The 144,179-nt window shown below is 40.0% G+C and overlaps 2 protein-coding genes and 1 pseudogene across 3 annotated transcripts; all 3 read right to left on the reverse strand.

Moving 5' to 3' along the window:
• Positions 1-299: 299 nt before the first annotated feature.
• LOC309805920 (ceruloplasmin-like) lies at positions 300-23,105 on the reverse strand (annotated as a pseudogene). The gene is made up of 10 exons: positions 21,391-23,105; positions 20,306-20,556; positions 18,941-19,153; positions 18,286-18,448; positions 17,106-17,607; positions 16,074-16,081; positions 10,113-10,283; positions 5,435-5,558; positions 4,329-4,576; positions 300-1,820 (listed from the first exon to the last, which is right to left on the reverse strand). The product of its transcript is annotated as a ceruloplasmin-like (transcript).
• A 14,869-nt stretch (positions 23,106-37,974) lies between these two features.
• Positions 37,975-59,876, reverse strand: TM4SF18 (transmembrane 4 L six family member 18). The gene is made up of 6 exons (XM_082624203.1): positions 59,688-59,876; positions 59,403-59,596; positions 56,628-56,717; positions 43,577-43,719; positions 39,258-39,438; positions 37,975-38,259 (listed from the first exon to the last, which is right to left on the reverse strand). Exons 2-6 carry the CDS (start codon positions 59,577-59,579, stop codon positions 38,245-38,247), a joined length of 606 nt encoding a protein of 201 aa, XP_082480329.1. The 5' UTR covers positions 59,580-59,596; positions 59,688-59,876; the 3' UTR covers positions 37,975-38,244.
• A 39,677-nt stretch (positions 59,877-99,553) lies between these two features.
• TM4SF1 (transmembrane 4 L six family member 1) lies at positions 99,554-106,970 on the reverse strand. Its single transcript, XM_082624621.1, has 5 exons — positions 106,660-106,970; positions 105,055-105,144; positions 104,820-104,965; positions 102,251-102,431; positions 99,554-100,423 (listed from the first exon to the last, which is right to left on the reverse strand). The coding sequence occupies exons 1-5, from the start codon at positions 106,834-106,836 to the stop codon at positions 100,409-100,411; spliced, it is 609 nt and encodes a 202-aa protein (XP_082480747.1). The 5' UTR covers positions 106,837-106,970; the 3' UTR covers positions 99,554-100,408.
• Positions 106,971-144,179: the final 37,209 nt, after the last annotated feature.

The raw sequence follows: 144,179 nt of genomic DNA on the forward strand, positions 1-144,179 counted from the left end.
ATTTAAAAAAAGAATAAATATGAATGATTATAGGAATAAGAGTAATAATTACTATTACTGTGTTAATAATATTATTCTTGGTATTAATATGATGTTGCAGGTAAAAATTATATTTGGGGCTAATATGTTTTTGGTTTTGTGAGAAACATGGTCTTTGTATTCAGAGTGGACCCCATGGAAAAAATATCCACAAAACTCGAGAGTGGCACAGCCTATTTTAAATAGTGTATGACATATATGTTCAATAGTTTTCCTGATTTTAAAAGTAATTTAGGGCTTCCCTAGTGGCGCAGTGGTTGAGAGTCCGGCTGCCAATGCAGGGGACATGGGTTCGTGCCCCGGTCCGGGAAGATCCCACATGCTGTGGAGCGGCTGGGCCTGTGAGCCATGGCCGCTGAGCCTGCGCATCTGGAGCCTGTGCTCCACAGCAGGAGAGGCCACAACAGGGAGAGGCCCGTGTACTGCAAAAAAAAAAATAAAAATAAAAAAAAAAAAATAAAGGTACCATAAAGCCAGTTCACACCTAGTTCCATATTTTAATTTGATAACAAATCTTAAAGGAATAGTAGAATTGGAAGGCCACCATTTGTAATCCCCATTATAAAAATTGAGTCAGGCAAGGATCATCAGTGGATCCTTTTTAAAACTACAAGATGAAAAATTGTTGTAATAAACTATACAAAAAGTTACTTTACAGATTACTTATTAATTACAATAAGAAGACGATACTTTTAAAATGGGGAGAATGGTACACATCACCTTCATAAAGTTATCAAACTTAGCCTTCCCAGTATTAGGACCTGCTGACCTTGTGTGCCTCTTGATGTGATGTAGGAGGAGTACACAGCATCACTTATATAGTGCTCTTGCCAAAGGTGTTTGACAGGGATACAATCACAAGGAAATGATCAGAACAATACAGAATATGGAACGTTCTACAAAATTGACCTGGACACTTCAAAAACAAAATATCATGAAAGATCAAGAAAAAAAAGGAAAAGGTCTCCTGATTTTAGGAAAGGTATGACAATGACAACCAAATGCTAAATATAAATGATTAGATCTTGGATTTTAAAAAGTTATAAAGAGCGTTTGGGGAACAACTGGTGATATTTGAATGGACTGTATGTTAGATTGTATTATTGAATTAATGTTAATTTGAAGAAGGTGATAACGTTTTTGTGGTTGAGGTAGATTGTCTTTATTCTTAGGATGCACATGCTTTAGTATTTACGAGTGAAGAGTCATGATGTTTGCAATTTACTTTCAGTTGGATTCAGAAAATATATATAGAGAGAGAGAAAGCAAATGCAGCAAAATGTATATGAGTGTTCAAGGAGTTTTTCTTTTATGTTACTGAGAGTTTGAAAATTAAAAAAATAAGTTGGGAAAGAAAGGGTAAAACTAAGGATGATTATAGTTGTTTTATTTACTTATTGAGAAGCAACAGAATAGAGCAAGAAATACAATTCATATATTCAGAAGCATTTATCAAATGTCTGTGGGATATAAAAAGCTAAGGGTATAACTATTTACTTGCAGCAGATATATTGCAGATTGTATGTATTGAACCTCAGTTCTGGCTTGGTCATTTCCTTTCCTGTCCTGTTATCTTGCCATGCTGCCCCATTAACTGGATTACAAGGTACCACAGTAACTAAAGCTACCCAGGCCTCTTACCTTGTATTAAAAGCTGTGGTCATGAAAGTGAACTGTGTGCAGGTCAAACTCACCCCCCATGCCAATCAGATACCAATTCACTTCATCCCTAACATGAAATGTCAGGCCTTGGTTATTTCCAAACTTTCTTCCATTAATTGCTGTGGAGGACACAGTTTATTATATTCAACAAGGATTTGACGTAATATGTTTTTTTAAAAAGTACCATGATATTTTCAGAGGCCATGAGGGTTTTAAAGCCAGCCTAAGGAAGCTGTTAAATATGGCCAAGACACCCATTCATGGGTGTGTCTAATGCTAGATAGAGAGTTTTCCTTGCCTGAGGAAATGAGGCACTGCCTTTGCTTTAACATAATCGGGTTGGTCTAGAACAGTTCACAACTGAGGATACTTACATTGGTGGATACTTAAATATATCTATATATTTAAAGTATACTTAAAAGTATCGCAAGAGGCTTAGAATATTAGGAAGGTGTTCCCATTTAACTGTCTTACATCAAACCTTCACGATCTGTCACCAGTATGACTGGAATGGCCATTTGCCTGAGGTCTTGTCTCGCCCCCTCTCTAATCCGCTCCAGGTGTGGCTTCCAATGGTTAATGAGAAGAAAATATTAAAATTTAAAAAAACCCTCTCTCTCTTTATATATATCCTCCTTTGTACTTTTCTACTTTGTGTGCATCTTTGGAAATGCAGAGAATACGTTATTACAGTGGCACAAGCATATATTTAATAACCATATATCTATAGAGCTTGGGCTCTAACACTTTTAGCTGATGGAGGGATGTAATAGAAAAAAAACTAGGAGACTGCTTTAGATCAGTGCTTCTCAAACTTTGATGTGCACGTGGCTGGGGGAATCTTGTTAAAATGCAGATTGTGATTCACTGGGTCTGTGAAACCTGAAATTCTGCATTTCTAACAAGCTCCCAAGGGATGCTGCTACTGCTGGACCACGGACCACACTTGGAGCATAAGTGCCAGAGTTGTTCTAAAAACACACGTCTATTCCTATTGTTCGCTAGCTCAGTGCTCTTGAAGCCTTTAGTACAGTGGTTCTCAACAGGATTTCCTCCTCCAGGGGAGCCAAGGCCCAGAGACAATGTTTAGTTCTCACAACTTGGGGGAAGGGGCTACTGGCATCTAGGGGGTAGACGGTATGGATGCTGTTAAACATCCTACAATGCACCGGACAGCCTCACCACAAAGAGTGATCCGACCCAAAATGTCAACAGTGGCAAGCTTGAGAAACCCCGGTTTAGATCAAGTTTAAATTGTTAACAGGGTATTCAGGGTCTTCCAACCACAGACGGCTTTTTCTTTCCAGGTGCTGTGTGACTTAGCTCACATTCTTCTTTCCACTTGGAAGGTCATTCCCCTCATTTTCTACTAGACAGACTCACAGGCATCCTTAAATACTCAACTCAAAGTTCTCCTCCCCTTCATGAAGCGTTTTTCGACCTCCAAAATAAGAATTTAAAACACAGCACTGTTTATATTTCTGTCATGGCATCTCCTCAAGTCAGCCTTGTACTGTGGCAACACACAGAACCACTTGAGAGACAACCCATCTTATGGCTTTTGTATCTCCGTAGGGCCTAGGACAGTGCTTTGTGCCCTCTGTGTTGCTTATTAAAGACTATGGATAGAATGGATGTTGTCCTTGAATTAATTTTAAATTTACATATATTTCTTGCAGGGGGATAAAACCTAAGAAGTTGAAAACGATCGTATTTGGATTTGCCTTAGTTAAGGATTCCTTAACGAGTCGTATCCCTGAACTTCCTCAGGTGAAAGGATTGGGACCTGAAATTTGACTAAGACTGTGGTAAGTGAGATTGTTCATATGCTTTTTTATTTGAATAATTGTCTTATTACTGTGATTCTAGATGAGGGGGGTGTAGGTCATAAATAAGGCGAATCTAGTCACAGTGAATCTATAAAAGAGTTTTGGTTGATGAGCATGGGATTTTGAAAGGTTCTGCCTATGAAGGTCCTTTGGTAATGGTGGTGCGGAAGAGTGGGTGGGCCATGTGCTCTTCAGTTTGCCTCAAACCCTAGCTCTCCCTGAGTCCATCCAGGTAAAATACTTAGAAGAGCCTGTAGTCAGTCAGACCCTCCAGAAACGATAGCTGACCTCCTCGGTTTTACATTGCCTACAGGGCGCCAGAGACATGAGAATTCACAATGCTGCTAGGACAGTGGTCTGCAGCCTTCATGCCAGTTCCAGCCCACTCACTGCCCTTTTCTCTATGGCTCGTGAGCAAAGAATGGTTTTTAAATTTCTAAACAGTTGGAAAAAATAAAAAAATAATAATATTTCCTTACCTGTGAAAATTGTGTGAAATAGAAATTCCAGTGCCCATAAATGCGGTTTTATTGACTTTTACTTACATTTGTTTACGTCTTTTCTGTGGGTGCTTTTGTGCCACAAGGGTTGAATAGAAGACAGCACATGGCGGAGACCCTGCGGTCTACAAGCCTAACTCTTTACCATCTGGCTCTTGGTCCACGTGATCTGCACCCCAGCTCTATGTGATCATGTTCTTTAAACTGTTCTGAGAGTGACAGATGTAAACCTTTGTCTGTTTCCTTTGGGCAGAACAACCTGTAGGCTACAGTCAGTGAGTTAGTGAGTGGGCATTACCGTGAATTTACTTGCTGAGGTCAGGAGTAGCATCACTCCTGTCTACTTGGTTTGATTCTTGAGAATAGGTATTCATGTTTTCTTCAAAGTACCAGGATTCATTCTCATGAAAAATCATGAAGTGGAGAACACTGTGAACTATGCTGGCTTTGGTGTCTTTTCGACATACGATCAAAGGACCTACCAGTCCGCTATTAAGATCCTGGAGAAGCAAAGCAAGATGACGAACTGTGCCCACAACTTTCCCCAGTCAAGGAAAAGAGTGGAAACAAGTTTTAGTTTGAGTGAGGTCAGATCCTGAGTTTTGAATGAGTGTAAGGAACAAAATATCTGACATGCTAAATTCTTGATTGAAAAAAGTGATCATCTCACTCATTAGAGTTGAGGTCTAAAGAGAACAACAAACTCCTGAAAGGGATTTTAGACACATTCCTTAGTGGATTTAGCTCCATCTTTGAAATTTTAATTAAAAAACAGAACTTCGGTTTTAATTAGAAGTCCCTGGAGCTGGAGTTGGTTGACAGACGTGTCTAAAGGTTTCAGATCCCCCCCTCTGTGATGCCTCTCCCTCTGCAGCCACTCTCAGCTGGGAGCTTTGGTTTGTTTATATTTATTTTGTTTTGGGGTTGAATGTCTGTGTCTGTTCTTGGTTTGGTGGAGAGTAGGCCAAAAATAACTAAAAGACCAAAGAGGGAACTCTTTTGTTTTTTCTTTTTTAAATACAAATAAACTGGAACTCCAGAGTTGAGAGTTTTTAAAAGATATATACTAGGTATGCATTTATTTGTCACTCATCATAGAATTTTAAAACTCCATGCTTTGTTTTCTGGAACCCAAATCTTATTCAGTGAAACAAAGAAGGGGGTAGTATCATATAATTTTACATACATCTATATATATTCCAACCCACTATAACATTTTGGAAAATATCCTAAATCTAAGTAATCATAATGTACTAATTTAGTTTGCTCTTGAAAAATGCAAACCTGTGTAGAATTAACAACTGAGCAGTATTTAGAAAGTTTACATAAAACTAAGACTTTTTAAAAAAGAAAAATAAACTCCTTTCTTTCATTATAATTTCTAAGAGGAGCTAAGATAAAAACTGGGATTTAAAGTTTAGCCTAACCACGTCCACAGTTGAATAGTAAAACCAAGGTACGCACTCAAAGTCCTTTGAGGTAGGATCAGCTCTTTCAGGAATCTGCCAAACGTATGTTCGGATCTCTCCTGAAATAGGCAAATACAATGTATTTAAATAGAATCTTTTAAATCACACTTCTTTATGGAGAACCAGATTATGAACAAACTCTAAAGCTATACAAATGTTAAACAGCATAGTCTTGTTTTTACTTCCAGCTCTACAGCTCCTTGCTTTGTGGCCTCAGTCAATGTGTTTACATGTTCTGGACTTCGGTTTCCTCATGCACATAAAATGGGGATTTAGCGATTAGACAAGATGGTGCAAAGGAAGCCCTTGGTGTTGCATTACCTGGCCCACAGGGCAAGGTCGATGTCACTATCAGTGTTGGCTATTATGTTCTCCGTGTTACAGGATCAAAACTTCATAGTGATTTTGCCGTTGAAAAACATCAGTCATTAAATATCTAATTCATTTGTTCAATGAATATTGATTGTAGTGAAGATAACTCATCCTTTGAAATGTGACAAAATTGTTTTGAATCACAGCTCTGAACCTTCCAATTTGTGGATCACATGCACCTCCTTCCTGCTCCCAAAGCTGTTTGCATTAGCCCTACTTAATATAAATCCTCTTGACTCTTGCAGGAAAGTTCTTTTGGTCCCCACCCTCACCCCTTGCTATATCATTCTACATCTCCCCTTTCCAGAGGCTTAAGTTAATTTTCCCAAGCACCTGTGACATAGTCTTTCTTCCTTCTCCACTAACCAACCCCATCTTCAGCCTCCCCACTTCCAAATCTTTAACAATCATCTTACTACTAACCCTCCCCTTCCAGCACACCAGGCAGTGCCAGGAACACATCATGTACTCAGAAGTGTTTGTGAAATGCATGTAACATGATCCTTTCCTGACTAATTAGAACAAAGTGCTGACTTGCAAACTCCCTTGATAGGAGATTCATGTTGGTCCCACCATAGGACTGTCTGCTTTTTTTTTTTTTTTAATTATTTATTTATTTTTTTGGAGGGGAGTGGCTGCATTGGGTCTTCGTTGTTGGGTCTTAGTTGCTGCACACGGGCTTTCTCTAGTTGCGGCGAGCGGGGGCTGCTCTTCATTGTGGTCACAGGCTTCTCATTGCAGTGGCTTCTCTTGTTGCAGAGCTTGGGCTCTAGGCGTGCAGGCTTCAGTAGTTGTGGCTTGCAGGCTCTAGAGCGCAGGCTCAATAGTTGTGGCACACAGGCTTAGTTGCTCTGCGGCATGTGGGATCTTCCCAGACCGGGGCTCGAACCCGTGTCCCCTGCATTGGCAGGCGGACTCTCAACCACTGCGCCACCAGGGAAGTCCCAGGACTGTCTGCTTTTAAAATCAAAAGAGAATATTTCACGTACCATCAAAGTCTATCTTCAGTCCCTCTGCCCCACAAAACTTTTTTTCTGAATTTGGCTCTTTCCTTGATACCCTTAATTCCCAGAACTACTTATGTTGGTGGGCAACTATGGAGGACATTTTGGATGCCCCTTTCACATCCCTCTTGAAAAATGCTCCACCAGGTGTCAATAGCCATGCCCCCAATCCCTGCATCTAATGACTGAGGCAGGGACATAAAGGTCCAGCTTTCTTACCCCAATTCAAGAGAGTTGAGGGCCACTCAATCTTTGGAATTTCTCACAGGGTTATGGCTGTGACTTCTATTGAGCCTGTATCCTTATTAAAACTTTCCTCCTGCCCAATTCTGCTTCTTTCCTTTTTTCCCCCATAGTTATTGATCCCAAGAGCACTACCTGCACACGAACCTTCATTTTAGAGTCTGCCTCCTGGGCATTTATATTAAAAAGTATTCATTTTTTTTGAGTTTAGAATGCTGAGCAGGATGCCACATGTATAGTGGTGATGCCACAGTGATTAGCACATGAGGTTCATCCCTTTTTCTTACCTGCTTAACTCTCTCCCTTGCCCTCTCCCTCACACACTGCATCATGTACTCCACTCCTACTTTAGCACTTGAGTTGGAGAGAATGAACATAGCACAAATACCTGACAGCTGGACAGGTAAAGAGGCGGGAGAGAGGGTGGCCCTAGAGGAGAAATTGTATACACTAGGGGGTTGCATACAAATTGTATACACATGGTGCCCCATCCTGGAAGCAAACTCCATTTGCAAAAGGAACTTCTTTCCCAAACTTGTTCTTCAGGCCCTTCTTACTAGTCCACTAATCCCGCTCATCTGGAACTACACCCGTATTTATGAAAGAACATTAGCCCCACAGTCCTGCATAAAAGCTTTGGGGCTTTTCTTTCTCCCAAAGCAGTTACCTGGCTGTGTTGGAACAACAGTGGAATAGTTTGTCTTCACTCCAAGAGTGGTATATCTTTCCATCTGTTTGTGTTGTCTTCAATTTCTTTTCTCAGCATCTTATAGTTTTCCGAGTACAGGTTCCTTAGGTTGGTTTGTTCCTAGGTACTTTATTCCTTTTGATGTGATTGTAAATGGGATTAATTTCTTAATTTATTCCTTAATTTGTCTTTCTGATATTTTGTTGTTAGTGTATAGAAATGAAACAAATTTCTGTATATTAATTTTGTATTCTACAACTTTACCAAATTCATTGATGAGCTCTAGCTGTTTTTTGGTGGCACCTTTAGGATTTTCTATGTATAGTATCATATCATCTGCAAACAGTGACGGTTTTACTTCTTGTTTTCCTGTTTGGATTCTTTTTATTTCTTTTTCTTGTTTGACTGCTGTGGCTGGGACTTCCAATACTATGTTGAATAAAAGTGGTGAGAGTGGACATCCTTGTCTTGCTCCTGATCTTAGAGGAAATGCTTTCAGCTTTTCACCATTGAGTATAATGTTAGCTGTGTGCTTGTCATATATGGCCTTTATTATGGTGAGGTATGTTCTCTCTATACCAACTTTGTTGAGAGTTTTTATCATAAATAGATGTTGAAATTTTTCAAAACTTCTTCTGCATCTATTGAGAAGATCATATGGTTTTACTCTTCAATTTGTTGATGTGAGGTATCACACTGATTGAGTTGTAGATATTGAACCATCCTTGCATCCTTGGGATAAATCCCACTTGATTATGGTATATGATCCTTTTAGTATATCATTGAATTTGGTTTGCTAGTATTTTGTTGAGGATTTTTGCATCTGTGTTGATCAGTGATATTGGCCTATAATTTTCTTTTTTGTGATATCTTTGTCTGGTCTTGGTATCAGGGTGATGATGGCCTCATAGAATAAGTTTGGAAGCATTCCTTCCTCTGCAATTTTTTGGAATAGTTTAAGAAAGATAGGTGTTAACTGTTTTCTAAACGTTTAGTAGAATTCACCTGTGAAACTATCTGGTGCTGGACTTTTGTTTGTTAGGTTTTTTTTTTTAATTTTAATTGATTCAATTTCATTACTGGTAATTGATCTGTTCATGTTTTCTATTTTTCTTCCTGATTCAGTCTTGGAAGATTTTATGTTTCTAGGAATTTATTCATTTCTTCTAGGTTGTCCATTTTATTAGCATATAATTATTTGTAGTAATCTCTTATGATCATTTATATTACTGTGGTGTCATTTGTAAATTTTCTTTCATTTCTGGTTTTATTGATTTGGGCCCTCTCTCTCTTTTTCTTGATGAGTCTGACTAAAGGTTTATCAATTTTGTTTATCTTTTTGAAGAACCAACTCTTAGTTTCATTGATCTTTTCTATTGCTTTTTGAAATCTCTATTTCATTTATCTCTGCTCTGATCTTTATGCTTTCTTTCTTCTACTAACTTTAGGTTTTGTTTGTAAATTGGAACAACCATTATGGAAAACAGTATGGAGGTTCCTCAAAAAACTAAAAATAGAACTACCATATGATCCAGCAATTCCTCTCATGGATATATATCCAAAGAAATTGAAAACACTAATTTGAAAATATACATGGACCCTAAAGTTCATAGCAACATTATTTACAATAGCCAAGACAAGGAAGCAACCTAAGTGTCCTTCAACAGATGAATAGATAAAGAAGATGTTATACACACACACACACACACACACATACACACACAATTGAATACTACTCACTATAACAAAGAATGAAATTTTGCTATTTGCAACCACACGGATGGACCTGGAGGGTATTATGTTTAGTGAAATAACTCAGACAGAGAAAGGCAAATACTATAATATCACTTATATGTGAAATCTAAAAAATAAAACAAACTAGTAAATATAACAAAAAAGAAACAAACTCATGGATATAGAGAACATAATAGTGGTTACCAGTGAGGAAAAAGAAGTGGGGAGAGGCAAGATAAGAGCAGGGGAATAAGAGGTACAAACTACTATGTATAAAATAAATAAGCTATAATGATATATTGTATTGTACAGTACAGGGAATAAAGCCAGTATTTTATAATAACTATAAATGGAATATAATCTATAAAAAGTTTGAGTCACTATGTTGTACACCTGAAACTAATATAATATTGTAAATCAACTGTACTTCAATTAAAAAAAATATGGCATGGCATATAGTAGGTATTCCACAAAACCAACCAACAAACAAAAACAGGAAAAAAAAAGAGCAAACATTAGCCCCACAGTCCTGCATGAAGCTTTGGGACTTTTCTTTCTCCCAAAGCAGTTACCTGGCTGTGTTGGAACAACAGTGGAATAGTTTGTTTTCACCCCATGAGCATGAATAGAATACGGCCTTGAGGCATTATTTTTAAAGACAGCATAGAGTTTCTCACCAGGGCTAAGAAATATTATGGGACCTAGGAAATAGAAAAAGGAAAATGTGTGGATAGTTGTCATTTATTTAAATTATGAGTCATCTGTCCCCTTAAGTATATACACAGTGACTTATTCTTTTCCTTAACATGCAGCCAAATGAAACAAAAACACATTTAACAAATGGACCATTGCTGGTTTATGACACATGGTTTTTGCCTTTAAGTCGTCTAGAATTTTTATAAGCTCCAGCTCTAGAAAACTTACTTCGATGAGCATCAGTTAATGCCTATGAAAACACTCAATTTAGAAGTGGAACACTTTATTTTCTTTCTTGACCAACCTCATTATTTAAGACTTTTATTCTTTTCCCCTTTCACCCTCATGGAGGATTTGGAGAAGCTGCAAGGCATCTTCATTGACCCAGGGCAATTATTTCTCTCACAAAGTAAAGACCCTTCATTTTACTCTCTCTCCCTTTCAACCCAAGCCAAGAACTGGAGGTATACAATTTGTTATAAAAACTTCTTTCTATTTGGAGGCAGATTGAATCTGTGGCTCTAAAAATTCTGAAACAGAGATGATTTTGAGATGAACTAAGCAGAAAGAACTCTCCTTAAACTTGTGCTACAATTACTAAAATCAGAGCCTTGAAGAGACTTTGTGGACACTAGATGCTAGCGAAGTAAAGCAACTCTTTGCCTCCCATGGCAATTCTACAGTCTCAAACACTATGCTTGTTTTTCCTTTTCTAAAAAGGGTGTTTTTTTTGTATAAATAATAAAGGAATCTAGAGCGTCCTATTTTGTTATTTATCTTAGTACATTTGGCCAGAATCCTAGAGAAAACAAATATGATGCTGTTACTAAAGATAAGAGCCCACTCAAAAGCACTGGGAACTGGATAGAATAGATCTCCCTCCAGAGGTTGCAAAGCCCGAGAGGCTGATGAGGAGCCAAGAAAAGTAAAAGTTTTTCCCCGTCAGCACGTACATCCATCTTCTCAGGGTCCATGCCAGAAAATGGACTCCAATAGACACACAGACATCAGGACTGAAACAAGATTTGGGTGTATGGAAATGCCATGTGACTTCTGGAAATACTAGGCAATGTATGGAAATGCCATTTGATATATGAAAACATCGTGTGACTACAGAAATGCCATGTGACTTATGGAAACGTTATATGTGGGTGCCTGGGAGTGACTTGTAGGTTTCCTAGCTGATCTGTCAAGGGTGGAGGAAAAGGCTGTAATTTTCCTCACTCCTGGACAGAAGATGAAATTAAATCTTGACAGAAAATTAGTAAGAAAACACAAGCCTTAAATGACACAAGAGACCAGATAGATTTAATTGATATTTATAGGACATTCCATCCAAAAACAGCAGATTACACTTTCTTCTCAAGTACATACAAAACATTCTCCAGGATAGATCACATCTTGGGTCACAAATCAAGCCTCAGTAAATTTAAGAAAATTGAAATCATATCAAGCATCTTTTCCAACCACAGTGCTATGAGATTAGAAATAAATTACAGGGAAAAATGTAAAAAACACAAACACATGGAGGTGAAAAAATATGTTACTAAATAACCAAGAGATCACTGAAGAAATCAAAGAGGAAATCAGAAAATACCTAGAGACAAATGACAACGAGAACACAGTGATCCAAAACCTACGAGATGCAGCAAAAGCAGTTCTAGGAGCGAAGTTTATAGCAGTACAATCCTACCTTAAGAAACATGAAAAATCTCAAATAAACAATCTAACCTACATCTAAAGGAACTAGATAAAGAAGAGCAAACAAAACCCAAAGTTAGTAGAAGGAAAGAAATCATAAAGATCAGAGCAGAAAAAAATGAAATAGAAACAAGGAAAACAGTAGCAAAGATCAATAAAACTAAAAGCTAGTTCTTTGAGAAGATAAACAAATTTGATAAACCTTTAGCCACACTCATCAAGAAAAAGAGGGAGAGGGCTCAAATCAATAAAATTAGAAGTGAAAAAGGAGAAGTTACAAGGGACACTACAGAAATACAAAGCATCATAAGAGACTACTACAAGCAATTCTATGCCAATAAAATGAACAACCTGGATGAAATGGACAAATTCTTAGAAAGCTTTAAGCATCCAAGACTGAACCAAGAAGAAATAGAAAATGTGAACAGACCAGTCACATGTAATGAAATTGAAACTGTGATTAAAAATCTTCCAACAAACAAAAGTCCAGGACCAGATGGCTTCACAGTGAATTCTATCAAACACTTAGAGAAGAGCTAACACCCATCCTTCTCAAACTCTTCCAAAATTTGCAGAGGAAGGAACACGCCCAAACTCATTCTATGAGGCCACCATCACCCTCACACCAAAAGCAGATAAAGATACTACAAAAAAAGAAAATTACAGACCAAATCACTGATGACTATAGATGCAAAACTCCTCAAAAAAAATACTAGCAAACAGAATCCAACAACACATTAAAAGGATCATACACCATGATCAAGTGGGGTATATCACAGGGATACAAGGATTCTTCATTGTACACAAATCAATCAATGTGATACACCATATTAACAAACTGAAAAAATAAAATCCCATATGATCATCTTAATAGATGCAGAAAAAGCTTTTGACAAAATTAAACACCCATTTCTGATAAAAACTGTCCAGAAAGTGGGCATAGAGGGAACCTACCTCAACATAATAAAGCCCATATATGACAAACCCAAACATCATTCTCAATGGTGAAAAACTGAAAGCATTTCCTCTAAGATCAGGAAGAAGACAAGGATGTCCACTCTCACCACTATTATTCAACATAGTTTTGGAAGTTTTAACCACAGCAATCAGAGAAGAAAGAGAACTAGAAGGAATACAAATTGGAAAAGAAGAAGTAAAACTGTCAGTGTTTGCACATGACATGATACTATACATAGAGAATCCTAAAGATGACACCAGAAAACTACTAGAACTCATCAGTGAATTTGGTATAGTTGCAGGATACAAAATTAATGCACAGAAATCTCTTGCATTCCTATACACTAACAATGAAAGATCAGAAATTTAATTAAGGAAACAATCCTATTCACCATTGCAACAAAAAGAATAAAATATCTAGGAATAAACCTACCTAAGGAGGTAAAAAAACTGTATTCAGAAAACAGTAAGACTCTGATGAAAGAAACCAAAGATGACACAAATAGATGGAGAGATATACCATGTCCTTGAATTCGAAGAATCAATAGTGTGAAAATGACTACACTACCCAAAGCAATCTACATATTCAATGCAATCCCTATCAAATTACCAATGGCATTTTTTATAGAACTAAATCAAAAAATCTTAAAATTTGTATGGAGACACAAAGGACCCTGAATAGCCAAAGCATCTTGAGGGAAGAAAACAGAGCTGGAGGAATCAGACTCCCTGACTTCAGACTATACTACAAAGGTACAGTAATCAAGACAATATGGTACTGGCACAAAAACAGAAATATAGATCAATGGAACAGGATAGAAAGCCCAGAGATAAACCCACGCACATATGGTCACCTTATTTTTGATAAAGGAGTCAAGAATATGCAATGGAGAAAAGACAGTCTCTTCAATAAGTGGTGCTGAGAAAACTGGACAGCTACATGTAAAAGAATGAAATTAGAACCCTCCCTAACATCATACAAAAAAATAAATTCAAAATGAATTAAAGACCTAAATGTAAGGCCAGACACTATCAAACTCTTAGAGGAAAACGTAGGCAGAACACTCTATGACATAAATCACAGCAAGATCCTTTTTGACCCACCTCCTAGAGAAATGGAAATAAAAACAAAAATAAACAAATGGGACCTCATGAAACTTCAAAGCTTTTGCAAAGCAAAGGAAACCATAAGCAAGATGAAAAAACAACCCTCAGAATGGGAGAAAATATTTGCAAATGAAACAACTGACAAAAGATTAATCTCCAAATTTTACAAACAGCTCATGCAGCTCAATATCAAAAAAAACAAACAACTCATTCCCAAAATGGGCAGAAGACTTAAATAGACACTTCTCCAAAGAAGATATACAGATTGCCAACAAACACATGCAAGGATGCTCAACATTAATAATCATTAGAGAAATGCAAATCAAAACTACAATGAGGCATCATCTCACAACAGTCAGAATGGCCATCACCAAAAAATCTACAAACAATAAATGCTGGAGAGGGTGTGGAGAAAATGGACCCCTCTTGCACTGTTGGTGGGAATGTAAATTGATACAGCCACTATGGAGAACAATATGGAGGTTCCTCAAAAAACTAAAAATAGAACTACCGTATGACCCAGCAATCCCAGTACTGGGCATATACCCTGAGAAAACCATAATTCAAAAAGAGTCATGCAGCACAATGTTCATTGCAGCTCTATTTACAATAGCCAGGACATGGAAGCAACCTAAATGTCCATCCACAGATGAATGGATAAAGAAGATGTGGCACATATATACAATGGAATATTACTCAGCCATAAAAAGAAACGAAATTGAGCTATTTGTAATGAGGTGGATGGACCTAGAGTCTGTCATACAGAGTGAAGTAAGTCAGAAAGAGAAAGACAAATACCGTATGCTAACACATATATATGGAATTTAAGGGGAAAAAATGTCATGAAGAACCTAGGGGTAAGACAGAAATAAAGACACAGACCTACTAGAGAATGGACTTGAGGACACAGGGAGGGGGAAGGGTAAGATGGGACGAAGTGAGAGAGTGGCATGGACATATATACACTACCAAATGTAAAATAGATAGCTAGTGGGAAGCAGCCGCATAGCACAGGGAGATCAGCTCGGTGCTTTGTGACCACCTAGAGTGGTGGGATAGGGAGGGTGAGAGGGAGGGAGACGCAAGAGGGAAGAGATATGGGAACATATGTATATGTATAACTGATTCACTTTGTTATAAAGCAGAAACTAGCACACCATTGTAAAGCAATTATACTCCAATAAAGATGTAAAAAAAAAAATAAATAAATGAGTTACAAGTATGAAAAAGGGGGGTGGGGTTAGCTATAACACTGTTAGTGAACCAAGAAGGTGAAAGCTATTTAAATATCTATCAGTAGGCAAATGTTTAAATAAATTAGGCTATATCTCAAATATGGAAAACTATACAACTGTTTAAAAGAGTAAGTTAGAGGTATAGGGAATGTCATGGAAAAGATTTGAAGGCATATGGATGAGTGAAGAAAGCAAGCAGCAGAATAAAGAAAAACCTATTATATAAAAATAATAGCCTATTTTTAAAAGTTATATAATTAAATAAAACTTATATGCAGTGTGATCTACTTATGTAGAACAAAACACAAAACAATAACTGTGCATTTTTTATTTCTACATGTTCATATATATTGTATGAAAATGCATGGTAAACAGGTTTACAGGTATTCACACAAACTTGCTTACAGGGTTTATTCTCTGAGAGGGAACTGGGATGGTAGTGGGGTAGGGTTAGACTAAAGGTCTATTCTTAAACCATTTCTCTAAAGGTGAACACAAAATCTGATTCTTCTCTTTCTTTTTCATTTTTTGCTAATTTTGGTAGTGTAAACTCTCTGCCTTGGCCAATTTGAAGCTACCACAAGTTTATCAGCTGGCTTATTTAATTTTCAACTCTCTGGAGGTCCTATAAGGTGGCTCCCAGATACCATATTAGATTTTCACTCTTTCTGTCTGCTGCCGCCACCAAATTCTCCCTCCCTCCTTCACTACCCCCTGCCCCGGCTCCTTCCTCTTTCTTTTCTTCCTTTCTTTCCAGCAAGTCTATTCATGTATTCTTGTAATTCCTAAAAACAAAACAAAACAAAAAACCAAAACCAAACAAACAAACAAACAAACCCCCAAAACTGTAGGTCACAGGAAGAGAAGAAACACAGGGGAAGGCTATGGGGTCCATCAGCCAAAGAACTTTCAGAAGCTTTCTCAACTGTGCCTAGGCTGACCCTATATTTTTCTGCAGAGTTGAGGAGGAAAGACCTGATTTAAAGGTAAGATCTGTGAACGAGGTAAATAGGAGGAGTGGGGCTGAGTGTACATTTTAACCTTTAAAACATATGTTAAAACAATACTTCTTTCTGAGAACCTTTTTATCATTACATTCTGTCGAGTTATTATAGCTGTGTGTGGGTCTCCTTTTTCTCACAACCCTGGGAGGGACACAGCACATAGGAAATCCCAATAAATACTTGTTGTTTAGTTGTTTAAATAATTAATTGAAGTATGATGCTAACCAACGTATGGGACTTAGAAAAAAGAAAGGTTTTTCTCAGAGAAGTAAACCCCATTTTTCTTTTTTTCGGCATGTGGGCCTCTCACTGTTGTGGCCTCTCCCGCTGTGGAGCACAGGCTCCAGATGCGCAGGCTCAGCGGCCATGGCTCACAGGCCCAGCCGCTCTGCAACATGTGGGATCTTCCCGGACCGGGGCACGAACCTGTGTCCCCTGCATCGGCAGGCGGACTCTCAACCACTGCGCCACCAGGGAAGCCCAGTAAACCCCATTTTTGTACAAAAAGAAAAAAGAAAAAGATTCTTTAGTTCTAGTAACAATCATGTTTACTGATTGAGAAATAAAACAAAACATTTAGATGATTATATGTAGAGTTTAGTCATATTTAAGAATAGAGAAGATCAATAACTTCATAACAGGCCTTCCTATCATTAAATGTGAAGTGTGATTGAAGAGGGAAATAAACTAAAATAAGGAGATTTACTGGGTACTGGATTAGAATTGCTTGGTCCTACATAATTCCTGACTCTCATAGGGTTTTGGGTACGTGTTTTAACCTCTTGGAACTTGTATTCTCAATTTTAAAAAAAGGTGTAATAATACATGCTCTGTCTGACACTCAGGGTTTTCTTGTAAGGCTCACCAGGTAATGAATATAAACTTCTTTTTTGTAAAAACAACAACAAAAATAATCCCTATATACCTAAAAGGGTTTATTACCATAAAGTTAAAGGTGTCAGAGACGTGGGTTCTAGTCCTAACTGTGTCACTGACTTTCCAAAAGGCAATCTTATCACCTCCCCAATGGTAGTTTCCCCCATTTGAAAGATGAAGCATTTGTAATGGGTTGTAACCCTGGGAGTCCCCTGACCCTGTATTATGTAAAAGGAATAAATCCCTACCACGTATCTGACAGCCCAGCATCCACTCTCTAGCACCCTTGGCCACCAAGAAGGCATCTTGCATTGAGGCAGGGAAGACAGTGACGGTGTCTTTTCTGTGATTCCAAGAGATCAGAGTTTGTCCGTGAGTAAAGATGGAGTGTGTGTCCAACACACCTCCCATGCCAATAAAATACCACTTGACCCTGTCCTCTGCACACATGGTGAGACTGGGCAGATTTCCACACATGTATCCATTTATTGCTGAAAACAGATGTAAATTAACCTGTCAGGCATGTTAGATCAAGCCCACATGGTATACATTCTATGCATTTTCTCATCACATAAGCCTGGCAGTATCATCATTGTTCTCATGCATAATCTACGACAGGACTGATTTATTTTCCAAAAAAAGAGGCCGTAAGCATTGTTTCTGATTAAAGCTGAGGAGCACACAAATTTAGAGGCAAGAGGAGGAAAAGTAAGCTAAAAAGCAGGAAACAGTGAAAAAGGGAAAAGAATAGAAAGAAGCTAAGTCCATGGAAGAAGAAAACAAGAATAAAGGTGACTGAGGTAAGAACATCTTTTCTGAAAGGTTCTACATAGAAACACATTTCCATAAGATATCTGGTCAGTTATGTCTTTGTTCTTCTATAATATTTTATTACCTTAAAATTACATCTTTGCTATGCTGTCACCACCTACTTTTGAGCTATATCAGATGTTAGAAACAAATGCATCTGTTTAACTTTACTTGCTATGAAACTTTGGAAACCAAGAGGATTTACTAGATGACTTGCCTATCAACCAGCATACCTGGGGCAAGAAACTGGGAAATAAAAACTCATTCAAACAAACTCAAACAAAGGGAAATCACGAAATAGAGTCATAGAAGTTAGAATTATAGGATATAATGAATGAGAAAGTTCTTTATAATCTTACAGCACATGAGATTCCTCTCCCAGAAGCCAGAATCTCTAGCATTAACTTGGCCACATTCAGTATATATATTAATATTGTCATCGATACACCAGCTACGCAGTTATAGAAAACATCAGAACGTAAGACTCGTGGATATTTTTTTCCATGTCTCTATCCAGGGTTCCTGAAACAAAACAGCAAAACTTCCTCTTTGTAGAAATTCTTTTTGCTAGGAAATAAACTAGTGATTCTAACTGATTCCACTCAAAATGTAAAAGTAAAATCTTGCACCTCCACAGACAGAAACCTAAGGAACTGAGCATGCAAGGAACAGGCAGACAGCCTCTCATCTCCCTATTTCCTCCCACCCTGTGGGTTCAACACTTCTCTGTAGAAGGGTGGCAGTTTTGTGTGAAGGTGGCTAAGGTGACAATTACTGGGTTTGACTACCATCTAGTGTCCAACCTGCACTCTTGGACTTGAATGGAGGCATTGGACTCAAGATTGCCATCTAGAGCTCAGAGTTCCAGTGACAACATTACTTTCTTGACTGGAGAATCAAGGTCAAGGCAGGCAAAGAGAGCTCATTTGATAGCAAAATTCCACTGGAAGAGTGAGGGAGACCCCACGTATCTTGGTTGGCTCTATTGCTACAATGAGATTTTAAAAATGTAACCTCTTTTACAAGTCAGAATTGGTCCAAGAAGTCCTGAAGCCACATCTTTTAGAGTTTCTACATGGGAGTGGTACATCCGTGTCATGCAGTTACTGTCATCGGAACAAGGCCCCTGAGTTGCTTCTACAAACCACCAGTAAGTATACTCTGCCCCTGGCTCTAGCCGGTCATCTTCCTTTTGCAGGCCTGTAGTGTTATCAGGATAGAGAGAGCCTAGAAAACAACCTGCAGCATGGTCACAGTAACCACCGGACGACACTGTTTTGAATGTGACCCACGCTTTCTCCATTAAGTCACGAATGTACGTTAATTTGTATTTTTAGAATAAAGTGTGCATCTCCACCTTCCTTTCTCCTGCCTCCTGTCTCCCTAGATCCCCCTTACTTAGTTTCTACCTGAATGCACACCTTGGTCAGTTTCCAGACTAAATTGGAATGAGTCAGGCAGCATATTAACAGACTATCATCACCTTTATTGATAGATTCCACACATATTTATTGTGTACCTACTATGTGCTAGATCTTGGACACAGAGAGCTAGGATCCTGAGTTGACCTCCGTATTTTCTATACTGCAGATCAGACTTTGGGACCCAGGGCCTCAAGAGCATCCATGTTATCTACAAGCTGCCCACAGGCATCGGGAAGTGGCCTTCTGCATAGCTGATATTATACTGAGCTACTACGTAGTCTGAATCTGGCGTCTTGCTATCTTTTTTTGCTTCCTCTCCTAGAATTTGGCTTCAGATCTCCACCTCTGGAAGCCGGAATCTGATAGTTATAGATAACATTCTTTCATTCAACAGAAGACTTTGAAGCATGACCAACCTATCATTTATCATCTTTTGAGACGACCTTGCTCCATGTTGAACACAAAACCCTATTTGTTAGCTTTCTCTTCCCTTGCTTTTTCCAACACCATCAGGCAGTTGTGAATGTGAATGTTTAGGGGAGAAGATACTGTCTGGAAAACAGTGACTTCACCTGACAGTGATGTTTTCCAAGAAGCTAATCCTCATCCATTAGGAAATGGAAATGAGATGAAGGCAGAACAATATTTCTGCCAACCTAACATTTAGCTCATGAGTGTCTCCTACCCATCCCCCAATTATTTATTTATTTACATGAGAGAAAGGTGTGTTTTCTTTTCCAGAAATTGCACTGGGTGCAGGGGGGAGGGTCTACTCATTTCAAATGAGAAATTAAAGAAAAATCTGGGATATAAAAATTAAGGACATCTGAAGTAAAAGTCCACATTCACCCCCAAACTACTCCTAGTTCATAATTACCTTTCTTTTCCTGAGGTTTGGGGCTCATGCTCTTCATAAGCAAAAGCTCAGGAATCTAAGGAAAGGGGACCCACTTACCTTCGTTTTCTTTAGTGCAGTTGACTCCGTGAGGATGGAAACTATAGTTTCTTGAAGCAAAATTTTTCACATGTACACAAACGAGGTCTCCAGCCTCTGCTTTCATGATTGGACCTAAAAATCCCAACCAGGATGGTTTCTCAATGATCGTTTAAAATGTATCATCCGTGTACTCAAAATACAAAGCCTTTTTATAAACAGGTCCTATCCTATCTTGGCTTTGCTTTAGATATGTTTGGGACTGAAACTCTCTGTAAACAAACAAACAAGAACTTGAACAATATTTGACTGGAAAGAAAACAGTGTTAAATCAACTGAAACTAGAAGTAAGAAGCGTTACAGCCTAATTTTATAGAGCAAACCCAGATACTGGTGAAAATCTAGGAGGAGTCAAAAACAGGGTAGTAGGCAAGGAGAAGTTTGGAAGTTCTGGTGAAGAGATCAAATGCAAATGTAGCAAGTAATATACATGGTATTTCGGTTTAAATGACTTATCAAATTCTTTGTACTGAACCACGAAAGATTTCTAACCCTACTCTGAGGTTACTTTAGCTCTCAAGCATCAGATCAATTCCTACAAGTTAAGATTGTTTACACATTTCAATGATTCGTGGATTTGTTGGTAGAATTGGGGGCAACTTGGCACACAAACATAGTAAATCAGAACCCGACTCATAACCTCTAGATTTCCTCGTCCCAATTATCTGAACAGAGAAATCAAGAAGAGAGCTGCAATTTTACAGTCTCTGCCATAGACTCCATATGAGAAGGAAAAGTGTTGTTTTACATCTTAAGCACCACTCAAACAAAATCGATGATAAATACAGAATTAGAGATGATCCCTGAAATATGCATCATGAGGGCAAGAGTGACAATAATCCCAGGAAGGAGCAATTTCTGATTTATATTAATAGCTGTCTTCCATGTCATGTTTATACTAAAAATTCAAAGGAAGCGGTTCTAATAGCGAATGTGCCCTGAAAGGGTCAATCATGGAAAATTCGTTAGCAGTATTTTATCAGTGAATAATAATGATCAACGTTTGCTTCTGATAGCAGCTTTTTCAGTGTGAAGGTATTACTTACTGATCTTCTGAAATAGGCATTACATTGAGCATATATTTACCAGTAGGAACATAATTCCAAGTAGTTTCTCTAATGCCTATGCAGTAGTGCCCCTCTATTGTCCAACCTGGAGAACTAATAAAAACCAGAAAGGTCAGTGGTAAAAGGATCTTCATTTTCAAACCTTGCTCCTGGATAGGCTAACTGAGTGATGTTTGCCTTCATTTTATAATCCAGATGTTCTTCCTTTATTTGTGTCTGTTTACATAGATCAGGGCTGCAAAAGAGCTCATCAAACACTTCGTCTACATATATGTCACTTCCATTCCAAATGCATTTAGTTTTCATTAGTCAGGCCAGGTGAAATGTGGCACAACACATAGAGAATACTGGTTCTTGACCCAGTGTACGTTGCCAATTAAGAGCTTGTTGAATTACCAGGTAGATGGGCTACCCAGATTATCCATCAACCCCTAATGATTCTTATCTATTTCTGGATTATAGGAATCACCTCTAGTCTAGTCTAGTCTACAGACATCCCCCTCTTTCTCAATTCATTATGTTACCAAATCAGGTTTATTTGCCCAATGGGCACCAAGTCAAACGCTGAGACACCAAGGTTTGCATCAAAGAAAAGGTTTTTTTGCAAAGCAGTCAAGTGAGAAGAGAGAAGAACAAGTCTCAAATCTGCCTCCTCAAAGGCGAGAGGCTTGGGATATTTATGGGATAAAGAAGCAGGGTGGTCTGAGACTCGGGGGAAGGTGATTGGAGGTAAGAAAAAGGTGAAGTAACTGTCGTTCTGCGCAGGTAAAAATGAGCTTCGTGTTTCTTCATGGGACACATGTTCAGAAAATTGTGGCATTAGTATGTGCTGAAGGTGGAGTTTTTGGCCCTCTGATGTCAAAAGGTCACCTATCAGACACTGGAGCAGGCCCAGGTGAGGGATCGGTGGTCTCAACGGGTTTGAACTGGATGAGAGGTGACTCCTTGTTTCTGAAAAACAACTTGGGCACACACCTTAAGGCTAGAGGTACTACTTATGGAGGGTGGTGAAGTGAGTCTTGTGGTACCTTGTCTAAGCTGCGTAAAGCTTGGTGGGTATGCAATCTTGCAAGAACAAAGTGAAGACGGATTACAATTTTCTAATACCTAGACAAGCTAGTTATTGTCTAATGGATCTAACTAATAACTCTCCTCAGTTTCAAGCAGCTGTATCAAAGCTGACAATTAACCACACACTAGTTTGCATTGTTTAAATTTTTATGTGGTATTTTCTCTACCCCTAATAGATTATAACTCCAATAGATTAGGGACCACTTCTTTTGTACTGTATATCTGCCAGAGATGTCAAGAAATAAATGTTACATTTGGGGGGGACAAATAAATAGAGTGCCTTGGCCAGGATTACAAAAGTGAGGAAAAGAGTAGGAGTCTTTATTTGCCATCGATCTGTGTATCGTCATATATTGGGATATCTATTCCTATTAGGTATTGTTTGAGACTTTACAATTTGAAAGCCACAGTGGTTTCAACAGTCAGAGTGCCGCTCTGATTTAGGTCTAGAAACCCACACTTAGTAATATTAAGGCAGCAAATATGGCATGTATTGTTCTGCAGTTTGGCTTTTATTCCTGGACTACAAGTCTTAGAGACCTTTATATATCACTACCTAGATGTCTACATCTTTCATTTTAATTGCGGCATATTTTTTTCTATCATGAGTATACTTCATTTATTTTTTAAAACACAAAAGACCAAAGTATATATTTTTCTGGGCATTCATACAGATAAATATGCATACTTAAGGACATAAACTAAATACAGTTCTGAGAAGAAGAGAGAGGATTATTATATTTAAAATGTTTTTTTATAAGGGGAGCACATTTCCATTTACTTGATTTAAAAAATCAACAAAATATTTGCAATTTGTTTTCTCTTTTGCATTAAAAAAATGAGGCTATAAATACTTTCCTTATAAGCAACAGTTGCTAAATTCTACACAGGTCAAAACATGCAGGCTGTCATATCACAACGTTTTTCACATTAGTGAATCCTTCGGAGGGTTGTAAGAGGAAGCTGGGGAAACAGCCCACTGCTTTGGCAGATTTTTATGTCACCAGCAGATGTTGGAAGAAATTCAGAAAAGCTAGGCCTAGAGGGACCATGGTGGGTGGAGCAATCACCCACAAGAGAGCCATGAGGAAGGAATTCACATCTGGCACCCTTTGGGAAGCAGTTGAAAGGAGTGGGGAGAAGATGCAGGTCAGACATGATGGGTTTCACAAGAGAGGAGTTAGGGATGGGCTCTCTGACCTAAGTGAGGAGATCCAATCGGGCTGGAATTGTTGGACGCTACAGCCTCCCACATTTCTCTCTGTGTATGTAAGAACCTTATAACCTTCCCTGTCACTATGACCTCGACCAGCTGCTGTAGAAGGATCCACCCATCAGGCAGGGGGACAGGATGCCTTAAATGGGTTTTCAGATGTCCCTTTATCAAAATTCTATAACTTCCTTCCTCTTTCTTTTAGGAACATTAATTTTACTTTGGAATGTAGACAACAGAAGAGCCATTCAGCTGGGATATTTTTCCCTCAGTAAGTACCCCAATAAGTTCAAAGAAAGTCTAATGTATTCACTTCAAACAGATCTACCTCCAATTCTCTCTCTGCCATTTACTAGCTGCGTGATTTGGGACGAGTTGCATAATCATTCTAAACTCCAGTCCCTTCCTACATGTAACATGAAGGTAATAATAATGAAACCTCAGGGCTTCTGTGAGGACCTCTTCCAGTCTGACACAATGTAGGCATTCAAAGTTAGCATCCTCCCCTGAGACAATGAAAATGGTGTTAGTTCATTGTTCTTTTCTTTTCTTCTCAAAAAAATGACTAGGACTGGCTTCTATTTTGGGGGGAGTGAGGAGAGCACTTTTTCTTAGGTAATGTTGTATTTTATGGCTCATCCATAGGTAAATTATGTTTGCAGTCCTGTCCTTCCCTTCCTGCATAGCCCTCAGTAGATCAGTCTTTTGCTACAGCAGGATTTGAAGTTGGTCACCATTATTTGACTATATTCTTGGTTGGTAGCCCAAGAACGTAAGGCAACTGATTTAGATACGCTTCGCTGAATTGGGTCCCAAGGTATGAGCTCAAATACCTTGGAGGGAAATTTGAATGCTTTCCTGGTTTTTCCATTCCATAACTGAAAATAAGTTTAAGGAATAAATTGAGCACATAAAAATATGCATAAGGACCGAATTATAATAGAACTTTCTGTGTAAAAAGCTTTACAATATGTAAAATACCTTACAAAAGAAAAATATTACCCAAAGTCATCTTCAAAACACTCTCCCCTAGCTCCCACCCCTCATACTTGTTTAACAGATGAGGTATCTACAACTCAGAAGGTCAGGTAAGTTGCTGTAGGATGTAAACTTCCCAGTTATGGAGCCAGGAGTCAAATATAAATCATTGGATTCCAACTCAAATGTCTCTTTCATGGGATCTTACTAATTGGCTCCCATAATTGAAGAGTGTATACTTCTATATTATCAACAAATGTTAAGTTTTACTCAGAATGTATAATTCTAACCATATCTTCCAATAAGGCAAACCAATGCGATATAAATGATATGGGGACAAGATGGGGAGTTCAAAGACAAGGGGAAGATGCCAGCAATTTTTACACCCATTTCTATTCTTTCTATTACTTCTACCAATAACCACCATTTGTTGAAATGGCCATCAGATTTTCCTTAGCCGCTTTCTAAACACTAGGTCTAATTGTGTCAGCCAATCCAGAAAGGGAAGTTTATTAAGTTCTTTTTCTAGAGGAAGAAACTGGAACTAGAGGGTTTTAAACAACTTGCTAAAGCAAGTAGGTATTATTGCTAGAATTTAAACACAGGCCTTTAAGGCTGGTGGATGCTCTTACTACTAAATGCTCTGCCTTGTAATCTAGGCTACTCTGTGGAAAACTATTTAACCTCTTTGAACTCCTCTGGGTTAGAGGAGGTTAAATAAGTAGAGCAACTAGTAGCTGGGACAGATGAGTGCAGATAAAGCCCTCTGTCCTTTGCAGGTTAAGACTATATAAATTGCAAGCTTTCACAGTATGGGCTAGACTCCATGAAGGACCAGATGCCCACAAAACAAGGCATAGAAGGGCATAGAGGGAAGATATTGAGGACTGATGAGAAAGAGAAAAGCAACCCCTGACATCCAGAGCTGGGCCTGGCACTCAAAGGTAGTCCTGGTGTTCTCCTGTTGGACATAAACAATTTCTAGAACACCAATATCAGACAACACCGCTGTGACCAGGATAGATCAAGACAAAAACAAGACCACTCCATAATAATGTCTGAACACACATGAGGAACATGAACATTGTCCAAACCTTTAGAATAACCAAACATTCTCTTATCCTGGCCATAGCTGATGGTTGCTTCTTTACCTATTACACCTTTAGCTTTAACCCTCCTACCTTACAGAAAAGATTTATAAAGACATCCAATCATACAATTGCCCCTACTTCCTCACTGCATTCAATCCAGAGCAAAGCCCTACTTCCTTATGCCCCCCCATAAATCACCTAACGTTAGTCCTAATCCTATAACAAGTCCTTTCTAGGACACTTTTTCTGAGATACTCCAAGTTCTCCATGGTGTGGGTTCTCTCACATTGCAATGAGGAATAAACACAACTTATTCAACTACAGATGCATTGACACTCATTTTCCCTAGAAAAAGAAACCTATTTCATGGCTTAAACTACTAACGACATGACAAAAATACAGAAATTTATGTCTCCAGCCTGGACCTCTCTGCTTAACTCGAGACTCCAGTGCATATGGTTGTCTTTTCCACATCTTCACTTCATTGTTTAATATAGTATTTCTCAAACATCTATGTGCAGATGAATCTCCAGAAACATCTGTGGATCTTTTAAAATGCAAGTTCTGATTTTGTAGTTCTGGGGTTGGGCCTGAAAGTCTGCATTTCTGCACTGGCTCTCTGATAATGACAATGCTGCAGGTGCATAACCATGTCTGGAGTAGCAAGAATCCAACAGACACCTCAAAATCAACATGCCCAAATAACTCCTAAGAATTCTAGCTTTAACTCCAACTTGTAAAGAGCTTGTAAGCCATTACTGCCATTCTTATAACAAGAAACACTGGACAAGCCAAATTCAACAACTTTTTTCGAACCCATCAGAGAATGGAATTTGTAGGGCAAACTGCTATCCTCACATCTGGAGAGTCGGGTGAATCTAGAAGACATCTGCTTACCTGGAGCAGAAGCCCCTGGAGTGTAATGTTAGGAACACTTGAAAGGTAATTCTAATGAACTGCCAGAGGCTGAGTATGGACTAGCATCAGAGTGAGAAACTCCGGAAGGCCATAGCCTCAGGCTCAGGCTGGTGGGTGGGGAAGGGCCATACTTTCATAGGCTTTATCTCCAGGAACCCCATGAGGTTCTCAAGGTGAAGATCTGAGAAAGATCCCCACGTGGCTCTGGAAGGGGAAGGAGAAAAATAAAACCAGTGAAATAGGCCCAGAGACTTCTCCATAGCTAAGGTTATTCTCCAGAGGGAAGACTTGATCAGAGACTTTTCCCAGAGGCATAAGAGAAGGATATGTCTCTCATTCCAGCCCTCTATAGCCTTCCTGTTCATCTAAGGGAGAGAAAGGTGCTATACCAGAAGAAACACCTGTGAAGGTCACAGGAGAGAAACAGAGGCTGACTAAAAGACTGAGATTTAGGGACTTCTCTAGCAGTCCAGTGGTTAAAACTCCACGCTCCCAATGCAGGGGGTGCTGGTTCAATCCCTGGTTGGTGAACTAAGATTCCACATGCTGTGTGGCACAGCCAAGAAATTAAAAAAAAAAGAAAAAGACTGAGATTTATTGGAAGATTATAGAATGTTCTTCCTCTTTCATACCTTACCACTGTGCTCCAGTATAAATAAAGCAGATTACAATTGAAAGAGCCACAAGACACAGTGTGTCCCTAAGAAGATATACTTAAGGTGGCCCAAAGTCAAGAGGGGAGACCAAAAAAAAAAAAGGAAAGAAAGGAGACACTAGAAAAGTTTGAAGCCTCTGGCACCTAGAGCTATAGCAAACATTAAAAAACATTAAACCAAGCTCAGCTCCTAGCTGGATTATCATAAATCCTTATACAAAAGGCCTATTTACCTCAGTATCCATAAGCCAATACCACATCTTCCTCTTTAAACAAAAAATGACAAGGCATGACAAAAAGCAAGAAAAAAGTCTGAAGGGTCAGAGCAGACTCAAATATGACACAAATGTTGGAATTATCAGACAGGGAATTCAAGATAACTATGGTAAATATGTTAAGGGCTATAATGAAAAACATAAACAACATGCAAAAACAGATAAGTAATGTAAGTAGAGAGATAAAAATTCTAAGGAAGAATCAAAGGAAAATGCTAGAAATCAAAAACGTTGTAACAGAAATGAAGAATGCTTTTGATGCTTTATTAGACTGGACACAGCCAAGGAGAGAATCAGTGAGCTTAAAGATTAGTCAATAGAAACTTCCAAAACTGAAATGCAAAGAGAAAAAACAAACAAAAAAACAAACAAAAAACACATTATGTTGTACACCTGGAATTAACATAGTATTATATGTCAATTATACCTCAATAAGACACACAGACACACAAACAAAACAGAATATCCAAGAATTGTAGGAAAGTTTCAAAAGATGTAACATAGAGAAAATTGGAATGCCAAAAGGAGAAGAAAGAAATGGAGTAAAATAGATGTTTGAAGTCATAATGGTCAAGAACTTTCTACAATTAATGACAGACACAAACTACAGATCCAAGAGGAAGCTCAGAGAACACCAAAGACCAGAATAAATACCAAAGGAAAAAAAATACCAACACCAAAAACCTATACCTAAACATATATTCAAACTGCAGAAAACCAAAGATAAAGAGAAAATCTTGGAAGAAGCCAGAAGGGGAAATATCTTACCTATAGAGAAACAAGGATAAAAATTATGAAAACGAATTGATCCTGCTCATCCCCGCAAAAGCCATTCCAGTCATTTCCTTCTTCATCTCAGTTAATGACACCTTCAGTATTCCAACAACCCAGGCCAAAAATCTAGGATTCATTCATAGCTTCTTTCTTTCTCACATTTCACATCCTGTCTGTCACCTGTGCAAACTATGTTTAAAATGTAGCCACTTCTCACCACCTCTACTGATATACTTCCCTGGTTCAAGCCACCATTATGCCCCTCTGGGGTGCTCTAAAGTCTCCTAAATAGTTTCTCTACTTCAACCATTGCCTCCCCTCAGTCTATTCTTAATACAGCAGCCTGAGTGATACTCTTCTTTTTAGGAGAACAAAGAAAATTTCATTTGAGCCAAACTGAGGATTATAACCCAGAAAGCAGAACCCTGAGTGATCCTTTAAAAATATAAATCCCATCAGGTCACTCCTCCACTCAAAGTCTTGCAATGGCTCCTTATTTCTTGCAGAGTAAAATCCATAGTCCTTTCTATGGCTCTCAAAGCTTCTTAAGGATCTCAGCTCCCATTACCTCTTCTTTCACCTCTACTTTCCTGTCCTTTGCTTACTCTGCTCCAGCTAGGCTTACCTCCTTGTTGTTCCTTGAACATACCAACCACTCTTAACATAAGGCCCTTGAGCTATCTTCCCTGTGCCTGATTGCTATTCCCTCAGATATCCTGATGGCTCCCTTCTTTGCCTCCCTCCAGTCTTAAATGTCACACTCCAAGTGAGGTCTATCTTGACCACCTGATTTAATATTGCCACCTGCTCCACTTCTCCTCTCCCCAGTGCTTGGATCCCCCTACTGTTTTTAATTTAATTTTTAAAATTTATTTATTTATTTATTTATTTCTGGCTGTGTTGAGTCTTCATTGCTGCACATTGCATGTGTCTTTTTGAATTATGGTTTTCTCTGTGTATATGCCCAGTAGTGGGATTGCTGTGTCATGTGGTAATTCTATTTTTAGCTTTTTAAGGAACCTCCGTACTGTTCTCCATAGTGGCTGTATCAATTTACATTCCCACCAACAGTGCTAGAGGGTTCCCTTTTCTCCACACCCTCTCCAGCATTTGTTGTTTTGGGCTGGATTCTTTTGCATCCACAAAATTGTCACTCTGCTTCACTATTTTACTAACTTTGCTGATGGCTTTCAGATTAAGTTATCAGTCAATGTCTTGGTGGAACCAGGACCCAGTGGCTCTGTGGACATCATTTTGCAGATCCTTTCTAATGTTCCTACTTCCTATTTTCAGATACAAATATGCACAATTCAGCATGATAAATCTTTTTTTTTCCATAACAATACAGTGCTGACTAGTTCTGCCTATCAAGGTTCCCTGTACCTTTAAGGATGAGCAAACAGTGATTTTGCAAATCAATGTACTTCAAAGAAAACAGAACAATTTTAAACCACTAGATTAATCTAAACTAGCAGAGCCTTAACTCCTGCTGTTAGAAGTGGATCAGGACTCTTGTGGGAGAGGAACTGGGGGAGCTTGATACAGCTCAGAGGTACTCAACTGCCCAGAAATACTGAGATATAAAACAGCAAGATCAATAAAGAAAACTGTACTGGAAAAAAATTTTTTGTCTTATTTATTTACCAACTGTGAGCCATTTCTACTTCACTATGTATGTGAATGACACCATATATAAGAAGTCATAGCTTCATTCATGTATTCAACGTTCAGCAAATAGTTATGGAGAGTTTCTACATGCCTTGCCTTTTCCAGTTGCTCAGGGGGTAATGGCATTATAAAAATCGGGCAGTATAATGACTGAAGAGGTCCTGTGGGTGACGGTACAGCCAGAAGTAAAATATGGCCAGACAAGAACATAAACATCATTTCTTATGTGTGCCCTCAAATATATTGCCCAGTTTGTTTACTTATTGCATTACTAAAAAACCAACCCATCTTCAGTGGATGACTATTCACCATCTCGAAAGACAGTAAAAGGAATTATTGTCACAGAATTTCAGGGAGATTCCAGAGGATAAGACCACAGAACTGTTTGTAACCTTGACCCTATCATGAAAATGTCTGTGAAAGCTCCCATGGTGATGGCTTTGAAAATATTGACACTCACTTGGATATGCACATTTGGATGTGTATCTTATTAAAACAAAGTCACATTCATAATTCTTCAGCATGTTATCAGTTAAAAAACGGGTTGCTTGCAAAAATTAGTTTTTAATTCATTATTTGGACCCCAGGATGACTTTTCTCCCACTGAAACAATGTTCCGAGCAGTGGGTGGATTCTACCTCTGCCCTCCAAGTGCCACTGTAACCCCAAATGTAGATAAATAACCAACGATAATTGTTACCAAAAATTAGCCACTTAAAGTGAATTCATTTGGAACTGGAAAGAAAATATTTTACTAGGATTTTATTGTTAGAAATGCAAACCAATTAATAATCTTATTTTATCTTATATTAGTTTAAACCCTACTTTTTTGATTTATAAAAATGACAGTTCCAAATGGTTCAATCTAATATTTAACACAATTTTAATTTGTCTTGTAAGTCTGCACCAAATCTTAGAATCAACCAAAAATAAATCAAGATGTTGTTTAGATCCAAATGCTTTCATTTTTATTGACAAAACTTTAAGAGAGCACAATATGGAGTCCTTCATTTCACTTTTGATTTTTGCAGCACTTTCACAAGTAGGGTTATTTTGCCTAAATATTAGAGGGCATCTAAGGGAATCTCTTAATCTATAATAGTCAAATCATTCTTTAGATATCATAACCTGTTATCATACTTTTTGACTTTTTCTTTAAATGTTCCCTATCATAACTCTGCCAGATCCTTATTTGTCAGAACCTTGTGTGTGATTTGGGTAGCTCCCCATTACTTTTAGTGACTTTCAAATCCTGCATTATTTACATTTGATTGGCATTCTATTTATAGCACGGAGTAACAGATATATTGACACAATGGATTCGGAAAGATATTTGTGTCATATGGGAAGAAATGTTCAAACAGAGAGTGATATCATAAAAGGTCACTTTAAACAATCACTGGGTTCATACTTACAATAAAAATGGTAGAAGACAATGTTGGCTCTTTTATGAAAAAGTTTAATTAGAGAAAAAGAAATAATGATTCTGAAAGAGCCCTTTAAGGACTTTATATACAAGCTGGGTATCTGACTTCAGGGGTTAACAGAATCAATTCTTTCTTATAAATGATTCATTTGAAAAACATGGATTTATTCTCCTTGGAATTCATCTTTCAAGATACTTAAAACATATAAACCATAATAATAGCTGTTCTGGCACTTTTAACAGTCACATTTTTAAGCCCTTTGATACACATGTATTCTATTCATTTTTGTGTTTTACAGACTCTTTGTTTGCCACCCTCCCACTTTTTAGTTTGAAATTTCAAACTACAGAAAAGTTGAAGGAATAATTAATGCAATGAACACGTGTATTCCCTTTACCTGGATTCATCAATAGTTAACCTTTTGCTACATTTGTTTTATCTCTTTCTATATATTTATTTTTTCTCTGAATCCTTTAAAAGTAATTTATCACTCCTAATACTTCAGCATGCATCTCCTAAGAACAAGGAATTCTCATATATCATCACAATATCATTATCACACCCAATTTAACATTGATACCAAAAACTTGACTAATATACAGTCCATTATCAAATTTCCCCAACCAGCTCAATAATGTCCCTTATAGCTTCTTTTTTCTTCCTTTTCCTGACCCAGGAGCCAATCAAGGAACATATTTGCAATTGGTTGTCAGGCCTCTTAAGTCTTCACTATTCTAGAACAATTTCTTGACTTTTTTTGGCCCTTTATTATATTTACATTTTTGAAGATCACTAGGCAGCTGTTTTGTGGAATGTTCTACAATCGGGATTTGTCTGATTGTTTCCTCATTATTGGATTCAGGCTAACGATTTCTTGTTTTTTTTAAAACCATTTAAATTTTTTTCAACTTAAAATTAATAACATAAAATTATTTAAACATAATTTATTTTTAAACTTTTTTTGGCAAGAACATGGTGTAATATCATGTACTTACCGTTGTGTCAGTGTGCACTGTTATTGGTAATGTTACACACCTTAGTTTGGGCTGTCCTAAAAGTAGACCCTGAGATAAGAATTTGGGTACAAGTAGTTTATTTGAGATGTGACCCCAGGAAGCACAATGAGAGAGTAAGGAAGTGAGACAGGGAAGGGAGGAAAAGCCAATAAGTGAGTGAGTTAATGCTCTAGGTAGCCAGGGCTCATTCCGGCTGTGGATTTTTGAGAGATTGAACAATACGCCCCCTCAGAATTATCCTAATGAAAGGCAAGGAAGTTATGGAATTTATCTACCAACTCTCAGTGGTTGAAGGTTATTATGTGGTGTTAACCCCCAAGTACTTCTGGCCTGCCCTGTGAGCTGTGCAAGTATGCTCCTTCAACTGGAGATTATCTTCCAGTAGAGAGATGCAGAAAGTCATCTGCCTGCCCTGGAACTGTCTGCAGAAGCCCTACTGGGTGAACCAAGGGGAAATGCAGTAGGCACTGACGTGTCTGCTCTACTCAGTTTGGTCACTTGAAGAAGGTGATGCCTGCCAGATCTCTCCATTAGAAAGGTACCTTTCCGCTTTTAAATTAGTAATTTCAAAGGTGATGCTTTGAGATTCAATACATATCTTATTCCCCAAACATACTTTCACTAGATGAGTTTAGTATTATTTATTCATCATTCATTAAAATAAGGGATCAAACCCTATTTCTGATCACTGAACTCCAAAAACCTATAAGTAGTGACAGTTAACCTCAGCTGAGCCCCTGGACTCTTTTAGTCTGCCTCAGTCCTTCCCCCTGGCTATCTTCTTAGACATCCGGTCCAAAAGAACTCATCCTTTGGGTTTTTTATGGTATTGCAGAAGCTGACCCAAGACACCAGGAACTGCCTCTAGGATTCCTGCAAATGTTTCCTGTCAATCTCTCTGCCCTTACCCTTAGGGCTGGGTCTATCTACCTCTGCTAGAGTAGGTGAAGAGGAAGCCCAGAGCTCAGAGGCAGAGTAGAAACTTGCTCTGTCATATCCAAGAACAGCAAAAGGAGCCTCATTTTCCAGTTCAGAAAGGCTGATGAAAGACCCCTCCATGACAGGCAGCATCTGTACTTCTAGAGGTTCCTACCATGGTAGACCTGATGGATTCCCTAGGGCTGCAGGGTCAGCCAGTGTACCTCGTCCTGTCCCCTGAGGCAGAGAATCCCACATCTTGCTCATTTCTCAGGCTTATTTCTAGGGCCTTTTTTCTGGTCTTTCAGTAATAACTTTATGATCCTTGAGGCCTCATGATCTGATGCCAAGAGAGCTCAGTGGTACTCAATCAGCAGGGTTCTGTGTTCTTCATCTACAAAGGAATCCTCAGCTCCCAGCCTAACGGAGCTCCAACTTCCATTCAGTGCCTTCTGCTGTATCCCTACATTAGATGCAGTGGTTCTACAAGTAGAGAACCAGAATCTCGTTGAAGATAAAAGGGTGGAGGGGGAGTCCAGAAGTTGCTTGCCCCCGAGTTGGTCTACAGATAAAAATAAATTTCTCTAAACATCTTTAGCATTGCTCATATATATTAACCTTAGTGCCTAGAGTGACAAGTTATGAATTTTACCACCACCAGAGCTCAAACATCCGAAGCCATGGAGGGAACTGCAGGACCAGATCTGGGTTACAGAGAAGCTGGCTGATGAATTTTGGAGAATGAGATAAAGACCTCAATATTAATGTGAGTCTCTGGGTTGTTGTGCTTGGGGGTTTCCTTGAGCTAGAATTTCCCAAGACTTTCAATAAAACATTTTGTATGAAATCCACAACTGATTGTTAAAGATCCAGGAACCAACTGCCAGGGTGACACTAGAATCTACCTTGGTGAACACAGCTCATCCCCTGGAAAGTAAATTGTTTTATTCTGTATCATTTTAAGATTTTACATGGGTATCTATCCCTAAAAAGTATGCTGGGTTTTAAAAAAATTTTTTAAAGTTTTTTTTGATGTAGACCATTGTTAAAGTCTTTGTTGAATTTGTTACAATATTACTTCTGTTTTATGTTTTGGATTTGTGGCTGCGAGGCATGTGGGATCTTCGCTCCCCAACCAGGGATCGAACCTGCACCCCCTGCATTAGAAGAGGAAATCTTAACCACTGGACCATCAGGGAAGTCCCTGTTGTTTATTTATTTTTTATTTTTTAAAGATTTTTTTTATGTGGACCATTTTTTAAATCTTTATTGAATTTGTTACAGTATTGCTTCTGTTTTATGTTCTAGTTTTTTGGCCACAAGGCTTGTGGGATCTTAGCTCCCTGACCAGGGATTGAACCCACACCCCCTGGGTTGGAAGGCGAAGGCTTAACCACTGGACTGCCAAGTCCCCCCTGTTGTTTATTTTTGAAGAAAAAACAATAGCAAGCATAAACTAGTGTGTATTCAGAGAGGCGACTGTGCCACTCTTGGATGAACGTTCCTGGGAGAAGATAAGCTGAAAGTCTCCGGGTCACAGTCTGGCTCCATGGCCCCCCTCCACCTCTCAGGAGTGAAGTGAGTGCCCTTAGGAGATCCAAACAGTGGAGAAAAGAAAGGAGGGCAGGAACAGCATCAGCACATGGTTAAGCCAAACCAAATACAGATAAAAATCGCAGCCAGACTTCCTGTCCTAAGGTTCAAAGGATAGTACGTTAACATTTAGGTATTTTCCAGTCATTTTTCTATGTATCTGAATGTTTATATACGTCTACATGTAATTGTATGGTTATTTTAAAATTTGGGTTCACACTGCACACAAAGATTTATATACAGTTTTTACTTAAAATTGCATCATCAGCATATACTTTTTAAATACAAAATTTGGGTGGCTGTGTTAATATTTGATTTACTGATAGAGATACTGTAATGAATTTGACTGTGCCCCTGTTGTTAGACATTGTTTCCAGTTCTGTGGTGGAGTCATTCAGCTGACATCTGTTCATGGTCCACTCAATGTATGGTACCATAATGAATCTAAACACAATGGAGACAGTCTTAATGACAAACTGGTGGGGTTGACCTGCCAGAAGTTCATTTACAAGAGGACTGAGGAGCCTTTTGGAGAAAGAGGATGCTGGATATGACAAGCTTGTGGGCTTGATAGAGTAATCAGATACTCTCTGGCTGGCTTTCTTCCTCATCCTTTAATTGTTTTCCTGGCAGCAATGTCCACGTTGCTTCAGTTTTGGTTTCATAATTCAAAGTTTCAAGCAAGAATAACCACCAATCTCATTTGGACAGTGTTTCACTTTAGGCTAAATCATTGGCCACTAGAGTCACAATAGGTTGCCCATGGCTTGGGTGCCGGTCCCAGTTCTGTCAGCTAAGTCCTGGTCATGAGGGTCTTGTGGTACCCAACATGGCTTGCTTTCAAGATGCTCACTTCAGCAAAGGCTATGGACAGGGCAGCTCTCTTTTTTTTTTTTTTTTTCAGGGTACGCAGGCCTCTCACTCTTGTGGCCTCTCCCGTTGTGGAGCACAGGCTCCGGACGCGCAGGCTCAGCGGTCATGGCTCACGGGCCCAGCCACTCCGCGGCATGTGGGATCTTCCCGGACCGGGGCACGAACCCGTGTCCCCTGCATCAGCAGGCGGACTCTCAACCACTGTGCCACCAGGGAAGCCCAAGGGCAGCTATCTTAAAGGAGGCTATAGGTTGAGCAGGCACCAACGAGAGAGGCATTCTCCAGACTACTGGCTACCATTGCCAGGCAGGTGTTGGTAGAGCAATGTTGACAGTGTCCATGGAGGAGGGCAATGGGGAAGTGGTGGAAGTGTTAAGGCCCAATGGGTCCATGATGGAGACAGGTACTCAGCAGAGCAGCCATGAGGAGCAGAAGAGCCTGGCATGAATGTCCAACATTGAGTGTCTCCTATGTCTGCTTTGGGCTAGGCCCTACGGATGATGGAAAAATATAAAACATGACTGCTGTCCTCCAGAAGGTCATGCCAAGTATAAGTAGAAAGTTCATAAATGTTTTACTTTAAAATTTTTTTCTTAATAAATATTTAGTGGTAACTCCCCGTGAAACAGGTATCAACTGGTCACTGGTCACTTTCTATAACCCACTGAGCATGTCCTCGACTGCTCATTCATTTCAAGTCTACTTCTTGTAGCTCATCATACTCACCACCAGAAGTAAAAAAAATAAGGCCAATTAGCACAGGGAGATCAGCTCGGTGGTTTGTGACCACCTAGAGGGGTGGGACAGGGAGGGTGGGAGGGAGGGAGACGCAAGAGGGAAGAGATATGGGAACATACGTATATGTATAACTGATTCACTTTGTTATAAAGCAGAAATTAACACACTATTGTAAAGCAATTATACGCAAATAAAGATGTTAAAAAAATAAAAATAAAAAAATAATGCCAAGAGCTCAATTAGATTATATAAATTTGTGTACAACATTTTGTGGCTTATCTATCTCACTGCTTTCCCCACTGAACATTGATTGAAGTGTTATTCTGTGATGTTTACAGATAGTCAATGTTGGAAAACATTTGGAAAAAGTGTATTCCTTTAAATGTTGGAAAAATAGCAAACCTTTTAATAGTAAAAATATGTTTGTTTGTTTTTTTTTTTTTTTTTTTTTTTTTTTTCTTTTTGCGGTATGCGGGCCTCTCACTGTTGTGGCCTCTCCCGTTGCGGAGCACAGGCTCCAGATGCGCAGGCCCAGCGACCATGGCTCACGGGCCCAGCCGCTCCGCGGCATATGGGATCCTCCCAGACCGGGGCACGAACCCGTATCCCCTGCATCGGCAGGCGGACTCTCAACCACTGCGCCACCAGGGAGGCCCAAAATATGTTTTTTTTTAAAAAGGGTTTTTTTGTTGTTGGGGATAGGAGTTCTATTAATTTATTTATTTTATTTTTGCTGTGTTGGGTCTTCGTTTCTGTGCGAGGGCTTTCTCTAGTTGTGGCAAGTGGGGGCCACTCTTCATCGCAGTGCACGGGCCTCTCACTGTCGTGGCCTCTCTTGTTGCAGAGCACAGGCTCCAGACACGCAGGCTCAGTAGTTGTGGCTCACGGGCCTAGTTGTTCTGCGACATGTGGGATCCTCCCAGACCAGGGCTTGAACCCGTGTCCCCTGCATTAGCAGGCAGATTCTCAACCACTGCGCCACCAGGGAAGTCCCCCCAAAAAGTATTTTAATAGTAAAACATAATAAAGAAAACTTGGAAAATATAGACAAGTAGGAAGGGTCACCTATGACCCAAATCAACCACAGCTGACATTTTTGTGTAAATCCATCTAGATTTAGTTTTTATCCTGTATTTTGGTTATTTGGTTTTGTTTTGTTTGTTTTGGATAGTTATGCTTATACTGTAAACATAAATTTGTAAACTGCTTTTTCACATAGTACTACTCATAATCTTTAAATCATCATTTTACATAATATTACAACTAATGTACCATATTTTATTTAATCCTTCCCCTAAAGTTAGACTTTCTGGGTATTTCTAATTTTCCAGAATATTAAATAATTTTCAAATATATGTAGTTGCATAAAGCTTTATCTTATATTCTTATTTATTTTCATAGTATAGGCTATAGAAATTGGATTTATTTGATCAAAGGGTATGAACATTTCTGAAGATCCTGACACATACAGCTTAGAAAAAAATTCTAAATGGAAGGCACTTCCAATGAGGACAATAAACACCAACTGGAGAAAAAAGCCATCATCTGAATATGGCCCTCAAGTCCAAACAATTGACACAGGTAGATGACCATATCTTGAGAAAGAAAAACATTGTTGTTCTTATTCAAATGATTCCAGGCTATAAAAAAAAAAGAAAGAAAGAAAGAAAGAGAAACAAAGTGAGTAAACTTGACTTGATTAATAATCCATAATCCAAGTAGCAACTTAAACTTATAGTTTATATGCAAAACATGATAGAATAGGAAAATATCTATTTGAAACTACTAGGAAAGGTATTATACATTATATGTTGTTAAACAAGATACAAGATGTCTCATTCATGATTTCTCTTTACCCTGGACTTGCTGGATAGGTTTAGCAGTTTCCACCATAATTAAATTAACGTTAATATTTTAGCAGATGAAGCAGAAGTAGTTTCAACAGGATAAAGACGTATTTCTCTTCTTCAAAACCACTCACTAATGACTCAATATAAAGAAGGATTATTTGAATGTAGCAGCATTCAAAAGAGAAATTATATCACTGGGATTAGGTTGTGAGCCTTCGACTATTTTATGAACAGGGACATTCTCAATAAATGGTAACATTTCTTTGAGCTTTGAGTTATTTCTACATAGAACATTGCTCATTTAAAACACCTGTGGTGGGCTTCCCTGGTGGCGCAGTGGTTGGGAGTCTGCCTGCCGATACAGAGGACACGGGTTCGAGCCCCGGACCAGGAGGATCCCACATGCCGCAGAGCGGCTGGGCCCGTGAGCCATGGCCGCTGAGCCTGCGGGTCCGAAGCCTGTGCTCCGCAACAGGAGAGGCCACAGCAGTGAGAGGCCCGTGTACCGCAAAATAAATAAATAAATAAATAAAACACCTGTGGTGTTTTCACCATACAACACGGAACTATGATTTTATAGTTATTCCACTGATTCAATCCATTTAGATAAGCCAACAGACACATTGGAATATTAGAAAAAATTGAGGTATTAGAGGTTGAGTAAACATGACGGCAGTAGGAATGGAAAGAAAATGATGGAGTTCTAAAATCCTTCCAACAAGATCCATTGAGTCCTGGACAGTGCGGGTAAAATGGAAGAGGTACAGGTGCCAGTGGGGTTCTGTTACCTGGATGATGACTGAATAGGTTCCACACAGTATCTTGGACAACTGAATGACTACTCTGATGAGGCAGACAATCACTTGAAGACCACTGAGAGCTATGAGAATAGAAAATAAGATGATGTTCCACTCCACTACATGTGCTGGTTCCAGGCACTGAATCCATACGCTAGAATCTGTAAGGAAACTGAGAGAGAGGAAGGAAATGGTCAACATGATGCATGGCCAAGCCTAAAGACTTGGTCCAAGGAAGAAGTCTACAAGTTTCATATGTTTGGGAAATTAAGATACCGATATATATGATTAAAGAACAATATTATTAAATGTGAATGAATATATAAAATTATTCAGATACATAATTGAACACATAGTATGCATAGCACAGGGCTATGCTTATTATGAACATGGTGCCTGCCTCAGACAATTCTAATTCACTTAGGAGGCAAGATGCATACTGAAGAGTTCAACAGCAATGAAAGGCCACACATGTCAATACCAAGAGAGGTAGAGATTTCCCCATTTCCTAGGAGTCCAAAGTTAGCCTTGGGCTTCCCTGGTGGCGCAAGTGGTTGAGAGTCCGCCTGCCGATGAGGGGGACACGGGTTCGTGCCCCAGTCTGGGATGATCCCACATGCCGCGGAGCGGCTGCGCCCGTGAGCCATGGCCGCTGAGCCTGCGTGTCCGGAGCCTGTGCGCCGCAAAGGGAGAGGCCACAACAGTGAGAAGCCCGCGTACCGCAAATAAATAAATAAATAAATAAATAAATAAAAGTTAGCCTAGGCTGTCAGGGACAGGGCTGAGCTAGCACTGGATATAAAATCACACGGTTGGTAAAAGAGCAAAGAGAAATGATGCTATTATTCTTAGATTCTGTCCCAAAGCCTTTTAGAACAATGGTTCTCAAATTTGAGCATACATCAAGATTATCTGGAAAGCTTGTGAAAATGCAGATTGCTGGGTCTCAGCCTAGAGTTTCAGATTCAGAAGGTCTGGATGGGGTGGAGACTTTGGGTTTCTATGTTCCCAGGTGATGTTGATGCTGTTGGTCTGGGGTCCACTGTGTGTTCTGCAGCTCTTAAAAAGATTGAGATTATGAGGTGGAAAAGCAAAAGACTGAATGGTTCAATCAGTCTAGCGTAGCACAGGATTTTGAGAATTAAACCACCTCCACGTTTAAGATAGTCTTAAAACCGTGCTGAATTATCCTGTCTTTTTGCCCACTTCCAGGTCAGCTATGGCCATTAGCATTTCTCCAAGAGTGACACTCTCTTTGTTGAACTAAATTGAAATTAAAAACTGGTTTCCTCAAAAAAAAAAAAAAAAATCCCCGCAACAAAAACAATCAAACCCAGTTACAGGGCAGAGCTGTTTGTAAATATCTTGTTGACAGCAAGATGCCTTTTTTCAAAACAGCAATTCGAGCAACCTTGGTGCCAGCCAAGTTGTCCTTAACTCTCTCTTTCTTCCCTTTCTTTATTTCTTATTCTCTATGCTCTGGGACATTCAGAGGCACTCTGAGAATTTCTTGGTATTGTTCATGGACCTTAGGTCTCAAGGGGTAAACAGCACTGAATATGAAGTCAGAACTCCTGGATCTGTAGGATCTTGGGCCAGGGATTTTACCTCTTTGATCTGGACAATGGGTATAAAATATCTAACCCTAGGGTTATTGTGAATATTTGATGAGATGTATGTAAAAATGCTTTGGAACCTATAAAGCACCATACAGATGTAATTTCCTGTTATCATTTCCCTAGACCCACTTCATACACCCTCCTACTCCTAACTCAGTCTCAGACACCAGGGAAGCTAATCCCTTCAAGATCCTTACTCTAGACTGTTCCCAGTGTATACTCTGCATAGATCATCCAACACTTTAAAGCAAGAGGCCTTGCAGGATTTCTCTTTTTCTCCTAGGATACGGTGCTATTTATTCTTCTTGTATAAATGGAATGAGTCATAAGTGCACTATCAGGGTCTGGAAGGAACAGAGAAATTTGCCCTGATACTCATTCTCTCCACAATTTCCATACACCGTTCTAACAAAACAGGTACTTCGTTATGTTAGAATTCTATCTATAGCTATATCTGTATATCTAGTTCCTCACTACACAGTGTACTGTGAGAACACTGTTGTGATTTATGCATGTCTAAATGGCCATGTCTAAGGCCTAAGGCAGTGCCTGGGGGCATTGCAAAGATCAACAAATGCTTGTTGAATGAAACTGATTCAGGATCCTCACTGGTCACCATGCCAGTGGCTGAACTTAATGGCTGAACTTGCTGTCCACTTGGCAGATGGAAGACCATCATGTGGTATAGAAGGTTATGCAAGGTAATGATTTTAATAATAAAATCTGGCATGTCGAGAATTTATTAAATCTAAACTGTGCTTTACTTCTGTTTAATTTTCAGTTCTGTGAGGTAGGAATGATTATTGTCTCCAGTTTACGGAGGCTCCGAGATATCCAGATATTTGTCTAAGGCCATACAGTTTGTAAGTAGGAGACGGGAGACTTCAACCCAGATCTAAAAGCACTGAAGCTCTGTGCTCTAAGGGCGATGTTCATTCTAAGGCTTCCATCTCAGCAGAATGTTCTGTCAGATCTGCATGAGTTTCTAGAGGGAAGTGAACCTGTGTAATTTATCTTTGATTGTCTAGCACCTAATCCAAGACAGGGACATAGTAGGCGCTTAATAAATATTTGTTGAATAAATGTACACATGAAGAGGTGATTTGGGCAACTTTCAGCTGATTTGTTCAACATTAACAGCTGTTCCACCTTGCATTCACCAAGCCTTGGAAACTTCTTTAGGGGCCCAGAAACTTAGTTTCCCTTCATGGCCTCCAATTTTTCACCTCTAAACACTTTTATAGAGCTGGAATCGGGTGAATATAAATATCAAGGGCAACTTTAAAGGAGGAATGAAGAGGCATGTGGGCAGCCTGAGATTCCTGCATTGAAATTGGAGGCTTACTTGTTTTGGGGGTGGGGAAAAGCTCAGGGGCTGGTGGCATAAAGAACCACTCTTTGTACCCAGTGGCACTTTCTACATTAGGGTCCCCTTTCCTGAGCCCTTTCAATCCCAAAGGAGTGTCTCCTCCAAGTGTTCAGAAAGACCTGAAGTAATTTTCTAGGTTCTCCTGACCTGAGGGAGAGCTCTGCTCACAGCATGGGGTACCTCATGGACACTTTAGAATAAAGGCAGCTGTGGACACAGAAGCAGTTGTGCTGTGCAGGCTGAGGTGAGCAGGTAAAACCTCAAATGGATGTGGGCTTTGAACAATAGAGCCAGCCATGGGGATTTGAGAAGAAAGTGTAACTTCCCCAGGAAATGGTACTGACACTTCCTCATTTTATTCCATTGGAATTGTCTGTGCAGTACAAGACAGGGAGAGATTGAGTAGATCTTCTTGTATCTCTGTCTGGGCCCTGCTCCCTCCCGAGCTGGTAGGGCCATGAGCCAGCACAATGCCAGTGTGAGGCATTCTGTGATCCAGGACTGGGTCCCTCAACACTTGACTGCACTACCAGCCTTCAGAGTAAGGCTACCCCTTGGACTCTTCTTCAGTACATGCTCGATAAGCTCTTGGCTCCTTCCACAAACTCCTGCGCCTACTCATGTCCCTGGATCTCACTTGGGTGCTCACCTTGCCTGGTTCTACCTTCGTGTGGCCCCTAATGGTATAGCTCCATATGGCACCATCCAAGGGCACTGTGATTCTCTCCCAGCCAAGCCCTTTCACATCTCTAACAGACTCCATGTCCAACCTGGCCACAAAACAAGACTGACTTCCCAGGGCCACCCAAGCCCCAAGCTCCAGCAATTGCCAGACCCCAATAACGATGAAGCCTTGTTCTGCAGTATGGCAGAAACATGCCTTTCATTCGGAAATGTCCACGACAGCCTTAAAATAGTGAATGCATGTGACATTAAAAGACTGGAGAAAAAAAGATCTAAACAGGGGCTTCCCTGGTGGCACAGTGGTTGAGAGTCCGCCTGCCGATGCAGGGGACACGGGTTCGTGCCCCGGTCCGGGAAGATCCCATATGCCACGGAGCGGCTGGGCCCGTGAGCCATGGCCGCTGAGCCTGCGCATCCGGAGGCTCAACAGTGAGAGGCCCGCGTACCAAAAAAAAAAAAGATCTAAACAGAGTTCTGTGTAGGAACAAATTGGTCTGGATATTAGTAAACTATTAGGAACATTCTGGACTAAGGTAGACACACAGAACTGCCAAGTGATCATGGAAAATGAGTATGGGCATGAAACCAGGTGTTTCTGACTTTCAGACCTCCTCCCAAATCAGGGAATTATTCCTTACCGTCCTGCAGTGCCTTCAAAGGCGTACTCCCAGCCATCAAGGGTGCGGCAGTAAGGGCCCTGAAGAAGGCCCAAAGCAGATATGACCAGGCAGTATCCAGAGAAAGCAATTCCAAGGGCAGAAAAGATCATCGACAGCAGTGTCTAAATTAAACATAGAAGGAGGTTAGCGCCATAGAATGAGACAAGGGGATATTGTGAATAAGTGATCAGATAGGTAACTTCCCCTAGTCATCCAAGCCTACTGCAGCCTGTGTAATAACAAATGTCCACAGAAAAAAAGGAAACATTTAATCCAAACCCACTTGATCTTAAACATAGGTTTTTAAATGATTTTTTTCTTTGGCATTCCATAGAGAAAATTAGTTAATTTACTAAATTTCTCCCCTTTTTTTCTGGAGCTTTGATATCAAAATAATGATCAACTCATACATAAATGCAATGAAAGGATGTGATCAATCAATCTATACTTCTTTATTGAAGACATATTATTTTCTAGGTAGGGTGGGTTCTCTAAGAATCAAAAGCTACGATCCTTGTTTTTCTCTTATGAAGATGATATTTGAATATGTTCGCACACAGGAATATGTGGGGAAATATCATGTGATAGCCTAGATGGTCATGTTTATACTCAAGTGAGCATGGGATTGATGAGGAGGAGGGTATTTTCATTTGAGTAGAAAGAATGAGCAATGTTCACCGACAGATCCATACAAGGTAAGTTGTGAGACTAAGTAGATTGATCTGATCTAAAAGGGATTCCTACAGATGAGTAGAGGGGAGAAGCTTGGCATGGTGCTAAAACTGAGAAAGCAGGGCTGATAAGACACAATCCAGCCCTTATATCACATAACGTGAGTGTAACTTGGGAGATCCAGGCAGAAGGTGGCCTTGGATGCTGGATCAAGGAGACTGGACTTCATCCTTCAGGGTAAGTGGATTTTTCTCCCACAGTCTTCTATTAAAATTTTTTTTCAAATCTACAAAAAAGTTGAAAGTATACTACCTTTTTCTTAGACTCAACTTTTGTGACTATTTTACCATTTTTGCTTGCTCTCTCTCCCTCTCTCTCGGTATGTATATGTTCATTGACAAACACATATATTTATTTACATTTTTGTTACTTATCCATTTGAAAGTATGTTGCAGACATTGGGATATCTATCTCACCCCTAAACGCACCAGCACTTATGTCCCAAGAATAAAGATATTCTATTATTCTGCAATTGTTTCTCCTTTTTTGTACAGGATCCAATGAAGGTTTATGCACAAGGTTACATCTCTTTAGTTTCCTTTAATCTACACTAGTCTTGCTGCCTTTTTTCTTTCAGGATATTAAAATGTTTTTAAAGAATCCCAGCCAGTTGTCTTGTAGAAAGTCCCACATTCAGAGCTTTCTCGATTGTTTCCTCACAATTGGACTTGGATTAAACACTTTGGCAAGAACAGGTGATTGGCGTGGGTACATTATGGGCCTCTCACTGCTACTGATGATGCTAAATTTGATCTCTTGGTTAAAGTGTTGTCCTTCAGATCTACAAATGTACATTTTCTACTTTGCAATTAGGAAGTAATTTGTGAGGTAATATTTTGAGACAGTGTCATATCTTGTTCCCTAAAGACATTTCAACAGATGGATTTAGCATCTACTGATGATCCTCATGTTCACTGAGCACCGATTATCACAATAAGTGGTTGTAATGTACTGCTTTTCTAATTTTTCATTTCTCCTGCATTTGTAAGTTATCATTTTTCTGTACAGAAGAACTTCTATGTCCCGTTTCTCTCCTCTGCCCCTCTCTTTCTGTATTATTGTGGATGCACGGATTTTCTAATTCATTATGTTATAACTCATAATTGTTATTATTCCTTTCGATGCTCAAATGGTTCAAATATGACCAGTGGGAACATCCCTTCAAGTCAATTACTGTACCCTTCAACATACCCCTATCATTCTTTGAACACTTCCTTGCTTCCTGGCACAAGATGTCCCAAGATCAGTTTGAATTTATGCTGCCTTAGACCTGGAATAGCTGTTTTTCTAACAAGTCATGAAATTAATTTTTGAGCAAGGAAGTGACATGAACCAATAAATGATTTTGGAAAATTACTCCGGCAGTGGTGGCATACCAACCAGAAGTGAGAGAGCCCCTAAATAAGAATTCCATGTGGAGAAAATGTCAAGTTGTGGCAACAAAGACACGCACTGGACAAAAAGACATTGAGGAGGAAATGAGTAGCTGGAGATGGGCTGAAAAAAAATTCCAGAGTTTGGGACTTGAGTGAAAAGGAGACAGAAATAGGGATGCCAAGAAAAGCAGTATTGTTTGGGAGAAAATTTAATTTAGTTTTAAAAATGTTGATTTCAAGTGAGAGTAGGATGAACAAACAGAAACATGCAGTAGCCAGTTGATAAATTCAAAAGCTGAGACCAGGAAAAGAACAAAAAACCAGCAATTTTTGGAACAAAGTTTGTATCAAATTATATTTCTTTGCTTGGAGTTATTTTATAAATGTAATATCAATGCATGATCATTATGGAAAATCAGAAAAAAGTATTTTAAAAACACAAAGAAGGGGGGCTTCCCTGGTGGTGCAGTGGTTGAGAGTCTGCCTGCCGATGCAGGGGACCCGGGTTCGTGCCCCGGTCCAGGAGGATCCCACATGCCGCGGAGCGGCCGGGCCCGTGAGCCATGGCCGCTGAGCCTCCGCGTCCGGAGCCTGTGCTCTGCAACGGGATGAGGCCACAACGGTGAGAGGCCCGTGTACCGCAAAAAAAAAAAAAAAAAAAACACAAAGAAGGAAAGAACAATTATGCTTTTTTCCTATTTGATACTAGTAAATCTCATTGGCAACTTCACATATGATAGAAAGCTCTTTCAAGTTATATTTTCATATTGATTGTTAATAGAGTTTTGCCTTGTCATGGGATGAGATAATTTTTTTTTACAGTAGATTTCTGTTAGTTATACTTTGTAAAAAATATTTACCTATTCGCCAATGTCATCTTTGAAAAAGGAAGAAGGACGTTTTCAAAAGATTGAGCTCCTTATTTACCAAATGGCCTTAAGCAGTTTGCTGGAAAGGTCAGTGAAGAATTTCTTCATTTGGTGAATTTACAACCATAGCATTATATATGTATATATATATATATATATATATATATATATATATATATGTATACATGTATAAATTACAATCTAATGAGTGGATACATTTGCACAATCGAAGTAAGCCTCAAAATAAAGTGGGAATAAGAATCTCTCTGAGTCACAGTGTCATTGTCCGTAAAATGTAGATGATGTAGATGGTTACAGCGCCTACATAATAGGGCTGTTTCAAAAATTAAAGGATACAATGCATATAAAAATTATTTGAAAAGTGAAAAGCATAATCAAAATATTATCTACTATTTCAAGTGCCCTTATTTGGCCAGTATTTGTTTTCCAGGGATAACAACCCACAGAATGTTGGCAGAAGATGCGACACCACAGAGGAATGGATAGCAGCCAAGAAATTCATGGGGTTCAGGTCATGCTGCTCCAAAACATGGCATCTTGGCATATGAATACCTTAAGCCGAAGGAGTTTGTGGAAATGGCAGAGGCAGGAAGTTCACTCTGACCTCTCCCACCTTCTCACCCTTCTTCCCTGAAACAGGTCATAAAACTCCCATGTGAAACATACCCTCCCTGCACCTGGAGGAAGGAAAACATTCTTACTACCAGAGACTGGAAATTTGGGGCCAAGAAATCTGTATAAACAAACCTTGTTAAGCTAAACCTTACCTTCCTAGTTACTTCTTCACCATTTAGTACTCCTAGTCCAAACCCCTCTGACTTGCCAATTCTTTACAAACTTATTGTTGTTTCTTTGTCTAAAAGGTGTGGAAACTTCCTGCTCTGGTCGCGTCTTCGGGTCTTCATTCTTTTGTGAAGACTCCTGTGTACATGGAAAAATTCAATAAAATGTGTATGCGTTTCTCAATCTGTCCTTGTCAGGTTAATTTTCAGACCCAGTTAGGGACCCTAAAAAGGTTGAGGGAAACTTTTTTCTCCCCTACAGTTTCTGGGACCCACCGTGGGGCGCCATCTCCTGGGGAACACCTTGCTCAATCTGGAAGCTGCAGTCAGAGATCCTAGACCTCTGACAAAAGCTGGCAGAAGAATTCTTGCCAAGTTATCTCTTCAACCTCTGCCTGGGGGGACCAGTCGGGTGAAGATGATAAGGGTCCTTTCCTTTCCCAATTCAGACTGGCAGGAGAAAAACATTTGCAAGAATTAGTTCTTGAGATTGTGACTCTGATTCCAATTTGGTTTCGGGGTACCCACTGGTTATTGATCTTTTCCCTCCCAGGGACAGCTATTGCCTTCCTGTTTGTCTCTTGCTTTGTGTCCTGAGTCTTTGGCTTGGCTTTCTGCCCATCATGGCATGCAAGTGTCAGTTCTTGCTTCTGCAGGTGGCCAACTGTCAGATGGCAAGCCTCCCCGGCATGGCTGTACAGAAATGTAGTTGCGCCCCATTTGTGGCTAGCGTCCTCCCGGCTGTTACCAGTTCTGCGGAGGGGTTGTCCAAGTTTCCTTTCTTTTGGCTACTGCGTGGTCAGGCCACTCAAGATGGTTGCTTTCTTGCTCTCTGTGCATCCCCTGCTCACCAGTGCCTGCTTCACCTACAAGCTACTCGCAAGACTGATCTTCCTATGTACATGCCCCAGGCCCCACTTAAAGACTGTTCTTATCAAAGGGGCAGTGAAGGGCGTGCCCCTCTGCTGGTTTCCCTGGAAACTGATGAGCCAACCTGACATAATTCCCCCTATGGTTGGCAATCTACCCCTCCCCCCACCTCGAGCAAAGACTGCCACCACATCCTGCCCTCCATCCGCTGCACACAGTGGGGTATCGCTCCAGGACCTTGCTTCAGATGCATAAGCTCCCCCATCCATTAAACCATTGATGTCTCTGTTGTTGACTCCAGGCTCTTTCTTTAGTCTTGAAGCTGGACAAACATAGGCCTTGTGGGCCTGTAGAGTGCAGCCCAACTATCTCTGGAAGTGGTTTTGGATCTTGAGAAGGCTGCATCTCTTGCACCCTCTTTGGGGACACCTCTTCATCCATGGTTAAGTATTGGTTTTGAGTCACTTGATAAAATATACCTTTGGTTTAAATATTTGAAACTTTTTTTTTTTTTCTAAAGAGCTTTATGGTCAGAAGTTGGCAGAATTTGAGGTTGATATTCAGAGCCTGATAGGAACATTTTTTGTGAAGGCCTCCTCTCCTAAGCAGAAATGGAGCTCTGTACTCACAGGAAAAGAAAACACGTGAAGGCTTTGTGGAATGATTTATGAAAATATTCCAAAGACACACAGCTCTAAATCTAGAACATAGAAATCTTTCCATTTCCATCTTAGTTGGAAATCTTCCACCTGATATAAGGAAGCAACTTGAAGATAATGTAGTCGAATAGGCAGGTCAGCCCTTTGATATCATTCAGGCTGCAAACCAGTTCTTTGAGGAATTAAAATATAGCTGTCCTTGTCTTATGATTTGAGGCTTCACAAAACCATAAATGCAGCTGTAAAAGCAAAAGTCCACTAAACCTTACCAATCCCCAAACCTCTTCTATTGATATTAACACAAAATGTTGGCAGATATTGTAAAAGATCAGGATGTTGGAAACAGAACTGTCCTGTATTCAAGAAAAAGATGAAAAAATTTAAGTAGTGATTACCCTAGATTTCTGATAATAGAAAGATATGTCCTAAAACTCCATCTAAGAGAAAACCTATATCTTTTCTCTGTCCCTCAGAGATGTAACTCTTACCATGTTTTTGAAATGTAAACATCCCAGGAGATAGCTAAAACACTGTTCACAACCACCTGAGAGTGAGGGGGAAAAAAGGAAAAGAGGCTTTGGAAAAAAAAAATTTATAAAAGCTTCCTTACTCAAAATCTAGTCCACAGCCTCCATAAGTTTACTTGTTAAGGGCAGATACAAATCTTAAAAGTCATCTCCACAAATATCAGTAAAAAGTTTAGCCATATGAATGGAAAACCATAATTTGTTCTATCTGCCAATTTGGATTCTCTATAAACTAATGAGTTTTGTATTAATGTACCTGACACGTGGTTAAAATTTAAAAACCAAAGCTATAAGATCTCTGTTTGCATCTGTCTATATGTTTATTTGTGTCAATATATGTATGTTATAGATATGAGATATTTTCCTACCTCCCAATGTTATCACCAAATTAATTTATCAAATCTCTCAAAGGAGTTCTATTCAAATTAGTGTAAATATAAATGAGCACTCACATAAATTAAGTATCCCTAAAACTCTCAGAAACATAAAAACTAATTCAAAGCTTCATTCACATGATCTGGAATAATCTTTGGTAAATAAAGCTAGTTTTTAAATTGTTGGAAAAAAAAGGCATAACTTTAGAGTTGTCAGCATTAAATATAATGCAGTCATACAATTTTTTTCTACCTAGGTTTACTAGTGAAAAAAAAATATTATCTTTACTAGATGTTTAAGATGATAAAAACCATAAATTCAATCTAAAAATAAAACATACATTAAAAATACATTGTTTAATGTCTGCCAAGCACAGTAGTTAAAAAAAAATCTAATTTTTAGATTCTTTGTTTCTATGACATTTATGCTTGTTTAATATATATATATGTTATAACGTTTGTCAACCAGAAAAATAACAAGATAACAGCTAACCTTGTCTAGTGTCTCATAAAATGTTCATGAGTAATCTAAACATAATTAAGAACAAGTGAATTAAATAAATGTGTGATAAAAGTTTATAAATGAACTTTTCAACAATAATTATGTTTTATAAAATATGTCTACTTTAAAATAACTTCCTCACCAAACAGATGAGGGAGATTAAAAAGTACAAACTTCCAGTTAAAAAAATAAATGAGTCACAGGTGAGAAATACAGCAAAAGAAAAAAAAAGCTTCTAAAATCTTTTTGCTAACTTGAAACCTTAAATTGATACTAAGTTAAGTGATAGAAATTCATTGGATATCTAGATCATTTCTGAATAAGATAAAATACTGAAACATTAATTACTGAACATAAGTTTACTGACTTTTTTCTTCCTAACACGGAGGAACTAAAGGTATTTGAATTTGTTAGTAAACATGTCTTGTGCCGCACTGAAAAATTGTACTATGAGGAAATGTATACTTCCAGAAATTATGAAATAATACCTTCATAAATTTTCCAATCAACAGAATGTTCATATGTAACAGACAGTTCACAATTGCTTGCTTCCTAGTTTTCACTAGAAATTAAAATTTCTAAGAGTTAAGAATTCTAATATATGTAATTAAAGCTACTGGAAGTAATAAGTGAATGACTCTGTATGCAAGAAAAGTACAATGTGGTTAAAGGTATGAATTATGGAGATGTGTTTTTATTAAGGGAAAACAGTAATTTTGTCCTGAAGTAAAAATGTTGGTTGTTCAGAAAGAGAAAAAAGGACAAATTGAATGAATATAGAGAGCTGAGAAAGGAGAGAGAGGAAATCTTATGTGGTCAAGATGGCCTTAATATCAAAAGTACACTGATGCAGAGTGAAGTAAGTCAGAAAGAGAAAAACAAATACCCTATGTGAACACATATATATATGGAATCTAAAAAAAAAAAAAAAAAAGGTTCTGAAGAACCTAGGGGCAGGGCAGGAATAAAAATGCAGATGTAGAGAATGGGCTTGATATAGGGAGGGGGAAGGGTAAGCTGGGATGAAGTGAGAGGGTGGCAGGGACATATATGCACTACCAAATGTAAAATAGATACCTAGTGGGAAGCAGCTGTATAGCACAGGGAGATCAGCTTGGTGCTTTGTGTCCACCTAGAGGGGTGGTATAGGGAGGGTGGGAGGGAGACACAAGAGGGAGGAGATATGGGGATATATGTATACGTATAGCTGATTCACTTTGTTATAAAGCAGAAACTAACACACTATTGTAAAGCAATTATACTCCAATAAAGATGCTTTAAAAAAAAAAAGTACACCGATGCAAAACTAGAATTGGGTCTTATCACCCCTAAAAGGACACATTTTATTGGACTATTGGTCTCCTCTTGATAAGAAATCATGAAAGGCTTTTAACCTTTTGGGTAATCTACCCAAAAAGCAAAGATTTTGTGTTTTATCAAAATAATTCCTTGGGCTTCAGGGAATTGTTTGTTTTCACCACATCTTTGATTACTTAAGACAACTGAGTCTTCTCTACTTAAAGAGTCAAGTTTTGGTTTTTTTTTTTACAACTATGTAACTTTCTATATTTACCTTTGAAATTGTTTAACTTGAGTTAAATGGATCACTACGTATTGTTTCACAGTGACATGATCCTATTTGATATTTTTGACAAATTTCCCCCCAAATTAAATTCTAAATGAAGTCTTCTTGACCTCAGACTAACTTTGGGATTTTCCAGAGGGCCCCTGGAACATCTCAGTAATTTGTTCTCTGTCCTTTAAGAGAGAGAGAGAGATACCAAACTAATTAGGTTCACTTGATATGTTGAATTACATGGGAAGCTTTGTCAAATAAGAAGGGATTTTTTAACCTTTTTAGGCTATATTTGTATGGGTACATGTTATTATATGTGTTCCAGAAATTATATGGCATTCCTAGAAACCTATATCCTGGTATAACGTTATCAGTCATAATTCTAGTTATTATCTTAAAATGTCATATGTCTCAGAAATAACCAATTTTTATTTTCTTTTGCATTATAATAAACTCTCATCAGATGTTTAACCATGGTCATTTTAAAGTCTTTTGTCATTTACAGAGAGTTATTGTTTTACTCTGATGCTTTTGCAGAAGTGCTTGTCTTAAGGGTGATTCATGGAAAGAACTCTAACAAGTATACGTTTCTGATAACGTTAAGATCATATCACTGAACTGAGTAAAAATTTCCAAAACTCTAATGGAGAAACTGATGGATTCATAAAATGGCTAACAGAAAACCAAGCAGAAGAAAAATTAATTACATGGGACTGAATAAACTGATGAGTTATAATTCTTTATTACTTTCTCTTTAAAACTTTGCTGGTTCCTTAATGTTTTGCTTTCCATATTTAAGGAAACTGTTTTTTCTCTTCAGCTATCTATGACTTAGAGCAATTTTGTAAAGCATACCTTTATGAACAAAGATGAAACAATTACTTTTTCTCCCTACCTGATCCCTCCAAAATTTGAAAACCCTTAGTGGTTATTCTTAGATTTATGGCAATATAATTATTTGCATAAGTTCAATAAAAATCTGTTCTCCTTGCAACAGGACACAGCTGGAAACATTGGTTATATTACCAAGGCTTTGACGAGAATGTCATATTTGTGAATGTTCATAGAATCAGATATGAGCAGACAACTTTAAGGATCTAAGGTTGACTTTATGGAGCCAATGAAGTTCCTTGGAAAAAGTGGCCTGGTACCTTGTTTACAGGGTTTCCAGCAGCTTTACCAGGTGAAAGTCACTTCCTGGCAGACCCAGAAATCTCAGGATATTTGGGGGACCTAAAGAGAGAAATTAACCCAAATCTATAGGAATTTTATACAAAGTCTGATGGCAAGTTCTTGGCTTGTCTTCTTAGCCTGGAGAGGATTTTAAAAGTCTGATCTGAGCTTCTTTATGAAAAGTTCCAGCAAAGTAAACATTAAAGGAGCCTATATGGTTATCACTGTTCTTGCTGTACTTAAGTAAATAATCAGGCCAAGTTTAATGAGACTAGATTTATTTCACAAACAAATTAGTCTTACTTTGGTTATTTCTGATAGAAATGAGGGTGACTGTAGAGAAAAAAATATGTTTCATTGGAAAGTCATAACACACCCTCATGGATAACAGATTCTAGTCCTATTCATTGTCTTTGAGTTTTTGTTATCTACCTATACACTGGACTGAGTCTTAAATTCTTTTAGTTTTTTCCAATATCTGGCTACAATTCCCCAAATTAATGTTTCCAGTTTTTCACCCATCCTTCTGATTTGGAATCATTGAGAACTAAAACTGCCCTTTTTCCGAAACTGGACAAAGCTAAAGCTGGACAACTTGATATAAACTTCAGAGAAAGTACTGCCATAGCTCATACTAGACAATCTTTGTGCCTGTCGCTGTGTAGGTCTCTCAGAGAGTTCACCAGAACACCTGATGACATCCCCAGAGACATTCAAACTATGAACCAGGGAAGTGTCAGGCTACCTTTTCCTGTTCTCACTCCATCTGAAGATGCTTGGAGTTCCAACATCTAGAAATCTTCTCAACTGGCTGCCCTCTAGACTCAAAAACTGAGTTTATAGTTTGTTCTAACCATTAACTTGTGTTTGTTTGTTTGTTTGTTTTCATACAAATGTCCAGGGCTGAGGGACTGGTTCATTAGGTTATGGGACAATCTACTCCTTCAGTTTCTGGACTGTGAAACTTCTTGAGGGAAGTTTCAGACAGAAGAATGATGGGGTTCAAGACACACTACCCCAAAATACAGCACCTTGGCATATCAATATCTTAAGCTGAAGGGGTTTGAGGAAATGGCAGAGGCAGGAAGTTCACTCTGACCTCCCCCACCTTCTCACCCTTCTTCCCTGAAACAGGTCATAAAACTCCCAGGTGAAAGATACCCTCCCTGCACCTGGAGGAAGGAAGACATTCTTATTACCAGAGACTAAAATTTGGGGCCAAGAACTCTGTATAAATAAATGTTGTTTAACTAAACCTTATCTTCCTAGTTACTTCTTCACCTTTTTCTATCCCTAACCCAAATCTCTCTGTCTTGTCAATTCTTCACAAAGTTATTATTTCTTTATCTAAAAAGTTTAGATGCTTCCTGCTCTAGTCACATCTTCGGGTCTTCATTCTCTTGTGAAATCGCACATGTATTACATGTAAAAATTCAATAAAATTTGTATGCTTTTCTCATGTTAACCTGTCATCAGATTAATTTTCAGACCCAACCAGGGACCCAAAGAGGGTTGAGGAAACTTTTTTTCTCCTCTACAAGATGAATCTTAGATGACCTAAATTTCCATTCTAGAGCTTCAGAAGTTACAAACTGGTGCAGACTCAAATTTGGCCTGCAAGATGTGTTTTATTTAGTTTAAATGAGAATTAATTGCCAACATTTTATAATTGTGAAGTTTTACTTAAAACTCCATATCTCTACTTCCTATTGAAAATTGAGAATTATTGCCCAATATTGTAGTGGTAGCAATTGGCTGGACCTGAGTAGCAGCTCCCTCTCTTCCTTAAATAGAAAATTTGCTCTAATGTCTACATATTTCACTGCCATCAGGTATTCGGCATCTGGGGGCATATCAGTTAGGACCCCTATCCTAGAGCGTACTTTAAAAGAACCAAGCAGAATATCCAGGGATCCTCTCTCCCTTCCTCCTGCTCTTCCCACTGAGATGCCAGTCATCTCATCCAATGTTGATTATAAGGCAGTGTCCAGACTCTACACTATTTCTAGCATACATTTGTGCTGGAGATGCTAATAATGAGTTAAGGCAAATTGAACACATGGATTTTTATTAGATACTTAATGGTACAAACATTTCTATTCTAGAAATTCCCTGAGTACATAGGTTAAAATTTACCTGAATCCATTGCTTCACCTAGACCATTTTGAAAACTTTTCTGTAGTATAATACCAACAGTTACTGGGGGATGTTTGATTCAATTGGTTAAAAAAGTAGACTCACACACACACACACACACACACAGAGGGAGAGTATTTTGGTCTTCTAATTCTTCCCCACTAGGGGCACAATTAAACAACTAATTTAATCTTCCAAAAGCAACAGTCAAAGAAAGTAAGCCATACCATCTTGGCTGCATATTTAAATGTAATTGCACCTGGGACCAACTAAGTCAGAGTCTCTGGGGGTGGGATTCTAAGGCCAAGCTCCCAGATCATTGAAAAGTGCAGACAACATGTGGAACCACTGCTGCAAAGAATGCCTCCCAGACCTCTGGCAAAGCTCCTTCTAGTTAATGAATCATATTCTCTTTGAGTCACAGGTGACTCATCTATAAAGCAGGAGTAGCAATGATATAATTCACTGGGTAAATGTGAACAAACTATGAAGTGCTATGCAAATATGAATAAATGATGATGACATGAGGAGGGGGAGGTGGATGATGGTGGAAATACAGGAACCCAGTGCGTATGTGTTGAGCATAGGCTTAGAAAATGTGGTTGTATTGTTCTCTCTTGACTCTATTTTTTTTTTTTTTTTTTTTTTTTTTGCAATACACGGGCCTCTCACTGCTGTGGCCTCTCCCACTGCGGAGCACAGGCTCCTGACACGCAGGCTCAGCGGCCATGGCTCACGGGCCCAGCCGCTCCATGGCATGTGGGATCTTCCCGGACCAGGGCATGAACCCGTGTCCCTTGCACCGGCAGGCGGACTCTCAACCACTGCGCCACCAGGGAAGCCCTTGACTCTATTTTAATTATCTTTAAAGTTCTAGCTTTAAAAATGTCCATCATATATACCCAACTCTGAGATAAATCTAATGCTGTGTGAAAGAAGCCAGATACAGAAGACCAATACTGTATGACTCTATTTATATAAAATACAAACTAATCTATAATGACAAAAAGAGATCAACGATTATCTTTTGGGGGTGATGAAAATATTCCATATCTTGACTATGATGGTAGTTTCATGGGTGGAGTTAACTGTCAAAACTCATGGAATTTTACAGATGGCATTTATTATATGTAAATTAGTCTTCAATGAAGTTGATAAGGGAAAAAATAGACTCACAGAAACCCAGTTTGGAAAAGGTAATATTATTTTCTAATTTCATGTATCTTTAAATCTTGAATTGCTAGAAGAATATCAGCAGAACAAAAGTGGAGGAAAACTGTAGACAAAATAGATAATATTTGGAGGAAACTCTTGGGCTCTGAACTGAAAGGACGATGGAGAGGGTACAATAGTGTCAATATTTTCACATTTCCAAGTGAGAGGAAAGAAAGCCAGAGCACACTCAACCATCCTCAAAATACTATTGTTCTTACCATGTATTTTTTGCTGCAGTTTTCACTCTGGCAACATTTATAGTTGTTATCATTCTCCAGTACAAGAAGAATTGCTGCTACTATAAGCATCTATAGTAGGGAAGAGAAAAAAATATCAGAAATGGAATACTAGTTTGCATTCATGCTCATAATCAGAGCACAGTGCTTCAGAGCATAGACTCTGGGATCAGGTAGCTCTGGGTTCAAATCCCAGTTCTGCCACTTAATAACTGTATGAACTCCAGACTCCTTTCCTATAAAATGGTGCTGAGAACTCACCTCTTTGGGTTGTTATGAGCTATTGCACGTAAAATTTTGAATAGTGTGCTTGATTCATAACATGTGATTGATAAATGTTAGCTGTTATTATAGTTATCAGTTATCAAAAGCTAATGATTAAGGAGCGGTAAATGGTATGGACATGAGAATACCACCCTCTGCAGCAAACATGCACTTCTCACTGACTCACTTGTGGAGGACAAAGGAAAACCATTCACCAGACGTTGCCATTTGCCAGCCTCTTTCTACTTACTGCCCTCTGGGAATGCAGGTGGAAGGTATGGTTACTCTGAACCTAAATCTCTTAATCCAAAGTAAAGTAAATTCAATTTCCCCGAGTATTCAGATCATCTTAGATTCAGATTTTCCAGTGGGTTTTGTCTGTATGAAGCCAACAAATTGGGAGAATTCAGTGTTTTCTACTTCCCTTTCTTGGTATGTTAGACAAAGGGCTCAAGTTTCGGAAAGAACATGGATTTCTTTACGATTGGGTTGGCCAAAAAGTTCGTTCAGGTGCAGAAAAACCCGAACTATCTTTTTGTTCAACCCAAGATTATAGTCCTTGGTTTGGGCAGGTATGGACCGTGAATTGCTTCTGGCAAATTCTCCACCTATCCTTTCCTTGTACTCTTCAGTACTGAATCTTGTAGTTGAGTTCATTGTTATTTTATTCCTTGTAGTGAATATTTCCAGTTTCCAAATTCCTTCAGCCGTCATTTATTTATCTATCCATTTAATTATTTATCTATATTCCTCTCCTTTCTCCAAAAAGGATTTGATCTTGAAAGAATATTTTTCAAGAATTCCTAGACAGTGAAAAATAGAGAATAGGTTCTTTTTACAGTTTTAAATTTTACATGGAATATAAGCAAACAGTCCTACATTCTCCTCCTTTCAACACCATTAATTAATACAATTTTAAAGAGATTCTGGTTTAACTTTAGTAATGTCTTGCAAATCTTCCACTTATTACGATTATATATTGAGAGAAACAATGACAAGATAAGCCACAATAAACCAGGTGCAGTAACCAGCTTCATTACAATATTGTTAGAAATAATTAGACCTAGACCCTAGAGTCCTGTGCCAAAGGAGAAACACAGGCATAGCCTGTGTTTAAAGAGAAACTTCTTTCTCTTTTTGTTATAAAATATAGCTGCAATACAGAGGGCTCAAGAATAATGGAGGAAAATTACCCAAAATACCACTACTCTCACATGTTTTTAAGTATGTCCTCCCACATGTGTATATTTTACATAATTTCAATCATAATGTATTCACAATTTTGTTATATCTTTTTTCACTTAATATAAAATAACATGTGTTTTCCATGTTGCTACGTGTTCATAACTACAATTTTCATCCTTTGTAAGGTGAATGGACCATAATCTATTTTGCCATGTCTATGCTAGAATGCTTCTAGTTTTTTGCTATTATAAATAACGCTGCCACCAACATCTATGTATAAATTTCTTCCCTTATTTTGGATTATTTCCTCAGAATGAATGCTCAGATTTAGGATTACCAAGTCAAAAGACATAAGCATTTTCACGGATCTTAATATATCATATGAAATATTTCTCCCAAAGGCTTGCATTTATTCATAGTACCACCACCAACCGTCATTATGTACCTAGCACAGAGCACCTTCAGTAGCACTGTGTATTAATATTTCAAAGTTTATTAATTTAACGTGCAAAATAACAAATAAATGAAACTGCTTTCCAACATATTTATTCAAATATTATAATAATTAAACACCCACCAAGATGTAGAGATAGATTATAATGGAGGTTTTTTTTTTGCATTCTTGTTGGTATAGAAAGCTTGCAGTGCACAGTGTGGTTTTTTTTTAGAAATGATATGATCAGGAAAAACTTCTTTTCCTCGGAGTTGCCAACATGATTTACTATCAGTTTGTTTTTAAAGAGCACAAAGTCATCAGATAAACATCCATGGATTCTTACTGTGGATACTTTGATTTAGTTTTCAAAAACACCCCCCCAAAGACATTGAGTAACTTTCTTTAAGGTCTCATGACACAAATGACAGAGCTTAGCCTGGAACTCAAGTTTGTCTGAATCTTCAAATCTCTGCTTTTCCCACTGTCTTAATACCACTCCAAGCTAGAGAAATCCTGAGTACAGACAGAAAATCCGTTCTAGGAAAAAGCAAGGCCACTGGAGATTAAATAGCATAAGTTGACACACAGCTTTCATGAGGATATAATATTTCTATAGGCCAGTGTCCCACCAACTTTCATTAGGACTAATTTCCTGCATTGCTGGAGCTACATAAATAAGCAGCTTACTGAAAACAAAGCTACCCTCCAAGTCCTCATGGACTACCTGCCTTTTTACCCCCATCCATCTTCCAAACCCACACCAATGATTAGAAGAATGATTTTTCCATGATTCATCATTTTCACTAGGAACAAGTTAATGCTTAGTAAAAACTCCCCCTTCTGCAATCCCAAGTCTCCAAAGTCACACTTACCATAATACCTGAGAAACAGATTCCTTCAAAATACCAGACGTAGTTGGTGAGTTTATTGCTTGATGCATAGGAAGCTTGCCCATTGGGGAAATACAATAATATGTTTACAATTATACTCCAAAGTGCAAGAGGAATCAGCAGACTACTCAGGCAGCTTCCACATTTCCAAGACCCCATGTTACCCTGCTCAGAACCTGCAGGAGATTTCAAGAGTGTTGAATTACATCAAGCCTGTTTTTTTTTCCTTACCTGTCTCCCCCCTGCCCCCTCCCGGAGATTACCTACCACTTTCTGGGTCAGAGCCCTTCAGTTCATATTCATGAGGAGTCCAGGACTCAGACACAACTGCAGCCTGCAATCTGTCGGTGTGGAAATAGTGGTTTACTGTTTGGAGAACAATAGACAAAGATCAACGGCTGAAAAGCTGAGCTGGTCTTCATCCTGTGCCAAAGGAATGTGGTGTTTTTACTGCTTTTTAAAATAAGTCATTTTCCTCTGGATTAGAGCACTCAAGACTGAATCCTGGGCATGTTTGCAGAAGGAAGTTGGAGGGGGGCGGTTGGAATGGAGTCTGGCAAATTTCACCCCCACAGTGGACAGGGGGGTTAAAGAGAAAACTACCAAGGGATCTTCTACTGGCACCGGATGTGCGGTTTGCTCAAATATTCTGACTTTATGTATCTGTCTTTTATTCAGTGTTCTTTATTGTATGCTCACTATTCACCAAGCACTGTTTAAACTGCAGGGGGCACAAAAAGGACAAAGAAAGGGAAAGACTGGTGAGTTAGGAAAACAAGACATCACAGTTGATGAGTTTATTGTTATAAGACTGGTACAGCTTTCCTCTAAAGAGTTCACATCTATTATCTCTACCTCGCAATAAAATAATAACAGGAGTAAATTCATATCTCTTAACTGCCTAGGAAAAAGAGGTAAAAGAAGTTGGGTAATTTGATAAAGGCTTTATGAGTAATAAGCTTGAAGTGAATTTAGGAATTCTCCCTTCCAAATTAGTATTATTTTTTAAACATCTTTATTGGAGTATAATTGCTTCACAATGGTGTGTTAGTTTCTGCTGTATAACAGAGTGAATCAGCTATACATATACATATATCCCCATATCTCCTCCTTCTTGTGCCTCCCTCCCTCCCACCCTATCCCACCCCTCTAGGTGGTCACAGAGCACCAAGCTGATCTCCCTGTGCTATGCGGCTGCTTCCCACTAGTTATTTTACATTTGGTAGTGTATATATGTCCCTGGCACTCTCTCACTTCATCCTAGCTTACCCTTCCCCCTCCCCATATCCTCAAGTCCATTCTCTACTCCCTTCCAAATTATTGCCCTAAATTTAAAGAGCCACAGATCCCTGTAGTTCTGATGACATAAGGAGAGGATTATGGGAAGGAATCTTGGCACTAACATGTTAAAGATAACGTAGACAGTGGTGTAAAGAATTCAAGGGTTGGAAAGCAACTATACTCCAATAAAAATTAATTTAAAAAAAAAAGAATTCAAGGGTTGGGAATTCCCTGGCATTCCAGTGGTTAGGACTCTGTGATTTCACTACCGAGGGCCCAGGTTCAGTCCCTGGTTGGGAACTAAGATCCCAGAAGCTGCGTGCCACAGCCAAAACTGAAACAAAACAAAACAAAAGAATTCAAGGGTTGCCTGACCTCATTGCCACTTTCTGCTGGTAACCTCAGAACCCTGCTTGACTTAACTTTCTCAAGTCTCAACTTCCTAAGTTGTGAAATGGGGATTAAAAAACAGTACCTTCCCCACAAAGATAATGTGTGGGTTAACAGGATTATGTGTGCAAAACACGGTATCAGGTGATAGAGAAGGAGCAGGCAGTAAATGGGAGCCATCATTAATAATAAAAAAGCAGTTATAGGAACATAATGGTCCAAATGGTACAGAGATCAGAAGTAAAGTCTGCTTATTTATTCCTCTCAATACTCAAAGAGTTTTGTATCATGAACCCTGAAAATCTTAACCCTAGAAGTATTTATATTTAATTTGTATTATCCTCCAGAAAGTATTAACACTCCATAACATAACTGCTTTTAATTCAAGAGAATAAAAACTTATTTTTATATGAATACTTTTAAATTGTATTATACTTATATTTTTTAAAAAATTGAGCTACTTGGGGCTTCCCTTGTGGCGCAGTGGTTGAGAGTCCGCCTGCCGATACAGGGGACACGGGTTCGTGCCCCGGTCCGGGAAGATCCCACATGATGCGGAGCGGCTGGACCCGTGAGCCATGGCCGCTGAGCCTGCGTGTCCAGAGCCTGTGCTCCGCAATGGGAGAGGCCACAACAGTGAGAGGCTTGCATACCGCAAAAAAAAAAAAAAAAAAAGAAAGAAAGAAAAAGAAATCCAAGTGGAGATGCCAATTAGGCTGTTGGATACACAAATATGAAGTTCAGGTAAGAGGTCTGGGATGGAGTGTGTGAGAGCTGTCAGTGTATACATGGTATTGAAAGACATGAAACACTATGCACGAATGAGTGTAGTTAGGAAAGAGACCCAAGGACTAGGTCCTGGGAAGTCCAGTGAATTGAGTTTGGGAACAAGACAGGGAGTCAGCAAAGGAGACTGAGAAGTGGCCAGTGAGTTAGAAGAACCAAGAGCTTATCCTGGAAGTCGAGTTCCTAGTTGAGAAAGAAGTGATCAATTAGAGTTAAGGCTGCCTATAGAGTGAGTAATGTGGGAGGACTGAGAAATGGCTATTGGACTTAGCAGTGTGGAGGTCATCAATGAGCTTGATAAGAGGACCTTTAGTGGTGGGACAGACATGAGTCCAACTGGAATGGGTTCGTGAGAGAATGAGAAAAGAGGAATTGGAAACAGAGAGAAGAGGTAACACTTTTGGAGAGTTTAGCTGGAGGGAAAGTGGGAGTCCAGGGAAAAAGTTTAAAGGAAAAAATTATAGCACATTCCTATACTGATGGGAATATTCTTGTTGAGGGTTGGGGAGGGGAGGGGAGTGGAAGAGAGAAACTGGGGAGAATTGCTAGAGCTGTGTTCTTGAGTAAATGGGAAGCAGTGGGAGTGTGTGCACAGATGGAGGAGCTGGCCTGAGCTAGCAGCCTGGGCAGCTCTGTGTTAGTAAAAAAAAGGAAGACAGAGCATAAGGAATTGGAGGTGTGGGAACTTCTGATTGCTTCTGCTTTCTCAGTAAAACCAGAAGCAGGCTTATCAGCTGAGAATGAAGATGGAGAGAGGGCGTTACAGGTTTGGAGGGAGAGGAGAAGGTGTGAAACAGTTGCCTAAGAAAGCAGGATGGTGAAAGGTCTAGAGAGATGTGGCAGATGCTGGCAGGCACTGAGGGCCCTCTTGAGGTCATGAATTTATAGTGAGACTAGGCAGCATGGTCAAGTGCTTGTCCCAGTGCAGTTCAACTGCAGAGGTGTGGGCAGAGAGTAGTAAGAAAGCTGGAATCAACCAGGATTGGGAGTTTGCCAGGCAAGTATCATAAAGAGAGAGGAGGGGACAAAGGAATCAAGAATATATATAAGAGAGTGATTATCGTGATAGACTGTGGAAGGAAGAAGGAGGGAAGTAAGGACATGAAAGAATATGAGGAACAGTAAAAAAGGGGTTGTATTTGTAGACTGTGTGTCCCAGTGTGGTTGAAGAATGACTGGTTTTGAGTAGCAGAGAGATAAAGAGCTGGAAAGATGCAGATGTAAGCTATTACATATGGAATGGATAAGCTACAAGGTCCTACTGTATAGCATAGAGAACTATATTCAGCATCCTGTGATAAACCATAATGGAAAAGAATATATATATATATGTATATGTATATATATAAAACTGAATCACTTTGCTGTACAGCAGAAATTAACACAACATTGTAAATCAACTATACTTCAATAAAAAAATGGAAACAAAAAAGATCTGTAAAGATAGAAGGCAGTGATTGGGAAGAAAGGATGCTGGAATCAGAGATTAACATGTTTCAGTAATTGGTGGAGACAGTCTAGAGGTATATTTTGGGCTGAATTTTGCTCCCTTGAAATTCATATGTTGATGCCACATAACCTCAGAATGTGACTATATTTAGGGAGAGGGCCTTAGTTAGAACAAGGCTGGTAGAGTGGGCCCTAATCCAATCTGATGGGTGTTCTTGTAGGAAGAAGAAATTTGAACACACAGAGAGATACCAGAGGTGCCTGTGCACAGAGACATAGGAGGACACAGCAAGAGGACAGCCATCTGCAAGCCAAGGAGAGAGTTCTCAGGAGAAACCAAGCCTGCCAACATCTTGATCTTGGACTTCTAGCTTCCATCGATGTGAGAAAACACATTTCTGTTGATTAAGTCACCTATTCTGTGGTATTTTGTCATGGCATCCCTAGCAGACTAGTAGGTGTGACCATGGGAGTGAGTGGCCTAAGCAGGGTGGAAAGCAGGAGGATTGGAAGAAAGCAACTGAGAGGGCTGGATATTGGATTGGTGCCTTGCAATGAATATTAATATCAACTATTATAACAATGGTAGTTTGGGAGAGAATGACTGCATTTGGAGAGCCAGGTGCTAAACTCTTCAAGGAGCCAAAGGAATTAACCTTGAGGGGGAATGAACTGAGGGTGGGAGACGATCACAGTATCATCCGGCGTTGAAATTTACAGTCTCTCCAGTCAGTATTTAACCACCCGTCTCTCATCAACTTTTAAGCAAAGATGTTTAAAAACCTGAAAATATTTAATTTGGCTTTAAGTATTTCTCACCTTGAGACATCAGTCATAGAGATTCTAACAAGCAATGAAATAAGGTAAGGAGGAAGGGGGAGAACAGGATAATCTCTGAAGAGGGTAACTGGCTACCAAGAAACCCAGAAAGAACAGTGTTTTACAGACTTATTAGGGTTTAGTTGAGACTTCATAAGTTTTTATTGCCAATATTTTGTACTTTGGAGAGGAGTGATTAAGAATACCTTTTATTAATGGGACTTCCCTGGTGGCACAGTGGTTAAGAATCCGCCTGCCAGTGCAGGGGACACAGATTTGAGCCGTGGTCCAGGAAGATCCCACATGCCAAGGAGAAACTAAGCCCGTGCACCACAACTACTGAGCCTAAGCTCTAGAGCCTGTGAGACACAGCTACTGAGCCCACGTGCCACAACTACTGAAGCCCACACACCTAGAGCCCGTGCTCCGCAACGAAGATCCAACACAGCCATAAATAAATAAATAAATAAATAAATAAATAAGATACCAAAAAAAAAAAAAGAATACTTTTTGTTAAAATTTATAGAGGGTAGAATCCTTGAGCAGTTCCCACCTATCAGTGTTGTGGCTTCCAGGAATTTTCAGTGTCAGTGAGGTGAGCTCCCAGTCAGGGCCCCCTTCAAAATAATCATGATAAATTGACATCTCTTGAGTATCTTTGTGCTAGGCACTGTGGTAGAAGCTTTCACATACATTAAAAACGAACAAAAAATAATTTTTCACAATGACACTAAACTGAAGGCATTAACTCCATTTTGCATGTAAAACAATGGATCTAAGAAAAATTTTTTAAACTTCCAGGAACTAGAAGTTAAGCCCAGGATTTAAGACATATTCTTTGAACTCTTCCACCATGTTCACCCTGGTCTGACACACGTCTAGGCGTTAACCCCCTCTTCCACTGCAAATAGGTTTCAAGTTTAGATATTTGGATTCTTTGGTAGTGGCTGCCTACATTGTTATTTTGAAGACACACTGATTTCAGTGGGAGAAACATACAGGCCAGAAAAATGACTGATGTCTGCTGTGGAGACGGGGTCAGGGAAGGGAAACATGCATGACTAGTATATCCCAGGCTTGGTCAAGCCCCAAAAGATGTCTCTAATGATGCTTTCAAGTCACAGATAGTTATGAAGATTTGGAGGGGGGGTGGTGCAGGACCAAACACCATTTGGAAGACCGTTCAGCAAGGGTCACAGAAGTGAATGAAGAGGATATGACTGGCTGAAAAACTTGATAAAGTTGTGAAAAGGGAAGATAAGTAATTTCCTTATCTTTGGTTATCCCATTAATGAGAGCATCTAATGAAGTCTCCCTGGACAATTTTAAAAATTACTTAATTTCTCTCCTAAGAAAACTCTTTCTTAACCTGCCTCCTGGAAAAAAAAAAAAGAGAGAGAGAGATGTGTACTCATTAAAAAAAAAAAAACCTTCCTGAAGCCATTTGTCTCCAGTGAACTCCCGATCTTCTTGTCAAGGAATTCTTCCTAAATCAGGATTTTCTTGCTGGTCCTCCAGGAACTGGGAAGAGTCACTGGGCTGCCTTGCTTATTGGCTGCTTTTGGCCTTGGCTTCCTGTTCTCAACAGCAAAGCTGAGGAAATCCGCAGGATGCCTGCTACCAAGGGACAAGGTGACTCAAGAGGAAACACTCCACCTAAAATAGTCCTTGTGTACAGTCTCAGAGTCACTCTGGAATCAGAATTAATATATCATCCTGGAATTAATTCCATAGGTGGTTGGAAGTGGAGAAGAAGGAGGTAACTGAAAGAAGTTTATCAAAGAAAAAAATTTGCCACAAAGATAAAAGCTGAACTGCAGAAAAGGCTGATATTCAGAAAGAAAGTTCATCCTGGGAGTTCAGAGTGGATGCATTGTGATTCCCCCCACTCACTGTGGGCACAAAGTTCTAATCCTGATCCAACCTAGGGACCCACTGGGAGTGGATGTTTCCTTCAAAACACAGTAGGAACGCAGCAGTAGAATAGCTATGTAAACAAAAATGGACCATTGGGATGCAGTCGCCTTCATTTTTGTGTTTTTAATTCTTTCTCTAGAATTATCTGGCCCAAAATGTCTATAGTGCAGTTAGATTCTAGATTTATCTCCAACGAATGGTAAACCTCTAGCATATTGCCTCCTGAGAGACGGGAAGTCATATATGATTCATATCCAAAGTTCCCTGAGCAATATTCTGTATTTGGAATGACCTCTCAGACTCTTGTCGTACCTTCCCTTTACCCTCTTCTCCCTGGCTCCCAGCCTTCCAGAGTCCATTTATTTATTCCAGCTCTTCACAGTGAAGAGAAACCACATTCCACCATTTATTCTTTAAATAGGTACTGAGCAATTACTACATAGTGGGGAGACTACTGAGGCGAAGAACACCCGTCCTTGCCCTCAAGATGCTCTGCTCAGGGTCTGATAGGGGAAATACAAAAGTTCAAGAGCTTTGGAATACAAAATATTGAATCTCCAATAGATTTAAGCATAGGCTTCTGGGAAGTACAAAAAAGTCCCAGGAACTTTGAATGGAGCTGAGGTTTCACAGGAGATTCCTAGGAAGGGCCGGGACAGAGCTGAGTCATCTAGCTTAACAGAAGCCTGTAGCTGGGCAAACTGAGACTCAGTCAAAGATAAATATTCACTGGGGGATAAATGCAGTGTATAAAGCTCAATTGGATCTTGGTTTGGAAGACAACACGATGAAATACATTTTGGGGACAGCTGGAAAAATATCCATATAGATAGTGTTAGACTATATTAGAAGTTGTTTTATTTTGGGTGTAGAAGTGGTGTAGTTATGAAGCAGGTTGTTCTCAGTTTTAGGAGATAGATACACCTGAAATGGATTTAGCAAGTGGTTTAGCAGAAATATGAAATTTGAAATAGCTTTGCAGAAGAAGAAGGGGGAGGAGGAGGTGAAGGATGGATATATGGTAGACAGATAAATGAAGCAAATGTAACAAAATGTTAACAATTGTTGAACTGAATTTGGATGTGCATTGCACTAGTTTTTCAACTTTCCTGAATTTTTGAAAATGTTCCTAAAAAATAGTTGAAGAAAAAAAAGTTCCCTGGTAGATAGTTGCATAAATGCCAACACTACCCAAAATTCAGAGGGTGCTTTCATCTTGGGAATACAAAGTAGAAAATAAATGCTCTGCCCAAACAAGTGCCTTAGGCTGCACAGAAGCACTGAGGCGGGACAGAGAGTGGTCCACTCTGCAACTCGGAGCAAGTAGAGCTTGGCTGTGTCCAGCTGCCCGAGTGGGACACAATGGATGGATGTTGCTGGGAGGGTGCGTGAGAAGGAGCTCAGAGCTCGAAGAGTCTGAGCTGTATGTCAGGCCGGAGAGTCTGGATCTTATCCTGAGGAAGTCAGAGCCACTTAAGAATGGAGGGCATTTTAGAGGCTTGTTCTGGTTTCAGTTTGAAGGATGGATCAGAGTTTGGAAGGCATGGAACCAAGAGGTCATTCCAGAGACTACTGCAGTAATTCCATCAGAATTAAAGAAGGCCAGATGCTGGTGAGGATGCGGAGCAACAGAAATTCTCATTTGTTGCTGGTGGGAATGCAAAATGGTACAGCCACTTTGGAAAACAGATTGGCAGTGTCTTACAAAATTAAATATACACATACCATACAACCCAACAATCTCGCTCTGAGATATTTACTCAAGAAAAGTGAAAACATGTATAGGAATGTTTACAGCAGCTTTTTCATAATCACCAAAACCTGGAAGCATCAACTGGTAAATGGATAAATAAATTTTACCTTCATGAATGAATACTATGCAATAAAAATGGAGTGAACTACTGATACTACAACATCATGGATGAATCTCAAAAGAAATATGTTAGGTGAAAGAAGCCAGACTACATCCTGTATGACTCCATTGATAGGACATTCTGAAAAAGACAAAGCTATTGGTATAGAAATAAGATCAGTGGTTACCAGGGGCTGGGGTGGGGGGAGGAGTTGACTATAAAGAGGCACATAGAACTTTCTGGGGTGATGGAAATACTTTATATAGTATTTTTATTGTGGTGGAGTTTACACACTCATATACGTTTATCAAAATTGTATGAAGTGTGAACTTCATTATATAGAAATTATATCTCAATATGCCTCACTTTAAAAAAAGGAAAAGAAAAAGAATAATATGACCTGAGGACTGACTGGATAGAGAATAGGGGAAGGAAGAGCAAAATATGTTTCAATGGTCTAGAAAGCAGACATATTAATAAAAGAAGTGGTACCTGATGCAGCCAGTTAACTGCTGCAAGAATGAAATGCTGAATAAAGTTACATTGAGGAGTATTTCAGAATATATTAAAACATTTTCAGCCATTTTTATATTACTTTAGGGGCCAATTTGGCACAAGTGTGAGGAAAATGTTACTAACTTTTAAAAGCATATAATGGATTCTCAAGAAGAAATTTATGTTCTGGGAACACATCAAGTTTCTGTGTGTTTATATATGCATGCCCATGCCTGTCTCAAAGCATCTGATACTCTTCCTTGGAATATGTTTTTCACGGATTTTACATGTTCTTTAAACAATTAAAATGTATACAAAATGCTTTCTTAGTTCTAATTAATGAAAAATACTAAATATTAATTTTTTAAAAAGAAAAATGCCTATAATACAGTAGCAGAAGTGGACATGGTAATAGTCTGGAGAGAATTTAAGAAGGTAGAATTTTTCCAGGAAGTGATTTTTTGGATAAGGTATGCATGCACATAGGGATATGACCTATCAAGTAAGAATACTACTGTATTATTTGTGAAGAAAAAGACTGGAAATAATCTCACTCCCTATTAATAGGAAACTGGTTAAATAAATTATGGCATAATTTATGCCATATAATGGCAGTCTATAATAATGGAATACTATACAACTGTTAAAAATGAGATTAAATCTATATGCAATGATGGCTGAGTTAGAAAAACACTGTATATAATATTGCTATTTATATAACAAAAAGGTATGATCTATCTATCTGTCTATCTATCTTTACATACACATTATATAGGCATAGAATGTCTCTACTACAGGAGCTGTTTTATCTGTCAGGATCCATTCAGGAGACAGAAATTACACAATAATTTGAATAGTGAAGGTTTAATATGGAAAATGATTAATAATTTACTAAATGGGAATAAAAGAATTCTGAAGAATACCCTAGGGCTTCCGACACTGAGAACACTTAGCTGGTTTGAAAAGCAGTGGAGTTTACCTTAGGGCTGTAAGAAACCAAGAGTCCACTCTTGAAAACTGTGCTCACAGCATGGAGGCAGTGGACAGAAAACTGCCTGGTGATCAGGCTTGGCTTGCCAGGATCACCCCAGCAATGTTTTTTTTTTTTTTGGATCTGTCACATCAGGCAAGGGAAACAAAGAAAAAAATAAGCAAATGGGACTTTATTAAATTTAAAAGCTTTTGCAGAGTGAAGGAAACTACCAACAAAATAAAAAGACAACCTACCAAATGGGAGAAGATATTTGCAAATGTTATGTCTGATAAGGGGTTAATATCCAAAATATATAAACAGCTCATACAACTCAAAAAAACCGAATAACCCAATTAAAAAATGGGCAGAAGACCTGAGTAGACATTCTTCTAAAGAAGACATACAGATGGCCAATAGGCACATGAAAGGATGCTCAACATCACTAATCATCAGAGAAATGTAAATGAAATCCATAATGAGATATCACCTCACACCTGACATAATGGCTATCATCACAAAGACCACAAAACAACAAATGTTGGTGAGGATGTGAAGAAAAGGGAACCCTTGTTCACTGTTGGTGGGAATGTAAATTGGGACAGCCACTATGGAGAACAGTATGGAAGTTCCGCAAAAAATTAAAAACAGAACTACCATTTGATCCAGGAATTCCATTCCTGGGTATATATCCAAAGAAAATGAAAACACTAATTTGAAAAGATGTATGTACCCCAATGTTCATAGCAGTATTATATATAACAGCCAAGCTATGGAAGCAACCTAAGTGTCCATCAACAAATGAATAAAGATATATATATATGTGTATGTATATATATATGAAATATTAATGAAATATTACTGTCATAAAAAAGAATGCAATTTTGATCTTTGCAGCAATGTGGATGGAACTGGAGTGTATTATGCCTAGGGAAGTAAGTCAGAGAAAGACAGATATTTTATATTTCACTTATACGTGGCATCTAAAAAAATAAAACAAACAAATGAATATAACAAATAATAAACAGACTCGTAGGTATAGAGAACAAACTAGTGGTTACCAGTGTCGGGGGGCAAGACAGGGAGAAGGGATTAAGAGGTACAAACTACTATGTATAAAATAAATAAGATACAAGGATGAATGTACAGCACAGTGAATATAACCAATATTTCATAATAACTTTAATTGGAGTATAATCTATAAAAATATGGAGTCAACTGTGTTGTACACCTGAAACTAATATAACATTGTAAATCAACTATACTCCAATAAAAAATAATGATAATAATAAAAAAGAATACACTAGGTCTGAGAAAGGGTACCCAATAAAGGAATGAACTTGGAAGAGTGAGATCCTCAAGGTTGGACACAGACCTCCTTGGAGAGGGGGCAGCCCCTCTGATGGTGTAGTATTTTGGTGGGTTGCCTCAGGTCGGAGCTGGCCCACAGTTGACAAACTATAAGTCACAGACCAGGCTGACAAGTTGAAAATTCCTCTACTGGGGAAATTGTAGGCTGAGGCTGCTGGGAAAGAAATCACTAGCCGGGGGGGTGCTGATGAAACTCAACGGGAAACTGCCTCATGGAAAGAGCTGTGGAACTTGTGGGAAGCTGGCTGGGCCATGACTGGACTCACTGGAAAGCTGCCAGGAAGCTGCTTTACAGACGTGTCGCTGAGCTGACCCTGGGGAACCGGTGGGGGCACCCACGGAACTTTCTGGGGTGAGATCCATCGTTGGGTCTCCCATACACCAGCGCAGCACCACAGGAGCAAGAAGAACGGAAAGCCCACTAAAACCAGGAAGAGAAGCCCATTTTTCCTCCAGAGTCCCTTCAGCGTCCCCTACTGGCCAACTTTAACATCGTGTCAGCTGGAAAAGGAAAGATGTGTCATTATCACAAGCAGAGAAATGAAGGGGGGATTTGGGTCTAAAAGGAAATAAATTCATAAATGCCACGGCTGGTAACAGTTATATCTGGGGAGAAAAACTGGTTGATCAGGCTCAGATGTGAGAGAAATGTACTTTTCACTGCACATCTTTCTATTGCTTGATTTGCGGGAGGGGCACCACAAATTTTCTTTAATACATCATACTGCATTTCATACCGTAAAATAAGAATGCTGTTGATGATGGTAATGTGCCAGTCATTATTTCAAATGCTTTTGCTGTATTAAATCACCTAATCTTTCCCCGAAGCAGTCACTCTTATTAGACCTAATTTTTATACTGGAAGAAACTGAGGCAAAAAGAGATTAAATAATTTGCCCAAGATTAGCTGGCAAGTGATTGAACTTTGATTGATAATCTGGCTGCAGAATCTGTGCTCTTAATGACTAAGTCCTACGTCTGTCAGTATTTACTTTGGCATAAAACATAATGAATGAGATATGAGTCCTTTATACTACTCATCTGATATTCATCAGATACACCCCATCTCTGACTCCCCTTAGGGGTGGGGTGGGTCACGTGATTAATGAGTTGTGTGTGTTCATTTCATTATTTGTGAGAGAGCCCCAGTAACTCCCATTCTCCTTTTGCACAGACCCTCTGTGTTAACTGTAATGGTTAGATAGCATGAGCAAGAAATAAACTTTTGATTTTCTAAGCCCTTGATACTTTGATGCTGCTTCTCACTGAGGCAAAATCTAGCTTATTCTTACTGATATAAATGATGTGTTTCTGATTAGAGTTAAATAGCAAAATGTGTTTTATAAAATGCCAAATAAGATATATTACTTATCCTAAAAATTTTTATCTTGAAATATTTTGAACTTAGAAAAATTGAAAAAACTAGAATTATACAATGGTCACTGTTTATCCTTCAACTAGATTCACAGTTGCTTATGTTTTGCTCCCTTTGCTTTATGTTTCTCACTGTACTTCTTTTTTTTCTCTCTCTCTCAATCATTTAAAAGAAAGTTGCAGACATCATGAAGCTTCATTGGAAAAACTTCCACAGGCATCTTCTAAGACCAAAAACATTCTACATGACTGCACTGAAAATCTTAGTTCCTAACAGCATTAGCATACTTACTTTTTTGCTTTATTCTACAATATATAAAAAACAACTTTAGAATTACAATTCTGATATTACTACCGAACATAAATCTATGAGGTAGAGTTTAAATATTTTGCAGTCCTTCTTTTCTCTAGAATATAAGGCCCTCAAGGATGTGTAACTGGGGTACTGTGTTTAGTACAGAGCAGAGTAATTCAAGTAACTTTGAACACAGCCCTCTATAAATCCTTAGTGAGACATGTTCTGGGGTCAAAAGAGACTGCAAAAAAAAAATCTTGATAATAATTTGGTACAGAGATGCATTTGCTTCTTTTTATAGTCAATTTTAGGGTTTGCTCTTTAAAATCTTTTTATTACATTTTTTTAATAAACAACTTTTACTTGGTTCCAAAGTCAGAGCCATATAAAAAAGTGTATTCAAAGAAGTGTTACTCTCATCCTTCCTCCACTCTGACCTCTCCAGCTTCATAAACAGATATTTTCATTAGTCTCTGTTTTATCCTTCCTGTGTTCTTTTCTTTCTTTCTTTTTGAAAAAACAAGCAAATATATATACATATTCTTATGTTCCCTTAGTTTTTACATGGTAATACACCATACGCACCTCATTTTCTTTTCGCTTAACAATACATCCTGGGAATCACTCCATATCAGTTTATAGAAATCTTTCAAATTTTTTTGTTATGACTGCATAAGACTCCATCATGTAGCTGTACCACAGTTTGATTTATCAGTGGCTGCTTGGGTTGTTTTCAATATCTTACTATTACAGACAATATTGTAATGAAGAACATTGTACATGCATTCTTTCATATTTGTCGAGGTTTACTATCAAGATAGTTTCCTAGAAGGGGTTTTCCTGGGTAAATACATAATTATTATTGTTAGATATTGCCCATTTCCCTTCACCAGGGGTTGTATCATTTTGCATTATCACTGGCATTGTCTAACAGTGCTTGTTTCCCCACAGCCTTGCTGGCAGAATGCATTGACAAATTTTTGAATTATTGTCAATCTGGCAGGTGAGAAATAATATCTCTGTATAGTTTTAATTTGCATTTATCTTATGATGAGTAAATTTCAACATCTTTTTATATGTTTGAGTCATCTATGATATACCTGAAACTAAATATTTTAAATCAACTATACTTCAAATTAAGAGTTTCTTCTGTGCTCCACGTCAGCAGCTGGGTTCGTGCAGAACTAATTTGACTGTTCAAAGACGGGCAACATTACTTCAGACTACTCAGCTTGCTGATGACATTGGGAGAATTGGTACCAAGATGGCGGGGTGGAAGGACGTGCTCTCACTCCCTCTTGCGAGAACACCAGAATCAGAGCTAGCTGCTGGACAATCATCGACAGGAAGACACTGGAACTCCCCCCAAAAGATACCCCACATCCAAATACAATGGAGAAGCCAGAGTGAGAGGGTAGGAGGGGCGCAATCACAGTAAAATCAAATCCCATAACTGCTCGGTGGGTGACTCACAGACTGGAGAACAATTATACCACAGAAGTCCACCCACTAGAGTGAAGGTTCTGAGCCCCATGCCAGGCTTCCCAACCTGGGGGTCCGGCAACGGGAGGAGGAATTTCTAGAGAATCAAACATTGAAGGCTACTGGGATTTGGTTGCAGGACTTTGACAGAACTGGGGGAAACAGAGACTCCACTCTTGAAGGGCACACACAAAGTAGTGTGCACACTGGGACTCAGGGGAAGGAGCAGTGACCCCAGGGGAGACTGAACCAGACCTACCTGCTAGTGTTGGAGGGTTGCCTGCAGAGGCGTGAGGTGGCTGTGGCTCACCAAGGGGACAAGGGCACTGGCAGCAGAAGTTCTGAGATGTACTCCTTGGCGTGAGCCCTCCCAGAGTCCCCCATTAGCACCACCAAAAAGCCCAGGTAGGCTCCAGTGTTGGGTTTCCTCAGGCCAAACAACCAACATGGAGGGAACCCAGCCCCACCCATCAGCAGTCAAGTGGATTAAAGTTTTACTGAGCTCTGTCCACCAGAGCAGAAGTCAGCTTGACCCACCACCAGTCCCTCCCATCAGGAGACTTGCATAAGCCTCTTAGATAGCCCAATCCACCAGAGGGCAGACAGCAAAAGCAAGAAGAACTACAATCCTGCAACCTGTGGAACAAAAAGCACATTCACAGAAAGATAGACAAGATGAAAAGGCAGAGGGCTATGTACCAGATGAAGGAACAAGATAAAACCCCAGAAAAACAACTAAATGAAGTGGAGATAGGCAACCTTCCAGAAAAAGAATTCAGAATAATGATAGTGAAGATGATCCAGGACCTTGGAAAAAGAATGGAGGCAAAGATTGAGAAAATGCAAGAAATGTTTAACAAAGATCTAGAAGAATTAAAGAACAAACAAACAGAGATGAACAATACAATAACTGAAATGAAAACTACACTAGAAGGAATCAATAGCAGAATAACTGAGGCAGAGAACAGATAAGTGACCTGGAAGACAGAATGGTGGAATTCATTGCTGTGGAACAGACTAAAGAAAAAAGAATGAAAAGAAATGAAGACAGCCTAAGAGACCTCTGGGACAACATTAAACGCAACAACATTCGCATTATAGGGGTCCCAGAAGGAGAAGAGAGAGAGAAAGGACCAGAGAAAATATCTGAAGAGATTATAGTCAAAAACTTCCCTAACATGGGAAAGGAAATAGCCACCCAAGTCAGGGAGCTCAGAGAGTCCCATACAGGATAAACCCAAGGAGAAACACACTGAGATACATAGTAATCAAATTGGCAAAAATTAAAGACAAAGAAAAATTATTGAAAGCAGCAAGGGAAAAATGACAAATAACACACAAGGGAACTCCCATAAGGTTAACAGCTGATTTTTCAGAAGAAACTCTACAAGCCAGAAGGGAGTGGCATGATATACTTAAAATGAGGAAAGGGAAGAACCTACAACCAAGATTACTCTACCTGTCAAGGATCTCATTCAGATTTGATGGAGAAATCAAAAGCTTTACAGACAGGCAAAAGCTAAGAGAATTCAACACCACCAAACCAGCTTTACAACAAATGCTAAAGGAACTTCTCTAAGTGGGAAACACAAGATAAGAAAAGGACCTACAAAAACAAACCCAAAACAATTAAGAAATGGTCATAGGAACATACATACTGATAATTACCTTAAATGTGAATGGATTAAAGGCTCCAACCAAAAGACACAGGCTTGCTGAATGGATACAAAAACAAGACCCATATTTATGCTGTCTACAACAGACCCACTTCAGACCTAGGGACACATTCAGACTGAAAGTGAGGGGATGTAAAAAGATATTCCATGCAAATGGAAAACAAAAGAAAGCTGGAGTAGCAAAACTCATATCAGATAAAATAGACTATAAAATAAAGAATGTTACAAGAGACAAGGAAGGACACAACATAATGATCAAGGGATCAATCCTGGAAGAAGATATAACAATTATAAATATATATGCACCCAACACAGGAGCACCTCAATACATAAGGCAACTGCTAACAGCTCTAAAAGAGGAAGTCAACAGTAACACAATAACAGTGGGGGACTTTAACTCCTCACTTACACCAATGGACAGATCATCCAAAATGAAAATAAATAAGGAAACAGAAGCTTTAAATGACACAATAGACCAGATAGATTTAACTGATATTTATAGGACATTCCATCCAAAAACTGCAGATTACACTATCTTCTCAAGTGTTCACAGAACATTCTCCAGGATAGATCACATCTTGGGTCACAAATCAAGCCTCAGTAAATTTAAGAAAACTAAAATCATATCAAGCATCTTTTCTGACCACAACGCTATGAGATTAGAAATGAATTACAGGGAAAAAACACAACTAATCTATGACAAAGGGTGTAAGGATATACAATGGAGAAAAGACAGTCTCTTCAATAAGTGGTGCTGGGAAAACTGGACAGCTACATGGAAAAGAATGAAATTAGAACACTCCCTAACACCATACACAAAAATAAACTCAGAATGGGTTCTAGACCTAAATGTAAGACTGGACACTATAAAACTCTTAGAGGAAAACATAGGAAGAACACTCTTTGACATAAATCACAGCAAGATCTTTTTTGATCCACCTCCTAGAGGAATGGAAATAAAAACAAAAATAAACAAATGGGACCTAATGAAACTTCAAAGCTTTTGCACAGCAAAGGAAACCATAAACAAGATGAAAAGACAGCCCTCAGAATGGGAGAAAATATTTGCAAATGAATCAGTGATTAATCTCCAAAATATATAAACAGCTCATGCAGCTCAATATTAAAAAAACAAACAACCCAATCTAAAAATGGGCAGAAGACCTAAATAGACATTTCTCCAAAGAAGACATACAGATGGCCAAGAAGCACATGAAAATCTGCTCAATATCACTAATTATTATAGAAATGTAAATCAAAACTACAATAAGGTATCACCTCACACCAGTTAGAATGGGCATCATCAGAAAATCTACAAACAACAAATGCTGGAGAGGGTGTGGAGAAAAGGGAACCCTCTTGCACTGTTGGTGGGAATGTAAATTGATACAGCCACTATGGAGAACAGTATGGAGTTTCCTTAAAAAGCTAAAAATAGAATTACTATATGATCTAGCAATCCCACTAGTGGACATATACCCAGAGAAAACCATAATTCAAAAAGACACATGCACCCCAATGTTCATTGCAGCACTATTTACAATAGGCAGGTCATGGAAGCAACCTAAATGCCCACCGACAGACGAATGGATAAAGAAGATGTGGTCCATATATACAATGGAATATTAGCCATAGAAAGGAATGAAATTGGGTCATTTGTTGAGATGTGGATGGACCTAGAGACTGTCATACAGAGTGAAGTAAGTCAGAAAGAGAAAAACAAATATCGTATATTAATGCATATATGCGGAACCTAGAAAACTGGTACAGGTGAACCGGTTTGCAGGGCAGAAATTGAGAAACAGATATAGAGAACAAATGTATGGACACCAAGGGGGGGAAAGCGGGTGGGGGTGGGGATGGGGTGGTGGTGTGATGAATTGGGCGATTGGGATTGACATGTATACACTGATGTGTATAAAATTGATGACTAATAGAACCTGCTGTATAAAAAAATAAATTAAATTAAAAAATTAAAAAAATTTTTTAAATTTAAGAGATTAATCTATGTCTCCTTCTGTGAATTGTCTGTTTATGTTTTTGATGATTTTTCTATCATGTTTCGGATTTTATTCTCTTTTATTTTTAGGCACTCTTTATATATTAAAGAGATCAGTCCTTTTTCTGCAATATAAGTTGCAAATATTTTCCACTAATTTGTAATTTGCTTTCTGACTTTGCTTATGATGATACAAAATAAAACAACCTTTATTTTTACATGATCAAACTTATCAAGATTTTCTATTGTTGGTTTTGGATCTTGTTTTATAGCTTTGAGACATTCTTTCCAAACCCAGTTATGTTTTCTTTTAGTACTTATGCCTTGCCTTTTTTACATTTACATTACTGATCCATTTGAAATTTATTCTGGTGGCATGAGATAGGGATCTAATTTGATCATTTTTGAAATGGCTATCCAGTTGTCCCTACACCATTTTTTAAAGAGTTAATATTTTCACTAGTGACTATCTCAAACATTTACTAAATTTCATATATATTTGGGTTTATTTTTGAATGTCTAGTCTATTCCATTGGTCTGTATATCTATCTATTCATATCATACTTTTTAAAATTGAGGTTTAGTTGATTTACAATATTAATGGATGGAAAGCAAACTTCTGGTTACCAAAGGGGAGATGGAAGGAGGGAGGGACAAATTAGGGGTGTAAGATTAACAGATACAAGCTCTTCATGCTATGTTTTTAAAAATCATATGCAAATGTTACTCCTCATTCTTCTTGAACATAATTTTTTTATAAAGGTGCCATGTCCATGGACTTGGTGACTAATTGAATATGGAAGTTGGAATAGAGGAAAGTGTCCAGGCTAACTCCCAGACTTCTTTCCTATCTGCCTTGAGTGGGGAATAAAGCCTTTTGTCAATAGGTGCCAGGGAGAGGGTGTAAGAAGAGCCTATCAACCAAGGGTGGAAACCCTGGATCACACCAAGAGGATGCACAGGAAGAGGACTGAGAATGTACAGTTGAAGAGATGCATGTTAGTTTCCTAAGGCCACCATAACAAATGACCACAAACTGGGTGGCTTAAAACAACAGAAATTTATTGTCTTACAGTTCAGGAGACCGGAGGTCCAAAATCAAAGTGCCAGCAGGTTTGGTTCTTTGGAGTTTCTGAGGCAGACTCTGTTCCGTGCGGATCTCCCAGCTTTGGTGGTTGCTGCCAATCATTGGCAATCCTTGGTTTGAGCTGCATCACTCTAATCTCTGCTTCTGTCATCACATGGCCTTCAGCTCTGTGTCTTCACACAGACTTCTCATAAGAATACTAATCATTGGATTAGGGCCTATCCTAATCCATCTAATTAACCATCTTAACTAATTACATCTGCAAAGACCTTATTTCCAAATAAGGTCACATTCTGAGGTTCTAGGTAAACATGAATTTGGGGTGGTAGGGGGGACACTATTCAATCCACCTAAGCTGGGAGAAAACCAAGGAGTAGAAGCAACATGGAAATCAAGAGGAGACAATTTCAAGGTTCAGTAGGTCCAGTGCCTTGGAGAGGTCAAGTGAAACGTGCCCAGAGAAGCATCCCTTGCTGGCCATCCTCTTGCCTTCCACTATCCAACCACCCAAACTGCCTTCCAGTTGCCCCAAACTGCAGAGTGTGTCCTGCCCCCAGGTCCTGTCCTTGCTGTTCCTACTGCCTGGAACTCTGTCCTCACCTGTCCTGGCTCATGGGCAGCATCTCATTCTTCAGGTCTCACCTTAGAGCCCACTGTGCAGGCTTCCCGTCCATCTTAGACAAATGTAATATATCCAGTACCTTTCACTGTGCTTGGCACATAGTTGATTCTTAATAAATATTTTTTGAATGAATGAATGTATTAAGTAAATGACATTGTACAGAGCACATTATTCAATAAGTTGCTTGTTTGCTGTTGTCATCATTTGCTATTTTTTTCTTCTTAACACTAAATCAAACAGCTTACCTTCTGGTACTGATTTACATAATGAAGCTCTGCTCTAACCTCCCTTGGAGAGTGGACTCTCAAATTGGATATTTCATTGTTCATTTCTCACCACTAAGCTGTCAGTTAAAGTTAAGTTAACTCAGAGAGTCTGCCTATGCTGATGCATCTTAAAGTAAATTACAGATGATATAATAGTGGGTTAAAAAGTATATTTCATTTAGCACTTATAGGACGCTTACAATGTTCCAGCTGTTTTAAGCATTTTATCAATATTAACTCATTTAATTCTCATAAAAATTTAATGATTTTTAGGTACTTTTATTATCTCTATTTGATGGAAGAGGAAACTGAGGCACGGAGAGGTTAAATTACTTGCCCGAAGTCACACAGCAGGTAAGAAGTGAAACTGGGATTCAAACAAGGCAATGTGACTCTAGAAGGAGTCTGTGCTCTAGCCTGCCTCTCAATATACCTTTGACCTTTCCTTAGGTGGGCAGCTGCCTTTTTCATATAACCTTTTTTCTGCAGCGTGAGATGGAGATCAGCCTGCAGGTTTCCCCTATGGTCCCTAACGACAAACTCCACCTCTGCATCCAGCTGTTCAGTACAACACACGTAACCCCATAAGAACACACGATAACACGCAAACGCTAGACAGTCCCAATCAGACTTAGGAAAGTGTTAAAGTAACCAGATTGGGCCCAAGGTGGAGTTTGCTTCCATGTCAGCAAACCAAAACTTTAGCTAAGTTTCTATGCTGGGCCCTCCCAGAAAAGGAAGGTCTGCTCGGCACAAGGTACCTGGCCCTGCTCGGAGGCTTCCCTTTGCTCTCTGTAAGGAAGTAGCCTTGCAATAACCAATCTGCTTTTGCCCAGTGTAACCTCCTTGTTCCTGCTCATATTGGTCTATAAAACCCCCTTGAACTGTACAACTAATTGGAGCTCCTTTCTATCTGCTAGATAGGATACTGCCAGATTCATGAATCACTGAAAAAAGCCAGTAAGATCTTTAAAATGTGTTCAGTTACATTCTGTTCTTTAACAAAAGAAATGTTTTCTAAAGTCACCATAAAAACCCAAAACCAAAACAAAACAAAAAACCCACTCGATTTACATAACAAATTAGACCCCTTAATTTGAATGTTGGTTACTTTCATCCTCAGTAAAATTGCATGGACTCTTGTGCTTTATATTTGCATAACAGAAACTCATTACAGTAATTATTTTTCTGCACAAAAAGGAATCATTTTACCAGGCAGGCCCACTCCCTAGATAGTGTTTTGCCAAAGGTTTATCATGATGTTACTGATTAGGATAGAAAATAGAGTGCACTGCAGTATTGCTTTTGTGAAATCCTGCATATAGAATTGCTTTGTAAAATGGTCTCAATTATCACAACTTTGCTACAGTGTGGTGGAAAACTTAGCTCAGGACAGCAGAAACCATAATTTACAATTTTTTTACAGTCTCATAAAATGCAATGTCTAATCTCTACTGGGTATTTGATTTCATTCATATAGTATTTTATGATTTACAAAATATTTTCTCGACATCATCTCAGTGACCTAAGAACAGCTCTGTGGGGTTTGCAGGAGAACATTTTCATCTCGTAAACATATAGATAACCAAGCCAAGATGGCACAGGCATACTGACTTGCCCATACTCTCTTGGCTGGGCTATGGCAGAGCTCGCCCCGGAATCCATCTTTCTAACTCCAGCTGTTCCACGCATCCCAGAGCTGCTGGCTGAGGAACATGCCCTAGTTCCAAAAGGACTCACAAATGCCTCATGGGGATAGAATTATTTGGTACCTCAGTCAATTTTTAGTGCCAGTGTTTTAGCACCCTCTCCCACTGCTTGTTTCCAAGACAACTCCTAGCTCGGAATGTGGATATATAAGGAGAAAGACGTCAGCAACTTCCCTGGCTGCCTGTGACCCAAGGACAGATCTGCTCACTCTTCATATTCAGTTAGACCAGCGGGTCCCAACCCTGGCTGCACATCAATTCATGACTGAAAATCCTGAAGCCCAAGGCACACTCCAGACCAACTGCATCAGACTCTGTGGGGTTGAAGTCTGAGCATCCGTAGGTTTAAAACCCCCCAGGTGAGTCTGATATGCAGCCAAGGTTGAGATCCAAAGAGTTAGAGAAATATGATGAATCTAATCTGGTCTAAAACCACACCTCTTTATGAAATGGATCAACTCTTGATTTGAAGATAACGAAAATACATCGAAGGTCTGATTGGTCTACAAATTTTTGACCCACTATCATTATTACAGTAAAGCTCAATTTATAGAGCAGTTTTACTCGTCATTACACTTTGCCAGTATCCTCTGATTAAAACCTCCCTGGAGGTGGGAATTCTCTCCAATTCACAGGCGAGGAAGCTGAGGCACTTGGGGCTCAGTGACATGCCCGAGATCACACAGCTGCTAAGTGGTAGAACTGAGATTCAAATCCAGCACTTGACACACCTAACTTCAGAGCAACACTGCCTCCTGTGTGAATGACTGATTTCCAGGGCTAGTTCTACGTTTGGTTGTCGGCATCTGTCTATCTATGCCTTTCAAAATCAGCGGTGGCAACTGACACTGGCTCGGATCTTCCTCCTCTCTGCTCTTCCTGGGCTTGCTTCCTGCCAAGCAGGCTCCCTGATGGAGAGGCTATGTTTTGCTCTGTACCAATCTATCTTCCAAGCCCCGAAACATGGTGGGACTTCCATGCCCAGCCCCACCTGACACATGGTGGGGCTCACACGCTCCCTATTGTTTGAATGTATGACATTCCAAGCCACATGGTCTATACCCATTTGACTAGTTTACATAGTCATATTCCTAATAAATCTATAAATGCTTTGAGAAATCGATACGGTGGTGTTCAGCTAGAAATCAAATGAAACATTTCTTAACTAGAAGCCTGTAGTGAGTAGCATGAATAACTTTCCCAGGAGATTCTTAAAACATTAAACAGTTCCATATAAAAATGTAGACACTTGCACTAAAGTTACCTTAGAGGAAAATGTAATGACCCCAGAGGAGTCCCGCTTGAAAGTCAAAAATTGAGTCCTTCCACTCTTCCCTCTTCCCCCTTTTCAGAAAACAAGTTGGCACATCATGCGGTGAAAGAGGAAACGAAACAAAGCTTGTGTTCAGTGGCCTGGAGTGCGATGCTCAGGGCTCCAGCAAAACCTGCAAAAGTCAAACTGACGGGGTTATAGATTTTCAGAAATGTAAGTAAAGTCTATTTATAACCTTTTTTTTAGAATGTATGTAACCAGTATGAATTGCTCCAACAACTCAAAGTATCAATACTGAAAAAAATCGCTGTAGCCCCACGTGGCCAAGAACAAGAGGGTCAGTGTTTCCCTTTTGAAGTTCACACGGTCTCCAGTCGTTCAAGTTTGGGCACAGTTTCGCCAGGCAACCTCAACCCCAGGGGCAAGACGATCGGTCCAATGCTGTCTTTACTTCTCTCGACCACATGGTGTCACTCTTGAAGACCAGTTGGTTCACCTTAAAATGCGTTCTTTCTGTGAGGAGCCCTCAGGATGCCAGTCCCTGAAAGAGCCACAGGGGCAATTCACGGAAGACAGTGCCCTCCCTCAGCAATCCGTCTTGCCAGGGACCCCAACGTGGCTGCCCTTTCAACCAAGCTCTTTTAGTTTCTGTATACCCAGATTTGGTTCCTGAAGCTCTGAATCAGAATGGACTCCACTATTCATAGAACTCCCTCCCATCCTTTCTCTCTAGTGATGTCCAAGGGGCAAGGTGGCAGCCCCCTGCCCCCCAACTTCCCAAACATAAAGGGTCTCTTTATATTGCCTTTCCCTAGGCAGTCTAGACTACTCACCCTTTACTTATGTGTCTGGTGTGGCTTAAATGATATGTATCCTCTTAAATGAAAACTCTCCCCAGGAGTCCATAAAGCTATTTTCCATCCTGGTCCATAAGGGAAAGTAGCTTGTACTTTTCTCACTAAAGAAACGAAGAGATACAAGAGAAAATCATTCTCCTTTTACAGGGCTAAGATAAAAAAACACGAAATATATTTCCATTCTATCGTTTTTATTTTTCAATGACGTTATAGATTTATAATACAATAACTTTGTGATAGTAAATGTATCCAACTCCTTGGAGGTGTTTTTCCTTCTGTTTCTCCCCAGCCCCAGCCCTGTCCTTGTTTTTTTTACCATATTCTGCTTAACTATGGTCTGGTCTAACGCTGTGTTTATTGAGAAGGGAATGAACTTGATCAAGGCAGGGGCAAACCTGGGACTCAAGGTCCTGACTTCTAGTCCAGTGCTCTTTCTGCCACAAAGCTCTGCATCTCTGCCTCTGGAGAATACTCCCAGGCTGGGACGGTCAAGGATTTTCCTAGAGGCTGGATGAGAGATGGAAATGAGTCAAGGCAGACCCCTCAGCATCTGTTCTAGTTTTCTGCATCCCTCCACTCAACACACATGTCTTTTTCCAGGGACCAATGAGTTCAAACTGCAGCTGAACTTTGGAGAAGCCTCACCCTGCCCTCTACTTTCTATGTCCCTCTCTCTATCCCAGGCATATAGTACCACCATGTGGGGTTTCCATCCAAACTTAGAGCAAACATGTATGATTGTCTTGGCCCCCTGGAATTCCTCTTCTCTCTCCTTGGGGAACTACCCTCTAGCATTCCATGTGATTCTGGTGGGTTTGGCTAGTCCCAACCACCGCTGTGTAAACACATGACCCACGCCCAGTATCAAGGCCGAAAAGAACAACCAGCCTCATCTGAGGTCTTCAGAATTATAATTCAGAAGACACAGATTCAAATGAAACTGAAAGAGTGTTCTAGGGAAGAGAAAAAGTCAAGGGCTTATAAAGACGAAAACCACAAGGTGGTTAAAGTTGCCCAGAGAGGATTGTGATCAACTCTGATGCAAGTCAGGAAATGTTTGTCCTTAAGGAATCACAACTAATTTTAGAGTAGGGGTTCGATACGTAGATAGGCCATCATGAGTTATTTTAGAGTAAGTGTCTGATAAGTATCTAGAGTAGGACAGTGCATGGTCAAAAGGTCAAATTCCATACAGATTGAGACAGACACGAGTCATACTTTTTCAATGGCTTCCTGGCTCCATAGTAGAGAGTTCTCTTGGCAATATTGACTCCATTTTTATTTTCCTTCCACACCAGACAGTCAAAATACCCTAACTCCAGGGCCACAACAAGTTGGTCTTTTGACCCAAGCAAGGCAATATGGCCCTTCCCTGGGATTTTATTTATGGACACTGGGAGAGATGAGTCTTTCCTCTGGAATCACTAAGCTGGGATGATAAATCATTTAATTGAGGAATTATTTGACACTATGCATTCTGCCCACACACTGTCTTCTGTAATAAACGAGGTCAACATGCCAGGTGATGCAGAGATAGGAGATGGAAGAGAGGAAGAGAACAAAATGTATAGACAGCCTTGGGGGAGGCCCAGAGTCCCTTGAACTCATTGTCATCCCAGTCGAGTTTCTGTTACATTTAACATATTTCCCCTTTCAGATTTTTCCTCTGTATGGTATAATAAGAAATATATTTGGTCTTTGTCCCTGATTTCTGGGCACCTAAAACCCTTGGAATTTCCTGAGTGATAGGAATGTTTTTGTTATTCATAATGAACCACTTTTGGTCACACCTGAGCTTGTGCTGATGCAGTGACTTAGGGTGAGGCCCCTAGAGAGCCTCGGGATAGAGCTGGTCACCAGAAAGATGAAGCAATTCAAAGGTTAGAAGATTTAGCCCCACCCATTGACCTCCAGGAAGTAGGAGGAAGGCTGGACATTAAGCTTTATAAAAACTCTTGAATAACAAGATTTGATGAGCATCTCGGTTGGTGAGCACATCAAGGTACTTGAAGGGTGGTCCAGCCAGAGACGGAGTGGAAGCTGTGCCCATCCCCTGGACCTTGTCCTAAGCACTTCTCCCATCTGGCTGTTCCTGAGTTATATCTTAAGAGTAAACTAGCAAACATTAAGTAAATTCTTGCCCCAAGTTCTGTGAGTCATTCTAGCAAATTATCATGCCTAAGAAGGGGATGGTGAGAACCTGCAACTTATAGCCATTTGGTCAGAAGTATGAGTGGCCAGGATTTGCAACTGGTATCTCAAGTAGGGGCAGTCTTGGGGGATTGAACCCTTAAATCTGTAGAATCTGACACTAACTCCAGGGACTTAGTATCAGAATTGAATTTAATTGTTTGACACCTGATTGGTGTCCAAAGAATTGGAAAACTGTTGGTGTTGGAAAATACCCCATATTTTGTCAAATATACATATACTGGGTTTCCTTTGTTTGGGACTCTAATTTTATGAGGAGAGCTGCATAGCTACTCTGTGCTGGGAACAGAGGTGTGAGTGTGTCAAATCCCTAGCCACCATATTTCCACTGTGTCTTCCTGAAACCCACACATAATGGGTGCTCCCACACTCCTTCAAATGGGTAACACCCCCATCCCAGAAGTCATCCCAGAAGTCCTCTGTGTGCCCCTTCCTGCACAGCCCACATCTCCTTCCCTCTCCCCTAAAAATAACCATCATCCTGACTTGAGAGTAATCATTTTTTTACTTTTCTTTACAACTTTATCACCCAGGTGCATCTCCAAATACTAAAATTTATTTTTGCCTTTGTGTGTGTTTGGGGGCCGGGGTTGGGTATTGGAGAAAGACTATGTCTTATACCAAGGAAGAGGGTTTTACAGTGGGCAATGGTTCTCAAGCTTTTCAGGGCAGTGGTTCTCAAGCTTGAATAAGCATCAGAATCACCTAGAGCATTCATTAAAACACAGATGGTTCACTGGGCTCCACTCCCATGTGGGCTGATTTACTACATCTGGAGTGAGGACTGAGAATTTGCATTTCAAACACCAGTTCCCAAGTGATGCTAATGATGCTGGGTCAGGACCACACTTTGAGAATCATATACTCAGGATATGCGGGGTTATATCCAGGGATGCCATAAATTCATCTTATAATAAGCAGGCTTCTATTTCCAATAATACTGTGAAAATCAGGATTTGATGGCTCCAGAATTTTATAATGCAACTGTCTATTCTTTTCGCTATGCTGAATGATGATGATTTGCTTAGCCGGTCCCCTTGTGCCCAACCAGAAGAGCCTAGGTCTGAGATCCTGTGAGCTCTTGCTGTATGTAGAGCTCCCATCTGGTGCCAAACCACTGCTCTACAAAGGCCAGAAGAACTAGGGTGGCCCAGTTCTCTTGGGTGACTAGCCCCTAGAGTTTGGATGCATTTCTTTCAAAAGAGAGATTACTGAAATCCTAAGATTCTCCATTTTGCTCACAGAAGCCAGAAAGAAAGATTCTCATTTCCAGCCACACCAAATAGTCAAACACAAAATGTTCTTTGCAACGTCCTTTCACCTTCATTCCATTTGCCACTCCAGCTATACCGCTGAATAAACTGAAACTATGAGTTTGATGGTGGTACAAACATAAGTGCAGATTCAATCTCTTCCAACGAAATTCATATGAGGTAAAAAGGAAAGTGCTATAGAAGGGGGGAAATCTAACATTTTTTTCTTACTTTCTTTTCATCACTCCATGTGTTGGGTGTTGTGGTAGCCAGTCTCCAAGATGGCTTCAGTGATCCCTGCCACCTATGTTGTCCCCTCCTATCTTATACCAGGGTTGGCCTGTGTGACCAATAGAATACAGCAGAAGAGATGGCATGTAACTTCCGAGATTAGGTATAAAAATCTGCAGCTTCCATCCTCCATCCCGGGCATGTCTCTCTCTCTCTCTTTCTCTCTCTCTCTTTCTCTCTCTCTTATGACTCATTCTAGGAGGAGCCAGCTGCCTTGTAGCAAGCAGCTCTGTGGAAAGGGTCGCATTGCAAGGGACTGAAGCTTCCTGCTGAAAGCCACATGAGTGATCTCGAAAGTGGATTCTCCTCCCCCCAGTCAAGCCTCAGATGACAACAGACCCCAATAACACTGTAACTGCAGCCTCTTGAGCGATCCTTAGCTAGAACCTGAGCTAATCTGCTCCTGGATTCCTGGCCCCGTGAGGAAAAGAAAATGTTTATGGCTTTAAGCTGCTAAGTTTAGGGGTAATCTGCTATGCAACAGTTAATAATAAATACAGGTGTTTTTCCAATGATACCCCACTTAAGCCTCTAACAACCCTGAAGGATTGTTATTGTCATATTTCACTGAATCTAAGATGCCATTGAGGACTTCCCTGGTGGCGCAGTGGTTAAGAATCCACCTGCCAATACAGGGGACACGGGTTCGAGCCCTGGTCTGGGAAGGTCCCATATGCCGCGGAGCAGCAAAGCCCATGCATCACTACTGAACCTGCGCTCTAGAGGCTGTGAGTCACAACTACTGAGCCCACGTGCCACAACTACTGAAGCTCGTGTGCCTAGAGCCGATGCTCCTCAACAAGAGAAGCCACCGCAAGGAGAAGTCTGTACACTGCAACGAAGAGTAGCCCCTACTCACTGCAACTAGAGAAAGCCCGCGCGCAGCAACAAAGACCCAACGCAGCCAAAAATAAATAAATAAACGTTCCTCTAAAAAAAAAAAAAGATGCCATTGATTTCAAGATACCCCATTTATTCAATGAACCATTAAGAAAGGAAAGAAATGCTGTTAGACTATGACATGCCTTCACTTGTAAGATGTGCTCCAATTTCAGGTATATGTAACAAAAATGTGCATCTTAGAATTGATAATGTTATCTGCTTTTTTTAAATTTATGTTTTACCTACTTTCAGATTTATTTACTTATTTATTTTTACATCTCACATATTATCTGCTTTTTAAGGCAGGAATTTCTTCTCATGCACTGGGGAAATGAAAGCTTTCTCTTCATCGCCATTATTTAGCTTTCTGTGGAGTAGCTACTTAGTATACGCCCGTTAAGAGGTTTTGTTTTTACTAAAGAGGTCAACATGACCTCTAGGGCAAAGCTGGACTCAGCACAGATCTTGTTCTTAATTACAGATCTACATGGGAAAATTCTAAAAGACATAAGTTCTCCTAATTCTTATGTTAGTCAAAGGAAGGTTCCTTTCTGGATTCTTAATCAACGCTGTCCTGTACATTTCCTCTTTGTGATGTGCAAATGTACTGCATATGTGGCCCTTTAACACCAGCCCGAGGCGGCTCCCAGCTCCTTGGAAGAGCTGACGTGAGGGTCCACGTCAGCATTCTCACTTACTTTATCTGAGCCAGACATTGTCACTCCCACTGGACATATGAGGGAAGACACATTAAGAAACTCACTTAAGGTAACAAAACTAGAAAGCGACAAAGGCTGGGGTTCTAGGAAGCTGTTCTTACTGCTACGTCTCCCACATCACTAGGCCTTTTCCAAAGAGCAGTGGTGTGGCCTCTCTCCTGACCTTAAGTGATATTCACAGCAAAGCACAAAAGGCTGCCAATTCCTGTGAGAGCTTTCAGTGGTCTCTGAATATGCCTTTTACATGAATAGTATGCTGTCTTTCATCTTGGAAACACAGAGCGTTTCGTAAATGTTATCTCATTAGTCTTCACAGCACCAGACCTTTTCAAACAAATGAGTTAATATTTGCAGAAAAGTCCTTGAGATTTGAAGACTATAGGCACAGGATGAAGGTACAACATTGTTCTAAAGTCTGAAGAGTTGTCGTGGAGTCACAGCTTTGGAGACCTCTTCTATGAAAATGTCAGACTTTCCACGTGATGGAGATAGAGGCAGAATTGGAGGAGATAGAGGCAGAATTGGAGGAGGCAGAACCAACAAAGCCATCTGTGGTTTGGAGAGGGAATAGATCTATCAAGCAGAGCTGCCAAAGGGGATTCCGTTGGCAGTTCTGATCAGTTATTGGTGATTGCCTGATACGCTGAGTATAGAAGGATCCTAAGGCCATGTCTGGGCTCATGGGGAATGACTGGTGATGTCTGCCATGGGGACAGGACTGGAGAGTGTAAAGCATATGTTCCAGGAAGTTGCCCTTCTTGCTACAGATCAACCTGGGTTGCATATTGGAATCAGCTGAAGGGCTTTTTAAAAAATGGAGCTGGAGGAATCAGGCTCCCTGACTTCAGACTATACTACAAAGCTACAGTAATCAAGACAGTATGGTACTGGCACAAAAACAGAAAGATAGATCAATGGAACAGGATAGAAAGCCCAGAGATAAACCCACGCACATATGGTCACCTTATCTTTGATAAAAGAGGCAGGAATGTACAGTGGAGAAAGGACAGTCTCTTCAATAAGTGGTGTTGGGAAAACTGGATAGGGACATGTAAAAGTATGAGATTAGATCACTCCCTAACACCATACACAAAAATAAGCTCAAAATGGATTAAAGACCTAAATGCAAGGCCAGACACTATCAAACTCTTAGAGGAAAACATAGGCAGAACACTCTATGACATAAATCACAGCAAGATCCTTTTTGACCCACCTCCTAGAGAAATGGAAATAAAAACAAAGATAAACAAATGGGACCTAACGAAATTTAAAAGCTTTTGCACAGCAAAGAAGACCATAAACAAGACCAAAAGACAACCCTCAGAATGGGAGAAAATATTTGCAAATGAAGCAACTGACAAAGGATTAATCTCCAAAATTTATAAGCAGCTCATGCAGCTCAATAGCAAAAAAACAAACAACCCAATCCAAAAATGGGCAGAAGACCTAAATAGACATTTCTCCACAGAAGATATACAGACTGCCAACAAACACATGAAAGGATGCTCAACATCTTTACTCATTAGAGAAATGCAAATCAAAACTACAATGAGGCATCATCTCACACCAGTCAGAATGGCCATCATCAAAAAATCTAGAAACAATAAATGCTGGAGAGGGTGTGGAAAAAAGGGAACACTCTTGCACTGCTGGTGGGAATGTGAATTGGTACAGCCACTATGGAGAACGGTATGGAGGTTCCTTAAAAAACTACAAATAGAACTACCATATGACCCAGCAATCCCACTACTAGGCATATACCCTGAGAAAACCATAATTCAAAAAGAGACATGTACCAAAATGTTCATTGCAGCTCTATTCACAATAGCCCGGAGCTGGAAACAACCTAAGTGTCCATCATCGGATGAATGGATAAAGAAGATGTGGCCCATATATACAATGGAATATTACTCAGCCATAAAAAGAAATGAAATTGAGCTATTTGTAATGAGGTGGATAGACCTAGAGTCTGTCATACAGAGTGAAGTCAGTCAGAAAGAGAAAGACAAATACTGTATGCTGACACATATATATGGAATTTAAGAAAAAAAAATGTCATGAAGAACATAGGGGTAAGACAGGAATAAAGACACAGACCTACTAGAGAATGGACTTGAGGATATGGGGAGGGGGAAGGGTAAGCTGTGACAAAGTGAAAGAGCAGCATGGACATATATACACTACCAAACGTAAGGTAGATAGCTAGCGGGAAGCAGCCGCATAGCACAGGGAGATCAGCTCGGTGCTTTGTGACCGCCTGGAGGGGTGGGATAGGGAGGGTGGGAGGGAGACGCAAAAGGGAGGGGATATGGGAACATATGTATATGTATAACTGATTAAATTTGTTATAAAGCAAAAAAAATAAATTAAAAAAAAAAATACTGGTACCCAGGCCTCATCCTAGACCAAATGAATCAATTTCAGGGAGTGAGGCCTGGATATCTATATATTGATATTTTTTAAGTGCCAAGTGATTCTAATTGACATCCAGGTCTGAGATCCACTGAAGTGAGATTATCACTTTCTAGGGCAGTAGTTCTCAGCCTTGACTGTACATTGGCATTACATGGATTGTATTAAAAATTTATTGATGTCTAGATTGCAAGCCTGTATATCCTGATTTAATTGATCTGGGGGGGTGGCCTAGACACTGGGAATTTCAAAAGCACAGCAATTTTTTTTATACACTTAATTTTTTTAGAGCAGTTTTAGGTTTAATTTTAGCAAAATTGAACAGAATGTACAGAGAGTTTGACTCACATATACCCTCTGCCCCCATGCAGATACAGCCTCCTCCATTATCAACATCCTCCACCAGAGTGGTACATTTGTTACAATTGATGAACCTACAAGACACATCATAATCATCCAAAGTGCATTGTTTACATTAGGATTCACCCTTGGTGTTACACATTCTGTACCTGAGCACCATTCTCCCATCTGGGACATCTCCACAAACCATCAAACTCTGATGTTCTCTCCTGCATAGGGAGCCCTGAGGATGTGGACATGAATATTTCTCTCATTATACAAGATGAGACTCACCATTGCCTCTAGGGTGACGCTTCCCTGGGCCAAAGAAACACCCAGGAGTTCACAGTTTACCTGACTCAAAGGGCTCCCTGACCCTCTGGCCATGGACGCTGAAGACTGATTCACCGAGCTTGCCTTTGCAGAAACTGGTTACTAATATATCATTTTATTTCTGTCTCTTTCCAGCCTCCAGCTTTGCCTGTCATACAACCATGACATGACCTTTCCCCTAGTACCTCTGTACCCATGCACAAGGGGAAGTATTGGCAAATGCAGATGGAAGTTGTTTTTCAACCTTTGCAGGGCTTTGTATGTTTCATATACCACTACCCGTACTCACATACAGGCCCACCTCGTGATAAACACATTTGGACTCAGAAATGGAGTTGGTGGGAGAACTGGCTTGACCCTAAATTATGGAGGGATGAAATGTCTTATGATTGGGTTATTTATATCTCTGAAATTCTCCTGTCTCTCCTACTCAGAGAGGTCTCCCGCTTGGAGACTAAGACAGCTACAATAGAAATTTTTTCTCCAAAATTGTGACATCGGAAGTTAGGACTCCCCCAAAACCTAGGGAGCTGGATTGCTGAAAGGGCACATAATATTTTCCTATAGAATTGGAGCAAGATCTACAAAGGTGGTACCCTGTGCACCTATTCAAGAGCAGAAGAAATGAACCGAGTACATATCAGAGTGCCTGTCCATTGAACAGGCAGCAGCTAATCATACTGAAATGTTTCTTTTCATTCTAAGTTCCCCATTGTCATTGAAGGACTCCTCTGACCTCTAACCTCTATCGTTCTTTAATGAGTTTATCATGTTTACAGCTCTGTGCTTTCCTTTTCACCTGCTGTTCACTTTCTTTCCAAAGCTGCAACCCTAGGGTCTGATAGTTGAATTATTTGGGAAGTTTTGAGTTAACCAGGCTTTTACACCAAGAATTCTTAGAGCTTAGGAAATGTGTGTGATGAATCTTCAGGAAGATTTGTATTGTGTGCACTCTTTTCCAGGCTTTTTTTTCTTTTTTTTTTTTTTTCCTAGACTTTTTCAAGGACATGTCATAGGACATCTGTTTAGTTTAGAAGATGCTGATGAAGTTTCAGATAGAGACTGCTATCTCTTCCTCTGGTCTGGGTTGAATTGTGTTCCCTCAAAAAAGACACACTGAAGTCGTAATACCAGCACCTCAGAATGTGACCCTATTTGGAAATATGGTCTTTATAGAAGCAATCAAGTTAAAACGAGGTCATTAGGGTGAGCCCTAATGCAATGCTACTGGGGTCCTTGTAAAAAAGGGGAATCTGGACACAGAGATAGACATATACAGAAGAAAGACGATGTGAAGAGGCACGGAGAAAAGATGACCTTCTACAAGCCAAGAAATCCCTGAGGCTACTGGAAGCTAAGAGAAGCCTGGAACAGCACCTTCAGAGGGAGCGTGGTCTTGCTGACACCTTGATATCAGACTTCTGGACTCCAGAACTGTGAGACAATAAATTTCTGTTGTTCTAAGCTATCCAGTTGTGCTACGTTATTATGGTGGCCCTAGGAAACTAATACATCCCCTAATATCCATTCTAGTTAGATGGTAGGCAAATTGGGTTCATTTTTTCTCTCTCTACTTCTTCTTTTTAAAAAATTTGAAAATTTTTATAATAAGCTTAAAAATAACAAAAATATTCATTGTTCTCCTCTTCCATTGTAATAGAATATCAACTTTTAGCTAGGCAAATGGGCAACTAGGCTAGAGGTCAGCAAACTCTTTCTGTAAAGGGCCAGATAGGGACCTATCTTAGGCCTTGTGGGTCATGTGTTCACTGTCACAACTACTCAATTCTGCCATTGTAGCAGGAAAGCAACCATAGACAATATGTAAACAAATAAGCATGGCTATGTCCCCATGACTCTATTCACAAAAACAGGCAGCAGACCAGATTTGGCCCATAAGCCATAGTTTGATGACCCCTGATCATTGAGCATTTATTGCATGCTAGGCTCTGATCTAGGAGCTGGGGATACAATAGTAAGCAATATAGTCAAGAACTCTGTCTCCTGGAACTTGGAAAGCTCCAAGCTGTGTCTTAAGCACCTTGTGCAGTGCAGGGCACACAATGTGCATCCAGAAATATTGAACCAGTAAGTGATTGACAGTCCCCTGGCAGGAAGAGATGAACCAAGCTTTGGTGTCGCTGGGCCAAGGGGAAACTCTGGACCCCCTGAGATGCTAACTAAAGCCCAATGAAAGAATCTCCATTGACAGTGTGATTCCTTAACAAGGCAAAAACAAAAAAAACATGTACAAGAATGATCATAGTGACATATTTCCTGGAAACAACCCAAATAGCCGTTAATAGAATTTTGAGTAAATGAACTGTAGTATATTCAAACAACGGAACACCACACAGCAAAGGAAATGAACAAACTACTGCTACATGAGGTAACACAGATGAATCTCAAAAATATTGCAAACTGAAACTATCTACTCCCCACCCTGAGCTTGGATACTGAGGACTGACACCATAAACTGCTCCAAGGCTTACCGTTTATTAGGATTTTATTATTCCATAGTCTTTGTTAGCATAGCTTTACTATTCCAGGACACTCTTGCCCAGGCAAACAACTTTATTGTTTATTATAGGAACTTCCTGAAAGACCTATCATCTCTTCAGTAGAAAACATCAACCGTTTCCATCTCAAGGGTCTTTGAACCTCTCATCTCAAAATCCTTGCCTTACTCTTCCCAACAATCCTAAAAGATATCATAATTCTTGTTAATCCTCTTCAAGCCTTCCCATCAAAAGGCTCACCTTAAACCAGAATTAAAATCTCAAATTCAACTTTTTCCTTCCCCCTCCAACACACTACCAAAGCTCTTTCAAGGTGGTGTTCTCCCTGAGGGCAGTAGGCAATACACTCAGCTTTGTCTTATGAACAGATTGTCCTGGTGATATGCCAGGAGCCAGCATTCAACAACATAATGTGTAGTGAGAAAAACCAGACACCAAACAAACATGCTTTATGCTTCAATTTATATTGAGTTCAAGAATAGGCAAAAATAATCTATGCTGATGGAAATCAGAACTGTAGCTACTCGAGAGGTACGTATTGCCTGGGAGATGACATGAGAGAGTTTTCTGGGTGCTGGAAATGTCCTGTATCTTGATCTAGATGGTGGTTACATTAGTATAAACATATGTAAAAGTTCGTTGAGAAGTACATTTTGTGTGCATTTTACTGCATGTAAAAACAGGAGGATTTAATAAAAGATTTAAAATTTTTTGTTAAAGTTCAAAATTTAATAGGTGTCAGAGATTATGGGGAGAGCTGACTGTAGTTTTTAAATTATTGCTTTAGTCAGGGAGTCGCCTTAAATGACGTGGAGTCAGGTATTGTGAGAGATCCCAACCTGGGGACCTCGGTTTTGCTTTCAAACCCTTCTAGGCATCATCTACACCTGAGACAGGAGAGGTCACTGCCATTGGCCTTGAACCCTGCACATGAATCGGTGATATTTGTACACATGAAACAAAGGAGGCTGTGGTGAGAATTAGCAGTTGGAACACACAGTCTTCCACTTCCAGGATGCAACTTGTGAATACAGACATCTTGAAACAGCCCTTCTTAGGGACTTACAGTGTTGCTCCTATAAAAACCTAAAGTGTGGGATATTGCATAAAGGGACTCACCACCCCTTCCTCTATTGTAAGGATTTGGCTACATCAGTTAAGATTACATCCAGAATTGTGTTGACAAAATTGGGGGTGGAGACAGTGTAGATGGGTTCTGCTCTCAATATTTGTGGGATTCACCAACGTTGTCTCGTTTGAAGTAGTCTGTTCCTTTTAATTGCTATATAGTAGGAAAATGTGTGTACATATGTGGTGAGTGTGTGTGTGTGTGTGTGAGAGAGAGAGAGAGAAAGGGAGGGAAGCTGTTTGATCAGTTCCAAGAATTAACATGAAATCCAGCTCCAGAAAGGCCTAGCAGACTTCTATAACTGCAGTAATCAAAATAAGTATCTAAATTGACAAAGATACACACACACACACACACACATACACACACACAAATATTTCATGTGAAAAGGGAAGGAGGAACAATTTGTACTACCTTTGGGTAGGTGACTCAGTTCCTCTACTTGTTCAAACGCGTTGGATCATTTTCACAAACCAGGCTGAGCCAAGTCCTATAAACCCATGCTGTTGTTAACCCTCCTCTCATCTCAGAAAAGTAAAATGAGGAAAATTCGGGCTGTGCTACAAAATGTCCTGAAAAAAGGCCATTGCTTAAAGTAGAAGTATTTCATTACTTTCATTTTTAAAATGAAAAAACAGATACGTATTTGATATTTATAAAACATCTCATTTAGTAGCTAGACCAAGTAGATACCATGTACTTACGTTTCCCAAACACAGAGTGGGAATTATGGGTTTCCCCATAATATTTTTAGCCTGTAGTCACTGCCTATCTCACCTGGCTCATTCCCCCACCTAATTGCAGACACAGTTATTCTCCAGTGTTTACCATGGAATGATTCCTCTGTTCACCCACAAGAACAAAGGTTTTCTCACACACTTGGGAAGTGTCCTTTAAAGACTGTGGACTGTTCCCTGAATTTTAGGACCTGAATCTTTCTTTTCTCCTTTTTGTTTTCTTCCCAAAAGTAGTATGTGTTTATAGGAGACCCTTCAGCAAGTATAGATAAGCAAAATGAATCCAGACAAAAGTCACCCAGAATCTCATCCAAATTACTTTTTAGTGTATGCATATGTTATAAATATAAATATGCATAATATTTTACTGTGTTGACTACATTTTATCAAACCAGTTCCTTGTTGTCAGACATTTAAGCTCTTGTCATTTTTCTAGGTATAAACAATACTCCCAAAGTTATCCCTGGAAACTGAACATCCTTGATGATCCTCTTAAAATAAAGGCCTTAAAGTAAAAATATTGGGTTAAAAAAGATGGGCAGACTTTCTAGACTGTCCCTTTTCTGAAAAATTGCTCCAAATCCCATACCCGTTCATACTAGGGTAAGTGTCAGAGGAAACATAATCAAAGAAATCTCACACACGTACAAAAAAGAGATTGTAGTAAAGGTACCATTCCATCAATTTCCTTAGGTTTCACTTCAAGAGATTTCCTTTATGCAGGTGGTTATTTGCAAATCAGGTAACTACAGTAAAATGATCCTCAGAAGGAACTATCTAACCTTGAGGCCATGTGTGCTATTCAGGTGATTCAGTTTCTACAGAAATTTTTGTTTTTATGTTGCCAGGTGATAATAAGCTGTTTTGGTACAATCCCTGAGGGAATTTCCAGCTGAATTGAGGGGTTTAGAATATTACAGACCCAGAGTGTGAGCTATGAATAGAAATAAACTAGGGTAGAAGGGAACTTGTGTAAGCTATTTCCTCTGGACAATGGCAATATCTACTGTGAAAGGATTTACAAACTAGAGGAAACTTTGAGTCACTCAAATTTGAGCTCTGATGCGGATGACTGAGGTCACAGGGTCGTCAAAGCCCCTTTTGGTGGGCGGAGAGTCTGAGTTCCAGTGTTGAAGGAGACAAGACCCCAGCACCTGGGCAGGGGCAGCAGAGGAGGTGGAGGGGGCCAAGGAAAGAAGTGGGTTTTCATGTTAGACTGACGTGGATTTATGCATACTTTTATCACTTGCTAAAGATGTGGCCTTGGGTAGACTACTTAACCTTTCTGGTCTTAGACTCTATACAATGGAGACAAGTATCCCCTACTAGGGCTGTTGAGAGAGTTCAGTGAAATAATGTGTGTAGAAATGAAGTACAGTAATTGACACAGAACTCAACAGTTGAGTTGCTATTATTACTATCATGGTTAATAATCGTTATTTCCATTTCCTTTGAGGATAGATTTAGGAGGGAAAAGTGCTTATGACTGATCATTATGCCTCTGTTTTGGATGCAGGGGTTCTTTTTTGTTTGTTTGTTTGTTTTGGTTTTTTTTTTTGCTGTACGCGGGCCTCTCACTGTTGTGGCCTCTCCCGTTGCGGAGCACAGGCTCCGGACGCGCAGGCTCAGCGGCCATGGCTCACGGGCCCAGTCGCTCCGCGGCATGTGGGATCTTCCCGGACCGGGGCACGAACCCGTGTCCCCTGCATCGGCAGGCGGACTCTCAACCACTGTGCCACCAGGGAAGCCCAAGATGCAGGGGTTCTTAACCTGGTGTCTAAGAACTCCTAAGAGGCCCATGGATAGATATCTGTGGTGGGAGGAGGTGTTAAACTTGGATGGGAAAAAAATTTTGTCACTGTTTTTATTAACGTCTATGAAAAATTAGTATTTCCTTTATTGTGACTGCAGGCAACAAATCACAGCGGTATCAGCAACATTGATGGTCCTTTGAGCAACAATACAAAATTACACATCTTTTCAATATCACATTAATGTATCTCAAAATATCATTCAGTTGGAATCATATTTCAAAAGTACAGTAGGGCTTTCCTGGTGGCGCAGTGGTTGAGGGTCCGCCTGCCGATGCAGGGGACACGGGTTGGTGCCCCGGTCCAGGAAGATCCCACATGCCGTGGAGCGGCTGGGCCCGTGAGCCATGACTGCTGAGCCTGCGCGTCCGGAGCCTGTGCTCCGCAACAGGAGAGGCCACAGCAGTGAGGAGCCCGCCTACCGCAAAAAAAAAAAAAAAAAAAAGTACAGTAGTTCTTAGACTCTCCCCTCCTTAGCCCACTGCCAGATCACACATGATCATTGTTTTCCAGTCTACAGATGTTGGTGTGATGGAGCTGCCTATCAAGACAACTACCTTATAATTTAAAAAAATATTTTGATAAAATAGATATCTGGGTTTACTTTGTCATCCTATGTCTTTGTTTTATGCATCTTAAACAGTATTCTTCAAAGGAGTCCATAAGCTTCACCAGACTGCCAGAAAGACAGAGGCACAAGAAAGATTAGACCCCTTTGGGCAGGAGAACTGGCTCTTAGGAGGAGTTCTGCTGTCTAACAGCCAGTGAAGTTTCTTTATTCACTAGCTTGTCTGTTGCATAGGCCAATAAACACCAAAAGCTGACAATTTCTGAAGACAATTCCCAATAGGTCAGGGGATCCTGTCACTGGAGAGAGCCTAACCATACAACAGATGTAAGATATCGAGAGAAAATGTCTGTTACATTCCTCAGGAGCTGGATGTCTGCAGCACCCAGTGGAAAGGAAGGTTGCCTAACTAGGATGATGGCCCAAATGCAACGATAGCAGAGGAAGGTGGAAGAGGAGGGAGAAGATGAAGAAAAGAAAGTGGGATAAAGAAACCAGAAGACGGGGCTTCCCTGGTGGCGTAGTGGTTGAGAATCTGCCTGCCAATGCAAGGGACAGGGGTTCGAGCCCTGGTCTGGGAAGATCCCACATGCCAGCGGAGCAACTAGCCCCGTGAGCCACAAATACTGAGCCTGCGCGTCTGGAGCCTGTGCTCCGCAACGAGAGGCCCGTGCACCGCGATGAGGAGTGGCCCCCGCTTGCCACAACTAGAGAAAGCCCTCGCACAGAAACGAAGAGCCAACACAGCCATAAATAAATGAATAAATAAATAAATAAATAAATAAAAATTAAAAAAAAAAAAAAAGAGTAAGACCATTAAAAAAAAAAAAAAAAAAAGAAACCAGAAGACACAAAGCCCCTAGCAATGGAGACCGTACAACCTGCAGACTGGAAAAAAAAAAAAAGGGAGAAAAAAGGAGGAACTTGAAACAAAGGATGATGAAACTAAACAACAAAACGGTAGTGAATACTTTATTTGTTGTATTTAAACAAGCAAATTTGGGGGGCGGGGTATTTCCTCATGGTCCTCCCGCCCTTCCTCCGCCATGTTCCCATGATGCTGATCAACTGCTTTATTCCGTTCCCCATCTTTCTTCTTGTCCAATTATCCAGGCCTTTCTCTTTTTAAATCCATGATCCTCAGTCCTGTCTTTGAAGGACGAAAAGCTTTCCACGTGTTAGGAAAATTCAGGATCTGGTAGTCCTTGCGACAACTCGCTGCATGTGTATTTTGACTCACTCATTTGGCTTCGCGCATTCTCAACCTGTCCTCCCACGCCAGGGAAGTATCTGTCTCTTTTATGACACGAATCAATTCAAAAGGTCCCTTGTTAGAGATTTGCAGGCATGCAAATGGGAAACACCATATAAACAGTGAAAAAATACATCTTTTCAGGTTGTTGGATTTTCTCCTTAATGGTCTTTAAAAAAGCAACTTGAAATCATTCATTTCATAAACACATGCACATATGAATATTTACAGTAGTAATCAGAATGTGATATTTATCCTTGTAATGTTTCTCAAAAACGTGACCTCAGCCAGGGTTTATCTCAGGTAGGCTGAGAACTGTCACTCAGTTTGTAAATTACCTCCAGAGTGTGGTTTAGTTTCTTATTCCTAAAAAAAAAAGAATTTCTTTGCTAAATTCAAACACTGACATCCCGTGAAGATGCCAGTCTTTATACTCACTTATAAAAGTAGAACATGTGCTGTATGATACACTAGTCCAAAGTTTTACAAATTATTACCAGTAAATTATATAAATTACAGTGACATTGAGGAAGATTGTAGTTTTATCTTGGGGTAGTTCTTCTAGCAATCATATTGCTGTAAAGAAAATGAAATAAGCATCAGGTTCTGATCAGGCTAAACAATGATGACATTTCAGTGCTTTAAATTCCTGTTTTAAGCAAACGTAAAGCAGACTGATCTCAGCTTCAGCAGAGGTTGGATCAGCAACACTGAGAGCTTTGACAATGCTCACAAAATGCTTCCTAAACAAACCAGACTGTTGTCTTTCCCCAGTAAAAACTGCAGAAAGAGGCCATGGAAACTGCAGTTTACGATGCTTGGCTGGCTTTGAATATGCTTGGGGTGGGTTTTTAATCCCAGGGATTTAAGAGATAATGCTTTGGGATTTTCACAACTGATGGGGGCTCAAGGCAGGCAACTTTTGAATTAAATGCTACAGAGTTACAGATTTGACTCATCTACATTAAAAACCTTGCTCTTTGAAACTGTCTTTTGTCTTACAAACAAACTTAACAGATCTGACCTGCAGTGTCTGGGAAGAAGCCTCCCTACTGCGACTCAGATGGGAAACCCAGTGGGATTCTTGGTTGCCCCCCACCACTCAGAGGAGAGTGTCATTCTGCCGAACACTACAGCAATTTTGGTCGTTGACACTTATGCCCGCCCCCCAAATGCACCAGCGCTGAAGTGCAGTGGGTTCTCACCTAATTTAAACTCTGCCTTGTAGGAAATTCAAGGCTAAAGATAGGTTATTTTATAGTAATCCCGAGAGCATTCTTTGCCTCCCCCCCCAACCATATTGCCTGGAAATGACTCCAAATTGAAGGCTTTCCACTCTGCTGTTTTCTTGGAAATTTGGCAGGCTCCCAAGGCAATTATTAGTCTTGCTTTATTTGCCTGATAAGGAAATCTAGAATTTTATTTTAACTTCCCCTCAAAAATCGTAGAAGGTTTCCATCTATGTTCAGCAAAGTTTTTCATCGTAGCAATGGGCTTTTCGTTTTCATTAGGTTTTGTCTTATTTTGAAAGAAAGTTAGGAGGCCTTGAACCAGAGAAGTGAATGGTTACGAAAATACAAATTAAGTAAGTTTTTGTTTATCTATTCCTGCTTTACAGAATAAGACATTTAAAAAAAAATTGGACCAAAGCTGGACTTCCATCAATTCAGTAATATATGTTTTTTAGGAAAATATAGAAACAAAAACTTTCTTTATTAACAAATGCGTATTTCTCCTCAAAATCATATCCCCAGGAAACAAGTGCTTCCTGGTTTTCTTTCACAGTGAAAGGCTTTTAATGAGCTGCTATTCAAAGGCTACTAGTGATTCTCTAGGCTTAGCTGTTTGGGCATTATTGTGACTCCTTATTAGGAAGGAACTGTAGAAAACCCAACAGAACAGCAAGTGCTGCATACAGGTTAAGAGAAGGAGCTGTGGCATAAAATGACCCAGGGTTTGAAGCCTGTTCCTTCCTTACTAGGTGATCTTAGAAATGTTGCTCAATCTCTGCATCATAGGCTTTTCTGGAATAGGGGTTTAGCACAGTGCTTAGGGCAATGGATGATGGCTATTACTTGTGTATACTGGTTGGGAATGTGAGAGCAAGCAATGAAAGGACACTTCTTTTGTGTCTCTGCAACCAGAGCAGGGGCAGTGGGTTAGATCCTGAAGGGGCACTCTGTCTATGGGTGACATTGTTTTATATACACAGGGCCAGCTACAAAAAACCAAGATAACCCAGTGACTGTGGCACTCAAGGAAGCTTACTATTGAGAGCAAAACTGAATGCTGTAAATGCTATGCCACAAAAAATGGAATAAACACTGGTAGTTGGAGCAAGGTTTGATTTTGGCTTTTTTCTCTAGGATGAAAACTATGGTGCATTTTTACACAGGTTCTTACCTGTTGGCGAGAGCAGCAATAACCACAGATGCCTCCAAGCACTCCGTTTATTATTTGAAAGAGACACAAGATGAATTCAATTCCACCAAGTGCCAAGAGGATAGAAAACAGAGAGACATTCCATTCCACTGCATGCTTGGGTTCAATGCATTGGGACCATGTGGAGCTATCCATAAGGTAACTGTGGATTAAAAGAGAAACTTCTGACATATGGCCACACCCAGTGGGATGTCTCATAAGCATACTTGTTGTGTGGTGTTTTTTCATTAATCAATAGATTTCTTCAGTGCCCTATATCAGATTCTTCCAATCCAAGTCATTCCACAAAATGAGGAATTTAGCCCAGATGTTGTTGCTGTAGTAAACAAGAAATTCAACAAAGATTATGGAACACTCGGTGTGGGTTAGACATTGAGACAGAGGTGGGGATATAATGGCCTGGGTTCTGTCCTGGAAAAGCATCGCTTAAGAGAAGAAACAATAGCTAATCTCAGTGTAACCAGTACACTGATCAGGTAAACCAAGGGTAAAAGAGCCATAGAGGAAGGACACCTAACTTAGGCCAGGGAGAAGAGCTGCTTATTCATCTAGTCCACAAGTCTGAGCTCCATGAAGGTAGGAACCAGACCTATTCATCATTGTATATCCAATTCCCAAGCCAGTATATGGCACATAGTAAGTACTCAACACGTTGGAAAAGTCATCGAATGATGAATAACAATCCGAAGTCACTGTAAAATGTTAGCAAGCCATACTGGGGTCATTATCTGAATATATATATTCTTCATGAAATAGGATTCAATCACGTGGGAAAATCTAAGATTGACTTAATTCCACTAAGAGATCTGGTATAATTCTTTCCTTATCACTTCTTCCTACCACAACAGAACAAAAGGGCTGCCAATTAGAGACCTCGCCTTGGAATGGTTCACTGAGCCAATCAGAAATTCAATTTGTTGATTACATACAAAAAAATTCTGTTCTTCTGGCCCCGTCTTTCTGCATGTAAAGTGGAACAAAAGTCCATAATTTCAGAACACAATATAAAAAAAATTCTTTGGCTCCACTGGGCTATTGAGCAGCTAACCACTGGCTTGTTATTCCCCATATTGAAATCTCTGGACAAGTTGAAATTAGGAATAACACAGAAGCAGGAGGTTTCTTGAAGAAGCTGGGGTGGATCACGAGAGGGGCTATAAAACAATCAGCTATGAAAAAGTTTAATGATACTCTCACCTCTCCTTGGATTAATCATAATGTTTTTTAGAGGTGGGTTTGTGCAGTCGATCATATGTTTTTGTATACAGGTGTAACCAATTTGTACTGGTACATTCAGTATGTTCACAACAAAGCATGGAAAGTAGGAGCTGAAAAATCATGACCAATAACAATTTTGAACACCAAAACTTCAAGCTACTGTGAGTGCTGAATTTCCTTCAGAAGCTACCATGGGGCTATACCTGTTGAAAGCTAGTAGAGAATATGAACAGCTAAGAATGGCAGTGCGCATGCTGAGTCAGCTTCTGTGACAAATATTTTATACATGGTATCTTATTAATCCTCCAGACAACTGCCATTGGCTTTATTTTACAGATGAAATAACTGAGATGCAGAGAGCTCAGTTCACCTTTTCCTGGTTACTGAGACAGTAAATGCAGAGCTGAGATTGAACTCAGTCTATCTAAGTCCATATTCATGATCTGATGACTTCATTATATGCTACAAAATTCATGGGAGACAAACATTCTTGAAAATATAAAGGCATTTCAAATTCACTATCCTTATTATTTTCACTCATGAATCTCATTACTAAACCTTTCAAAATTCAAAACAGAGTGTCATTCATTTATCATCATGTACATCAGTTTCTATCAGCCATTTCTGTTCTTTTCTCAATAATGGATAAGAAATAAGTATCAACATAAAACAATGGAGCCACTTAAATTTTCCTGATGTTAAAGTCATGAATAAGATCTGTCTTATACAGCCTGATCACTTTAAATAAAGGGTGTGTTATACACAGTTATTATGTTATATGTGAGTGTGTGTGTGTCTGGGGGGGGTAGTATGATTGACCCTGGGCTTTGGTGAAATTCATATGGTTTTAATCCATATTATATAAGGATTCCATAATATTTTCTTAGAAAATAGTAAAATTAGCCAATTGCTCTGGCATAGTATACACACTGTATAAGCACAAACTTCAGAGCTAGGCTGTCTGGGTTCAAATCATGACTGCCATGTCTTAGCAATGTGACTTTGGATAAGTTACTTCATCTCTCTGTGCCTCCATTTCCACATCTGTAAAATGGAAGCAATAGTGGAAGTCACCTCATACCGTTATCACAAGGACTGAGTCAGTGAATCCACTAAAAAGCTTCTCTGGGTCAGGGACTGGGCATTCATCCTCCAATACCCCTTGCCTAAATTGTGCCTGAGTTAGTGAGAATAAACCTGGTTGAGAGGATGGATGAATGAATGGTTGATGCCTTTTTAGTTTGATGGGTTTACCACTATACACACGTGGTGGATAAGAATGTGTGCGACCTGATGGGGGTCAATCACTTACCCTCCTTCCGTGTTGGCAAAGGTGTAGTTCCATTGGCCACTGGCATCCAGACATCTTGGTCCTTCCGCTAAGCCCAGTGCTGCCACGATGACGCAGTAGCCAGATCCTGCAATTCCGATGAGAGCGGCCAGTACAGAAGAAAACATCTAGGGGAAGGAGGATGACCAGAAGTGAGGCACAGAGCGTTGCAGCTACCTCTGAGGGACCACTTCCCCACTGGCGCAGGAAAACCTACCGCGCATCTTTTGCCGCAGTTTTCGTTGCCGCCACAACCGCAGCAGTCGTCCTGTTCCAGCCCCATGAAGATGAATGCTGGCAGGAGCATCTGTTTAGAAAACACGCAAATTAAAGTCATTGTCTTTCCCCAAGTCCATAGGGTCAGTCAGGCTCAGCATCTTTTGGTAAAATATTTTTCTTTCTGACACTGTTGAATGTCTTTGGGTTAGGTTAACAAAATATCTCAAAGAATGTAAACTCTGAGGAGAGAAAAAACCCTCTAGAGGGTAATATCCCTCTGTTTTCATGTAATGTATCACATTAGGTAGGGTCAGGTTGTAGCATGGGAGGGGTAAAATAATTACCTATAAATGTGTTAATCCATAAGCGTTCATAACATAGTTCCAGAGGTAAACTCTGTTTGGAAACTATTAAACCCTGTCTTTAAGTCTGTTCGTTTGTATGTTTTCCCTTGAAAAGCATAGAAGATAACAACAAATCTTCAACAGAATAATTGAAACTTTTTATAAACAAGAGAGATGAAAGCTCTGTATAATAGAAGTGAAGTGCTTCTTTGAAGACACACTGCATGGTTGTAGCTTCACAATAAAGCTCTTAAAATAACATAAGTTGGAAATACTTTGAGTTCAAGATCAAAAGAAGTTTAAACAAGCAAGGTGTTGTCTTAAAGACAAATGATTATGAAATTAACTATACCTCAAAAAATAAAACAAAACAAAAACAGACCTGAAAACTAGTGGGGAAAAAAAAGACAAACGATTATGTTAATATGATGGTAATGCTTAAATTCAAAGCAGATTTGCCATACCATAGTTAGTGTATTAAGTTTAAGTATCCTTTACTTGACTAAGAAAAATATTCTGTGTGGTATTAACAATTCCATAAAACTTCTCTTCAAAATTCTCAGTCCCAGCATTTCAAAGTGGCAAACTCAAGTTTGTCCACATTATTTCCATGCTGTAGTTGAAACTAATACTTTCAGCTCCCAGGTTGGCAGGCAAATTCCTCTCACTTCACTTCAAAACAAACCTTGGGACAAACAACACATTCCACTATTACCTTCAGACACTGATTTGCTGCTAACTGAAGGATTTTTCCTGAATGCCACACCCCAGGCTTACATAAAGGAGAAAATGTATAGTCCTTTCCCAATAGCCATGCACTCACAATTCAATATTTTTCTCTGTCACTGATGCCTGAGAATAAACAGCAGAGAATTTGGATCCAAAACTCTGTTGATTTAGACAGAGAACCAGTGGACTTCTCCCAGCTCCCCAGAGCAAAGGTTAAATGACTACCTGCTCCAGGACTAGAAACTATAGCTTTTCAAATCTGATTTAAAAGTGAGTATCTGTTTCTAGCTGTAAAGTAAGAGAGTTTAGCAAAAAAGTAGTCCACTTTTCATTGAAAGGGGATTTAGTAAAACAACATCTAATAAAATCAATACACTATGCCAAGCTCAACTTTCGTATAATCTGCTTTCAAAAGAAGAATGAACAAAAATCCTGGATTTGGAAACGTGCCTCATAGAAAACTTTCTATGAAAACATCCCATCTAACAAGAAAGAATTTTTTAAGGCTGGAATGATTCTGAATGACTTACCAGCAAACCTCCTCCTATGATGCCAGAGAAGAACCACACAAAGTGGCTAAGATGGTCTTCAGAAGCGTACTTTGTTTCGCCATTGGGAAAGTACAGCAAGATATTAGCTACAATGCAGAGGATGGAGAGCCACACCAGAGAATGTCCGATGCATCGCGCGCATTTCCCGTAGCACATAGTGGCGGAGTTTATTTTCCCCCCCTTCACTCTGCGCCTTGGCTCGGTGCTGGCCCAGATTAGATGAGAGCGCGCCCGTCTGCGGAGAAAGCCAAAGCCATTCTCAGCCCATTCCTACAACCTCTTAAATACTCTGAGTTCTAAGTCACTGGGTGGATGAGGTACTTGGCTTTCATTGGTCCTGATTGCAGGCTCCGGTTGGGGGCGGGCGTGGGGTGGGGGAATGTCCCGCCCTTCAAATGAAATCCTTGGGACGAGCGAAACCAGGGGCAGGACTTGAGAAACAGCTTCAGTCATAGGCAAGAGAGAAGATGATTAATCCTCCACAAGGAATTCACTGTGTAACTCCTTCGCAGGATAAAAAAAATCCACAGGAAAGTCTAATATAACTTTCCAGTAAGTGCCAAGCGTCCACAGCATGACAGTTCTGGTTGAGGCTGTGATTTTGTTCCATGCAGCTGTCTGGACAGCTTCCAGTCTGAGGGCTCTGTGTTCCCTTTCACCTCTGCACTGATTTAATCCGAGACCTGGGGCAAGTCTCCCGAGCTCTGAGCTCGTTCCCTTGTCTGTTAAAGGCAAGGGGTCCAAGCCATCACCCACGGATTTAAGGAAGCTTTTGGGAAAATGACAGAGCTGCCTTCTTTCCTCTGCCTCTGGTGTGCTCGGCAGGACTGCGCCTACCGTCCAGCCTTCCCGGACATCTGCCTCCAAAACAAATCTGGCACCAAAACAAAGGTGGCATTAGTCAACACAAAGGGCTCAGGCACCTTTTTATTCCTGAGTACTGCAGTCAGGCGAAGGGTTGCCAGGAAGGTCTAAGGGAGGCCTAAAGCCTGGGAGAAGGATTAAAAAGAATAAGAAAGAAAAAGAAAGGAGAAGAGAGAAAGGAACTTGGCAAGCAGAGTGGGGAAACAAGATTGAGAGAGTCTGGAATTACTGGGAGAAACACACATGGTTGAGCAGGGCACGGGGCAAGCGGTAGTCTACCAGTCAGATCTGTTGCAGGCTCAAAAGGCAAAGCAGAGAGAGGGTGTTAGACTAACTTTCTGGTACGGTTATCTTGCAGAAGGAGGGGTCGGATTCTGAATAATTTTAGCCCTTGAATAGCAGGTGGCACCGGCCAGCTGGGTGTGGGGAGGACTGAGTGGCCAGGTGAGGCCAGGAGGACTGGAGGGACCCCATCACCAGGACAAAATGGTGAGTACAAAATAGAGGCAAAAGGTCAAGATGAGGAGTTGTTAGTTCAAAAGAGGAAGGTGAGCCTCACCGGTGAATCTAGAAGCTCAGGCTGAGGCCAGTGTCTGAAGGATTCGGATCAAATCTAGAGGGCAGGACACATACCAAAACTGAGCAGCCAGCTGGGGTTAATGATGTGGGATCCAGACTGGGAAAAGGACCCCAGAGGAAACATATGGCCTGAGTGTACTAAGAAGGATGAGTGTCCAGAGTGGCCTAAGAAATAGATGGATGGAAAACCGAGTGCAGACCCGGAAGCCTGAAACCACCCACCTGCTCAGTTTTAGGGAGGCAGGTCTTCACAAGAACATTAATCCATCACCACCATGCATCCAAGAACCAGGCACGTGTGCCCTCTGTCCTGGCTTTAAGTCCTACTGGAAATGGGATTCCACTGGTATCAGGGTCTGGGGTGGCAGTGCAGGTGAATGACTGGGTCCTCTGTTGAGGCATCGTCATTCTAACCCTCACCTCTGAGGACCTATCCCATAGATAGAGGTCGAAAAGGGGGAGAGAGATCCTTTGACGACTTTGTCTCCAAGTGCGTAAATCCCCTTCCTCCTTCTCTACCCCACCCCTACTGTCAGGGGTGCAGGGAGAAGAGAGGGAGGGGGGGCTTGGAAAGAGAAGGTCTGAGGTGACAGCCCAACTCTGCTCTCTGCCAGCTTTGAGGATCAGGCAAGTCGCGTATATTCCTGGGACTCTGTTTCCTACTCTCTAAGACAAGGGGCAGGACTCAATCAGTGCTTCTTAAGTTTCTGAGTCTTGTAATGGTATGGACGCCCCCCAGAAAAAGAACTGTACATATATGCAAACACACACATTTTTCATTCCACTCCTGGGGGTGCACGGACTCCCTGAAGGATCCGTTAGTGGATCCTTTCCCACGTTGCTCAAGATGTGGCCTGTCCAGAGACCACTTGCATGACAGAGGCAGATTCCTGTTCCCTTGCTGGACGTCCTGAATAGCAATTTATCAGCATGGGGTCCAGTCACCTGCATTTTTTACAAACATTTCAAATGGGTCTTATGTTCACTCAGGTTTGGGGATCACTGGTCCAGTCCACAGCCCAGGAAAGTCTCATTTGTATTAGATGTTCTCTAAGGCCACTGTCACCTCCAATGGTGCCTCAGCTCTACCAGAATACAGTGCATGCACGAATTGTGGCGACACGTCACAACTCAGCATAAGGCGCTTTCAGGCTTGAGCTGACAAAATTCTCTTGTAATATGGAATCCCTTTCCCTTGCTCACCCTCTGTGTCTACCCCTCAGCTGATAAATTAAGCAGGGTCTTTTCTGTTTCAGCTCTCAGTGTAAGACCACATATGGTTTTCTGGACAATTTCTTTAACCACTTGGCTCTGGTCCTAGCCAGACTTTGCCCAACAGATGACCCTGGCCTTCTTCCTGGCCATGAACTCTCAGTTTCCTGTGCAGACCTGCTATCGCCATGGGTTTCTTTCCACACTCCAACTCCTACCGCTGGCAGTTCCCCCACCTCTACCTTCCTGTCTCCCTTGTTCTGTGTCTTATCTTCTTCCACGGCTTCAAGCTGTAGGATTCTGCTCATACATCACCTCAAAGAGGCCTTTCCTAGGACCCTACCTTATGATGCTGTGCCCCGCCTCAGTTACTCTTCATCACATGCCCCTGTTCTGTTATCATCCCGGAACTTATCATCCCTGAAATTATTCTATGTATTCACTTGTTTCCTCTTCTGTTGTCTGTCTTCCCCTCTCCTCCCCTCTGACCGGAGAACCCTTTCTGCCTCGTCCACCATTGCTTCCCCAGTGCCTGGAACAGTGCCTGGTGCATAGTAGGTGCTCCGTAAATTTTTGCTGAAAATTGAATGAATAAATAAATGGATCAATGACTTTTTAAGGCTCTTCTTAGCAGGCTGGTGCTCCAGTCCCTCAACTCTATTTTGCCTCTCTGTGAGCCCACAGTCTCACTCCAGAACCCTCTTAGCTTTGGAGTCCATAATACTGCTCCTTGACCCTGCCACTGCCTGGCTGTTTGCTTGGGGCGAGTTATCAACGATTCTGTCCCTCAGTTTCTATCATTCATTGGTTCACCAATGTTTATTGAGCTCCTACTATGTTTTCTAAGTGCTGGGGATGCAGCAGTAAACAAACAAAAATCCCTTTAAGAAGAGTCCATTCTATCAGAAGGAGACAAATAAAAAGTAGTGCTAAATAAATAAAATACATTGTGTATTGGTGATAAGTGCAGGAAAGCGGACTGAATGGGTGAGGAAGAGGGCCTCTGAGACAGGATAATAATAGAACCTACATCAGAGAGTTACGATGTATGAAGTGAGTCAACGTGTCTAAGGTGTGAAGCACCTGGCATTCAGCAATCACCCCTTAAATGTTACTTATTATTACTATTTTCATCGACACACTCTCCCAGGCAAGATGTCTCTACTCCGTTTACCATTCATTATATCTACGTCCCTAATATTCCATCTCTCCAATATACGCTGGGTCCCTTTATTCTTTTTTGTGACTAATTTTTAAATACTGGAGCTCCAACAATTATTAAAAGTTCACTTTTATCTCCCTCATTGCATCTGGAATCAACCTCAACTGACAAATACCTTTGGAAAGAGGGGTTTATCCTGCACTACAGGACTGGTCTGTGAGCACATTTTAGGTCTGCTGTCCCACCGCCAGAGGGCCCTGCTCTTCCTCCCTGCCCCATTCCATCCACACAGCTTTGTTCCCTAGGCCAAACTCATCACTTTTCCGTGACACCTCCCGTCACACCCCTGCCTACCTCCCAGAGGCTCATCACTCCCACTTTGCCCTTAACACACCCCCACTGAGCACCCATCAGACCACGATGCACTAATGTGCATCCTCACCAGCTTCCCCAGCTCCACTGAGGTCCTAGAGAGAAGGTTATCTTTCTCCTCTGAAGGCACAACAGCTAACACAGTCAGGCATTTAGTTGGCTGCCAATAAATATTTGCGAAATTTTGTTCAAATCCATAGGGAAGTTGAATATGGTCAGTTCAAAGATGATTTGCTCTTAAGTGAAGCCAAAATGTCTTATGAAAAGTTAGGCAAAATTGACATTTGTTTTGCTTAAATTAGAAAAATTTCAGTTTTACCCGTCATGCACATGAGCAGCTGCCATGTGCCTCTTATAACGAGCTCTCCTAATCATTTGACCTGTGGAATGTGACTTCAAGAATAATTCCAAGGAAAACTCCTTTTGATAATATCAAGATAATATCAATGTAAGCATAGGTTGTAATGTTGGAAGAAGCCTCAATAGAGTGAATGGTTCAGCTCCCACCCCTTCACAGAATCTTTATGGTCATTTTAGTTAAACCCACAGGGATTAAAGACTCCTCCCAATGTCATCTAGCTAGTGGGCAGTAGAAAGCAGTTATCTTTAAGAACTAATGTCAGTGGTCTATGATTCTATGTGGTTGTGGGATTCTAAGAGGAAGATTCTAACTCATATCTCTTGTCTCCTGGTTGCTTTCTTCCATGTGTATTTTGCCTTCCTTGTTGGGAAAGCACTAGTTTCTCACTCAACTGACACTTGAAAAACATAACCATTCGCAAATAATAACCATACTCATTAGAGCTCTTTTGATTATAAATAAGAGAAGCCAGTTCCAACTGCTTTAACCAAAGGGACATTAGTTATGAACTCCAAAGGTAGGGATGCAGATGGGATGGTGGGAATCATGGACAAGGGGAACCAAACTCTGTGAGAAATCCAGAATGTCCTCCTCAATCTCCATCTTATGTTTTTGACTCTTCTGTCCATAACTTCATTCTTCTTAATGAAAACTTGTTTTCTCTCTCACATGAAAGAATGCGGCTACTGACGATACCCAAGTTTACATTTTTCTCTGTTCAAGAGACCCATCCGAACCCCAGATCCTGAGGGAAGGGAGTTGCACTGGACAAGACTGGGACGCGTGCCCATGCCTGGGGGGCCTGAATAACTTGCTGCAAGAAGCCATCTCTGCAACCGTGTATGTGGAGGAGCAGGCATCCTCAGGGAAAGGTGAGCGTTGGACCAGGTGGAGAAACCAGGAGCTGTTCTTTACTTGAAATTGAAGTCAGGGTATCCAACAACAGTAAGAGGAAGGCGAGAGAGGGAGCAGTAGTGAGCCATCCTACCCACAGCTTCCTGGCTTTCCCCTCACTTTAGATTGTAGCTCAATTTATTCTTGGGTCGAAAATAAGCTTCTTGGCAAACTCACAATGAGTCACCAGTCCACACCTGTCAGAATGGCCATCCTCAAAAAGACCACAAATAACAGATGTTGGTGAGGATGTGGAGAAAAGGGAACCCTGTACACTGATGGGAATATAAATTTGTGCAGCCACTGTGGAAAACAGTATGGAGGTCCCTCAGAGAACTAAAAATGGAACTACCATATGATCCAGCAATTCCACTCCTGGGTATATATCCAAAGAAGACAAAAACATTCATTCAAAAAGACACATGCATCCCAATGTTCACAGCAGCATTATTTACAATAGTCAAGATATGGAAGCAACCTAAATGTCCATCAACAGATGAATGGATAAAGAAGATGTGGTACATATATACAATGGAATATTATTCAGCCATAAAAAAATGAAATAATGCCATTTGCAGCAACATGGGTGGGCCTAAATAAAGATTATCATGCTAAGTGAAGTCCGAAGGAGAAAGACAAATACCCTATGTTATCACTTATATGTGGAATCTAAAATATAAAACAAACAAATGGAAATGCCAAAAAAAATAAGCTTCTTGGCCCAAGATTAAGCCAGAGTTTCATTTTTTCCCCTCACCCATTTACTTCTCAGTTCCTTCATCTCCATCTGGTAGTTTTAGCTCAACATTTCACAGCCATCATTTTACCCCCTCATCAAGCCAGGGAACTCCCTGGCCTCATTGCCATTTTCAGACAAGACACCTCCTGGGACATCTGCTCCATATTCTGAAGCTCCAGATGTGGGTCTAGCTCTCCCTTCTTGGGGGCTGTCTGCTCAGAAGGGCTGGCCTGCCCCCTTGTGGGACGGGTGAGCTGAGGGTGTCTGGAGCACGCCTGTGACAACCAGCGCACAAATACTTTTAAGAGAGCAGGACTCTTGTTTTCTGATTTGAGTATCATTTCCTTGGGTTTTGTAACAGAGCCTGCCATATGAGATGGTGGAGGGCTTCAAAGATGATCTGAGTCTCAATGGACAATGGCCTGTGGGTTTCTAAAACCATACACACTGACAAAGCCCAAGGGAAACAGAGACTCTCCGAGGTGGGGCTAGGAATCTGCATTTTAAGAAAGTTCCCCAAGAAATTCGATGCACAGTCAGAGTTGAAAGCCATTGATGCAGGTGACCCAACTTTCTAGTTATTTTATAAATGAGGCCACCGAGGTCCAGAAGGGTTAATTTCAGTTCAGAAGAAAAGCCACAGATAATTAAAACAAAAGCAAACCCTAAAAAATGAAAAGTGATGAATTCGTCTGTGTTTTTGGAACCCATCAACCAGGTGTTTCCCTTTGTGGTTCTCTTTTACTTCCCCAGATCCCAGCTGCCTTTGAGGAGGATGACAAAAACTGTTATCAAGTTACTGTGCAGTAGAGGAAGGAGGGAGGAACAATAATGTATAGACACGTGTCAGTTCTCCTGTGTGGTAATTGAGTTTTACAGCTGTCCTGTGGGGAGCTGTTTCCAGGTGAGGAAACTGAGGCTCACGTGGGTTATGCATGCAGGCTGAGGTCACGATGCTGGTGAGTGACACGTTCCGGACTCCTACTCAGGTATATCTGACTCAGACCCTCATGCTCTTCCCTTCACACGTTTGGCTTTTTTCTACTATTTCACCACACCCTCTCCAATGAAAAATGTTGATCAGATTTAAGGACTTTTAATTTGGCAGTTCTGAATAACATAATTCCCAGACATTAATCATTTGGGTTCTACTTTAATTAGATAAATGATTTTCAAGTTAACCTGGGAGGGGGAAAAATTAGGAGTATGGGATTAACAGATACACACTACCATATATAAAATAGATAAACAACAAGGATTTACTGTATTAGCAGAGGGAACTATAGTTAACATTTTGTAATAACCTATAATGGAAAAGAATTTTTTAAAATAATATAGTTATATACATATACACCTATAACCAAATCACCTTGCTGTACACCTGAAACTAACACACTATTGTAAATCAATTATACTTCAATTTTAAAAAATAAATAAAAATTTAAAAATAAAGTTAGCTTGGTGTTTTCAAATGAGACTTTCCACCAATGTGGGTTGAATGGTCAGAACCCTGGTGGATAGCACAGGACTAAGCCTATGGACAGTAGTCCATGAACTTGGCTTTATCGTAGCATAATAGAACTGTCAAAAATCAAGATATGTGTACCACTAAAAGTTTAAAAAAAGACTAATTTATTCTTTTTCTAGATTTGGTATAGGAGAGAAATAATAAACCTATTTTCATTTCCTTTACCCTAGTCTAATGTGTAAAAGGATTTCCCCACTTGGCCTTTGAGCTTATATAAAAAATATGCTTGCCTTTTTTTTTTTTTTTTTCAGAAAGGTTAGTGTGGAATTCTCTCCCCTGTTGCTTTCCTGTCATTTAAAATTCAGCCCAGTGGAGCTTCTGCCAGCCGGCAGTTGAAGATCACATAAGGAAGTGAGAGTGGTTGGCTCAGAGGTGATTTTTAGGCACCACTTTCCAGGAATCCCTGGTGACAGGGGATTTTGTGTGTGTGTGTGTGTGTGTGTGTTTGAGTTCTGAATAAAAAGAATCTTCCTGCTGTACAGTTTTTAATTGTTTCTATGACTTCAGCACTCTCCAAGATTTAGATTGAAGCATAAATAAGAGGCAATGTGAACTTCTCCAAGTAACCACCTAGACCTCATGGCCTTGCCACTCTCAGCCAAACTGGTTTTGTGGCTGTCAGTCAAACTCTAGCATGGCACAATTCCCACCGATACTGAATGAGCTGAAAACTTGGATTACTGCTGATTTTGCCCCAGGGAATTTTACCCAGAACAGCATTACAACAGTGGAGTCGTTGAGACTTGGGGTGTGTGTGTGTGTGTGTGTGTGTGTGTGTGTGTGTGTGTCTGTGAGAGAAAGACAGACAGACAGACAGACATCAAGGAAACATGGCAGACTTGGGTTGGCTCAAAGGCTCAGTTCTGGCCAAGGTGGACGCTGACCTTACTTTCTATCTCCCCGTTCATAGTATCTACCTGGCACCAATGCAGGAGAACCGAAGTCCAAGTAAGCACTACCCCAGCATCTAGTACAAACACCATGCCTCAGATTTCCTCCCCAGAAAGGGAGTTGAGATTCTAATTAGCCGAATCATCTAGTGACAACTCCCTTCATTGTCGTAGGTTACAAAAACACAGTCACGTACTCTGGGAACCCTGATGGGAAATTTATTCCATTTTCAAGTTAAACAGTTAGCCTGGCCTGTTACAAAAGACTGAAAGATTCTTTAGAGTCATGGTTTCTCAACAATGCCTTCACAATGATTCAGAAATTACTTTTTCAGATTTAAAAGGTGAGGAATACTTGAGCAAGAATAACAAAGGGTCTGAAATACCAATTTGAAACATAAAAATCATCTAGAATATTTCTAATGCATTTGTTCCTTGCCCAGTAGAAACAAAATAAGCTTCTTTAGTGAGAGCCTTCAGGATAGCCGTCCCTCTGAGTAATTAAATCAGGAATTTGGGCTAGAGATACCAGTTGTCAAGAAGATATTATTAACAGCAGGTTCAGGATGTAGAAACCCTGCTCTGCCTTGCAGCTTCCTTTGCAGATGCAAGTTCTGGCTGTTCTCGCTCCCCGTCATGAGAAAACAGGAGAAAATGATTACAGGACCTTGTCCTTCTTGACCACCTCCTCCTCCAACTTCCTGACTGTCTTCTCAATAGTCGTGGTGTCTTCTGAGGTGACTTGATGTTTTTAGGAATCAGAGTCCCAGACACAGGTTTGGCATGAGGATTGTGTGAGTTACTTTTTCTTTCTTCTTTTTTTTTTTTAACGAAGAAGGAGGAACATGAACATAAATGAGTGCAAAGCATTTTTTTTCTTGAATCACACATGTGACATTTCACAGGAGGTCTTCTAGCTTCTCACAGTATATTAAAGACAATTTAAAAGCTATTGTGGGGAGTTCTTAAAGAAAAAACATTTCTATAAGAAGAATGAAGATCCCTGACAAATTCACTTTTTATTTATTTTCTAAAAAAGATGTAGATTAAGTTTTTACCCTCATTTTCATTCTTCCTTCAGAGCTTCTGATCAACATGAAGATCCTTCATTCAATAAATATTTACTGAATAACTACTGTGTGCCAGGCCTGAGCCTGAGAACTTTACATGGACACCTCATAGCAACCTTTTGAAGTAGGCACTGCTATAAACACCATCACACAAGTGATCGATTATAAGAGACTCTCCCAAGGCCTTGCAATGTGTCCACGGTGGCCATGATTTGAGTTCAGGCAGTCTGGATCTAGAGCTGACCTTCTTAACCACTCCACCATATTGCTTCCAATCCAGGAGGTTTGGTCAGGTGAGAACAGGTATAGTCACAGATGTTAATACAATTATAAGTAAAGTACACCTAGCACCCAGATACCGGTTTCTAAATTTTGGGTTGGCCAAAAAGTTCGTTTGGTTTTTTAGATGTTATGGAAAACCCTGAACGAACTTTTTGGCTAACCCAGTACCATTCTCCAATAAAAGGAACCAAGACCCTTTAGAGAAATGGCTGATTCTAGGGCTGAAGCAGCAAAATACAAGATGATTCTGGAATATCTTGTGCTCTGTGTTCTGTGTTCTTTTATGTAATAGTCAGTTAGATGTGGCCACAAGAGGAGACACAGTGGAAGCCTGGAAAACAAAATGTATTATACTCACAGCCTTGGAAACAGGATGCCACCCAGGGCCACATGGAAAAGACACTAGGGTGGTCAGGAGGCCGAAGGAGCAAGTGTGAGGGGAGAGCTTAGGCCACCATTGGTGGCATTTCAAGGGCAATGCAAGGCAGGCAGGGTAGACAATTAGAATTGGCTAGTTTGAATAATTTCAGCAGGCTCTAAGCTATAGGGATTGTCCCTAGTTGCCTGGCACCTGGTCCTGGGATGATGAAGGCAGAGGAGAATTGCCTCCTGGAGTCATGGGCCAGATAGGGGCTATCTGGCTCTGGACTGATTAGTTTGCATGTCAAAGGCATGCTGGGCCTTTGCTATCTCTAAGAGCTGACTGGCCCCAGGAGGGGTAGTCTCTCCCCAGCCAGAAATGTTATTAAGATACTGAAACATCATGATATATAGAAATGAGTTTGGAAGCAGGTCCTTCCCCAGTAGAGCCACAAGATGAGAACTCAGCCCTTGACTGCACCTTGATATAGCCTCACAGGGCACTCAGCTACACTGAGCCCAAAGTCCTGACCCACAGAAACTGTGAGATAATAAATGTGTATCATTTTGTTTTGCTTTTATAAATTTATTTATGTATTTATTTGTTTTAGCCTGCATTGGATCTTCATTACTGTGCATGGGCATTCTCTAGTTGCAGCAAGCAGGAGCTACTCTTCATTGCGGTGCACAGGCTTCTCACTGTGGTGGCTTCTCTTGCTGCAGAGCATGGACTCTAGGTGCACAGGCTTCAGTAGTTGCGGCACACGGGCTCAGTAGTTGTGGCTTGCGAGCTCTAGAGTGCAGGCTCAGTAGTTGTGGAGCACAGGCTTGGTTGCTCCACAGCATGTGGGATCTTCCTGGACCAGGGCTCAAACCTGTGTCCCCTGCGATGGCAGGTGGATTCTTAACCACTGCGCCACCAGGAAAGTCTCATGTGTATTGTTTTAATCTGCTAAATTTGTGGTAATTTATTGTGCTGTATAGAAAGTGAGTACAGTCACTGCTACAATATTCCCGCCAAAGATGCCTGCAATCTTCAAATGTGTCATAGGGATGAAATAAGCTGGACTGAAGGAGACTAAGGACACATAGCAACTAAATGCAAGGGATAATCTTGGATTGGATCTTGGACCAGAGGGCAAAACCTTGTTATTAAGGACATTATTGTGACAATTGGTGAAATGTGAATATGGACTGTGGGTTAGATAATAGCATCTTATGAACGTTGAATTTCTTGATTTTAAGCATTGTATGGTGATTATATAAGAAAATGATAAAGTGAAGATAGAAAAAAACAATTGGTGAATCTGGATAAAGGCTACCTAGTAGTGTTTGGCACTATTCTTGCAACTTTTCCATAAACTTGAAATTATTTCAAAATAAAACTAATTTTTAAAAATTAATGTTAGATTTCACTTCAACATTGTACTGGAAACAATTCAAAAAGCCCTACTGCCACTTTGGGAAATTCAAGGGACTTGGGGACCACTGTCATATAAGATATTCACTACCAGAGTCACATAGATATAAACAATGTGACTAGTACAATACCTTTGGTCCCCTTGTATGGGTTTGGTGCATGTTGTCAGGAATTTGACCTAGAGACTTGCCCTTTGGGACTAAGCCTTACACGTTATTCACATAGGAGCAATGGTCCTTGGGTTGGTGTGCAGGAAAGTTGGTGTGGTGCCATGTAGTGAACTCTCTGGGGCACTGCCCACATCCCCTTTGGGCCTGAGGCCCTTGTTCTCTGGCTGCTGAGAGTGTGCTGGGCGCGTCAGCCATCCCCATCTGAGGCTCTCTGTGGGAATTGCTCCCAGCCTAAGGAAGCTGCCTCACCTGAGGTAAAGCCCCTGCTGAGGGCAACTCACTTCTAATGACTGGTGAGGAGGAATAGGTTCAACCTCCTTGCTTCAACTGGGACAACGTGGAAGGGCCACCTTAGTTCCAGGGTTCTCTGTGGGAGCAGCTCAGGTCCCTGCAGGACCTGCATCATAGTTCAACTTCTCCTGTTGCCCAGTCCTGTTTCCTCCACCCCCTCATAGGTGATGATCCCGAGAGCCCTCCCTAAGAAACCTTCTTCAAGGCAATCTCCATCCCAAGTCTGTTTTCCAGGTAAGCTGATCTTCAGCACATGCCTTCTTCAAACCCATAGACCTGCCTCATGACCACATAGCCAGGCTGCCTGACTACACAGCTGCTCCTTCCTATGGAATAGAGATAGGAATATTTCTGATCCATAACAAATGTGAATTTTAAAATTCAGGTTCTTTTTTTAAACAATGTGGCAATAGAACCTAACAGAAATGAGGTATGTCTCAACCTTCTGTGCCACCATGTCCTCATTCAGGAAAAATTGATCTCTAATGATTTTGTTTACTTTAAAACTTTTAAACATAACAAAATTAGGCAGAATAATATAAAATAAGGCCCCCGCAGATTCCCTCAGCCAGCTGCAATAATTAGACACAGCCAATCTTGCTGCATCGATAACTCAAATACTTCCTCTTTTCCATATTATGGGAAGCATATTCCAGACATCAAATTATTTCATCTGTAAGTTTTTCAGTATGTATCTTTAAAAGAGAGTGGATCTTCAAAAAACATAACCACCAAAGCATTACATAAAATATTATAAATTAGTAACAATAATTCCTTAATATCATCAAATGTCCTTTCAGTGTTCAGATTTAGTTGTTTTGCTTCATTTGTACAGTTAGTATATTTGAATCAAGATCCAAATAAGGTCTGCATATTATGATGGGTTGATCTGTCTCTGAAGGTTCCCCTCTACCTATTTTATTTTCTTCCTTTCCATGTCTTTGTTGAAGAAAGCCGTAGAGTTCCCCACAGTCTGTAAACCTGTATTGTTTAATGTGCTCACCTGCATTTCCTGCAAATTGGTAGTTGGATCTGGAGGCTCCATCACATGTGGGATCTTTTTTCTTTTCTTTTTTTGGCAAGACAGCTTTTTAGGTGGGATTATATTCTTTCATTAGGAGCCACCTAAGGTCTGGTTGTTTCCCATTTAGTGATGCTCATGCTGTTAATGATCAATGCCCAGATAAATACTCATTAGGAATTATAAAATGGTATATTCTATTGTTACATCTTCATTTATTAGCTGGCCTACTTTTAAAGAAGAGAATTTTCCCCTTGTCCATTATTTGGTGACTCACTGACAGAGTTTCAATAAGAAATTTAGCATACCAGCATTCAAAATAAGTGGGTTCCTCATCATCCTCAGAGTATGACCAATTAATTTAATTTTGTCTAGTATCATGATGAACTCCTGGAGGTCATGATGTACTTCAGGCCATTGCGTTATTATCTTTACTGTTACTCAAGATGTCCACTCTCTGGTCAGTGGGAACCTCTTCTAGTGGAATCCTGGGTCTTTTGCCATGGCCCTAGTCGTCTTTGGTAACTTCCCTGCTCTTTGGTATAACAAGATATACCAGACTCATCTTGTACATTTCCTGCCCTAGACCTGGAATCAGTTATTTCTCCAAGAAGCTATGGTTCTTTGTAACGGGAAAGGTATTTCAAAACCACAATATGGGCTCAGGAAAACATTCACAGTCATTTTTTGTTTTTTAATTCCTATATTGGAGGAAGTTGGATGAAGGGATTCTTTTTATACCCCTCTGTATTATTTGAATTTTCATCATGTGTATTCATTCTTTTAATTTATTTATGGCATACAATAATACGTAAATACATTTTTTACAAAAAGTAAAAATTCTTTCACACCCTTCTGGTACCACTTTCCTGCCAGAGATAACTTCAATTATCAATATGCTGTGAATTCTTCCAGATTTTGTCTTAGACAGATTGTTACTTAAATAAGACTTCTGTCCTAAGGATTCCAGATTCTATTTTACTCTATTCAGATGACTCAGAGGAAGAGTTATCTAAGGTAAAAATGCAATGGATAGCAATTTAAATCTTTATTGGGACCAATAGCTAGGGCTTCTGTGTTGTCAACTCCAGGGGGTGCTGTTTACATCACAGACTCCGTGATTGATTCCTCCTGGAATTTGCAACACACAATACACCTACCAACAAACCAATAGGAGGATAAGCAAAGGACAGAACGTAGAGAAAACGGCTCTTGAATATATGAAAAAATGCTCAAGTTGACTTTTGATAAGAAATATGCAAAATAAAACTACAACAAAGTACCATTTTTTACCTCTCAGACTGGAAAAGATTAAAATGCTTACTAGCACATCATCATTCAATGCTGGTGGAATGACTGTATTTCTGGCTGTTTGACAATATGCATTCATTTACAAATTTATTAACACTTGTTAATTCAAAACACTTCTAGGTATTTACAAATATATACAAATATCCTTGACGGTTTAGGAAATGGTGTATGTGCAAGGCAGAACTTCTTAACAAGAGCTCCACAGAAAATGTTAGGGAATTTATCAACTTGAATGGTAAAAAAATTGTGTTTTTGTTTTCACTAAACTCTAACTGAAATTTATCATTTCCTTTAATTATGAAACTAGGCAGGAAACCAGAATAGTATCAGTCTGTGCCTTTGTTACCAATAAAAGTCCTATGTTATGTCATATTACAGTTGTAGATATTTTGAAATATCATTTATGCTCATCCATACTTTGAAATTAGAGTAGTTATTAGACCCATTGCTAGACCTCATTATCTAATTCATCAATAAACACATATATTTCTAAATAAAAAATATTTTGATAATTACATTTCAGTATAATTGGTTTACTTTTGATACTAAGGACTTTATTTTATATACTTGAAAACATCATGGTGAGAAGAAATTTATAGGCTTCACCAGACTGTCAAAGGGGTGCCTGGGAACAAAAATAAGTTAGGAATAGGATAATTTATAGCATCATGTATATCATGGCAAATGATTGGAAGTAGCCCCAAAAGTACATTGCTACCATGAAATACTCTGCAGCTGCAAAAAAAAAGAGAAATCTCTTTATCTAATAAAATAAAACAATATCCCAGATATTGTAAAGACAATAAAACAGTGTGCAGAAGGCCTTGTGTAACATGCAACTACTCATATAAAAAATGAGGTGGGGGGAGAATATATAATACAAACGTCTATCTGCTTGTAATGCGCATGAAATACCTCTGGAAGATAGACAAACAACTGGTAGTACTGGTGGCCTCCAAGGATGAGAACTGGGTGGCTGGGACCTGGATTGTTAGGGAGGCTTCTTTCTGATACACTTCAGAGTACATTTAAAAATTTGAAACCGTGGGGCTTCCCTGGTGGCACAGTGGTTGAGAGTCCTCCTGCCTATGCAGGGGACATGGGTTCGTGCCCCGGTCCAGGAGGATCCCACATACCGCAGAGCGGCTGGGCCCGTGAGCCATGGCCGCTGAGCCTGCGCGTCCGGAGCCTGTTCTCTGCAACGGGAGAGGCCACAACAGTGAGAGGCCCGCATACCACACACACACAAAAAAATTTGGAATTGTGAATGTACAATCTATTCAAAGAATTAAAATAAATAAAATTTAACATTTAAAAACTCCTTACCAGAGTCTGTCGAGGGGATTGTTACACAGCAGCACATCTTAAAGTCCAGTCCCCACCTGGTCTGTGAACCTCAGCCTGTCCTGCAGTGAGCCCAGAAGGTTCTGTCATTTCAACCCCCTACTCAGCCCAAACCCCAATAAATTTTTTCTAAGACTTCCTTGGTTCTTGCCTTTCCTTCCTCCTTTAGTCTTTTATCTTCCAGAAGTAAAATTTAGCCTATTCCATTGCAAAGCACACACATTCCCATCTTGTCTCTACTTCTATTGTGTCACAAATGCTCACAGACCTAGCTGGCACCAGTGGAATTATTCTTAATGGGCAGTGAAGGGAAGTATGTGAATATTCACAAGTTAATCATCTTTTGTCTCCAATATTATTTGTTCACCTTTTCATAATATATTTATTTTAAGGTGAAGTGTTACTCATAGCATGAGGCAGATTGTTAGTTGTGTTATTTACAAGGGGGGTCTAGTTGCTACTATTTGTAAGAGAACATAAATATTATGGTATTAGATCACTAAAATATTTCTTCTTTCCAAAACTTCTCTCATGAATTTCCTACTGTTTCCAAAAAGGAAGCCAAGTTTCAGCATAATAGGCTGATGACCACATTTGTCCATAGGTCTTTGGCAATAGAGGGTCCATTTATACTACCAAAGTAAAATATTTTGAAGAAAACATCAATGCTGAGTTTTGAAGAGCAATGCTAGCATGAATAACGATTGCCAAAATTATGCAAGTGACAAAAGAATTGTGTTTGTAAATATTTGTTTGGCACTTTATGGTAACGAAGGTTAATTCTTCTTGAGATTTGGGTCAGCAGAGAGAAGACTTTTATTTTTTGGAAAATATATTGCTTAGAAGTAGACTTGAGGTTCTTTGTATGATAAACAAAACTATAGCAGGGTTTTGCCACAAAAACTTGAACGAATCATTTTAAATTAAAACATAACCTTATTGTTTTTACGGTGGACTCTGGGAAAATATTTGAGGTCTCAACAGAAACCTCCAGCTTGTTTTTGAGTCAGAAATGTGTTTTCTTTGGAGTCATGAACAGGATGAAGAAAACTGGGACAGCTGCCCGGACCCCATGCTTTGAGCCCTTCCATGCTGCAAAACGATATAGTGGCTGGAACTGTGGGGACATTCAGGGCTGCCAGTGGAAGAGGGGTGGGGACATGCTTTGGGAGGAGGGAGATAAAGTTTCCCGTTACTTCTGAAAACCTGTGTAACAAGGTGAGTCGTTAAGAAAGGAATAACTGGTATTTCCAGTTCCTTTTCCCACCCATGACACACAGTACAAAGATTCCCCTGGATTGTGTTCCCCAGAGGAGCACATGAAAATTGCGGCTTTGAAGTTGAAGCCACAGAAGCTACCTAATTGAGGTGGAAGTTTAGTTTTCTTCAGGCTGGGAGTGGAAATGTGCATAGGAACCAGGCAGATTTTTGGAGGAACCTGGGACTTGGGCTCCCTTTGCATGTAAGGGCCTAACAGGAATTATTTCAGGATGCCTATTAGAGACTCAACACTTACCTCCAAGCTCAAAGGAGACCCTGAGGCCCTGGGGGGCTCTGTGGGCCTGTGTGTGGTAGAGGAGTGGACCACCATGAGGGACATGTCTGGTCTGCCTGGAACATACTGCCTGACCAGTGCTTTGGAAAACTGTTGAGCCACAACAGATGGAGCAGCTGATAAGGACTCTGCAGGCTATGGCAACCCAGGTACCAGGAAATTCTTGAATGAACCCCTGGAGGATAAGAGAGAATCCCCCAAGCATGACTGAGGTTGAATTTTCTGCCAGTCATGTAGGTGAAAGTACAGAACCAATTTCTCTGATTTAGAGAAATGGAGCATTTAGACACCAGTAAGTGGCAAAGTAACTTTCATACTTGTCACATTGAAAATATTTATATACAGCCAGGCCTAAAGCTCACCTCCCCTGTATTACTCCTCCTCACACACACACACACACAAACACACACAAACACACACACACACATTTCTGTCAACACCTTGGAACTGAGACTGCTTGGGATCAACTTGCTTCCCCTCCCTTCCTCACACATTCTTCAGCCTTCATGTTACCTGTCACATTAGTCTTTCATTTGCTGTCTTCATTCACTTATTCATTTAATTCTACAGAAAATCTTGAGGGCCTAATATTTGCCTATAACTCAAAGGCATAGTTCTAGTCATGAGATGTTCACAGTCTAGAGCATGATGTTGAGTAGAGAGTGAGAGGGTCTGGGTGGATGGGCAGCGAGAAGAGTTCATGACCCTAGAAGGAGGACAGGGGACTTCCCTGGTGTCCAGTGGCTAAGGTCCAGTGGCTAAGGTGGTCCCAATGCAGGCGGCCCGGGTTTGATCCCTGGTTGGAGAACTAGATCCCACATGCCACAACTAAGATCTTCGCATGCCACAATTACAGATCCTGCATGCTGCAACTAAGACCCAGCGCAGCCAAATAAATAAATAAATATTAAAACAAGAAGAAGAAGAAGGAGGAGCAGGACAGAAGACTTTAGCAGTACAGAGGGACAGTTAATCCCATCTGGAATGAGAGGAGGGGTCAGCCTAAGTTTTTGCAAGAAAATGAGGCCTTAGCAGATCTTGAGGTTGTAGGGAGTAAATGGGAACAGGAAGAACATTGCAGGGAGATGGACCAGCCAGGGCATGTGCATGGGGACATGAAGAATATCATCTGCTCAATGAACCACAGAGTTTGACACTAAGAATACAAGCTGTAAGAGGAACAAGCACATATTCTTTCTACCTATTGCTGTTTCTGAACATTATGCTGTATATACTCCCCTTGACAGTCATGTAACTAACGTCTCAAAGATTCTGTCCAGTGTGGATACATGTAAGAAGAAATAGCAAGCTAAGCAAAAGGATTTCCAGCAGCAAAGTAGAAGGCTGGACTGTTGGGAGAGTTTTATTAGACCAATCACATGGAAATTCTGAATTCCTCTTGATATATATGGATAATCAAAATATATTAGTCAAATACTTAGAGCCTTTCATTTCTATATGTAGGTTAAAAATTGTAATATAATGGTTTTCTGAGAAAAGCACATATTAGCAGATGTTACTGCAACAAATATCTTCCCTTATGTGAACAGATTTAATATATAATTTAGTGCTTGTCAACTGAAATTAAAATTATTAAATTATTTCCTGCATAATTTGATTACCTATGGTCGAGGGCACAGAAAGCTGAGTAAAGGGCGTGGTTTTCCACATAAAGACATGCTGTTTTCAGACTCAATGCAGAATGTCCTCTTCAAGGTAAGGTCTTGTCCTTGGATAATTCCTCTACACAAATTTTCCTTCCCTTTCCACTTTACTCTCCAGCTTAAGCCATCTCTTCTTTTGGGAAGTGTCCCATGAACCAAACTCAGCGCTTTTAGCAGCTTGGTCATTTTTCCAAAAAGAAAAAGGAGAATCATTTTCAATGAAAGTTTATTGCCCTTGAGCTGTTTGTCAGTTCAATGGACCAAGTAAAGAGATGGAAGAGATGATGAGATTAATGAATTTTTGCCTCAACCTAGTTTTTTCCGTAAACAAAAAAAAAGTTTTGAAACTTTTGTTCCTTAGGAATAATTTAAGATCTTCAGTGAGTGTTCCTTTAGAGTAAGTTTTTAAACCTTTATTTGAACCGTAGACCCTGTGACAGCATAGTGATGTTTATACCCCTTCTAAGAGTAATGTTTTTAAATGCATAAAATAAAATACATATGACTTCAATCAAAATAAATAGTTATACAAAAATACAAGGATGAAAATCGGCTTTAAAACTTCATGATAACATGTGTGTCTTTATTAACACATTAAATAATAAGATCCAGCTCCAAATCTAGTAGCTACAATATTTTGAGGTAGTGATGAACATAAAGGATATTTTCAAGATATCTACAACAATTGTATTGTGATGGGAATTATTTCTCTTGGTGACAGACTTACAGGAACAGTTAATAATTACTATGATTTGGAATCTATATTCATAACTGAAGGAAGTGTTAGAGGTTCAGGAAAAAATTTTCTTAACATCTCTATTGGAGTATAATTGCTTTACACTGTTGTGTTAGTTTCTGCTGTATAACAAAGTGAATCAGCTCTACGTATACATATATCACCATATCCCCTCCCTCTTGCGTCTCCCTCCCACCCTCCCTATCCCACCCCTCCAGGTAGACACAAAGCACCAAGCTGATTTCCCTGTGCCATGTGGCTGCTTCCCACTAGCTATCTATTTTACATTTGGTAGTGTATATATGTCCATGCCACTCTCTCACTTCGTCCCAGCTTACCCTTCTCCCTCCCCATATCCTCAAGTCCATTCTCTACATCTCTGTCTTTATTCCTGTGCTGCCTTTAGGTTCTTCAGAAACTTTTTTTTTTTAAGATTCCATATATATGTGTTAGCATACGATATTTGTCTTTCTCTTTCTGACTTACTTCACTCTTTATGACAGACTCTAGGTCCATCCACCTCACTACAAGTAACTCAATTTTGCTTTTTTTATGGCTGAGTAATATTCCATTGGATATATGTGCCACATCTTCTTTATCCATTCATCTGTGGATGAACACTGAGGTTGCTTCCATGTCCTGGCTATTGTAAAGAGTTCTGCAATGAACATTGTGGTACATGACTCTTTTTGAATTATGGTTTTCTCAGGGTATATGCCCAGTAGTGGGATTGTTGGGTCATATGTTAGTTCTATTTTTAGTTTTTAAGGAACCTCCACAATGTTCTTCATAGTGGCTGTATCAATTCACATTCCCACTAACAGTGCAAGATGGTTCCCTTTTCTCCACACCCTCTCCAGCAATTATTTTTTGTAGATATTTTGATGATGGCCATTATGACTGGTGTGAGATGATATCGCATTGTAGTTTTGATTTGCGTTTCTCTAATGATTAATGATGTCAAGCATCCTTTCATGTGTTTGGTGGCAATCTGTATATCTTCTTTGGAGAAATGTCTATTTAGGTCCTCTGCTCATTTTTGGATTGGGTTGTTTGTTTTTTTTATATTGAGCTGCATGAGATGCTTGTATATTTTGGAGATTATCCTTTGTCAGTTGCTTCGTTTGCAAATATTTTCTCCCATTCTGAGGGCTGTCTTTCATTGTGTTTATGGTTTCCTTTGCTGTGCAAAAGCTTTTAAGGTTCGTTAGGTCCCATTTGTTTATATTTGTTTTTATTTCCATTTCTGCAGGCGGTGTGTCAAAAAGGATCTTGCTGTGATTTATGTCATAGAGTGTATTGCCTATGTTTTCCTCTAAGAGTTTTAAAGTGTCTGGCCTTACATTTAGGTCTTTAATCCATTTTGAGTTTATTCTTATGTATGGTGTTAGGGAGTGTTCTAATTTCATTCTTTTACATGTAGCTGTACAGTTTTCCCAGCACCACTTATTGAAGAGACTGTCTTTTCTCCATTGTATATTCTTGCCTCCTTTATCAAAAATAAGGTGACCAGGGCTTCCCTGGTGGCGCAGTGGTTGAGAGTCTGTCTGCTGATGCAGGGGACACGGGTTCATGCCCCGGTCTGGGAGGATCCCACGTGCCGCGGAGCAGCTGGGCCCGTGAGCCATGGCCGCTGAGCCTGCACGTCCGGAGCCTGCGCTCCGCAACGGGAGAGGTCACAACAGTGAGAGGCCCGCGTACCGCAAAAAAAAAAAAAAAAAAAAAAATAAGGTGACCATATGTGCGTGGGTTTATCTCTGAGCTTTCTATACTCTTCCATTGATCTATATTGTTGTTTTAGTGCCAGTACCATACTGTCTGGATTACTGTAGCTTTGTGGTATAGTCTGAAGTACGGGAGCCTGATTCCTCCAGCTCCATTTTTCTTTCTCAAGATTGCTTTGGCTATTCTGGGTCTTTTGTGTTTCCATACAAATTGTGAAATTTTTTCTTCTGGTTCTGTGAAAAATGCCATTGGTAGTTTGATAGGGCATGCATTGAATCTGTAGATAGCTTTGGGTAGTATAATCATTTTCACAATGTTGATTCTTCCAATCTAAGAACATGGTATATCTCTCCATCAGTTTGTATCATCTTTCATTTCTTTCATCAGTGTCTTATAGTTTTCTGCATATAGGTCTTTTGTCTCTTTAGGTAGGTTTATTCCTAGGTATTTTATTCTTTTTGTTGCAAAGGTAAATGGAGTGTTTCCTTAATTTCTCTTTCAGAGTTTTCATCATTAGTGTATAGGAATGCAGGAGATTTCTGTGCATTAATTTTGTATCCTGCTACTCTACCAAATTCATTGATTAGCTCTAGTAGTTTTCTGGTAGCATCTTTAGGATTCTCTATGTATAGTATCATGTCATCTGCAAACAGTGACACTTTATTTCTTCTTTCCAATTTGGATTCCTTTTATTCTTTTTCTTCTCTGATTGCTGTGGCTAACATTTCCAAAACTATGTTGAATAATAGTGGTGAGGGTGGGCAACCTTGTCTTGTTCCTGATCTCAGTGGAAATGGTTTCAGTTTTTCACCACTGAGAACGATGCTGGCTGTGGGTTTGTCATATATGGCCTTTATTATGTTGAGGTAAGTTCCCTCTATGCCTACTTTCTGGAGAGTTTTTATCATAACTGGGTGTTGAATTTTGTCAAAAGATTTTTCTGCATCTATTGAGATGGTCATATGGTTTTTCTCCTTAAATTTGTTAATATGGTGTATCACATTGATTGATTTGCGTATATTGAATAATCCTTGCATTCCTGGGATAAATCCCACTTGATCCTGGTGTATGATCCTTTTAATGTGCTGTTGGATTCTGTTTGCTAGTATTTTTTGAGGATTTTTGCATCTATGTTCATCAGTGATATTGGCCTGTAGTTTTCTTTCTTTGTGACATCTTTGCCTGGTTTTGGTATCAGGGTGATGGTGGCCTCGTAGAATGAGTTTGGTAGTGTTCCTCCCTCTGCTATATTTTGGAAGAGTTTGAGAAGGATAGGTGTTACCTCTTCTCTAAATGTTTGATAGAATTTGCCTGTGAAGTCATCTGGTCCTGGGCTTTTGTTTGTTGGAAGATTTTTAATTACAGTTTCAATTTCAGTGCTTGTGATTCGTTTGTTTATATTTTCTATTTCTTCCTGGTTCAGTCTCAGGAGGTTGTGGTTTTCTAAGAATTTGTCCATTTCTTACATTTGTCCATTTTATTGGCATATAGTTGCTTGAAGTAATCTCTAATGATCCTTTGTATTTCTGCAGTGTCAGTTGTTACTTCTCCTTTTTCATTTCTAATTATATTGATTTGAGTCTTCTCCCTTTTTTTCCTGATGAGTATGGCTAATGGTTTATCAATTTTGTTTATCTTATCAAAGAACCAGCTTTTAATTTTATTGATCTTTGCTATCATTTTTTTCATTTATTTCTGCTCTGGTCTTTATGATCTCTTTCTTTCTGCTAACTTTGGGGGTTTTTTTTTCTTCTTTCTCATGTTTTCATTGTCATCTGTTTCTAGGTATTTTTTGATTTCCTCTTTGATTTCTTCAGTGATCTCTTGGTTATTTAGTAACGTATTGTTTAACCTACATGTGTTTGTGTTTTTTACATTTTTTTTCCTGTAATTGATATCTAGTCTCATAGCATTGTGGTTGGAAAAGGTACTTGATACAATTTCAATTTTCTTAAATTTACCAAGGCTTGATTTGTGACCCAAGATATGATCTATCCTGGAGAATATTGCATGAGCACTTGAGAAGAAAGTGTATTCTGTTGTTTTTGGATGGAATGTCCTATAAATATCAATTAAGTCCATCTTTTTTAATATGTCATTTAAAGCTTGTGTTTTCTTATTTATTTTCATTTTGGATGATCTGTCCATTGGTGAAAGTGGGGTATTGAAGTCCCCTACTATGATTGTGTTACTTTTGATTTCCTCTTTTATGGCTGTTAGCATTTGCTTTATGTACTGAGGTGCTCCTATATTGGGTGCATAAATATTTACAATTGTTATATCTTCTTCTTAGAGTGATCCCTTGACCATTATGTAGTGTCCTTCTTTGTCTCTTGTAATAGTCTTTATTTTAAAGTCTATTTTGTCTGATATGAGAATTGCTACTCCAGCTTTCTTTTCCATTTGCATGGAATATCTTTTTCCATCCCCTCACTTTCAGTCTGTATGTGTCCCTAGGTCTGAAGTGGGTCTCTTATATACAGCATATACATGGGACTTGTTTTTGTATCCATTCAGCAAGCCTGTGTCTTTTGGTTGCAGCATTTAATCCATTTTCGTTTAAGGAAATTATCAATATATATGTCCCTATTACCATTTTCTTAATTGTTTTGGGTTTGTTATTGTAGGTCTTTTCCTTCTCTTGTGTCTCCTGCCTAGAGAAGTTCCTTTAGCATTTGTTGTAAAGCTGGTTTGGTGGTGCTGAATTCTCTTAGCTTTTGATTATCTGTAAAGGTTTTAATTTCTCCATCGAATCTGAATGAGATCCTTGCTCGGTAGAGTAATCTTGGTTGTAGGTTTTTCCCTTTCATCACTTTAAATATGTCCTGCCACTCTCTTCTGGCTTGCAGAGTTTCTGCTGAAAGATCAGCTGTTAACATTATGGGGATTCCCTTGTGTGTTATTTGCTGTTTTTCCCTTGTTGCTTTTAATATTTTTTCTTTGTATTTAATTTTTGATAGTTTGAATAATATGTGTCTTGGCATGTTTTTCCTTGGATTTATCCTGTATGGGACTCTCTGCACTTCCCAGTCTTGATTGAGTATTTCCTTTCCCATGTTAGGGAAGTTTTCAACTATAATCACTTCAAATATTTTCTCAGTCCCTTTCTTTTTCTCTTCTTCTTTTGGGATCCCTATAATTCGAATGTTGGTGCATTTAATGTTGTCCCAGAGGTCCCTGAGACTGTCCTCAATTCTTTTCATTCTTTTTTCTTTATTCTGCTCTGCAGTAGTTATTTCCACTATTTTATCTTCCAGGTCACTTATTCGTTCTTCTGCCACAGTTGTATTCTGCTATTTATACCTTCTAGAGAATTTTTAATTTCATTTATTGTGTTGTTCATAATTGTTTGTTTGCTCTTTAGTTCTTCTAGGTCCTTGTTAAACGTTTCTTGTATTTTCTCCATTCTAGTTCCAAGATTTTGTATCATCTTTACTATCATTGCTCTGAGTTCTTTTTCAGGTAGACTGCCTACTTCCTCTTCATTTGTTTGGTCTGGTGGGTTTTTACCTTGCTCCTTCGTCTGCCATGCATTTCTCTGTCTTCTCATTTTGCTTAACTTACTGTGTTTGGGGTCTCTTTTTCGCAGGCTGCAGGTTCGTAGTTCCTGTTGTTTTTGGTGTCTTCCCCCAGTGGTTAAGGTTGGTTCACTGGGTTGTGTAGGCTTCCTCATGGAGGAGACTGGTGCCTGCATTCTGGTGGATTAGGCTGGATCTTGTCTTTCTGGTGGGTAGAACCATGTCCGGTGGTGTGTTTTTGGGTACCTGTGAACTTATTATGATTTTAGGCAGCCTCTCTGCTAATGGGTGGGATTGTGTTCCTGTCTTCCTAGTTGTTTTGCATGGGGTGTCCAGCACTGGAGCTTGCTGGTCATTGAGTGGAGCTGGGTCTTATCGTTGAGACAGAGATCTCTGGGCGAGCTCTTGTTGATTGATATTATGTGGGGTTGGGAGGTCTCTGGTGGTCCAGTGTCCTGAAGTCAGCTCTCCCACCTCAGAGGCTCAGGCCTGACACCTGGCTGGAGCACCAAGACCCTGTCAGCCACACAGCTCAGAAGAAAAGGGAGGAAAAAAAGAATGAAAATAAATAAATAAATAAAATAAAGTTATTAAAATAAAAACATAATTAAAAAGAAAAGACGAGAGCAACAAAACCAATAAACAAATCCACCAGTGATAACAAGCGCTAAAAACTATACTAAGATAAACATAAAAATCAGAAACAGGTCAGTTGCATACAGCAACCCACAAGCCTGCAGTTGCCCCCAAAGTCCACCACATCAATTTTGGGATGATTTGTTGTCTATTCAGGTATTCCACAGATGCAGGGTACATCAACTTGATTGTGGAGATTTAATCCGCTGCTCCTGAGGCTGCTGGGAGAGATTTCCCTTTCTCTTCTTTGTTCGCACAGCTCCTGGGGTTCAGCTTTGGATTTGGCCCTGCCTCTGTGTGTAGGTCACCTGAGGACATCTGTTCTTCGCTCAGACAGGAGGGAATTAAAGGAGTGCTGATTAGGGGGCTCTGGCTCACTCAGGCTGGGGGCAAGGAGGGGTACAGAATGCGGGACGAGCCTGTGGCTGTAGAGGCCAGCGTGATGTTGCAACAGCCTGGGGCATGGTTTGTGTTCTCCCAGGGAAGTTGTCCCTGGATCACGGGACCCTGGCAGTGGCAGGCTGCACAGGCACCCGGTGGGGGGAGGTGTGGATAGTGACCTGTGCTTGCACACAGGTGTCTTGGTGGCTGCAGTAGCAGCCTTAGCATTTCATGCCTGTCTCTGGTGTCCGTACTGATAGCCGTGGCTCACGCCCGTCTCTGAAGGTCGTTTAGGTGGTGCTCTGAATCCCCTCTCCTTGTGCACCCCAAAACAATGGTCTCTTGCCTCTTAGGCAGTTCCAGACTTTTTCTCGGACTCCCTCCCGGCTAGCTGTGGCGCACTAGCCCCTTTCAGGCTGTGTTCACGCAGCCAACCCCAGTCCTCTCCCTGCACTCTGACCTCCGAAGCCTGCGCCTCAGCTCCCAGCCCCGCCCGCCCCGGCGGTCGAGCAGACAAGCCTCTCGGGCTAGTGAGTGCTGGTCGGCACCGATCCTCTGTGCGGGAATCTCTCCACTCTGCCCTCCACACCCCTGTTGCTGCGCTCTCCTCCGCGGCTCCAAAGTTTCCCCCTCCGCCACCGGCAGTCTCCACCTGCGAAGGGGCATCCTAGTGTGTGGAAACCTTTCCTCCTTCACGGCTCCCTCCCACTGGTGCAGGTCCCGTCCCTATCCTTTTGTCTCTGTTTTTTCTGTTTTCTTTTGCCCTAGCCAGGTACGTGGGGGAGTTTCTTGCCTTTGGGGAAGTCTGAGGTCTTCTACCAGCGTTCAGTAGGTGTTCTGTAGGAGTTGTCGCACATGTAGATGTATTTTTGATGTATTTGTGGGGAGGAAGGTGTTCTCCACGTCTTACTCCTCCGCCATCCTGAAGGTCCTCCTCAGGAAAAATTTTTAAAGGGATTTTTTCTTCATCCAATCCCATGGACTACTGAATTCTGTCCCTGCACCCAGACAAAGGACCCTTGTTTTACAGGGGTCTGGGATCAATACATTGACTCCATTTCTACTGTTAATGTGGAGAGCACCTTAATGAGACCCATCCCCCCATGAGAAGGCAAGAGGCATCTTCATTCCCTCAGGAGATGGGAGAAGGGAGAGGAAGGTCTACTCTTGCATTGTTCTTTTAAAGCCTGTGTACCTAAACTCTGTATTCAACCTGTTAAACACTGTAAACTCATTCCATGAACCTTCCCTAATCCTTTACAATTTTAAAATTTATTAAAAAAAAAAATCTTTAGCCCAGAGCCAGCACAGTAGAGTAAAACAAACATGAGTCTGCCAGAGAAGCCTTGTGCCCCAGCTTCATCTCCTGCACCACCTTGGTAAGTCCCTTGACTTTGATTTTTGGCTCAGTCACCATAAATCAGGCACAATAATAGCTACCTAGCAGCATTATGGTGAAGTTTAAACGTGGCAACATCTATGAAATTTGTAAGCTCTGAAGAGCTGTGCAAACACTACAGAAGTCCACTGTATATTTACAGAGGACTGGGTCTCCTCTATGTGTCTTTTTCTCACTGTGTGTGCAGACCATGGCCCCAGAGAAAGATAAAGTCAATAACAGCACATTAAGGAAGAAGTGTCCCTGGCTAGGGACTGGTACAGAGTGTCAGAAAGGTAGAGAGTTTCCTCTGCACCTGGTGTGTCTCAGAGCTTCTTTCCCTGCTGCTTTGTGGCTGGATAAAACCATCCTGCTCCGCCAGCTCCCACAAGAAGAACACATAAAGTTTCCCAAGTTTGCTTTAACCACCAAAGTATTCATCCATCCACCCACAAATAGTTATGAAAGATATTAGAAATGGCTTTGCAGGTGCCAACCAATTGGAATTGTAGAGCCACCAGGGAATACAATGGCTCTTCTGTTTTGAAATAAATATTTAAACCTGCAGACATTTCTGGGCATTTTGTTAAGCCCCTGTACACATGGCTAACTCTTCAGCCTATACTCTGCCAAACGCCACTAATACAGAAACCATATTCCATTTTATGTGAGCAGTTATCCTTTTAAGATTTGTACATATATTTTAGAGAAACACACTGAAGTATTTTTGGATGAAATGATATGAAGTATAGATGAGTGAGATTGACCATGTGTTAATATTTGTTGAAGTTGCATGATGGGCATGTGGGGTTTAATTATACTATTTTTTCTGCCATTGTATATGTTTGTATTTTTCCATTATAAAGATATTTAGAAGCCTTATCTGTACATAAGGAAAAACAAGGTATTCCACATTCATGTTAAATAAGTGGAAATAAAATGAATTAGTGAAAATTTAGACTCTATCAGGTTCATCTGGAGAGATGGTTGCTATGTACCCTAGCTTGTCCGAAAATTTGTTTTAGCAATATTGGCACTATTATTTTACAGATAATAACAAAGAACATTACTTTAGGCAGGAAAACACATAAAACATGATTTTTTTGCTCTGTCTGCACCTTTTTCAGCTAGACTGATCTGATTGCCAATGACGATATCCACCAGTTGTATCTGTTCAAATATGTGCTGGTCTTTTATAGTAAAACTTAGAATAGCTATTTTTTCTGAAAACACATATGAGCGATCAACAAGGTGATCAATTTGAGGGACCTGTGTCCGAAATATATAGTATATATTTAAAGTAGAATTAAAATTCATAATGGAGATACTGTTATCTACTGAGTATTTTAGGGAATCATCATATCTTTAGTACATGAAACACATATGGCAGCCTCAGTACTATAAAGCTATCTTTCAATAGCAAGTTACAAGTGAACCACAATTTGAGATAATATATCTTTACGTAAATAATTCACCACTTTATCTTATAGCCAAGCCATAGATGCATTATTAAAAGGATTATCTCCTAAGAACATGAAACTGGTGATTACAGTTTATTAAGGCAACGTGTAAAATGGCATTAACCCATTTACAGATGATCCTAGAGATGAAATTTGAAGAAGTTTAAAAAATGCTCTTCTGCAGGTTGTTTCATCTCTATTTTCCTCAGTGTCATTAAATTTTTATATTAGGACAAATACATGACATTTAGGAGTGTTTGCTAAAATCCAAATGAAATGTATTAGTTTCTGAATGTTATTTAGGTTATAAAAAAGGAATATTTATCCCTTCTGTCACTTTTATGAATATCTCTATGAATATATATTGATATTTATGAATTCCATATTTCCATGAAAATCTAAAATATGAATATTAACTCTTTTCTCCCATTCCATGTCAAAACATACAACTTTTGATTATAGCAATAGTGACTTGCTACCACAAAGACCAGCTCCCTATGTAATCGGTTCCTCTTCTCCAAGAATCAAGAAAAATCTTTCTGGGACTTCCCTGGTGGTCCAGTGGTTAAGACTTCTCCTTCCAATGCAGGGGTGCCAGTTTGATCTCTGGTCGGGAGCCAAAAAGCCAAAACATAAAACAGAAGCAATATCGTAACAAATTCACTAAAGACTTTAAAAATGGTCCACATCAAAAAAAAAAAAAGTCTCTCTGCACCATCCAGGAAGCTGATTCATGACAGAAATCAATAAGCTGTTAGATAGCATTCTATATCCTGTTCAGGGTCTTACTGGGGCAAATTGGGTCAAGGGTAGTTGACCAAGTTTTAAATCCTTTAAGAACATCTAATGAATAAGAAAGAAATCATAACTTCTATATCTTTATCAAATGCTGATTTGATTCTGTTTCGGTTTTGATTGCTTTGATCCTGCTTGTCACATAAAAAGAGTCCAAAAAAACAAGTCGGTTTGGCCATGATCTAAAAATTTCAAGCACGTGTGCATGGTATTCGCAACTGTATTTGCTTGGTTACTTAGAGTGATATTTCGCTCAGTGCAAAAAAAAAAAAGCGAAGTAAAAACTCAAAAGGAATGTGGTAGATACAGTCCTTACTAATAATACCTCCATTTATGTAGAACTTTATGGTCTTCAAAGCCCTTCTAAATTCATAACCAAAATGTCGAGAAAAAGGCTGTATGATTATTACATTTATTAACTAGACTTGAGCTATTTCGTTTGATGCATGAAACAGTGTTAGTATAGGCAGAGCAGGTATTGTTACCATTTTACAACTGGGAAAACTAAGACCCAGAGAGCTCAAATGACTTGCCCAGGATCACAGAAAATGTGGCAAGCCTAGAAGTAAACTTATGTCTTTTGGATCCTAGCACATTTTCCCTCCTGACATGCCATACGGTTTCTAAGATAGTTATGAATGATGATTGACCTTAAATTACTTGTCTATCTTTGGAAAACATTTTTTCTCCCTGGATCCCCAGCTGCCTGGCACCAGCACTCTCCTCAGGCTCTTGGAATCATGATTAACAGGAGGGGAACAGGTGGCAGCTTGGCCATCTGCCACATGGAAAGACTAGGTCACTTCCTCTTCGAAAAGGGCTTCCAACCTCAGATTTGTCAGGCATTCTAAAATGGAGAGAAAAACAAATCCACCTCTGAAGCAGATGGAAAAATAAACACCTAAGTCAGTATTTTGTGTTCCAAATGAAAGCATCATTCTAAAGGTAAATAATTGTTATCTCTAGAAAGAGAGAATAAAATTTCAGCTCGGTGTACCAAAACTATGGCCTCATCCATTAGGGTCACTGATGCAGAAGCAAGTAAAAACTATTGAAGGTCTGGAGTTCCTATATGACTAGGTAGTGCTTAAATAAATATTCGGTTCCCATCGTACAACTCAATGTTTAGCCAAGTCCAAACATACTGCTGCCAACATTTTAAAGTCAACACTGATATCTAAAATAAACACAGGCTGACTATCACACACTGGTACTTTGATGAAAATGTATTGTGCAATAGCTCCTTACAAAGAGAAGTTCTTGGGCTCTTTCTCTGGTTAACTGTTGATTATTCAGAAGAATGGTAAGCCCCCTAAATATTTTTTTAATTCATTCATTCAACAGAGTTTTGTTTGTTTGTCTGGTGTTGTCGTTGTTTTTGTTTGTTTTTGAACACTTACTCTCAGGAACTGTATGAGATTTTGCCCTACTTTCAAGCTCACAAGTTAGCTTGCCACAGTTTCATAGATGCTGACACAAGTGGTGAGATTCCTGGGTCAGAGACAAAGGACTTTATCACTTGGAGCTGTAGGAGTAGCCAGTGTCAGCATTTGAGAGAACTCTGAGCTTAGGGAGACCAGGTCTTTTATACTGAACAGTAAGCATGCCGGCTTATTGCTATTGAAGGAGACTCCCTCCCTCTTCTAAGGCAGTTTGCTACACCAACATCCTTGAAACATATTACATAGCAGAGGCATTCAATGCCTCTACATGGAAGATGTATAGAAATGTGAGAAATCTATGGAGAATTGTCTCCTGACACCTCTTCTCCACCAGACCCTGTGATAGATGCTAAAGATATGAAGACTAAAAGAAAGAACATGCTATCTTGTTCCTGATAAATCTAATAGTGCTAATAGATTCAACCATGACACTGAACTCTTAAATTCTGTCCACAGAAAATGTGGGAAGTACAGTTTGTTCAGTATGGCTCCCTAACTTGAATCTTATAATCAAGAAAATTGGTGGGGGGTGGGTCCACAAAACAGAAATCCTATCCTTTGGGTCCCAACATGTTTGCTACTGAAGTGTTAAAGTGATAAGTGCCAGCAAAATGGAGCTAACACATTGCAATTGCATTAACGTGCAATATTTCAACATTTCCAAAGCATCCAGTTTGTGGCATAATGATCCAAATGACATAAAGGTAAAGGTCATTGGCAGGGAAAGTAAATAACAGTGTTTAAAGAAAGAAGTGGAAACTGATAGAAAAATATTATGAGGGAAACCTCTCTTAATTGTACTGAAAGGACTTTGCTATAAAAGAAATGAGTCAAGCCACACCAAAATTCACACCAAAATAGTTGGCTCCAGAAAATGAATCAGTGACAAAAGGCCTTTAAAACATATTTTATTTTATTTTATTTTATTTTTTCCCTTTTTTTGCTGTACGTGGGCCTCTCACTCTTGTGGCCTCTCCCGTTGAGGTGCGTAGGCTCCGGACGCGCAGGCTCAGGCTGGTGAGACATCTCCACAGAATCTGCCCAGCAAACTCCTACATTCACCCATGGCAAGGTTTTCAGAGAAGTTCCTTGGATATGTAAGGAGGAAGAAGGGAAAATATATTGGAGCCAAGTTTGCTTCTCTATGCTTTGTTCTGGGTCCCCATTATTCAGCTGATACATGTCTTTTCCCAGTTTTCAAAACCCTGCGTGATGGGAGAAGGTAGATGGCAGGTCACCCAGAGGAACTGAAAAGCCACGAGCCAGTCAGTTTAAGCAGGAGAGTTGTGGGTATTTTATTTGGAGGGGGGATTAGATGTATGGATGGTGGGAGGGGGTCTGTATCTGCCCCCTGCATGGAGTTTCCCAAAGTTGCACTTTTTTAAAAAACAGTTTTTTAAAACAAAATTTGCACATCTTAAAAGGTTTAATGTCTTTAAGGAATTACTTCAATGGTACATTTGTGAAGGTCATAATGAAAAGATAAAACAGGAGGGAATGTGAAAGCAGGAGCCTGAGACCCTGGGAAACGGTGATGCCCCTAGGTGATTTCTGTGTTTGCCCCCCAGCAACTGGTACCAGGCCTTGCTTTCCAGTCAGCCTGGCCCCCAGGTTTGCACCCTCTCAACTTAGATGCCTGTTTTTACTCCTAGCAAGAACTACAAGAAGCGATTAAAAACAAAACACAAAAAAACCCAAATATCTACCTAAATAAGAATATTTGCTGCCATTCCCTATCTTGGCTCAGTTGCTTAGTTCAGTTTTCTTGCCTATGAAATGGAGTTTTGACACCAACCTCACAGAGCATTATGAAAATTAAATAAGATAGTTTGTGTCTTAAGTTTGGGTTCCCAGAAGAGACCTGAAATGGGGATTTGGATGCAAGTAGCTTATTTGGAAGGTGAAGGGAGTATTCAAAGAGAAGGGGAGTAAAGTCAGGAAAGAAAACGGCCAGTGAAAGGTGCATAAGGAAGCCAGCTGCCGCTGCCCGTTATTGGGGCTAGCTATATCTCCAATAATTCTGTGAAAAAAAGAAAAAAAAGAAAAGACAGTCAAACTGGCTGTATGACACTGTGTGAATCCTACAGAGATTCATGGCAGAGGAATTCTCTTTTTTAAATTGGTTGTCATGTGGGATACCAATGCTCAGGGGTTTGTCCCTTTACTTTCTTTAGTTATAAACTATCTAAAACAAGTAGGGCAAAGAATATAAGGTAATATGTCAGTTCTGACTGAGTGATAGCACATCCTAGAGTTTTGTCTAGAAGGATTCTGAGGGTCCATCCATGCTTAGAAACAAAACAAAACATAATGGATTGTTAACATGAAGAGGGAGAACAGTACCCAGGCTTTGTGTCTGCACCCCTAACTCAGCTGTCATCCACACACTGGTTATTCATTTACCCAGGCCCCAAACCTCATCATTGTAATAACTTCCTTTACTGTGAGGACTTGAAAACAATAGCCTAGATATCTTTTAAAACATTACAGCTAGGGACTTCCCTGGTGGCTCACTGGTTAGGAATCTGCCTGCCAATGCAGGGGACACTGGTTTGAGCCCTGGTCTGGGAAGATCCCACATGCTGCGGAGCAACTAAACCCGTGCACCACAACTACTGAACCTGCGCTCTAGAGCCCGCAAGCCACAACTACTGAAGCCCATGTGCTACAACTACTGAAGCCCATGTGCCACAACTACTGAAGCCCATGTGCCACAACTACTGAAGCCCACATGCCTAGAGCCCGTGCTCCGCAACAAGAGAAGCCACTGCAGTGAGAAGCCCGCACACCGCAACAGAGTAGCCCCTGCTCGCCACAACTAGAGAAAGCCCACGCGCATCAACGAAGACCCAACGCAGCCAAAATAAATAAATAAATTTCAGCTAGAATATTATGATTAGTTTATAACAAGAAAAATTAATTAAAACCACAAGATCACTTTTTTTAACCTACAGCTTGGCATATATTCAAAGCATGGATGAGCTTCTGGGGAAAGAGGTCCTCACATATGTTTTGGTGGGTTATAAACTGGAACATTTCAGAGTTTAAGTGTGCATGCCCTTTGATTCACCAGTTCTAAGCATTTAACCCACAAATATACTCACATGAGCACACAAATATATGTTGAGGTATGCTCATTACAAACACGTTAGTAGTAGCTAAGACTGGAAGCAACCTAAATACTCATCACTAGGGGGAGGCTCATAAAGTACAGCACATTTAGACAATGGAACAGTAAAGCACCTGTAAAGAGGAGTGAAGATAGTCTATACAGTGATATATGTGGAAAATCACCATGATAAGTTGTTTAAAAAGGTGCAAAATGATTTATTATGCTAGCATTTGTGTAAAAAAGAGAAGGAAATATATATACACACAAATGCACATGTATATTTATTCACACAAATTATATAGTTAAATACAAAAACGTGTTAACAAAGGTGGTCTCTGGGAAAGAAAATTGCAAGACAGGGAGGTGTGAGTGGAATGGGTATTTATATTCTCCCTCTCATATCTCTTCTGGCACTTTTTCAATTTTTTAAACTATGTTTATGTTTTTGGTTTTGTTTTTTGTTTTTTTTTTTTGCGGTACATGGGCCTCTCACTGTTCTGGCCTCTCCCATTGCGGAGCACAGGCTCTGGACGCGCAGGGTCAGCAGCCATGGCTCACGGGCCTAGCCATTCTGTGGCGTGTGGGATCTTCCCAGACCGGGGCACGAACCCGTGTCCCCTGCATTGGCAGGCAGACTCTCAACCACTGTGCCACCAGGGAAGCCCTATGTATATTTTTAAATGAAGAAAATTAACTGTTTGCTAATTCTAACTGTTCTCTATCCTACTTTCTTTTCTTCATTAATCATTTTTTCTTTCTTTCTTTTTTTTTTCTTTCGTGGTACACGGGCCTCTCACTGTTGTGGCCTCTCCCGTTGCAGAGCACAGGCTCCGGACGCGCAGGCTCAGCAGCCATGGCTCACGGGCCCTGCCGCTCCGCGGCATGTGGGATCTTCCTGGACCGGGGCACGAACCCATGTCCCCTGCATCGGCAGGCGGACTCTCAACCACTGCGCCACCAGGGAAGCCCTCTTCATTAATCTTAATGAGAAAGGAAGGATGGAAGGAAAGAAGGGAGGGAGAGAGGGAGGAAGGATCATTCCTATTCCCACCACTCAGGGAAAATCATCATTAATATTTTCGTGTATTGATATGACCATGTAGTCTTTTTTCTCTGCATGAATATTTCTCTGCCTTGTTATAGTTAAAAAATGGTATCATGTTGTACATATGCTTATATCTCCTATGTTTTTCACTTATATCACAGTTTATTGTATCATTTAATATTCTTCTACGACATGATGTTTAACGCCTTATTGCACTCCGGAGCATAGATATAATATAATTAATCCAATTAATGCTTTAATATTAGATATTTAGCCATGCGGTTATTGTTGAGAGTTGAAAACATAAAGAGACTATAGTAAGGAGACTGGTTTTTGTGTGTGACTTGAGGTACTAGGTCCTTTCCCTTATTCATGGACCGTTAACATAGTCCTCTCTAATTTCTCACAACCTCAGGTATCTCCCTTAGCCAAAATCACACATGGAATATGTAATTATAAAACAGGCTTTTATTACCAATGAATCACTTAAAAATGTGCATATTAAAACTGTGTCACGGGCCTCCCTGGTGGCGTAGTGGTTGAGAGTCCGCCTGCCGATGCAGGGGATACGGGTTCGTGCCCCGGTCTGGGAGGATCCCATATGCCGCGGAGCGGCTGGGCCCGTGAGCCATGGCCGCTGGGCCTGCGCGTCCGGAGCCTGTGCTCCGCAACGGGAGAGGCCACAACAGTGAGAGGCCCGCATACCGCAAAAAGAAAAAAGAAAAAAAAAAAAAAAAAAAAAAAAAAAAACTGTGTCACGGGCCTCCCTGGTGGCGCAGTGGTTGAGAGTCCGCCTGCCGATGCAGGGGATACGGGTTCGTGCCCCGGTCTGGGAGGATCCCATATGCCGCGGAGCGGCTGGGCCCGTGAGCCATGGCCGCTGAGCCTGCGCATCCGGAGCCTGTGCTCCGCAACGGGAGAGGCCACAACAGTGAGAGGCCCGCGTACGGAAAAAAAAAAAAAAAAAAAAAAAAAAAAAAAAAAAAAAAAAACTGTGTCACAAATTATTTGCTCATGATTATGACATTAATTGGAACTAGAAGAATGAGCATGTTTAAAACCAAACTCAAGGGATTATCTTTTTAAACGTTAAAATATGAGGAGATGTTCATTTTGTTTTACAGACTGTCTAGTGGAGTAAAGTTTTTCCAGAAATCAGAACATTTGCAGAGCAGAAATGTAGGGAAGAATGGAGCATGTTTATCAAATAAGGCAAAGAAAGTTATCAATGGTTTGTAGCTTATGAAAACAACATAACAAACTCTTGCATTTAACAAAGCCATTTCAACCATCTGTTCAAAAACCACAGTTCCATACAAGGGCAGGTTTATAAAGGTAAATAACTGAAAGGAAGCTCTTGGCTTAAATTCCCAGTTCCCCACAGTGTCTAAGCCCTATGTGCTTGGAGGGATGCTGGCGCTCACAGCACCATCTCAGCAAGTGGATCTGGGCAGCTGCCCTTTGGGTTTTTTTTGCAGACTTAGAGGATCTGGGAAGTGCTTCTGTAAGGAGCAGAGTGGTGCCCTTGGGAATAACTTACTAAATATAAAATAGAAATCATTATTAAAATAAGACATTTTTTAGAAACTTGGTATTATAATCAACATTTTCATATACACTAAATTTGACCCAACTGTTTATAAATCTTTTGATATGTATTTGGCACCTCAATCAAAATATTAATGTATGTTATTCATTCATTCAACAAATATTTATTTGTGCTTGGTGCCAGCTACCCTTTTCAGTTCTGAGGATATGAGGATGAAAAGGGTCTTACATTCTCATGGTAGGGACCGTTATTTTTTTAATATAATAAATAAACCAAAAAATAAACTATTTGCAACAAAAAGCAATAAGTTCTATGAAGGAAACAAATATGGGCTGAGATTGAGAAAAACCAAGGGAAACCTCCCCTAGGTAAGCAGCCAGGGAGGAACTCTCTAAGGAAATGAAGCTTGAGCTGAGATCATCCCCAGGAAGAGATGGAGCCAAGCTTGGGAGCATGGGAGGAAGGGCATTCTGAGCAGAGGGAGCAGCCTCCAAGGGCTATGAGTACAGATAAGACTTGGCGTGTCTGAAGAACTGAACCGAGACAAGCTCAGCATAGCATCATGAAGTAGGAGAAATGGAACAAGATGAGGCTGAAGAGATAGGGGTGGGGGACCCTCTTCCACAAGCCCTG

Source organism: Mesoplodon mirus (assembly GCF_964341445.2).
Source record: "Mesoplodon mirus genome assembly, chromosome: 6".
Taxonomy (NCBI): domain Eukaryota; kingdom Metazoa; phylum Chordata; class Mammalia; order Artiodactyla; family Ziphiidae; genus Mesoplodon; species Mesoplodon mirus.

Excerpts from the sequence above, each read along its gene's own strand:
- TM4SF18 (XM_082624203.1), bottom strand. The coding sequence starts at position 59,579 with ATGGGGTCTTGGAAATGTGGAAGCTGCCTGAGTAGTCTGCTGATTCCT. Across the intron at positions 56,718-59,402 it reads TCTGTTTCTCAGGTATTATG|ATGCTTATAGTAGCAGCAAT; the intron begins GTAAGTGTGACT and ends TCCCTACTATAG. Across the intron at positions 39,439-43,576 it reads TTTGAAGGCACTGCAGGACG|TTTCCTTACAGATTCTAGCG; the intron begins GTAAGGAATAAT and ends CCTCTCTCTCAG.
- TM4SF1 (XM_082624621.1), bottom strand. The coding sequence starts at position 106,836 with ATGTGCTACGGGAAATGCGCGCGATGCATCGGACATTCTCTGGTGTGG. Across the intron at positions 105,145-106,659 it reads TCATAGGAGGAGGTTTGCTG|ATGCTCCTGCCAGCATTCAT; the intron begins GTAAGTCATTCA and ends TTTTCTAAACAG. Across the intron at positions 104,966-105,054 it reads ACTGCGGCAAAAGATGCGCG|ATGTTTTCTTCTGTACTGGC; the intron begins GTAGGTTTTCCT and ends TCCTTCCCCTAG.